General features: G+C 24.6%; 4 protein-coding genes and 1 pseudogene across 6 annotated transcripts; 1 reads left to right on the top strand and 4 right to left on the bottom strand.

Annotated features, from left to right (window-relative positions):
- Nucleotides 1-2,501: 2,501 nt before the first annotated feature.
- On the bottom strand, nucleotides 2,502-20,417 carry LOC145835209 (RAB11-binding protein RELCH-like). Of its 2 annotated transcripts, none has more exons than XM_082942807.1 (22): nucleotides 20,147-20,417; nucleotides 17,978-18,073; nucleotides 17,768-17,839; nucleotides 17,356-17,555; nucleotides 16,450-16,596; nucleotides 14,870-14,940; nucleotides 14,509-14,682; nucleotides 14,199-14,283; nucleotides 13,903-14,111; nucleotides 13,247-13,409; nucleotides 10,207-10,347; nucleotides 9,184-9,330; nucleotides 7,606-7,744; nucleotides 7,318-7,513; nucleotides 7,035-7,158; nucleotides 6,775-6,876; nucleotides 6,078-6,382; nucleotides 5,718-5,956; nucleotides 5,437-5,553; nucleotides 4,444-4,544; nucleotides 3,121-3,197; nucleotides 2,502-2,868 (listed from the first exon to the last, which is right to left on the bottom strand). In XM_082942807.1, exons 1-22 carry the CDS (start codon nucleotides 20,394-20,396, stop codon nucleotides 2,802-2,804), a joined length of 3,222 nt encoding a protein of 1,073 aa, XP_082798933.1. In that variant the 5' UTR covers nucleotides 20,397-20,417; the 3' UTR covers nucleotides 2,502-2,801. The 2 variants fall into 2 exon arrangements, with proteins under 2 accessions (XP_082798933.1, XP_082799004.1); XM_082942878.1 differs by having other exon boundaries at nucleotides 3,150-3,197.
- A 3-nt stretch (nucleotides 20,418-20,420) lies between these two features.
- LOC145835377 (aspartyl aminopeptidase pseudogene) lies at nucleotides 20,421-22,096 on the bottom strand (annotated as a pseudogene).
- A 24,185-nt stretch (nucleotides 22,097-46,281) lies between these two features.
- On the top strand, nucleotides 46,282-51,297 carry LOC145844403 (peroxisome assembly protein 12-A-like). Its single transcript, XM_082951803.1, has 4 exons — nucleotides 46,282-46,414; nucleotides 47,381-47,838; nucleotides 50,247-50,459; nucleotides 50,857-51,297. Exons 1-4 carry the CDS (start codon nucleotides 46,295-46,297, stop codon nucleotides 51,005-51,007), a joined length of 942 nt encoding a protein of 313 aa, XP_082807929.1. The 5' UTR covers nucleotides 46,282-46,294; the 3' UTR covers nucleotides 51,008-51,297.
- Nucleotides 51,298-58,324: 7,027 nt separating this feature from the next.
- On the bottom strand, nucleotides 58,325-78,723 carry LOC145849205 (serine/threonine-protein phosphatase 2A 56 kDa regulatory subunit gamma isoform-like). 2 transcript variants are annotated; one of them, XM_082954326.1, is made up of 17 exons: nucleotides 78,629-78,723; nucleotides 78,298-78,321; nucleotides 76,046-76,096; nucleotides 75,365-75,527; nucleotides 71,296-71,495; nucleotides 70,698-70,808; nucleotides 70,143-70,235; nucleotides 69,728-69,858; nucleotides 69,213-69,272; nucleotides 68,931-69,039; nucleotides 68,679-68,732; nucleotides 67,613-67,783; nucleotides 66,459-66,586; nucleotides 65,921-66,022; nucleotides 64,780-64,852; nucleotides 62,150-62,350; nucleotides 58,325-59,241 (listed from the first exon to the last, which is right to left on the bottom strand). In XM_082954326.1, exons 1-17 carry the CDS (start codon nucleotides 78,662-78,664, stop codon nucleotides 59,101-59,103), a joined length of 1,848 nt encoding a protein of 615 aa, XP_082810452.1. In that variant the 5' UTR covers nucleotides 78,665-78,723; the 3' UTR covers nucleotides 58,325-59,100. The 2 variants fall into 2 exon arrangements, with proteins under 2 accessions (XP_082810452.1, XP_082810453.1); XM_082954327.1 differs by lacking the exon at nucleotides 78,298-78,321 and having other exon boundaries at nucleotides 78,629-78,686.
- A 22,240-nt stretch (nucleotides 78,724-100,963) lies between these two features.
- Nucleotides 100,964-110,939, bottom strand: LOC145832111 (frizzled-4-like). The gene is made up of 10 exons (XM_082939471.1): nucleotides 110,603-110,939; nucleotides 109,981-110,110; nucleotides 109,125-109,349; nucleotides 105,875-106,048; nucleotides 105,370-105,502; nucleotides 104,815-104,926; nucleotides 103,277-103,383; nucleotides 102,935-103,083; nucleotides 101,935-102,161; nucleotides 100,964-101,722 (listed from the first exon to the last, which is right to left on the bottom strand). Exons 1-10 carry the CDS (start codon nucleotides 110,856-110,858, stop codon nucleotides 101,493-101,495), a joined length of 1,743 nt encoding a protein of 580 aa, XP_082795597.1. The 5' UTR covers nucleotides 110,859-110,939; the 3' UTR covers nucleotides 100,964-101,492.
- Nucleotides 110,940-116,112: the final 5,173 nt, after the last annotated feature.

Below are 116,112 nucleotides of genomic sequence, written 5' to 3'. Positions count from 1 at the left end.
TAGTCTGAGTTTTTTAAGTAACTTTATATATTTCAAAATAGCCTGAGTGGGTGGTAACCCTCAGCAAGAATTAACCGTTATATATTTTTTAAATATAAACACTAAAATTTAAACTTATTTAAATGTCAAGGTATTTAACCTGCAAATACCATCTCATAAAAAATATACAAATAAAAATAACTAGTAATATATTTTCAAACTCAAATAAGATATGTTCCCATCAAATACTTACTAATAAATTTGGTAGTTACCAAGGAAACAAACAATATGATCTATTAGAATCTTTAACTTAAACTAGTAATCTACCGGATCTAAGATCCGGCCATCTTTCTAGTTTTAGAAAAAGATCTGGACCCGGCCGGATCTTAGTTGAAACTTGGTCGGGTTTGGATCCAGTTAGTTCGGAAAGACTTTGTTTTCCACGATCAGCTTCTTTTAGTTTTATATACTTAGATTGTTGTGGTTTGAATACTTAATATATATATATAAAATTAGTCAAGCTAAACAGACTAATTAAACTTTAGTTCATCAATCATTTGTTGCAAAAATGCAGGTACAAACAGTAGTTCATCAAAAAGTTATTAAGTTCTCATCTTAATTATGACCATTATCTAATCTACTTTTGATGCAAATTTGAAAGCTTTTTGAAGTAGAAATATTTTTTTAGTTTCATTATAATAAATTTATGCAGATATGATTTGGTTCTTGTTTTAAATAAGTAATTAGAAACATAGTTTACACATGGTCAGGATAGTTTTGTTAATTTAAGAACTTTTAAAGTTTCACAAAATATATATTCTAGATTTTAATTTAAGTAAGATTTAGTTGAACTCAATATCTTATAACTCAATTTTTTATAATCACATTTTGATAAAAACTTGAATTTTAATAACTTTGAAAAGTTTGAAAAACACTTTAAAGCATTTGATAAAACTCAAGATGATTCAGTAGTTTCATTGGCAAAAGAAGTGGCAACCCTGTAGAAATATAAGACTAGTCATATTATTTTAAATACAACTAATTTCTAACAGTTACATGATTTATTTCTCATTAATTAAAAATGTCAATTGCATGGAAGTTTTTCAACGTAAGTGAGGAAGACCCTTGTTATGCAATTTGCAGTCTTTGCAGTAAACTCATTAAAAGAGGTAATGCTAATACGTACAGCAATTCTTCTTTACAAAAGCATTTGAATTAAAAACATCAAACATAAATTTCAGAGGCTTGAAAATCATAATCATCCAATAAAGCAGTCAGCGATAGTTCGTCCCCAACTCCAAAAACAAGTGAAGCTACAGCAATGAACAAATCTAGTATTGAGAGTTATCGCCCTGTTAAACAATGTAAATTAAAAGATCAAAACGCAATCAAAGTTTATAAAAAAATTATGAACATGATTGCTTTAGACAACAACCATTTTCAATTACTAGCAATCAAGGTTCCATAGACTTGTTGGCTGCTTTAGAGCCAGGTTACTTGATTACGAGCACTAAGAAGTGCTTCACTGATACAATGCATCCTAGAAGATAAAAATACAAACTGAGTTATCAGGAGCTTCTTTTTTGTCACTTTCAAGTAACATATGGGCAAATTCGAAGATAAAGACATCATATCTTTCTTTAACAGCTCATTGGTTAAATGAAAGGTTCGAGTACAAACACGAGTTTTGCACTGTAAGTAAATAGAAGGTTCTCACACTGGTTTTAATATTTGTGAAAACATAAAGGAGATGCTTGAAAATTAGGGTATTAGTATGAGCGCATTAACATTTTTTTGCGCGAAAATGCATTTAACATGAAGACTGGTATATTGATGTAAGAATCTTCTTCAGCACCCTTTTTTCAAATGCAAAATATTCTTTTATTTTTTAATTCCTTTATTATTTTAAAAATTTTCATCTTAAAATCCACTTTAAGGTAGAAAAAAAACAAATAATGGTAAAACAATCCTGAAAATTTATAGTTATTTTACTATTTAAATCTAACAACTTTTTTTAAATCAAATATCAGATCTTTAACACAAAATACCATAATAACTAGATTAAACAATTTAATTATAACTTAGGCATTTTTATAAAATTATGAAAAAAGTTTCATTCGGATTAACTAACTTGTTCAACTACTAAAACAGAATAAAGTGTTTAAGTTTTAAAACTTGTTTAATTTTTTATTCATTTTCAGTCAACGTTTAAGTAAATTTATTGATTTTATTTTTTTATCAAAAAAAAAACATGTTTTGTGAGCGTTTGACTAAGAAAATGAAACAATTAGTTATTGTTAAGTTGGCAAAACATTTTAAAATTGAAGAATATACTATTTATTTAAATAAATACTTTTAATTATGAAAAAAAAATTAAATGTAAGACAAAAAAGTGTATGAATAAAAATCAAAACCACTTTATTCACAGTAAGCTATCAAAAACATATGAAACATACTAATAAAATCACTATTCTTGTCAGACAGTTTTGTTGTACAAATAATAGCTTTTAGGCAAAAACATATAATTGATGAGCTTTAAATACTGCATGTAAACTGATAAATATTATCCAATAAAATAAAAGTATTAAAAAAATTGAAAAACAAAAAGCTGAAATAGTAACATTTTTTCCTAGTATTGATTAAAAATGAAATAGCTTAATTCGAACATTGATCAAACAAAAAATGTATTATCTTTACAAAGTAAAACAGCTGTAAATTGAAAAACAATTAAATTTATTTATTAAAGTATTCCAACTCTGTGACATCAAAGTATAATCTTAAAAACACATTATACTTTTCAAACAAAGTTAGAAAAATTTGAATCAAAACAACTTTTGAAATGGATTACGAGATTTCGGCTTAGGTTTTATTTGTTCCTGGGTTGTTGTCCTACAATTAAATAAGTATTAACATTTGGTTATGATGAATATGTAATATCTTAACTTAGTATAAACAAAATTTGTATAACTTGTATTTAATAGAAAAAGCAAGCTAAATGTAATTATTTTAAAGGAAAGAAGGCTTAAAATTACTAAAAATATATTCAAAAAATAAAAGAGAAGTAATGATCTAAATGCGTTTATTTATCTTAAAATGAAACTATTAAAAATTTCAAAGTTAAATATAATGCTAATTAATTACTTGTTATCATTGTCGCTTATCGTACTAACTTCTGTTATTCTTGCTTCCACTCCTTCGATTAACCCTTTTACTGAATCCTGTTGTTGAATAAATTGTTTTAAGTAATTTATTTTTAAAACAAAACAAACATAATGGTTTTATATAATTTTAATATATTTAATTAAAAATTTTAAAACTAAATGTTCAAAAACTAATTTTAATAAACTTAAATCATTTAAAATCACTAATATTGGATGTTTCAAGTATAATTTGGAATATAACGAAAAAATGAACTAAAAGCTGACTTGGAAAGCAATGGTGTTTAACAATATAGAAAATTATTGGTCATTGTAAAATGGTTAAATTAAACTCTAACTGGATACTTCTACAGAATCCTGTTAATTCTTAGTAGCTATTTAAAAAACTAAGAAAATTAAAAAATTGAAAGATGTAAATAAAACTTGAAAGAATAGCATGCATGATATTTGTTTTAAAAATTAAGTATATAAAAAAAATTTAAAACATGTTTTAGTAACATGTCTAAAAATAGTTTTGTACCCACATAATATTTTATTTTCAAGCATTATAAGGAAAAGTTAATATTGTATTTTTTCTAGTTGAACAATAAACAGGTCTAAACTTATATACATATAACAGACTAATCATCACAAATATATTTAACAGATTATCAAAACAAAAAGTGTTTGACTCTATGGAAACTAAATTTTGGTAAAGAATTTTTTTTTAAACTAAAAAGAATGGTGTGATGTAACTTAAAACTGCGAAAACCAATAAACTTTAAATTGCTATTTCAATTTTACTTATTTTCTACAAAAAACTTATAAAACTTCTGAAAATACTATTGAGCGTAAGCTCGTTTGCAAAAACTGTTTAGAGATAAACAACAGGGTTGCCTTATTTATTTGAGAAATTTCTTTAAGGTTTTCTCAATTTTTCCAGGTTTTTAAAAGTACACGCTTTTGGGCTTGTTTTTAGTTTAAAGCTAACTTTAAGGTTAAAAAATGTGCTAAGTAGTATAATAACATTAAACAGATACTGTAAAGCTACTTTAAATGTGTTTTTTTAATAAAAACATTTTGATAATGACAATTTTTTTTTAATCTATATGGCTGATTTTTTGTATCAAATTAAAATTTTACTACTTACTAGGTAAAAATTGTTTAAAATTTCAGTTCTTTTTCAAAATTTATAAAATTCCAGGTTTTTATTAGCGTTAATTGTCAAATTCCAGGTTTTTCCAGGATTACAGGGTTTTTGGCAACCCTGAAACAAGTATGTAAATTAAAATAAAAACTTGAATCAAGTTTTATATGACAAACTAACGATTAGATGAGAAACTGGTTCTGGTTGTAGCGAATTTAACTCGGTAAGAAGACATTTAAGTGCAGGCAAACAACTACCTTGAAGAAGGCTCTCGTTTATAACTGTATTATTTCAAATAATCCTTAACTGGTTTTTACAATTTTTTTATCTACAATTTTACTTTCAACATATAGTCTTTCTATAACTTAAGTTTTATTTGGAATCAAATATATCACATAAAAGTAGCATTAACAAAACATTTTACCTTAAAAAAATTAAAAGAATTAACTAAATTGTCGTTTTCTACGCAGTTTACTTTTAATTAAAATAAATGTTTTTGAAAAGAAAAAAATATGATAATTAAAAAATATGTGATACACTGTAAGTAAGCGTAACAGAAAATAAAAATAACTTTTGTGTGTGACTTATGAGCTGCTGTCAAGCATTTCAATATCAAGCATTTTTTGCTATGTACATAAATAAGAAAATTAAAACACTGATAAAATGTGTAGCATTGTTGTACTTATAAAAGTTAAACATTACATAGATGAAGTTCTTTTAAAACTATAAATGAAACTATAGCACCGGACTAAAAATAAAACTAATGAAGATTTGAGGAAAATGTAAACCAAACTAGTTTGAGTTTTTTACAACATTTTATAAATATATTTAAATTGAAAAATCTTTTATGAAAAACAGTATACACACCTATAAATATAGCATCTAGCTAAAAGTATTCGCCTACCAGTAGTTTAATAAGTTTTTAGAAACACAAAATTCAAAAATTAACTGTGGTGACGAAACGATCAATGTGTTGTCTCATAGTTTTTTAGTTTGAGTTGTTTTTTAATAAGCTAAGCATAGTGTATAGAACTATGTTATCTAAAAAAAAATATACTAAGTAAGCGTGTTATGTTTTATTTTTCTTATTTATAAAAATCTAATATCAATAATCTACTTAAAGATTATGTATTAAGAAGTATCTATTAAAAAAAAACAAATAAAAAATCTAACAGCAGCACAGTATGTTTGTATAAGCTTCAACAAGTGCATTGCACAAGTTCATCTTCTTTTCTACGTCAAATACAAGCTTGCTAGTAGCCGATATAATTGACAGATGGGGAATCAAAACTGTTATAAACCACCAAAATATTTACCAAAATTCTCTATTTTTAATTTAAGTAACTCAATTTAAAAAACGTTTAAAAGGCTTATTTTATCTTAAAAACTTCACTAATCAAAAGTTTTGTATGGTTTTACACTAATTTAGAACCCTTAATTATTTTAAAACTAACATTGGTCTCTGAATCGGGGATGCACCGAAGTCCCGTTCTCAGCGCAAATCAGAGCGACGCGCATCTGAACTTGGTGTGACGACAGCATGCTCTCCGCGTCACTGGTAGCCACGTCATCACCCATCGACCACGTCATCATGTTGCCCAAGTGCTTGATGACTTGTTCCATTGACTCGGCTGACACGTGGTGGTTTTCAGCGATGGTTGAAAACGTCGCTATTGTGGCCAGTCTGACTTTTCTGTAAAATTATTTGTTAATAAAAAACATTGTTAAATATCTATATTGTAACATAAAAACTATTAAAACAACAAAAACAACTTATTGAAGTTTAGGCAACATAAAAATCCTACAAAACCAACATGCAGTCGTCCAGTGAAAGGCGGATAAGGGTCGGTATGACAACGTCGTCAACCAGTTTCGCTTCCACGCTGTTCACGCTCAAACATGCCAGCAAGGTTGCTGTTCGAGCGCGCACCTGATCACATGTGCTTTGCGAGGAGGAAACGACAACTTTGGCGAGCAGCTCGTGGAGGCTGGGGTCGCAATCACGTAGCAACCGAAAAGAAATCACCACGCTTTGGAACTTTTCACCAGCACAACTGTTCTTTTCCAATGCTTGTAGTAAAAAATAGTGGGCTTCTTCTTCGCTGCCTTCAAGTCGCATCTGTAATGTGATCTCAGATGTAGAAACAAATATTTAAGATGACTAAAAGGAAGAAAAAGCGTTATTATCAAAAATATATTACGTAAATTTTTTAAACTGTCTTACAAAAAGTGTAGGATTTAACAATTTTAGTGATAATTTAAAACAAAACTATTAAATTTTTTTATTCTAAGGTTTAAAATTCTGCAAGAGTTAATGACTACCATAAAACTTAAAAACTCTAACTATATACATATATTAGCTAGCCTTAAATTTTTTCACAAAGATTACTCTAAATTATTTGTCAAATAGATTAACCGCACTTAATATATGAGTAAGTAAAGCAAAATACTTACTAATACTTGTTTGAAAGTTTGTAATTAAATTGTCATTATATTTTAACAAAATCAAACCTTAATACAATTTCGTAGCACTCCAACAGCATAAACAGGTAGTAAAGATGTTTCAAAGTTTGATTCATCAGTGACAAAAAGATTGCAAAGAAATGGCTTGAACTATATAATAAATGTTTATTTATTCTTAAATTAATACAAATACTCAACATTTCATCCAATATACGTAAAAAAAATATCTAGATTGAATAGTATAAAATAAACTGTTGCTATAGTTTATGTAGTAGATTAAGATAAAATATAAGATTATGATTACCAACCATTTTTTCTGTAAAAACCTTTCCAAATATATTACATAAACCGGATATAAGATCGATTAGTTTTTTCACAATCAGCTTATTTCTGAAGTTAATTTTCACAATTGTTCCAGATAAAATTGGTAAACTGTAAAAATAACAGTCATTTAGTAACAAAAATATTAAACTCATATATTGACATTTGTAACAATAATGAAGTTTAAAGACATTTCAAATCTTGAGAATTTTAATTTTATTTATATAAACATTTTAATTAAAAACGAAACTTATTTCAAAATTAACTAACAATTCTTCTTTTAACCACGATATTACGCCCAAATCAGTATGCTGACTTGATAATTTATTATTTAAAATATCTTTTAAATCTACTATTTCATCATCATTTAAACCAAGACATGTTTGGATAATATCATCTTCGTTATTACTTTCTTCGGTTGCAACTTCTTTTTCAGAAGATTGGGATTTTAAAACTTCCTCGAATTCTTATAAATATAATAAGTTACTAAAGTACAAAAAGGTAATAAAAAACCTACTTATTATGTGTATGATACGACTCATGTGCAATTTAACTTACCATGTTTCAGCTTAAATTTTGAATCTTCACTCATGACCGACATGATTGCGTAGACAAATACATAAGGAATGTATTGAACTAGCGTTGACAAATGCCTACAGCATTCTGGTTCAATTAACACTTCATTTGAAGCATGATTCTGTTGAAATTAAATATACAAACTAGTAGTTTTACGAAACTGGTCGTAGTTTAATTATTTGTGTCCCTATTGCGACTTAATGCACTTTGGCTTACAACGTGTCAGTTAAAATTTGAAATATTTATTTATAAGTTATAACATACATGAATGCTTAATTTAATACAAAGGGAATACTTACTTCATGAAATTAGTTTAAGCTAAGAAACGAGCGTTAAAAACTATTTTTTTAAATTATTGTATGTTTATAACATAATTAACACAGTGAGTAGTAAAAAGAAATATATAAAACTGTATCTAATATTTTGTTTAAATCCGTTTATAATAAGTTAAAAGATAAACTATGAGTGAGCATAAATTAGTCAACAATGTTAACGAACTCATTAGTTTATTAGATATTAATTATTATGCTTAACGAAGTAAATTCTGATAACGATATTATTTACAAAATACAGTAACCTCTCACATCTTTACGCACTCGTGACGTTACGCATTCTCGTTTAGTTACGCATTTTGGAATTCTAAAAAAATCTAAAAATAATAATTTTAATTTTTTTAATATTACACAAATTACGTTTATTGTATATTTTTAATTTAAAATGTGTTTTTAAATGCTAATTCACCTCTCTATGTCTTTAGACTTTGTTAACTTATGTTCCTTGACTAAGTGATAAACATTTAGTTATACCTCAGTATATCAGAAATTTTGTTAACAATAAGAGATTAAATTAAAGTTCTAAAAGAAATATGACTGTGTTAAATATTGAAATAATGAGAGTTTAAAACACAAATAAATAGTACATCACTATTGCCCTATATATGAATAAACACCATTTTTTAATTGTAAACAAATGCCTAGTTATAAATTGTATTTGCTAAGTAGAATAGAATATAAATGTTAAGTATCAAATAAGTAAAATATAAATAAAGATAAAATCTACTTATTACTAAAGTTAGTAAAAGTTTTCTACTAGTATTATTATTATATATATTTTTTAATGTTTTTTTAATATATGTATAGTTTTATCATTTGTTTTCATATTTATAAATAAAGTAAACAAGTTGTTAAAGTTGAAAAGTCCCCAGTCTGCTTATAACTAGAGGCAATATCAAAAAACAGCCATTATAGTAAGTATATTTGCTACCTCTCGTATCTTTACGATCTCTCGTATTTTTACGCACTTTTTCTTTGGACACAATGTGCGTAAATAAGCGAGAGGTTACTGTAAATTAAAATTATAAAATGTACTAATGTACTTAAATAAATCATAAGAATAGTTTTTTAATATAAGTTTTATAAATTAGTATAAATATTAAAAAATTTCTTTAAATTAGCTTACAAATGTTTAAATGTTTAATCTACTTAAAATACTAATTAATTTTATTGTATACTTGAATCAATTAACTAAAAGAATAAAAAATAAAACTTTCATCGAACTAACGTCAAAACGCTGTAAAAGTTTGTTTCCAAAACTTTGACATAGAGAATCCTGTTGGATAGAAAATAAGCAAAATGAAGGAAAAAGAAATTTAGCTACGACATCTGTGCAATCTTGATCGTTCATAACCTTCCACAAACATTCTTCTGCCTGAACCATTTACTTAAAATTATTTAAAATGAAAAAACAAATAAAAGGTTTCTCATTAGCTAAAGAGCAGCGATAAAGTTCTTTGTTTTTGATAAAAATTTTAATACAGTGTTAGCTAATAAACTTATAATTCATTTAGAAACTATAAAAGTACGTTTTAAACAAGAGGTAGGCAATTTTTTTGTCGAAGGGCCAGATTTACAAAAAAATGTTTAGTCTACGTTGTTAACAAGTTACTTCGCGGGCTGCGCAAAGTTAAAGTTTATACAAAAAAAAAGTTTTAATGCAATTGATCTTTTAATAAGCACTAAAAAGTACTGAAAATCTAAATAAAAGCTTGTTGGTTATAAAAATCGTTAGTTTATGTGTTTTGCACAAGTTATTTTCCAGCTAAAATTACGTGGCAGTCCATTAATTTCTATTTGGTCGGTCGTACGTTGCCCACCCCTATTTTAAACAAAATATAATAATTTAATGTAAAACAATATTTTTAAGAAAATTATTTTACAAATTGAATAGTAAGCGTGAAAAAGTTAGTAAGTATAATAGCTTTCAAACTACAACAAAAATTCAATTAATTAATAAAATAAATTGATTTTTTTATGCTTTAACACGTTAAATTAAAAAAATTATAATGTATCTGGCTAGTTTTAATCTTTTATTGTTAATTTTATTTTTTTAAACATATAAACAACTTTAAAACTTTTTTAATTATTAATATAGTAACTTCGTATGCTTAACTAAACACTTTTTTGAAAATTAGTAAAACAAAAAAAAGGGTTTAATATTTTTGTTCTTATCAACTATTTTTAGATTAATATATTTGACTTTAAAGAGCTGTACTTTTTATTACTTTATTTTAAAGTGTATAAAAACCTTTCTATATTTTTCAGTTTCTGAAAGAAAAACAAAAACAATTGATAATGATTTAACTACAGACTGTTTTACTTCTTTTGTTCGTTCTTCCTGCAGTATTTGCTCCAAAATCGAGTAAATCAATGACGACCTTATCTCAGCCTAAAAAGTATAATCATTAAAGCTTTATTTATAGAGCATTACAATTTTACAGCATATGTTAGCTATTGTTTAAAGTTTTTAATAAAGAATCAAATAAAGTAAGTTTCGTTAAAATTTTTTTACGTTGTAACAATAAAAAAGTCTTACTATGCTTAAAAAAAGATTTGCAAAAAAATGTTATAATGATACTCGAGTCTTAAATTATATTTTAAACCAGAGTTTTCTAAAAAGCATTAATGTGTGATAAGTGAAGAGACATTTAAGTTAACTAAATAGTAAGGAAAAACAAATAAATCTTATTTTATAACGTACAATACATGTTATAGATGTTTTAGTTAGTTGTTACTAGCAAAATTTATTTAACTCTACTACTTAAAAATATGTGTTTGTATTGAATTTTTTATCAATACTTAATAATCTAGTATGCACAGAACTTTCTCTTTGCCACTTGTTTAAAAAAACTTTGAGGGTAACTTCTATTTTTATAGTTAGTGTTGTTATTCATTATAAACAAAATACCTAAGTACTTTTACTAACTTATAAAAATAGATTACATAAGCATCTTTGACTCATACCATATTCAAATATAAATTTAATATAAAATGAAGTTAAGTTGATACTAATTTAATAATTCTTGAAGATTCTTTAAGTATAAATGTAGATATATTGCAATCTTATTTGTCGAAAAGCTTACTTAGTTTTTTTAACAAAACGCTATCTCAATGACAAAAGTAATTGTGGTAAATGTTTGAGATTTATTATTTACAAAAAAACAAAGACAATTGCAAAGTCCGCAAATGTCCTGCATTTTCTTTTTACAGGGTTCATGCACAAAAGTTTTCAAACTTAGCCTGACATTTCTTAATTTAGATTGATACTAACATTTTCCCCAATGTGGGCAATATTGCTCTTTAGGTACAACTTTGGCTATCATCGGGTCGGTGTTAACGATAAGTAAGTCGAAAAAAAAGTTAGTTAGTAATTGACTAGTAATGAGGAAATTAAAAAAAAATTGCCAAGGGGGCTTTAATGAAAATGAGTTTGGGAAACCCTGTCCTAACCTTTGTTGGTCGGTGCCTGCCTAGTTGATATTATAACTAAACGAAACGACATAAACTGTTAGATAAGTTGTAGTTAGGTAGTATATTCATAAAAGAAGTTTCTCGTACATTTTTTGTTTTTCAATTCTCATTATTTTTAAAGTTATGGTTCCCGAAAAATATCAAAAAATATTAAGTTTTCGGAACTTGAATTGTTGTGTAACTGCTGCAGACATAATAAACAGACAGTACTTTACAGAGAATACTGCAACAAAAACAAATTTGTGTTTAGAAATAATTTCACTATAAGCAAAAAAAATATTTTTTTTTTGAAACTCAGAAATTTTCAAGCATTTGTACTGACAAAAAAATACTGACAGTTTGCATTAAAAGCCAGATAATTGTTTCGAAAGAAAATTAAAACTTAACAATCTACTCAAAAAGACTCTGAAAATTTCAAGCTTTTGAACTGAAAAAAACTGACATATTACCACCTTTTCCAAAAAAAACTTATTTATCCTGACGCGCGAGAATCCTGTTATTTTGAATTATCAAATAACTAAGATCATTTTATCACTAACTCATTTATACAGTCGCCCACTTTGCAGAAATTAAAAAATAATCGGGCCCTTTTTTAAGTAATGCCCCTTTACAAGTTGATAACCCGATTACTTTTTTGACCAAATACTAATTGTTGCCCTCTGATATCGCCTACTAAAACAAACTCTTATTTAGATTATTCAAATAAAAGATATAAATATAGAGGTTTAAATGTTACCTTATACCAAATACGATATTTGTTAAACTTAATCAGTTTTTTTTTGAAGTTTTGTTGCAAAAATTTACTGCTACCTAGAAAAAACCACCCATCTTCATCCAACTTACAAACTTTAAAATATTTTTCAAAGAAATCTTTACTAAATATAAAACTCGAGTTTTTTGTTGATTTTTTAAAACCAAGCTACTTTCATGAAATCAAGTCAAAGAAGTTATTGAATAATTCTTAGCATAAAATAGAAACAGGTAAATAGTTTCATTTACAGAAATATATAAATCTTAGCAATATAATGTATCATATTTAACAATTTAAATTATAGTGTTTTTTTTTTCCTAAAGTTAATCACTCAATTGTAAACAGTACTGTTCATCACATCAATTTACCTTAACTAGTAACCTTGTTATAATTTTATATGATTATTATTAAATTTTCAAAAGGGTTTCTTTTACCTTAACTAATATTCAATAGCTATATATTCATTCTTTTTTGATATACTGAGTTATAAAAAAGACAACTTAATTTACAGTAATGGACGCTTAAAAGTACCATCTGTTTACCTGGTGTGAACGAAGCTTTTTGTTTAGTAATCTACTGTTCAAACATTTTGAAAACTTTGGAAATCACTCACTTTTTAAAATCATTGAAAAAACCTCTGATTCTAGCAGAAAACTAATTTCATTTAACTAGTTAAAAACTTTATTAACTATGTCGAATTTATTTTATCAAAAATAATTACAAAGGAAAGGGAACAGATGTGATTTATTATGCTTACCCAACAATGCTAATTAACATTTTTTAATTTTGTTACTAAATTTACGTTAATCACACACACGTTTGTGCGACTTTTCTTATATGTAACTTTTAAGTTTCAAATAACTTTTACTGCTGCTTATTTGCTGTCAAAAAATATAGAAGTATAATTAGTTATTTAGGTAAAAACAATAGTTAATGAAAAACTAATTGATATCCTGAAAGTAACTAAACTTTAAATAACAAAACTTTTGTACCATAATAATTTCAAATTTGTAATAAAATTCATTTTAACTATGAAAAATTTAAGTAAGTAGAAAAACGTATATACCCGCAAGTAAGGTGAAATTGCTCCACAAGTTTCTGCGATCAGTTGTCTTCTTTCTGCGTGCTTGTGACCTATCTGCTCCCAACACTGTGGCAACAACTCCTCTTCAGTTCGAAGCTTTCCTGCATGCTTTGCATAAGACACGCATCCTTGCAAGATCATCTGCCTGTAAAAGGGTGTATTAAATGCAATAAAAAAAAATTGCTAGACAAAAATATGTTGCTGTTTAATTGTAGCGCACATTGAACTCAAGGCAAATATAAATCTAGAAAAGAAAATAAAAAGCAAAAACTTATAAAGTCGAGAATAAAATCATAAAAATTAAAAATCACGTTTTATAGCTTTTCATTTACTCTTACTCTATTATACATTTAATTGCTCATGTATAAGTTTAAAAATATTAGTAAAACTTGTTAATTTTAAGGTTTTGATATTTATGCCACTTTTTTTTATAACTTATTTATAGTTACAGTTTCAGATTACCTTTAAATAATTTTTTTATAGTTAAACAATGTTTTATACATTTATATGTTTTCTTACACTAGTTTGTTTTAATCGATAGATTTTTACTTTTTTTCAATAACAAAAGTTTAAAAAATATATAAACATTTATTTTACGATTTTAATTGTTAGGTTTAAAGTTGATTTATAATTAGTACCTTTGCAAAACATTTGGTTTTTTGATAAGATTAAATAGCAAATTAAGCATTTTGTTACGGGTTTCTTTGTCTTCATGTAAAGAAGCAGTCGCAAGCAAAATTGGTAACAATCTGTCTCTTTTGGTTAGTAATACAATTGGTAAAATTTGTGGGATTGATCGAGCTACACAAGACACAAATTCTTCTGAAGTTTTGCAAATGTTCCTTACCTTTAAAATATTTTAATTTATTTAGTTTTACAATTAACTATTCTTTACTCTGTGTAGTCATCATAAGTTGGCAAAATAAAAAAATACCTCTTGTTTAAGCCACTGATCTTCAACTTGTAATGTATAATTGTTGTTTGTTGTCAACTTTTTCCAGAAAGAAACTGGTACATACCTTTAACATGTTTTGAAATGAAATTGAATATACTTTAAAACTAAAGTTGACAATTATAACATATGTCTATATCCAATTATATAATAAGCTACAAAATATTATTTTTTAATCAAAAATTTTAAATTTTCAGTTATAATTAAAAACTTTTAATATTTAGTTTTTAGAAAAATATTTCAACTTTTGAAACTTTAATTTTTAATTTTTACACAAAACTGAAAATTTAACCTTTCCTGAAATACATCTGACAGACTATCATCTTTATGTATTAAGTTTTCCTTGTTTTCGTCAATTAAACTATTTTGGGATACACTTGGTGTTAATTGAAATTCAGTTTGACAAGCGATTTCTACCGATTTGTTTGATTGCTGCTGTTGAATGGAATCACAACAAATCTCACTGCTAATAAATTTATATTTTTCCAAGTTGAAAATTTTTTAGTTTATAACTTTTTTTAAACCAAAGACAATGTGCTTGAAAATTATTAAGTTCTTTATTAACTTCCAAATCTTACACAAATATATATTTGTTAATGACATTTATGTTTCAAAACTCAAGTATCTCGGTGGTTATAACATTTATTAATTACCTCTTCAAATGACTTTTGATGTTTAAATAAGATTGATTTTCTTTTTGTAGCTTTTCAACAGTTTCTTCAAACTAAAATTGTTTCTTTTTTTTAATTATCAAACCTTTAGTATGCTATAATATTTTAATGATAATAGTAATTTTACTTGTAACTAAAGTCACCTTAAAATTTAGGTAATAGCTAGAAATAAATACTTGTGGTTTTTAAAAAGATTATAAAATAAGAAACAATATGAAAAGAAACTATACTTTCTTTCATTTACTATAGCATAGTCTTATGAAAGATATTATAAAACTGTATAAAATTATTATATAAACATTTATTTGATATGTAAAATAAAACTCAAAACAAATTAGAGACTTAAATAGCAGTACTTTTAATTTACTACTTCACATTTTTAAGTAAAAGACTTCTTTATTAAAACTTCACACTGCAAAAGTTTACTATTAAACTCTTCGTTAAATTTTAAAATTCATTATCTATTTGTAGAAGACAACATTTATGTATTGAATATAACGCTTAAATCAGTCCAGGACACAGTCAATTTTCTGTTTGTAAGTTCTATGGCATCAAGTAAATAAAAAAATGAAATGGTTGTTTAGAAAAATCAACAAATTTTTATTGCACAACATATAAGTTTAAAATACTTTCAGGTTCAAAACCCATCATCAATAAACTTTAAATAAAGTAGTAGAGTTCTAATCATTTGATTTTTTTATTCAGATTATAGAAGTATAGTAAGATATCATAGTTTTATTAGAACTAAGGACTGTTAATATTGTATTGTTTTATTGTAAAATGTTACTAGGCTTTAAGTGAGTTAAACATATCGAATTCAATGTTTACGATCCACTTTTTTTTAATTATCAGGGTTGCCACAGATCAAGCTGAAAAAAACTTCTCGACCTTTCCTGACTTTTCTAAATCAAATTTTTAATTAAAACCGAATAAAAAATAGATAACCGAATACTTGAAGTTGTGTAAAGTTTTCAATCTTATGTTTATGCAGGTTAAAACAACAGTTATTTTGCTGATTTTTTTTTTATAAAACAACATTATCAAAATAGAGTTGTTAGTGATGGTAAACTTTCTTATTAAGAGCATGTATATATAAAAATTCTTGACTTTTTTTTTCGAAAAACTGTTTTTTTTTTCTGACTTTTCCTAATTTTCCTGACTTTGTGGCAACGCTGAATTGTAATCAAGATGCCTACACACAAAAATATATGTTGGGTATATTAATTATTTCACCTTCTGCAAATTCATAGGAAGGAAATTAGTTTTAATCTTAAAATAAGCTCGTGTAAACTACATCGTATTGTTTAAAATAACTTTGCGTGGTAAACAAATCTATCAAGTATAAACTTAAATACTAATAAAACGTACTGTAAGAGTTTTTAAGTTTTCAAAATAACATTTATTTATAAAAATATGGTTAAAATGATTGTTTTAATGCTCGCTTAAGTAAGCTCATACTAGTTAGTAAAAACATAAACAACTAATAATGACTAATCAACAGTAAAAAGCTGATAGTAAAAGTAGACAATCTAATAAGAATGAAATCATTTCATGTATTTTACCTTTGTTATTAATTCTTTTTGCAGTGATATTTCTTTTTTCAAGTCATCACTGTTGTTATCAGATACTTTTGTGTTGCATCTGTAAAGAGACAACAGACTAAGAGGTTTTGAAATATTTAACCCGACGTCATGCCAGTCTTCGAAATCCTTAATCAAAATATTGTATGTTAAAGTTTAAAAAAAGTTATATAAACAGTTTTGATTTAACCTCCCAACAGTAAACTAATTAAACAAACTCAATTTAACTTTTAGAAATAATTTCTAATTAATATTTATAAAAATTAATCATATCTAACTCATTTAATTGTGTAGTTTTTAAGTTAAGTTTAGCTAAACCAGTACGTGACTTTTTTAGCTAAAAAGCTATTTGTTTAAATATAAAGAATAAAAATTTTCAAGAAGTAAAACTTTAAGAGTTGAGAAGGTTTAAACTTTAAAAATTATTTTAAGCTGTTAAGTTTTATTTTATAGAAATTACTTTTTTTAAATCCTTAATTGTGATTAAGTTATTCAACTATTTTTGCTAAGTAGAATTCAGAAAAAAAAAATTATTGACTTTTATCTAATATTTTAACTTGAATTTTTAACCAAAATTTTTAAAAGGCTGCAAAAATTTAATTGCACATTGGTTTATAAAACTTTTGCAAGAAAAAGCTGTACAATTTTTTAATACAATTTTATAGAAATAGTTTAATATAATATAGAATGCGTCATATAAAATTATTAAAAATGTATATTTGTAAAATCAGTTGTACAGTTTGAGCAACTTAACAAAAACTATCAAAAGTATAGATATTTTTTTAAGTCTTTCCAAATTCCTGATGTTTAATTAGTTCCTTATATGCTTATGATTCAAATACTTTTTTTGGTTTATTTTAAAGCAAACACTTCCTAATATAAGAATACCTGATCTTCATTTTCTTCGCAAAAGGTTATTGAAGAGAGAGTGTAGTTTTGCTCAAGCAAATATTCGTTGACCAGAAAATTAAGTGCACGGCACTCATATGGCTCTGGATTTTTGTTTTCGTCTAACCGTTGCACTTTATGTTCGGTTTGTTCATTGTCAGTTTTTTTGTTTGACTGAAACTTTTGATCCTTTGCACGCTCTAATAGAGCAGTTATAACTATTTTTTATCAAAATTCATAATTTAAAATACATTTAATGTTTTTTCGTTATTACAAACGAACGCATCATTTTAGTATCTAAAATATATCCATAAAAAACATGATAAATTTACTGAAATATTTTATCTAATTTGAAAGCTCTGCGAAATATTTTTTAAATATTATAAAAAGATTTAAAAGCTTGAAATCTTACCACTTAATTCAGTCAGACTAGTTCGGAGGTTCTTTATAGTTTCTTTAGCTTTTCGTAGCTCAAACTCTAAAACTGTTGATCTTATTAGTTATTACTTGAATAAAGCAAACTTTTAAAATATTTTAATCTAATTTTTTAGTTAACTTTGTCATGAATTTAGATAAAAGTACATAACACCAGAAACTATGAATTTTATTAAAAATTACTAACCAGCAACTCTGTCTTCTGTTTGTAGCCTGCTATCATCAGAAAGTTGCTGTTGACCAATTTCAAACGAATCAAACGAACTCAAACTTCCCATTTTGTCTAAATAGATCATAATAAAAAAGAGAGAGTAACGTATAAAAATGGAATTTATTAATCAGAATTTGATTTTTAAAGTAATTTTTTGAACTTGTTTTCAAAATCAAGATCTTTTTGTAACCAAAAGTAAAACATTATAAAACATAAAACTAATTTTACAGCATCTGAGTTTTGTGCACACGCATAAGTTTTAAAAAAAAAAAAATTTTTAATTGATTTCAGTTATTGTAATAAACTTAATATAGTTTAAATCGAATTTAAAATTTATACTTTGTTGTATAAATAACATTTTCCGTACTCATCATAGTGTAGTTGATAAGTAAAAACATTTAAAAATAATCACAAAAAATATCATTCTAAAAACTTACTTTATACAAATATAAATCAAAATCTTCTATTAAAAATTAAATATATCTAAATATCTATTAAAAATATCTAAATATTGTTATCTATATAAATCCTCAAAAAGTTTAGTAGTTTACAAATTATTGTAAACAATGCAACAAAATTGATTCATTATTAAACTTTATACAAATATGTAGGTAATCTAAAACAATTATGGATATAAAAATGTTAATATTTATTTAACTTTACAATTTTCAGTTCACTGCTAGTAAATATATGTATAAAAGTTTAACAAGTAAAAGCTGGTAAAAAGATAATTAGTTTTAGATTTTGACAAAACTGTCTTGAAATACTAAAGTTTTGCAGTGCTAAATCACAGCTTTTTCTTATTTAGAATCGACATAAATATTTTCAGTTGGACAAAGTCTATGAATTTTCAACTTATTATTTTTTAATTTTTAATATACTCCAGCTTTTTAGATCAACCTTCAGGAATATTTTAGGATAAAACTATTAGCAAGCAATACAAAGGTATTTTAAACTATCGAAACTTTTATTTTTTGTTTTTACAATCAGCTAACCTATTCATAGACTCTTAGTAGTTAGTTATAGAAAATATAATTTTAAAATTAGAATATAAGATTTATAGAGAATATAACAAATATTTGAGTAGTAATTTTAAAGGCTAAAACAACTAAAACAATAATATCAATTCTATAGTCAATTAAATTAGATTATTAAAGTTTATATAGATGCGTTTAAATTCAAACACTTCGCACATCTATTTTATTGAACAAAATTAATCAAACGTTTTTTAATGCGCTCTATACAGTTAGTTCACTAACCACTAACTTAATCAATATAGTGATGTTTATAACAAGGATACTATTTATAAAAACAATTTAAAGGTAAGTTTTCTGAAAATCGAAGAATGGACTCTAGTTTTTTTGTTTAATTTATCAAACAAATTAAACTTCTTCATCTCAGTTTAAAAAATCACTTTACTTAATTAAAACCAAAAAACATTTTTAGTGTACAATATTAATACTTTTGAACTATAAGTTGTAAAAAAAATATCAGCTTTATAAAAAAAATTCTTACAGTTTTAGAAACTCAAGAATTTTACAAAAATGACTAAAAAAAAAATCATTAAGTAAAATACTATTTTAAGAACTCTGACAATGTCTTCAAACTAGTTGCTGATTTGTTTTTCAACGTGTTTGCTATTCTATTTGGATATTGTTATAAAGATACTTTTGCAGATTCTAACTAAAGAGGCAAAAAAATTGTGATACCTTATTAAAAGTTTGACTATTCTAGAAGTATAATTTGTATACCAAATTTATTTTAATATAAAATATTAGCTTATTTTTATGTTAGACTTAAAAAATTCAAATTTTATTATAAGATTTTATTGTCTAGTCTAGTATTTTTTAATCATAATAATTAATTTATGAAAGTACTTATTTTACAAATTATAAAGAAATAAATGTTTAGAATTTTTTTAAACTTTAAAAAAACTAATCTTAATACCAATTTATCATGAACTTCTTACAAAACTAATTTAATCACTGCAGTTTTTCGATTTGTAATAACCAAGAAACTAAATTACTAAGAATACTAAAATTTATGAAAAGCACAAGCGTATTCTAGATTTTTAAAAATATTTTCATATTTCTAAAACCCTTTCTTTTATTTTTAAGTAATAACAAAAATTACAAAATAACTAACATAATGAAGCATTTACTTGTGCTTCCATTTGAGACTCAAAATTAGTAGGATTAGAAAAAAAATCCCTTAAATTTTGTAACTCTATACCTCTTTCCATACATTCGGTATAGAGTTCAAGAGAAGACAGCATCATTTTGTTTTCTAGTAAAAATTCTCCAATTTGTTCCATACTTTGCTTTGTAAAATCTTTTTTGTTTTTAAAAAGATTAGGTTTTTCAGGAGATTCTTCATTTTCATCGAAGGGATTCATTATGGTAATTTTGCAAATAAACTGTCTAAAATTTATTTAAGACCATTAAAATTTTATAAAAGATTTAAAAATTATTAGTAGCTAGTATCTAAAACGCTCAACAAACTGACAAATTAGTTTTTTAAAGATTTAAACATACCTATAACTATTTTTTAATTTTCTAAATTATAATTGTATAAAAATATATAAAGTTTAGTAGTTTTCCTAAAAAACAAGGTACTAGTAGAAAGCTTTTTTGTATAAAATTAAATTCTACATGTGGAAATTAAAAAATCTAAATGTTTAATCAAGGCCATCATCAACTTGGCTGTTAACTTTTGGGTAGTTTTTGAAATAGTTGTTGTAAAGAAAAGTGCACTGTTCAGGTGACATCACACCACACATCTCTCTGCATGAATGCATGCTAAGCTGAGAAGCACCAACATCAGCTGTTTTAATTCCAAGCTTTGCTCCCATCACTGGTCCAATTGTTGAGCCACTTGGAACGTCATTTCTTCCCATGCACTCTTGCATATCAATACCAGCATTTTTAGCAATTTCCTTTATAATTGTTGAAGTAACAACTGTAGTGGCAAAGTTTTGGTTGCCACTTGTTGACACAACTGGTCCACCTTCTAATGTTGGCTTCATTTTGCTTTCATATTTGCTTGGATAATTTGGGTGAATAGCATGACAATTGTCTGCACTGAGTAGCATAGACTTGCTGATACTCTCCTCAAAAGAAAGTTGATTGGCTGAGCTGTAACACATTCGACGCATAACTTGTTCTGTGAATGAAGAACCTGCTCCTTGAGCAGACCGTGACCCAACTTCTTCATTGTCATAGCCAACTAACATTCGGATGTTTCCCTCTTTTGACAAACTATCATTGTCCAAAGAATCAATGAACCCTTCTAATCCTGCATACATACTAAGCAAATTGTCAATTCTTGGTGCAAATATGAAATCATCATTTGCTCCACCAATAGCAGATGGTTGGTGATCAGCTAAAAAAAGGTCAAAGTCAATCACTGATTCAGGTGAAACACCAGCTTCCTCAGCAATCATGTTCATTAGTACGCTATGATGTCTTTTCTCCCAATCTGGAACATCTGCTTCTTTCTTTTCTAGTTCTGCTTTAACTGCAGTTGCAATTACAGGAATCAGTTCTGTTTCTTTGTTTACAGAAAACTTTTCATTAATTGTTCTCAACAAATGAATGGCACAGTGTGGAATTCGCATGACAGGACGATCAACATCAATTAGTTTTGATGTAATTTTTCCACTATTTTCTCGCATAAGAACTCGGCCAGCAACTTTCAAATCTCTATCAAACCAGGAAACCCAGTTACCACCACCATAGCATTCTGTACCAACTTGGACAAATCCTTCCTTCAAACGCTTACTAACAACTTTTACTCTGGGAGCAGGGCTATCAGTATGTGCACCAAGCATAGTAAAACCATTTCCTGGTTTCCAATCAGCTCCAACAGCACATGCTACAATTGAAGAACTATTTTTAGTGACAAACACTTTTTCATTAGGTTTTATTTTCCAGTCAGTATGATGAGACTTTACTTCTCTAAAACCTGCAGCTAGTAAACGTGTTTTACACTCATGTACAACGTGGTAAGGTGAAGGACTTAAGTCAACAAATTTCATGAAGTCTTTTGCAACTTTAAGGGCCGAACCTCTTGTTATACTTGTCATTTTTATTTAGTTTGTCTGTTTATTAATACAGTTTTATAGTAGAATTTATTTTTTATTTAAGTTTTTTACTGGTGATGATTAGGTATATTAAAATATACAAAATTAAATTATTTATTTTTTATTTACTATAAAAATTTTAAATTATAAGACAAATATTAAAGCTTATATACAATTAGCAATCAAAGAGAGCTCCTCTAAAGTATCATAGTTTATTTATTTAGCAAACAGTTAAACATAATTGACAACTTTATTTTTTAAAGATAAAGTATAATATTTTTCACATACAGACATTTATTTAAACAAAAAAAAAATAGTTAATTTGCAATAAATTAGTTGGTTGTTTAAATACCAAATACATAAAGACTAAAGATGAAAGCCAAATTTATTATTATATGTAGTTTTAAAAGTATTGATTTTTTCTAATTGTAACATATTTTTATATATTGATGTACATTTAAGAAAATTATGTAAGTAAGTTGATGTACAAAAAACTGCTTCAAACAATAATTTAATACTTGATCAGCATTTTAAGTTATAGGCTTTAAAAAATTACAATTTCAAAATTTACATTTTTGATCAATTTTTTTACAAAAATTAACTGTCTAAACTAACCTGAGTTAGTCTAAATTATTCAATCAAATAAAACATTAAAAATATTTCAAACTGTCCTGAGCTATTGTGAGTGTGTGGCAACCCTGATGCTATTCAAATATTGAAAACAACTCTACATCTGTTTTTGAAGGTTAAGCTTCAATATTAAACTTTAATTACTCAAAGGTAACCAGAATGATTTTTAATAATGCTGCCTAAGCTGCTTTTTAAAATAAAACGAGTCATGCACATTGTGTTATCAAGCAATAATTAAATATTTGGTTACTAGAAAATTAAACTAAGAGGAATTGTTTAATGGAACTGGGTATCTTTATAACTGGATTAGTTTATTTGCTGCTTCAAGTATTTCAGAAGTTATATAAATTTAATGCTGTCAATTTTTGTTAACTTTTAATTCAAAAGTCTCAAGAAATGTTTCTTAATTTTATATAAAAATTAAAGCTTGCAACAAATATAAAAATTAATTGAACAATTTATATGTATTTATTTTTAATACCTTTTTTATCTTATATGCACCGTTGCCTGTCTTTGAGTCAAAAAAATGTTCTCAGTGACTAAAAACTATCCTTAGTTTTTACAAATTCTAAAAATAAGTATTTTGCTTCTGGTGCAAACTACTTATACTTCATGTTTTTTTTATAATTAAAAGGAAAAGCCATGTTTATGTAAGATTTAACGTTAAAAGGCGTTAAATCCTGGAGATCCTGATAAGCTAATCTACGAAGTCTCAAAAAAGCTCTAAGATAGCTCTAAGAATAAAAACTATTCTTAGAGCTTTTTTGAGACTCCGTATATCTGTTCGTAAATTTATTTGAGAGCAGTGAACCGCCGTTAGTCCGAATAAAGTTTTTACACAAAAACATCTGTGGTATATATATATATATATAGGTAATTTATTGAAATGTACGATTTTAAAAATACTGGAACATATGTTTCATAATAACAAAAAAGATTGTCTTTAATCTTCAGCCAGTTCATATTTAAAATAAAAAGCACTTTGGTAAACAAAGATGCAAAAGTTTACAACAAAAACAAAAACAATATGATGTAAGAATTGAACATTGTACATTACAAAAATCGATCTACCATCTAACTAATCAAACAACTAAAATTAACGAAAACAACAGTTAATTTACTACAAAATGCTTCAAAATTTGTTGTATTTTAAGAGGAGCTTTTTCATATATTGACAGGATAATATGAAATTCACTCCTCTTATTTAAACAACATTCCTTTTTTAACGCATACATAACGGCTGTTGATTCTTTTACGCACAGCCTACAAACAGGGTTGTTACCATCTGCTATTGGCTGTGCTCTTTTTATCACCTCCCAAGTTATTTTAAAATAAATGTTTTAGTGCTTTTGGCCGCAAACATACTTTGAAAGCTCAGTTTCATTTTCGTATACACCACCTTTAAAGGATTTTTTATGGTTAGCATACCGAAATCTGAATTGAGTGGAGCACAAGGTCAGAGTTAACTGTTGCCTTGTAAATAATGTTCTCTGACCGGCAATTGCCCCCCTTCAAAATATATTTACAGCCACCAGGGCAATTACACTGATTTTTGATTAAATTACTTTTGTTTAAAATCCTTTGATTATGTGACTTAATTAATCTCTCCAAATTTTCCATACATTACTAACTGATTCGCATATTATATTTGTTAAATATCTTTGATAATGGGTTATTTTCGTTGAAATGTTTTTTTACTAGATTAATAAATTCTATGCCAATGTTTGTTTTAACTGAAGTGCAGAATGGGGGACTATACAAAATTATATTTTGCTTTCTTTTACTTTTATTGGTCGTTTTGTTTTTTTTTTGCTCTGTTGTTTTGAAATTAAGTGTATAATTGTAACCGCATTTTTTCATTATTAGTTCGTAATCTACTAAATACAAATAAACAAATATACAAAAATCCTTTAAAGGTGGTCTATACAAAAATGAAACTGAGCTTTTGAAGTATGTTTGCGGCCTTAAGCGCTAAAACAAAGATTCTAAATTAACTTTGGAGGTGATAAAAAGAGCACAGCCAATAGCAGATGGTAACAACCCTGTTTGTAGGCTGTGCTTAAAAGAATCAACAGCCGTTATGTATGCGTTAAAAAAGGAAGGGTTTGCTAGGAATTATTATTTTTCTTAGGAAACTGGCTGTCGTCCCCTGTTTTAGACAATTGTAAAATGGGTTGAATGCAGTTGTATGGTTTTAAAAATATTTTCACTCATAATATTATTGAAATGAGGTAAAATGATAATACAAAAGAATATTAATAACATCTATACCTTTATCCCTAACCCACCTTACCCAAATATATAAAAAATAAACCCAAAGAGATAAGTTTTATTACTTGAAACTTAGAATAAAAAAAAAGTGAAATATTAATCAATCAGAAGTGACCTTAGATCTGCAGTCAACGCTTGTAAAAAATTTAATACATTAGATAAAAACTTTCAAAGACAAATGTGTACTAGATTGTACATTTAACAACAAGCCTGCAAAATTTGAACTGTGTATATAAAGAATTGTTTTTGTTACAGCACTTTATTTTAATTTGCCCAGCAAAAAAAAGTCTAATACCGTTTAATTCTGAACTTACTAGCTTAATAAAAGAAGTTGATCATAAAAACAAACTATTTTTCTTGAATAAAACCTTAAATCATATTTTCCAATTGTATTTTTTATAAGTTTCTCCCAGGTATTGGAAATTTAAAGTTTTCTTGTCTACTTTTATAATCAAATTAAATTAAAGATAGTCTTCTGTCAATTCTCATTTTTTGTTCTCCTTTTTTTAAAGGAGAGATCTCTATTATTTTTTATCAACAAGAGGATTATTAGGTAATTACCAAGGATGATGTTGCACCAATATTAAACTGAAAGTATATTGTAGATGTCTTTTTTAACCATAACTATAAGGTAAAAATCAAAGTTTTAAACCTAATATGTTTAATCTAAAAAGATACTTTGTTTTAAATAAGCTTTAAAATACATAGTAAGAATTGAAAATATACACTATATAAATAGAATTGAATTTATTTATTAAAAACTAAAATATTTAATTGACTTTATTTAACTTGATATTACAATACCTTAATCAATATAAACTATTGTATTGATATAATCGATGTATAATGTCAAACAAAAAAGATTAAATATTTAAGTTTTATTAGTTTAAAATAAACAAGTTTAATTTTATATATGTATTTATAAAATATAAATTTTAAGCCTAAATATATGGTTAAAAATGACATCGAATATAACATATTTTCAGTTTGATATTGGTGCAACATCATCCTAGGTAATTACCGATTATTGTATATAAAGTATTATAATATTGTACAACTATAGTTATTAATATTTTAACTTATTTTAAACTTGTAATCTTGAGTGAATTTCAATGCTGTTAGAACAGTTAAGTGAGTATACTTTAATATTCACTAGATATAGTTTTTTATTAGAAAAACATCAATCTTACTCTTCCCTCAATAAGAGTTTTTTAAAGGTCAAGCAAGTAGGTGCTACATCACATGTAATTCTATCTGCCCCTTAAAAATTAACATCAAACTAATAATAAATAAAATACTTTCTGAATAAACGACAACAATAAGACAAACTGACACAATCCATAAGTTGTACAATTATTTCAAAGAAATAGTATTTTTTTTTTTAAAGGTAGAAAAACATCAGAAGAAACCCACTCTCCCCTCTACAACGATAAACGTTTTCTGAAGGTCATGCAAGTGAGTTTCAGCTCATCACGTGTTATTCCACCTGCTCTATCTTTTAAATTTACTAAGAAAAAAAAAATTACTTTTTAATTAAAAATAAAACTAAATCTGTCTAAAAACAAAAAAAACAAAAATGTTTAACTAACCGAAAATAAAAAACTAATCCTAACCCTTTATTCAAAAAAACAAAACCCTTGGTGACACGCCATTTGGCAAACACTCACAAGGCTAAAATCTCAACATCAAAAACCACAAAGTGTGGGAAAACGATGAAGCTCAAATCCCCAAGTAAGTATCCACCGGCGCTACAACAAAAAACACATCAACAATCCAATCATGTGATCACCGCCAACAGTGTGAACTCACAATCAGCTGTTGCAAACTCAGATAAACCAATATCTAATTTTAAGTATTTAGTTGTAGAAAAAACAAGCTAGACTAAAGAAAAACTGTAAGTAGGAAAAAAAGTAACTATTTGTATTAAAAAAAATAAAATATATATATATACATTAACACTAAAATCAATAAAATAATAAGTGTTTTACAACTTCTTTAGTATTAACTTGGTTCAAAACTCAAAAAAAAAAAATAAACAAATAAATAAAATAAATAAGTAAGTAAAATAAATAAAATAGATATTAAATAAATAAACAAACTAAAAAAAAAATAAACATTTTGTACTAAATTTAAACTTTTACTTATAATATCTAATAAAAATAAAAATAAATATTAAAAAAAATATATATATAAATAAATAAAATTTTAATAAATGAAATGATCTATCTTAAATCTAACACAATAACAAAATGAAAAACAAATAAAATATATTAACAATAAACAAAATTTATTTCAATATTTTATAACAATCACTCTTACATTAACAGGACATTCAAAAAATAAAGACCAACACACTACAATCTGATGCCCCAATAACATCAACAAAATTTCAACACAAACAAAACATATTTGCAGAAGCACTCTAGATCTACTCCTTGTAGTTACTCAACAAAAAATTTTTATATTTAAATTTAAAACAATCTTTTTTTAAGTTTTTAAAAGTTTCAGGGACACTAGACCAAAACTTGGGACCCAAATACCTAAAGCAGTTTAGGCCAAGTCTTGTTCTAGGTCTTTCAGTTATAAAATTCTTTTTCTTTGAAAATCTTGTATTGTGTGAGTGAATAGAGCTAGCAAGTGTAAATCTATTGTGTTCTACATCAAATCCTGTTATAGTATTACGCATCAACTTACAAATTTGCAATCTATACACATCATTTAATTTTAGTACACCAGTTTTTTCAAACAAAGGGTTTGTTGTGGTCAAGGCAGGCACACGACAAACATACCTAATTATTCTTTTTTGCATACAAACAATTGGTTTTAAGTAACAGTCAGCAGCACCACCCTAAGCAGATATACAATATTGGATGTGCGGATAAAACAAACTATAATACACCATTATCAAAGTACTCGTATCCAAATAATATCTCAATTTTGACAAAACATAACAACTCCTAGACAATTTCGATTTCAAAGAACTCAAATGTTTCTTCCAATTCAGCTTATCATCCAAAACCACACCCAAGTATTTTATACTATCACTCTGCTCAATAAGAAAGCCATTAACATTCACACTAAATTCACAACTTTTTGAAGTTTTATTGAAAAGCAAAAATTTTGTTTTTGAATAATTAATAAAAAGTTTATTATCACGCAACCATTTATCAACTTTAACCAGCTCTTTATTAATAACTTCATTTAAATACTCAGGGTCACTATGTTGGTAGCTCAAGCAGGCATCATCAGCAAACAATCTCATATTTATCTCAGTAGAGTAAAAAATATCAGAATACATAAGAAACAACAATTGACCCAAACAAGAACCTTGTGGTATTCCAACATTCACAATTTCACGCTCAGACACAACATTATTTATGACAGTTGATTGGCTTCTATCATTTAAATAGTCTTTTAATAAATTTAACATTGTACCTTTTATATTATAATTTTTTAGTTTAGATACTAAAACTTTGTGATTTACCGTGTTAAAAGCTTTAGCCAAATCCAAAAATACAGAGCAATTTATCAATTTTTTCTCACCAGCCTCAATTAACTCATCAACAATCTGATTCACAGTCAGTTCAGTCGTACTATTTTTTCTAAACCCATATTGTTTCTCATGCAGTACCTCATTCAACAAAAAGAATTTTTTCAATCTCTCACACACTAAAAACTCAAAAATTTTTGAAAATGGGGATAAAAGAGAATTAGGTCTGTAGTTATTTTTGTCATTTTTTTTACCAGATTTATAAATTGGGATTACCTCAGCAAATTTGAGCGACTCCGGAAACACACCATACTCAACAAATTTATTATACAATTTAGAAAGATAAGGAGAAATAATTTTTGCACTAACCTTCACAAAACGTATACTAGGGACATCTGAACGCACACTCTTATTTGGATTCATAGTTTTGATATAATTCATAATCTCATTATCAGAAATTTCATCAAAGACAAAATCATTTTTTACTGAATCAGAAAAATACTCATCATTCTTGACATCAACAACATCTTTTCTCTCATTTAAGAAATTGTCAGCAATATTTACAAAATTTTTATTCATTAGATTGCCTATACATTTTGGGTCATTCACAATTTTACCACACTCATCAAGCACACCTTTAATTTTACAACTAGACGTAGATTTAGTGGAAACGATGTCATTCACAACTTTCCATAATTTTTTACTATTTTGTTTATTCTTTTTAACTACTTGTTTATAATAAAGTCTTTTAGAACATTCTATTACTCTGTTTAATATATTTCGATATTTTTTAAAAGAAACAGAAAATTGTTTTGTTTTATCCTTAATAGCAAATTTAAACATTAAGTTTTTAAAGTTAATTGAGATAAGTATACCTTTTGTTATCCACAGTTTGGCTTTTAATTTTTGTTCTTTTTTACTTAATATTTTGACTGGAGCATGATCAAATACCGTCCCACTAAAAATACTCTCAAACTCATCCCAACATTTATTAACATCTTCACCATCTACAGCACACAGATTCATGTTTCTCAATTTCACACTCAAATCATTCAGAAAAGATTCAACTTCAAACTTACTGAAGTCCTGAAGGGACCTCAGATCACAATATTTATTTTTGGACATTTTGCATTTAATTTCACAGATAACAGGCATATGATCAGATATATCATAATCCACAACATTGACATTTAGCTTTTCACAATCAAAATTAGAATAAATATGATCAATCAAAGAACTAGAAGAATAATCAGCAGAATACCTAGTTGGCGAATCAACAAATTGCAAAGCACCAGCACTAGAAACACAATTCAAATAGTCACAAGTATGCTGATCTCCATTAGTCAAGTTTATATTTATATCACCACCAATTATATAATATTTATTCTTTTCATTTAATAGGCCTAAAACTTTAAGGAAATTTTCTTTAAAAGTATCAAATGCAGTGGTTGGATGTCTATATACATTACCGACTATAAAAGATTTATTATTATCAAGTTTAAGAGAGATCCACAGGTCATCTACATCACACTGTTCAAAAGACACACCTTCTATACAACCTCATAAGAGTGACAAGCTCTAACAAAAAATGCAACACCACCAGATTGATTACTATTAGAAAATTCCTCAATTTTATATATATTTGCATTTAAGCTTCTTATATTCATAAAAACAATACTAATACAATTTTTTTTGTTAAATTTCACACTATAAAAATCTAAGTAACTCTCATTGTTTAGTTCAGAAATACTAGGTTTAACAGAGTATTCATCATTTGAATATTATTAAGAATTGGTATATAAATACAGATAGTTATTAAGTATTCAGTAGATGTGAAAGTTTATGTCCTGGACGAGACGTCAAAAGGTATCCAAGTGCTGTGCGACTCGATGACCGAAAGGTTTTATGGTGCACCAGGTCCTATGACCAAATATTTTGAGCAAATTTTTGTGTTCAATAAACAATATGTTGGGTAAAATAACTTAACTTGAATTTTTCCCATTGTTCCTTCTACTATCTTCTTATAGGGAAATCACCTGTTTGCAGATACTATCTGAGTCTTATATATGGTATACTCACGTGACTCATGACTCCCACGCCACCCTATCAGTTCCGACCAGAGTCATTTTTTCTTTCTTTTTTCTTGAGCATTTTAAAAGATTTGAAGTTAATAAAAGTAAGAAAAAATTTTGAGTTTTTTTTGTCCTAGAAAATATTTAAACTGAATCCTTGGTGTATGACTCGATGTCGATCTCGATACCGAAAAACTTTTTCTTACAGGACCTTAAATTAAAACAAATTTTTTTAACGCTTTATCTGTTGTTCAATGAACAATTTTTCTTTAAAATGGTATTTGTAGTTTATTTTAAAAGCACTTATTTATTTTTTTTGAAAAAATCAAGTTTTAGTAACTTGAAAGTTAATAAGATTAGAAATAAAAAGCGATCAATACTAGTTGTACAATAAAAATAACTTTAAAAATTAAAACAGCTTTTATATTATACTACATTTGGTGCATTTTTTTTTAATTCTTTTGAAACTACTGTATCAGTCTATGTCTAACTAGACAGGGTCTATATTTTAAACAATTTTTTTTTGATTTATTAGAAAATAACTTTAACATAAAAATATTACAAAGTAGTATTTTAAACATTGTTATTTTTTTTCGAGATGTTTTCAAAAATTTTGTTTTACTTAGATGTAAACTTTATTATAAGTTAAACCCAAACTCAACAGAGAACAAGGTGTTGTAACCCAAAATAGTATTGAAATTTCGTATGTTTTAGTGCATAGTTGCTTAAAAAAAGATATTGTAAATTTTGCAGTAAAATTTTAAATATAAGCACTATTTGACTTAAATAGTTCGTGACTTTTCAATTCTTACTGTTAATTTAATTTTTCAAAAACTATATAATTAAAGACTTTTTGGCATATTAACCACTTAAAATGTTGTCTTAATAAACTATTTAAATTGCACCAACGGGCAACGACTTTATTTAATTCTTTTACGGATAAAGCATTTAAAATTTTGTTCATCTAAAAGCAAACTACTAAGTTTTATTTTAAGAAATAAATATTAAGAAGCTTTCTTGATTGGTGAACTTTCTATAAGCATGTGCAAACAATTTTTACAACTTTAGCTTATAATTTTATGATTTTATGAAAAAAGTTTTGTGCGGATTATGCACTATCTAAAACAAATAAAAAACCTTTAGTTTTAAATTAAAATAATGCATACCAGTAAACAGAATTCTACTTTAATGTTTTTGTATATTTCATGTATTTTAGTTATTAAGCTAAGTGCTAAGTCTACAAAGTTTAAATTTATATAAAATATGGCCTTTACTATCAATTTTGACTAAAATAAACCTTGCTTTTTACCAAAAAAAACCTGTAAAAGATATCCATTTATATTTGTTAAACCTGTGTTTATTTCAGCCATCATCAAAAAAAAATAGGCGGTCGTAGGTTGTCTCGGATGCTGTTGTGGTTTGTCGTGTGGTAAAATTCATTATTTATCATTTATAACTATGTACTGTAAGCTTTACTAAGTTTGTAGCTAAGCAGACTCGTACTTAGCAACAATGGTGTATGATGTAAATAACACAGCTTGACCAATTTAGAGGATTTAAAGTTTGTATAGTTAATAGTTTTATTACTAACTGTTAATTTCTACTATACAAATTAATTTCAGTACTTTTCACACTGTTTATTTAAAATAAATCAATTAGTAATAAAAGAAGGTATACAACATGTTTTAATTTCTGAATTTTTTTCAAACTAGTTTTGATGCAGAAAAATAGCATTTAACTGAATATTATTTTCAAATCTATTAGAAAAACTGTGTTTTTTATCTTTTGACTACTATTGTAAACAACAGACTCTTTTTTTTAGTGAAGATCATATTGAGAAGTGGAGCATTTTTCATAACAACGTAAGTTTTTTTTTTACTGGTTAAGTTGAAGTTAGTTTATTGATATTGAAAACTAATAAAGCATAAACTACTTATAATTACATTGTTATCAGATGAACACTAGTTATTGAAAATAGTATATAAATATAACTTATTTATACGAAGTTTTATTTTTTTACTTATAACAAAGTCTGTAGTTTCAAAGTTTAAAACATCAGTACGTTCACCAATTAAGCGAAGTTAATCTAACAAAAGTATAAAATCATTTAATTTGTTTTTGTAGTTTTAGATAATTTAGCGTGACAAAGTATTTTAAAATTCTCCTATAAAACACTTATTTTTTTCACAATTTTTTAAGCTTTATGACAATATTTAGTACAAACTAAAAAAAATGTCTTACATTGGTATATTCAAGTATGTATCTTAAACACATAGAGTTTATAAATTCATCGTAACTGTTTATTAATGTGAGTCATAAAAAGTACGGAGTCGGTTGTTGACTGTGTCGCAAACTGTTGTTGATGGTCGTGCGGTGAAGTCTGGTGCTTAGTGGATAATGGCAAGAACATTTCAGCAACAAATATTACTTAAAGTTAAATAATTGAATAACCATAAAAAACAGTATCTCACAGTGAAACTGATAATGCGTAAAACTTTGAGATTTTTATAGTTTAGTTTTTTCAATTATAATTTTTTCTTTTAATGTAATTAATTCCGCTAGGTACAGCTGAAACAGTGATATCTTGCGTCTATGTATGCCTATAAAACTTAAAAGAACGAAACTGTTCATTAATTTTCTCGGAAATTTTGTTTTGATGGTAAACTGATCTCAGCTTTTCTTAAGGTAGACGAAGTATTGTGACTATGTAGACATACAAATATAAATTCATTTTGTACTTTTGAAATTAAGTATAGAAATTTAATTTAAGTTCCTAGAACTTAAAAAAAAATTAAGTTATGCCGTCAACTATTTCACTTGAGTATTTTTGTACTAGAAAATATATTATTAACTAAAAACTAGATTATATCGTTTCAAAACTGTTTTTTGTAAAATTTATACTGTTATAGTGTGTAAAAAAAAGTTAAAAAATTAAAAAAAAAAAGCGTTTTAAGATTTTACTATTTAATTTTAAACATTAGTAGCAATAAAAAAAAAATATTAACCACTTTTATGAAAAACTTTACTACAGTTTTTCTAAACTTAGTTCTTTTAGAAATTACAGAAATAGCTTTTATTATAGATATAGAGTTAAAAAAAGTTTTAGATTTGAGTTTTAAGTTTTACTTATTAGTTTTTAGTTTTTTTAGTTAAAATGAAAAAGTTGAACTGATTATAAACAGTATTCGTTACAAAAAAAAAAAACATTTAAAGAATACAAGCTCAAGTATTTTTTGTAAATTTAAGAGAATTAAACTTTTCTTTGAAGATTTGTAAAGTTTTAATGACTTTTTCTAATCATGGGTTTCGAATGAAGCACTAGCTGTTTCCCTTTTTTAACACTTATTTTTAGTTTAGTTTAGTAAAAATGAGCCATCAGCAAACTAAACCTAAATTTTGCTTCATTTCATTTTTTCTGCATCACTTAAGAAATATGCGTTGAAATTTCTAAAGACGTTTATTTAAAAAAATTTAATAGTTAATTCTAGTAAATTAAATATCAAATTTAATAATTTTAGTATGTTATTTTTATGTTCAACTTTAGTTTATAAACCATCTTTTTTTTATAATTCATAAACAGTTTCTTTAATAAAAAATAAATTAATTAAAAGATAAGCTTACTTTAACAATACATTTCCCTGCCAACTTTTTCGGACTTTTTTTAAAACTAATTTATTGCATAATAAACAATTTTTTACTCAATAAGTTTCAAATTTTAATTTATTTTAAGGCGTGTACAGTTTGTTTAAAACCATTAGTGTTTTAGTATATTTAAACAAAAAACGGATGATTTTTATAACCAGAAGTTTTTATTTTCTATTTTAAACTATGGTAGCCTTTAGTGCTATTTACATTTTGAATTATAAAGAGTTGTAAGTATAAAAGTAAAATAAAATTTTAATTTATGTTTTTAAGTAACTTAAAAGCTATCAAAATTATATATATAACAATTATTAAAAAAACTAAAAACCTGTGTTTTAGTCATAAATAACTTTTAATAGTATTTTACTATAAAAATTTGTTTAACTTACAACTTATTATGATCGAAAGTTTAATTAACAAATTATATTATTGCAGATTTATTCATTTTTGTTTAAAACAATAAGGTAAAATATTGAATGAAAGTGATAAGTTACAGGCGTTGTGTTAAAAAAAAAAATTTTCCGCTTTACGATTTTTTGACAGCTTAGTTGTATTCTAAAATGTTTATGATTAAAAATTGTTAAGTATATATGAAATGAATATGTACCTACTATTTTTAAAGTTTTTAAAGCAGAAAAAGTACTTTTTGTCAGCTTTTTCTTGCTTTTTTATTATTCTTTTTGTCGTTAAACAAAAAAACGTTAGTACGTTAGAACGTATCAATTTAGAAATTAAACCTAATAATACGGATACAGATATTGCTTTTGATAAATATTTTGACCAGAGATTTTTACAGGTGGGCTTATTTAAGTTGTTATATTATGTTAATCAAATTTAATCACTTTTCGTTTGTCTGTATTAAACTTTCTACCAGTTTGATAGAACAGTACTAGACTTGATTTTTAATTCGCATGTCAAGTTACTGTAAATGAATTTTTTTTTTATTAAAAAGTTAGTTTTGCATATAAATATTTTGTTTAGCTCTTAAATATGTAAAACTACAGAGATAACATAATAATGGTTGTCAAAATGTTATCACTTTGTAGCTGATTATTGTTATTCATGTTTTCAAACATTGTAACATTGGTATTTGGTTAGAGCTGTTTAACTTCAGAACGTAGTATGTTCAGATTAACTGATCATGTGCAATTTTTATACTTAGTCCCCTTTGTTTTTTTTATTACACTGCTACTAAATCTTTTAAATGCTTGATTACAATAATTTACCAGATAAAGAACTCATCAACTAATAAAATAGTTACAAATCATACGAAGGACAACAAGGTTGACGGATTGATTATAACTTCAATTATGCTGTCTGGGTCTGATAATTTTGGACAAATATTTAACAACTACCCTAATGTAACTTTGTAAAATTTGTTTATATCATGGTAATATCCAAGTAGTAAACAAATTCATTCTTAATTAATTTACAACTATGATTAACTTTTGAAGCATCTTTTAGTCTTTATAAACATAACTTTGTTTTAGAGTGATGTTTTTCAGAAAAAAGTATAAGTACTATTTTTAGCCACTAAGTTTTCAAATAATTTGTTTCTTTTGATTTCATACCTCTTTCAAAAATATGAATTTCTTATCTTCGTAAAAAATTTTCAATAATCATAAATATACATTATGCTAAATCATAGTTTTTTAGATTTTAGAACTATAGATATGTTAGTCATTTATTTTATAAATTTAGCATAAATTTAAACTTTATGGTATAGTGATACTTTGACATTTTGAAAATATAATAAGTGTTTTATTTAGAAAACAAACTTAAGAAAAAAATGTAAAAAAGAAACTCTTATAATTGTTAAAGTTAATTTTTTTTATCTATTAAAAAGTTTTACTTGTTAAGGTAGCTAATTCTATAGTAGTATGAAAAATGTTTATAAAATAAATGGTGTATTTCTAAATTGCTAATAAAAAATAGCTTTATACTGATACTTGTTTTATGTTCCTTTTTATTAGTTATAATTTAAACTTAAAAGTTACAATTGTTAGATGTAAATAAATCTTACACGATATTCTGAAAAAAGTTTACGAGTTTCTGAATCATTGTCGAAGATGTTATAAGATTTTTAAAACATATCGACTTCAAAAAAGTCAAACATATTTAGTTGAAAACCAACTAAATGTTTATCATTTTAAATAACTTAACTTAAAAATTATATATGTTTTTAGTCAATAAAAGTTATTTTAGTAGAGAGCAAAACGAATTACTCTTATTCAAACTTTGTATAGTAAATAACTTTTGGTGATACTTTATAATATATAATTAATAGTTTTATTTTATCTTCTATTAAAACCCTTATTATAAAGTTTTGTAATTGTTTTAATAACTGTATTTAATTATAAAGACAAAAGAACTGACAATATTTTAAAGAAGGTCTAATTCATATATTCGAAATATGATAAGTAACGCAAATGTTCATACAAACTATTTAATAAAAAAAGAAAACAAAATTTTTAGTAGAATATTATTTTCAATTGTATAAAACTTTATAATTTTTCTAGAACTATTTTCTCTGAAAAGAAAGGCTTCTACTGATACAGACTTAACCAAAATGTTCAACAGGTATTTTATCTTTTTGAACCACTTCATCCATTTGGATGGTCTATTGGACAAACTGAGAACAGAATGAAATTATTGCAAGATATTATGAGTTGTGATTTTCACAGTGTAACAAAAAAATATCAAGCAATTGTTAGTTGTAAAGATAATATTTAGTTAAACTTAACGAAGCTTACACTTAAACCTTTGTTAAAAAAATCAAATATAAGTTTAAGAATTGTCGTAAACTTCGGATAACTGTTATTAAGCAGCTAGTAAAAAGAAGACTTACCTTCTCATTTGCTAAATTAGCTATGTAAATGGTTTGATAAAGCTATTTATAAAAACTCTTTTATCAAACTTACAATTTTTTGTCATAGTTTTTGATTTTTGTAAACTAGTTTATTAGTTTTGAAGTATCTTGACATCAGTATTATTTTGCTTATATTTTCAATTAGTTTTGTCAAGTAAATTAATTTTGAAAAATAGTTTAAGACTAAGTTGAATAAATTATTTTTACTACTAGATTAATATAAAACTCCGCCATACAAAAAAAAGTTCACTTGTCATGAGTAAAATCTAACACTAATGAAGTAAAAATTCTACTAATATATTTTTATCGTTAACTTTTACACAAACTATCAGAAAAATTAAAAGTTTTACACATAAAATTTATTTTCATTTTGCATCTGTTTTTGTTTTAATATAAACTTTAAATACCTAAACTCTCTTTTTCTGATACAGAACAAAAAACTGAAGTTAGACGATTCAGTTGCCCGCTGTGAACAAGACCATATTTGCTTTAAAGCTAAAAGTAATTTTGTTGAAAGGGATTCCAGCTTATGTAACAGATCCGAAAAAACTAAAAGTTGTGAATTACCGTTTTTAATCAACAAATTAGAAAAAATCTGTTTAAAAAGTCTTTTTCCAGTTGTAAATGTAAACATTTTTATAACTTGTTACTTTACGTTGCTTTAAATAAACTTATTTTTTTTATTTTTAACAGCTTATAAAAACTGTTTTTACGTCAATAAACTCTTTATTGGTTCATTATAAGCTAATTAATTTTTTAAAAGCAATTTTTAAATGTAAAGGCTCGTAGATACCGTCTTAGCAAATTCTAAAATATTTTTAAACTATAATGTATATTTTGTCTATATATGATGCGTATATGCTTTGAAAAAGTTTGGAATTTGTGTTGAATTTACTATTTACAAATTAAATAACTTCTATATTTTGGTTAACTTACTTGTAATTAAAATTTAATGTTTCTAGCTAAATTTTATAAGAAAATATTTTTAGAGAAATGAAAAAAAAATAAATACTAAAATAAAATTCATATTGTATTTACTTCGTAAATTGATTGTAACGTCACTAGTTTTTTTTTGTGTTTTGCTATCTTTTTCGAATTTTATATCAGTAAACAGTATTAAATTTACTTTTAAAAAAACTATAGAAAACTACTACAAAAGCTAAGTTTTTAATGATATTTGAATAATTCATATATATATATACATGTATTAATTTAATCTTTATCAGGTTTTTAGTAGAACCTCTCAGTTGATGTTACCTTTTTTTCAGATAATAGCTGAGCCTTTTGTTAAGTCCTTGAACTTAATAACTGATCTAATGCCTGCAAATATAAAAGTAATTCAACTAGTGCGTGATCCAAGAGCATTAATACATTTGTATAAAACTGAAAAACAACAAATTAAAGGTCAAAGTGAAAGAATATGTAAATTGATGTCCAAAAATATTGAAGATGGATCTAATATGCCCGATCAATTTTACTATAAAATTCGTTACGAAGACTTAGTAGAAAATCCTTTAACTACCATTGAAAATGTACTAAATTTTGTTGACTTAGATATTTTACCTCTAAAAGAAATAAATCAGATAAAGCTGAATCTCAATGAAAAAACTTTAAACTGGAAGAAAGAACTGAACTTTGAAGATGTAAAAGTTGTGCAAGATAGTTGTGCCGATGTATTAAACGCTCTAAACTACACTGTTTTTAATAGTAGTTCTTATTTTTCAAACTAGTTTTTTCAATCTGTTTAATTTTTTAATGTTTATCTCATATTAATTAATATCTAAATATCTTTTACACAACAGTCTATTCTTAAGAATTATACATGTCTGCTTAACACTTTTAGCCAAGCAAAAAAACAGTTTAGGTAGTATTAGATTTTTACCAATAAACTTACTAATGTTTTTGCAATATTTTTAATTAAATGTAATCTCATAAATTATTATTTTTTCTACAAAAATAAAAAAGTACTTCTATCAGTATAAAAATTTGTTATTGAACTTATGAATCGTGTAATAAACTATGTTTAGAAACCCTGACTTGCCATGACAAATAAAATAAAAAGTTCTTATACTACAAAAAGTGATTTTTCAACTTACAAATGTTATCTACAACTATCAAAAAAGTGTGCTAACTTATGTTTTGTTTTATTTAAAATAACTTTTAAATAAATATTTAAATAAAAAAATTTTTATTTAATTTCTACAAAGTAAATTGAAATTTTAATTAAATCTAGACGAAAAAGCTAACAAATATAAAGCTAAAGTTTTGATTTTGTTTATATTATTCAACACTATATTAGAATTGTCTAAGTCAAGAAGTAATTAATAATAAACGTAGTCAAGTCAGTCAAATACTTCTAAAATTTAAACGTACACTTGTTTAACTAAAAGATTTATTTTTTAATATACTATAAAAATGTCTTATATACTTGAATAAATACTGCTATTTCAAACTTTAAATTATTAACAACTATTTTCAAATAACTTTACATAATAAAACTAATTTAAAGCAGTATTTAGTATGAAAATAAAAAAGTTAGGTTAGGTTTTTGATTGTTAAGAAACTAGTTGATTTAACGGTATTTCATACTATATATTTAAACTTTTTTAAACTAAGTTTATAAAGTCAATAAAGTGATAAAAATTAATTAAATTATATATTTTCTTTATTATGAAATTTTAAATATGAATGAGATCTACCCCGTTTTATTATTTTTGTTACTTAAATTTTTTTGATAAAAACAAGTGTTTAATAAACTTTTTGTAAAAAAGAAGCACATTTAGTTGTTGTAGTAAAAAGAATTTAAAATCTCAGGGATGCAAGGTTTGCACAAAGAATAATTTTTACATTGCTTTCTTTAAAAAGGTAAAACTTCTGCACGATTTATCAATTTTAAGTAGGCTGTATTGCTAAATAAGGTTAAGGAGATAAAATTTGAATTGTGAAACTTGCATTTCTTAGCTAACTAAACTTAACTATAGTTCAAAGTCGGGGTAAACGACTTTACTAGTAAGTGGGTCAGTTTCACCAAAAAAAAGTATTTAGCTGACCTGATAAATTAAAAAATAAGTTAACTGACCGTGTACCAAAAAAAGTACTGTAGAAGTAAAATACAAGACATTAAAAGGTATCCGTGATGTAGGATTTGATAATTGAAAGGTTTTTTTGTACTCCAGGTCTTAAAACCAATTATTTTAAGCGTCTTTTATGTCGTTCAATAAATTATAATAACAATAGTAATAATGATAATAACAATACTATTTAAAGTATTATCGCTATAAAATAGTTATCAAATTTTAATTTATAATGTGTCTAACAAAAAAAAAAGAGCAAACTTCATATTAATTGTTCTTAAAAATATTTATTTTATACATTGAAAAACATTTTTAAGCTATGAAACATATCGAAACAACATTTTTAAGCAAGAGAATTTTCTTGAAAAATGAATACGGTCTGTGGGCCGTAGTCCGAACTTTTCCTATTCCTAGATTAAAAGCTTGTGATTATACAGTAACTTGAACACATATAAAATACAAAAAAAGTATAACTAGTACAAAAGTAAAAGAACAAACACAACAATTTTTAGAATATAGTGAATCACAAAAATATCTCTAAAAATTTTTAATAAAAGGTTGTTTTGGATTTTACTATATTTTAGACTAATTAGTAGAAAAAATGATTGTTTAAAAATAATAGGTTATAATTTTTTTTCAAATTTTAAAACTACTTACGGCAACCTTAACTTTTTTTTTCTGATGTATATTTAAAAATAATTAAAGCACAACTCCTATAGTTTTGTGTTGTCCTTTATTTATTAATTAAATCAAGTTTGTCCATCTTAATATTTAAAAGTATGTTATTTGTTAATTAATGTAGTCATATTCCGTTACTACGGTTCTAAAGCTTCACCTCTAATGTAAACATACTTTTTAAAACTTGCTTAAGTATAAATAACAAAATTTTACTGAATAATTATCGACGGTTTTGATTTTTAGAAAACTAAGACCTAGTATTTAGAAATTTTTATGTTCGTAGGAATTTACTTAGAATAACCTAATATAATTAAAATAAGCTTTTCTATTTAATTTTGTAATACGAGGGATAAAGTAAAAAAAAAGTTTTTTAAGAGATTGTTCCAAGATTCAATAATTTATATCATTTCTAATATATCTTGTAAAAATTTAATTAAGTTCAAAAAAAGAAGAACAAAATAAGTATATGTTTATATAGATAACATTGAAATAATAAACGCTGTTTTATTTTTCTCTTATTATACACTCAAAATAGAGCTTGAGTAGTTTAGCTTTAATTGAACTAAATATCGAAAATTCGAAATTTCCTTCCATTCCGTCAATTTATAAAATATATCTATATATAAAAAAAACAATCTCATTTAAATCAACAAAAAAGCAAACTGTCTATAATTAAAATTGTATAAAATCATCTAATAATTTATAAATTTTCAAGTAGTCTTGCTGCTATTTTAAATTTTAGTTAAAACTATTTTAGTTAAAGGTTATGCCTAAATTTAGAGGGAAGTATACTTTCAGTCTAAGCTGAAAAGAAAAAGAAGCTCTGTCAGCATTATTTTTTGCCTTTTTTGATATTTTATTAACTTATACCCTTATCCATTACCTTACCCACTTACCCAAACATTTTAAGAATTATAAAAAAATAATTTTTCATTATTAAATCCAAAAGAAAAAATAGCTTAATTTTTTCTGAATTAGTTGTTTTTCAGTTTAGAGGTCAGTTCACACTAACTTTAAAGTATACTAGCTAAATTCAGATTATACAATACTTTTTTGATTAATAAATGGCAGTTCTAAAAAAAAGAAAACAATCAATTTTGACAGTTTTGAATTTTTTTAGAAAGTAAAATAGCTTTCTTATTAAAGTAATGACAGTATAAAAGCACACCGCTTTTTGATTCAAAATTAAAAACCACCAGTTCCTGCTACTACTGCTGTATACTTAATCTTAATTTACTGCTTTTGAAAAAGGGAATGTCCCAAAGCTGTAAGTTTTTTGTACTTATTTTAAATGTTTTGCTTAAGAATAAAATCTCATCTATTCTTTTTATGATAGAAAATCATTAGTCTAAATTAACTAATACATTCTTCTTTCTACAATGATAAACTTCAAGCAAGTAGATTACATCATGTTTCACTTATTACATTACAATAAACTAACCAAAACTAAAGTGTATATATTTCAACCAAAATAAATTCTTTGCAAACTTCAATATTAAAATCTAAACACATAACTACAAGTTGTGGAAAGCATGAGATTAAAAAAAAAACAAAGTGTAAGCTTGAAAAAATTGATTGTTTTATAAATATTGACAATTTTTAAAAACTTATTTAGTACTTATATTAATATTGAGATGTTAATTGGCTAAAGTATTTTTGAATCACTGTTTTGTCACTTGAATGTTCACTTAAATGAAGGTACCATTTCAACAACTATAAAGATAACATTGTATCTTTCACAATTCTTTTGATAGATAATAATAATTTAAGGTTTTACTAATTTTTCATTAATTTTCTTTACTTAAAGATATAAAATTTTGCATGTTTTTAAATTAAACAGTGTTTAAATACCATTTGCTACTTTGGATAACTAGAAATAGATGTAAAGCAACCACCAAACCAACTAAATACAAGATAACATAAAAAATTAAAAAGGTACTGGTCTAACATATTGATAACTTTTCTAAAATCTGTCCAAAACCTTTGAAGCTTAGCATGATAGACTTTATTTTGAATAGTGCTACATTTATGCTCTATTTTTCTTTTAAAAAATTAAAAAAAAACACTATACAAAATCTGTATCCACAAAAACTTATAAAGTTTATTGTTGCAAAGTGGAGAATTTTAGATAGATTTTTATGTTAAAAAGTAGACTAAAGTTATTGAAAGTAAGAAACGTTGATTACTAAACATTTACCCAAAATCAAAAGACTAACTATCAATACTAATTCTCTTATTTTACAACAAACTACGTATGAGATTTAAAATATTACTACTTTTGTCTGGTCAGCAGGTCTGCCGATGGAGAATTTTGTACTTGGCAAGTGTCACTCCACCAGTCGTCCTCACCAGGCTTCATTTTTCTATAAACAGTTTTTTAATCACACAGAGTTTGTGGGTTACTTTACTCACAGGGTTGCCACACACTCAGGGAACTCAGGGAACTCAGGGAATCTCAGGGAATTTTGGCATTTTTCTTTTAAGTCAGGGAAACTCAGGGAAGTTTTGATTTTTTCTCTAAATTTCAGGGAAGTTTTTGAAAATCTCAGGGAAATTTTTTTCTAGATCTAGAATGAGGTTTAGTTAATCCAGTTTCAATATTTTGTTCAAAAGTAGTAATTTTTATTATTTAAGTGGTTATTTAGAATTTTTTTAGCCTTGCGGCTAGTTCTTCAATATTCTTAGTATTAACATTGTAGTTTTTTTAAGTTTTAAATTTATATTTACTTTAGTAAAATCAAACAGTTTAGAGAAATGAAAGTTGTTGTTAACTATTCATTGAAAAGTTCTAATAAACTTTTTATTTTTAGTTTTTCTTTTATGTAGAAAGTTAACTAACAAGTTTACACAAAGTTGTGCAAAAATTTAGTTTTTAATTTTTAATTGGTTTAAACCTTTTAAGATTGAGTTTTTGAAAACAGTTTTTTTCATAAATTTAATGCAGAAGCATACACATACAACATTCCTTTTATTATTAAAGAAGAAAAATGAGAATGAGGTATTAATAATTTGTGTTAGAAGAGAAATTTTTTTTTTAAGATTTGAAAAATACTCAGGGAAACTCAGGGAAATTTAAGGTTACTCAGGGAAATTTTTGGTCACTCAGGGAAGATTTTTTGGCTCAAAGAGTGGCAACCCTGTACTCAATATATAGTATGTATGTTTGTAGGTTATAGTATGTTTTATACCATACTATTAATCATAACAAATAAATATCAATTACTTAACTAATACTGCTTTTTGATAGTACTTAGGGCTACTCTATATAAAACTAGGTATGACATGAATGAATAAATCTTATATCAAAGAACAATTGCAAACACTAACAACTATAAAGAACCATGTAAAATATATATAAAAACTTTATGCTTAGGCTATTATGTTATTAAAACTTTTAAACACAATTTAAATTTAAATAAAATATACTTTGAGAATGTTTTGATTAGAATAAACTGCTTTAAAAAAAAATTATAAAAATATTTATGAGAAGAAAAAAATCTTAAACATAAAATTATACATAAAACATTAAAACAACATAAATGTCTATTCTGGAATTACATGTTTACTGCAGCAAGCTGTGGCTAGAAAGAATCTCTGCTCCAACTTATGAGTATTTATATATGGCTGTAGTATGTGAATGCAACATTGCATCAGTAAAACACTTGACTTTGCAAGATTTCTCTTGAACACTTAATAGAACAAGGTTTTTCTCAAAACTTTTTATTAAATCAAAAAAGTCGCCAAATGCAGTTGATATCCTGTTACAGCTAACACAAATGTTTACCCAACGCACTCATTTTAAAGATTATTGTCAAACTGATAATCCAACTTGTAACTGATTAGCTCTAGATCAAACTTAGATTACAAATATTCTTTTAACTTAAAAACTTTATTGTCACTTGAAACTTAGTAACAACTTAGATTGTGAATACAAGTTTAATTTAATAATTTTATAGTCACTCATAAAAAGCACATTCAAATGCTTAATGTTTGATCAATTTATAAATATTTGTTTTAACTTTTAACTTTTTAATAAGTAGGATTAGAAATATTCTTCGTCTTTCAAAACTTTATAATCACTTATTATGAATTAGTTAATATCCATAGGCTTACTTTTTTAGCTATTGACCTTAATATTTAATAACACTAAGAAATTAAAACGACAAAAAATAATTTAAGCAAATTAAGTCTTGACAAAAATTAGAATAACCTTAATTTTCCAAGATTTATTACTTTCACAATCAAAACATAAAAACTAAACTGAAAACTAACTTTAGTTTTATTTTTTCTTTGTTTATTAATTGTGACATAAGGATTAATCTCTAAAAGGCATTAATAAATAAATTACTCACCTTAATTTATCAAAAAAACAAAAAAGTATATAAAACCTCATAAAACATCAAAAGTATAATTGACTATTTTAAAATTTCTAAGAAGTTTTTCTATTGTTTTTGTCTATAAATATTTTCGCCCTGATGATTGCAAACACTGGCAGTGTCACTGCCATAACTCAGTGAAAGTGTTAGCTTAACTTAAAATTTTTCTTTTTATTTTGCTAAAATATATTGACCAGTTTAAACATGACATGTGTCATTACCAAAATAAGATAAAACTAAAAAATAAAATAGTATTAAAAACTAAAAATACAAGTTTGTTTCATTACAAAAGATATTTCTGTAAGTAGTGATTACCTTAAGAATTTTATTACAACTATTTAATAATTTACTATTTAAAAAACTTTAAGACCATAGGGGGGGGGTCCACTTTGTTTTTTACAACTTGATCTTATTTTGTAGAATTTAATCTGAGCTATCAGACACTTTTAACCGCTTAAAAAAACTCAAAGTAACTTTTGAGATATAAGCAATCAAAGAAAGGGCGTTCAATAGGTTCCTTATGGAAGGCGAAAACTAAAAATGCGAAAAAAGACTATTTCACTAAAAATCTATCTCCTCCTTCATTTTTTGAGTAAACTTTCTCAAATTTTTACAGAATGTGTATCATTAAACTTTAAAGAGATCTATTGTAGGAATTTTTTTAATTTTGAGTAAAAAAAAAATTATTGTCAAAAAACTACCCTTTTTTTAGTTTTTTGTGGATAAAATTTTTATTTTTCAAAATTTCAAAAATTCCAACATTCAGATTCTTCAAAATATTAAAAGGAACATTTCCTAAAAATTTGAAGTCTCTAGGTCAAAAAATGAAGGAGGAGATAGGTTTTTAGTGAATTTTTAAATTTCCGAGAAAATTGACCCCGAAAAATTTGCGGTCCATACATTTGTATCGGAAACTTTTTAGAAAAAATAAAATATCTTAAAAGTTAAATTATATTTTTGAATTCTATAAAAACAGGCTTGTAGTTTGTATTTAAAGCTTTCATATAAAATCCAAAGTTATTTTTTGTAAAAAAAAAGTCGGACCCCCCCCCCCTATGGCCTTAATTTTGTTTAACACTAATTTGTTTTAGAATACAAGTTAATACTAAAATGTCAAGTGCCTTTGATACAGCTTTGCATAACAGAAGAAACCTTCCAAACATATTTGAAATGTTTGCTCAGGAAAGCCTTCATCAATCCATTGAGCCTGCTTGTAAACATATTGTTAAGGTAATTGTCTTTTTTTATTTTTGCATTACTATACATTCTACTTTCCAACAACAATTTTTAAATTTAACTTTTACATTTCTTAAATAATTAAATATATAAACAGAAAGTATTAAAAGTTAAATGAAGTTAGTATATAAATGCAAACGAAAATTTAATAGTAAAAATACATATAAAAGTTAGCATTTAAGCTATTATTTCAATATACCAAATAAAATCAGTTCATTAAGTTAAAAGTTCAATTTTTAAAGCAAAACTAAAAAGTGTACTTAGGACTTTTGTTTTTATTTTACCCAAGACTAATAAAGTTTTAGAGTTTATACTAGTGAAAGCTAAATACTAGTTTTAAATACATGTTGGTTCTTAAAATAAAGTAATAGAAAATAGTCATCTATTTATATATTTATTTTATACAATCTGTTTTCAACTAAATTAGTGTGTCCTTTTCAAAGAACAAAATTTTTACAAAAATTTGTAGCTTAAGAATTTATGAAAAGTGTTTAAGATATTATGAAGTATATAATTAAAAATTACAATAAAAACAAAGTTTTAGTACTTTATAATAAAAGGTATAGTATTAATTAAATCAACTAGAACAAAAATTTGGGATTTAGTTGTAAGACTTAAACATTAAAATACTTTTACTAACTTAAAATTAGCTTTTTTTTTGATTAAGTGAATTTTTAAAATTCTGATTTAGTTATATGTTTTAAGAAAACATAACCAAACGTTATGCTAAAAGTTATCTAATAAAAATACTTATTACTTAAAAATACAGATGGGCTATTCATTTTTAATGCTATAAAATTTTATTTTTTCGATTGTTGTAATAAATAAATTGTTTTTTGGTTTAAAAAAAATACAAGTTTTTTAAACTTATTTTTTTAATTTTAATTTACCTGATTTTTTTACTATTTACTTGTGATCAATTTTAACTCAAGTTGATCGTAATTAAAATAACAATGACAGGTCTTAGCTGAACAAAACCCAGAGAAGTTTTCTAATATTTTTACCTATTTTGATGAGTTGTTTCTACTTACAACAACTGGAATACAATGCTACTTCTTAACAATGCATTCAGCTTCTTTAGCTGAGTTTTATTATGGTTTAATAAGGCAAAAACCTTTCAACAACCTGAGTTCTAAAAGTAAAATGTTTTCAGTTTCAGCTTTAACTGTTATACCCTATGTTAAAACAAAGATTCAAAATTATCATAAAATCTTAGTTGAAAGCTCATATAGTACAGAAAACAGAAAAAGAATATGGGACAAGTTTCTTCTGAAAATTTATCCTTACATTCACACTTTATATAATGTATTGAAATTATATTTCTATTTATCCTATTCAACTGGAGGCACAAACTTTATATCACTGTTTTACAAACTGCTTTCTATACATTTGGAGCGAGTTAATCCATTTACAAACAAGTGAGTATACTTATATACCTAAAAATTAGCATAGGTAGTTAAGTTTATGATTTTTAAAGTTATGATTTAAACAATAAAATAAAGCCTGTATTGCTTTACAAAAGCTTTTTAACTTAAACTCTTTTTAATTAAAAAAAGTATACTTTTTACTTTATAAATCACAATAATTTTCTCAACTTAATGATTAGGAGAATAGTCAACTCAAGTTTTTTTAGTTTTATTAACAAACAATGTTTCACTCGTTTGAAATAAATCAAACGAGGTCATTAGTTGAATTAAATATTATTTTAATTTTATTCAACTGATGATGTTGTTTGATTTAATTCAAACAATTGAAAAAAAGTACTAAATTGTTTCATTTGTCTGTAAGCATTATTCAAAATACCTTAACGTTGTTACAAAATTGCAGAAACAGAAAGGTATGTAAGATTTATAATGTAAATTTAGTTAAAAGTATGTTAGTATTACTGTGAAGTTATTTTATTTAAGAAAACGAATAAAAAGTAAGTTATATTACTACAATCAGGGTTGCAATTCTTTCAGGCCTATTTAAGCTATTTATTGATTTAAAACCTTTGACTAAATCATTTTACTCTGAAAATTATTTTTTAATTTAAAAAAACTTTTCTAAGTTTTATGTTTTTTTAAAACCTTAATCACACTATTTTAATTAAAAATGTTTATTTAATCTTGTCTTTAAATAAATGTGTTTGTTATTGTTTTCAAATTGTATAATTATAAAAGAGAATACGTATTTTGTATAGTATTACTTTATAACAATTTTTTATCAAATAAACTAAGAGTAACTTGTTTTTTTTTTGCTTTAAGAAAGTTCTATTTTGTATTATGTTTTAAAAACAATTTATCAATAAACCTAATAATCAATTCTTTATTTAGATTGAGTACAACTTATACAATAAAATTTATATGATTTTTAAAGTTTAACTTGTGAAAAGTGAAATTCATTACAAAATGACTTGTAAATATTCTTTCCAATGGTGCTTTTTCAAAACTCTTGCTATCATTTCTTTTTTTCAATTACCCGTATTTATTTCGGCCATTGTATGTAGAATTGGGATGTTTTACGCCATCAATAAAAAGAAAAGAACTTCTCCTCACGACCAACAACATCATCTGAGACAACCTACGACCTTATCTCAACAGTGTTTTCACGCGACTATGCCTGCCTGATAAGTCCTAATAAGGACAAAATCGTTCGTAGGTTATCTCGGATGCTGTTGTTGTTGGTCGTGTGGTAATTTTTTTTTATGTACAGTAACCTCTCGCTTATTAACGCACATTGTGTCCACAGAAAAAGTGAGTAAAGATACGAGAGATGGTAAAGATACAAGAGGTACTAAATATACTTACTTTAATGGCTGTTTTTTTGATATTGCTTCTAGTTAAAAGCAGACTGGGGACTTTCTTACTTTTAAAAATTATTTACTTTATTTATAAATATGAAGAGAAAAGATAAAACTAAACAAAAATTAAAAAAAAAGATTTGAAATTATATAAAATAATAATACTTTTTGAAAATATTTTACTAATTTTAATAATAAGTAGATTTTATCTTTATGTGACTTATTTGATACTTAACATTTATATTCTATTCTACGTAGCAAATTCAATTTATAATAAAGTATTTGTTTAAAATTAAGAACTTAAACAAAAAAAAAATTGTCAAATGAAAATTAGTAATATGTGTACTAAAATAAAACAATTGAGAATTGTGTTTAGTGTAAGTTCTATATTTATTTGGTATCACTGCTACTATTTGTTAGGAAGTTTCATTAGATTTCGTTTTAGATGCTTATATAGGGCTAGAGTGCTGTATTATTTATTTGTGTTTTCAACTCTCATTATTTCATAATACTTTCATTATTCATCACAGTCATATTTCTTTCACAATTTTAATTTAATCTTTTATTGTTAACAAATTTCTGATATACTAAGGTATAACTAAATTTTTATCAATAATTCAAGTAACATAAGTTATAAAGTCTAAAGATATATAGAGAAGTGAGTTAGCATTTTAAAACATATTTAAAATTAAGAATATACAATAAACCAAATTTGTTTAATGTTAAAAAATTATCAAAACATTATTTTTAGAATTTTTTAGAATTCTAAAATGCATAACTAAACGAGAGTGCGTATAGATGCGAGATGTTACTGTATGCCATAAAATGGTTTAATTTTTTTTAATAGTCTTTTTCATCAAGTATTATCTTGTTATAAACCATATAGTTATGTTTAAATACAAACATACTATTAGTTTATTTTGTTAAAATTGTAAAATAAATAATTTTGCGTCTTACATGTACAATAAATTTTCTATAATCAATTACTATTGAAGCTAAAACTTACACCACTAACATACATAATATTTTGTTATAAACATTTAGGCAAAACTCTACATTTATATCAAATTCGGTGCAAACTCTAGTAACTAGCGGTGCTCATATTGGTATGTTTTTGCTAACCTTTTCTAAATGGTGGTACTCGCAAGACATGTCCGACCAATCAAAATATTCACAGACAATAAAACCTCCCATCAGTACGGGCGTATCCAATACTAGTGAGGCATCAAAAAAAGGAGCTTGTCCTATTTGCAAAATGTATGTGTGTTATAACACCTAATTGTCTTTAAGTCATTTTTTTTATCTACTTTTATAGTTTTTACTTTTTATTTTAATACTGAAGAAAATTTTCAATAGTCTTAGTCTTTTTCATCAAACATTATCTTGTTATAAACCATATAATTATGTGTTAGTACAAAAAAACTAAATAATACAAAATTTATTAGTTAAATGACAATTTTAATTATGTTTACATTTTATAATGTTTAGAATTTTGTATAACATAAATGTTGCAAGAACTTAATCGCATTTTTAGAATTTACATGTAATGATTAGTCTAAAAAAGTATTTTTACATAAGATTTTTTCATTTTTTATCTATTTTTTTAACTTGTATTGATTAATTAATTTAATGGTTTTTATAAAACAAATTACAGGACTAGAAGAAATGAAACAGCACTTCTGACTTCCGGTTATGTGTTTTGCTATAGCTGTATTCACAATTTTGTGCAAAAGTATAAAAAATGTCCTGTAACTGGCTATTTATCAGATTTGGACAACTTAACAAGGGTTCACCAACAAAAATGACCATAAAAGATATAATAATAAACAAAAGTTTTGAGTTTTTTAAATTATTAACTAGTTTAATCTTTTAAGATTGACAGCGTTTAGAAAAAGATTTTATTCTACTATTTTTGAAAGCAGTTGTCGTACATAAGTTTATCTTTATGAAGCAATATTAAAATTTCTTGTATACACTTTGGTGTTATAGCTAGTTATCGTAGATTAATTAATTGCTAGATGAATCTTATATCTTTATAATCTTAAATCTAAAAAGTTTACTTTTTATATTAAAATGTGTAGTATATTGATTTCCTTTAGTAACTGATTGTTGGTAGAAAATGTGCAATCATTTAGTTCAATTTTTGTAGTTTTTTGAATAATAAATTTTCATTTGTAATTATAACAATATAAGAAATCAAAAGGTTTTGTCTTGTTTTTAACTTGATAATAAATTTCATTTATAATTATAACAATATAAGAAATCAAAAGGTTTTGTCTTGTTTTAATTACGTCATATTTAGTATTTCTATATGTCAGCAGCCTTTTTCTTAAAACTTTAGCTTGAACAAAAGCTTTTGATTTTACTTAAGTATATTAGTTTTATTATTAGTATATTTACTATTGAGTATTCTAAAAAACAGTTTTTATTTCCTAAAACATTTTCTTGAAAAATTATGGATAGAGTAAAAAAAAGTACAATGAATTAAAAATTAAATCCGATCATTAAAGTTATCATGTTATTCTTATTTTAAAATTGATACTAAACTTAAGATACATACTGAAAACACAGATTGTTTTATTTTTTCGTAGAGTTGATACTACAAAGATTACTATTTAAGAATGTCTTAGATATTAAAGTATACCAGTTACTTTTATACTTGATAAAACATACATATTTAAAGAATTAAACAATTTTTAAGAAAAAAATTTTGCTTTCAAGTTTTGACTAGCATTTTCAAACCTAATCATTACTTTCAAATTTATTTTTGAGAAATTTTTATTATGCTGATTAATGTAAAGCTAGGGAGTCGGGAACCGATCAGTTACAGCCCGCGATCATTTCCCACCTGCACAATTTCCCACCCGAGAACCGCTTACCGACCAAGGCTGAGGGTTAGGAGTAGCAGTGGTAGTAAAGGGTTGCCACAAGGTCAGGAGAAGTTAGGAAAAACTAAAAAATTGACAAATATCAGAAAATTTGAAAAAACGTCAGATTTTGTCTGTTTAAATTTATAATGTTTAAAATTTCTTGTTTTCCAAAGTCTTCAAACGTTAAAAAAATAATTAAAAATCCTCTAAAGTTGCAAAATTTTCCTAGAAGTTTACAAAACTACTTATTTTTCAATGCCTTCATCTGGTAAAAATTAGTAAAATATCCTTTATAAAACTGCAAAGTTATGGCTATTAATATATTGAACAGATACCCTAATTGAACAAGCCGTTTTTGTATGCTTTTAGTTTTGATGATCTGTGACATGGACACTTCCATAGTGAAATTGTGATATATACACAAAAGTTTATCTTGCAGAATTTTAGAGTCTAAGTGTTTTTAGTTTAAATAATTAAGTTCTTTATAATTAAGCACTAAGTTTAGTGTTTTATGTAACAAGTATATGTTTTTACTTTACCTCTTTATATTTTTTTCAAAATTGTTTAAATATGAGAAATAAGTTATAAAACAGGTATATATAAAACAGGTATATACCAGGGGCGTGTCTAGACTTTTTTAAAGGGGGTTCACATTTTTTTGTTCTTAATTTGCCGCTTAAGTACGCATTTCTTCGGTATGCACTGCCAGTTAAGTACGCAACATTTAGCCGATAAACTCTGTGTAAAAAATTCTTTTTTTCTGCTTAGAAAAAAAAAGTAATATTAGAAAAATGTTATTTTTTTTATTTACTATACTGTATTTTTCAATTAGATAAATTAAAACTAAAAGAACCAGAAAAAAGTTATGAACTTCGAAATTGTACATAAAAATTCAAATCTGTTATTTAAAACAAAACTATTACAGAAATAACTAACTTACTCTATAAAAAATTACTTTTTTATCAGCAAACTATTATAAAATATTTAAAACTAGAATAAAGTTTTATAAAGAGAATTTGAATTTGGAACTAAATGTTAATATAGATGGAGTTCTTATAAATTTTTCTTTTAAATTTTAAACTCTGTACATTTATATATCTATTTAAAATAATTTATTTTTTCAAGTAATTTAATCTATAAAAATTGAAATCTGTGAACCACTAAAAAAAAAGTTTAGACTTATACAATTAATTTAAAATATCTTTATAAAAAATTATTCTAGTTTTAATTATTCTATAATATTGTTTCCTGATTAAAAAGTTAATTTTTTATAGAGTAAGTTAGTTATGTCTGTAATACTTTTGTTTTAAATAACATATTTGAATTTTGATATGCAGTTTGTAAGTTCATAACATTTAAATAAAACTTAAAAAGAATTTTGATTTAAATGTTAGTATAGATGGAGTTCTTACAAATTTTTCTTTTAAATTTTAAACTCTTTACATTTATATATCTACTTATAATAAAAAAAAATATCAAGTTATATAATCTATAAAGATTAAAATTTCACAAAAATAAATACTTAGACTTGTACAGTTAAATTAAAATATCTTTAAATTATATTTAAATGTTTACCTGATGGTGCAGGGATTCTAATGATGGTTTTGAAAGCTGTTTGAGTTGAAAATTTAAAAAAATCAAGAATTAACTTTGTTGCCAACCGAAATACAAAATTAAAACAACTTAAATAAAAATATTAAAATACCATTAAATGATAAAAGAAAAAATTGCCAGGTGGTGTAGTTGTCTAAAGATGATTTTGAAAACTCTATGAATTGAACTTTTCAAGGTTTAAACTCAGTTGTTTGACACATAAACAAATAGTATAAATGCTTGAGTACAAACACAACATTATTATATAACAACATAACTTAAAAGCTTCACACAACTTTATTATATACAAAAAACTAAGCAAAATAAAACTTTAGTGATAATATTGAACATTTTTTAAGTAAAGTTGTACTTACTTGTTCAAAAACAATACTTAATCTAAATTTATTTACATTAAGTAATAACTATATTTATAATGGGAACTAAGAGCATCATAGTAAAAAGTTTCCTAGAAAAAAATGCTACTTTAAAACTTTTACCTATTATCACAAATAAAATTTTATTTAAAATATATTTCAGCTGGGCAAAAACGAGCATCTTTTGTTACTGCAAATTTTTAATCTTTCAGTGTTGTAAATTCAACATTCATTATTCAAATTTTATCAAATAACCAAAACAAAGTCAATAAACAACGTTTTTAGTGATATTCTAAAAATTGTTTTTTCTTTTTACTTTTTTTTCAGGGGTTCACAGGAAACCAGTCAAAACACGCCCCTGGTATATACCGTTGTTAAGTTTACTGTTTGTAATATTTTGTAGAATAACTTAAGTTTTTAAAATAAATAACAGTATATTTATATTAAATGACAAGGGAAAATATAAGATTGATTATTTGAATATAAGCTTTTTATTTTTTAAAGTGTTTGATAATGTTTTTAAAAATAAGTTTAAATTAAGAGTTTGCTTAGAAAAGTCAAGAAATTTGTAATAAAAAGTCAGAAAAATTTTTTTAGCTTGATCTGTGGCAACCCTGGTAAAAATTATCTAAGAAAATGAAATTATTTTTCGGGTGGGAATTGTTAGTATACTGTAAAGTTTATACAACTATATTTTATAGTTTTACAATTATATGTTTAGTAAAATTTTGACATACTTACTCACAGTGAGCCTTAAATCGCGTATTACTGGAAATAGGAAGTGAATTTTCTTAAAAGTCAATATTTGTAAATACTTACCAATATTAAACATTAATGTAGTCTAAGAAATTATGTATTGGACTTTCCAAACTAAAAAAATCCTTCTATAGCAAAAGTTGTGGGGCTTTTAGTAAAGGCTTTTGTAAAGTATTTTGCTCTATGAATTTTTTAATAAATATCTTTGTTAAAAAAAATAGGCAAGTTAAACTCTTGTTTTAATAATATATTATTAAAAAGACAAACAATTACAATGTTTCACCGCATAGCGGATTTTCAAATTGTAAATCTGTAATAAAATAATACTGGTAAAAATGGCTAGTCATTTAAAATCTGTTTGAATTAAGTTTTTTGTTGAGAAAGTTAAAATTTATAAACAATTTAGAAAAATATTAATTTTAAGCTATGAACATAAACAATTATTATTGCAAGTTTATTGTTATTATTCCATGTTTTGTGTCCATATGATGGACCTAGGCATCAAAACCTAAGCCACTTATACAGAAAGATACATAACGAAACAAATCAAAAATAAAAATAGCACAAAAAGTTCCTTGTTTAAAACAAAAATGAAAACATATTTTAATATAATTGAACTAAAGTATATAGCGAGGTATTGAAATCTAATAGATTTTAAAAACAAAACTTTGTAAAATTTTAGATTTGGAAATATTTGTTTCAAACTCAATAGTTCAACTCGTATTTTAACAGGCTTTAAATGTTTAGTAGATGCTAATAGTAAAGTTTTAATGATAAATTAAACTTTTTCAACTAAAAATCTTCAAGTTTTTTTAATCGGGTGTTTTCGAAAAATACTTTTGTTAGTATTTTCTAGAATGCTTTCTTCTTATCAAAATTGGCATACTTGCAATATCATTTGCTATAGTTTGTTAGTCTACCATACTTAATGTAAAGATTTTGAAATATATTTATATAGATGTTGCATACATGTTAAAAAGTTATCATAATTTACATAAAATTACATGAATAAAATACCTTTTTTTGAAATATATTTTTCTAACTAAAAAAGAAAAGAAAATAGATATTTGTTTTATTTATGAAACAATTGTTCTAAATTTTTTTTTTTATAACTCTGAAAATGTAGTGAATTGCTTTAACTTTTAAAGTATTTTTATTTATTTAATCATGAACTTTATATTTTTTAAGAAATCAAAATTTATTTAAACAAAAATCGCCTCGCGCCAAGTGACATGGTTTTTTTTGGTTGATTGAAATTTTCAGTTTATTTTAAAGCACTAAATGCGCTAGATTCTTGGTTTTCTACATTCAAATTTTAGAGAAAAGTTGTTTTTTTTTTGTAATTTTAAGTTGCGGGCTCACCGTTTTACTTCTCTAATTTATGGATTTATAAAGAATAGAAGCTAAGTAAGTTTTTGCTCAAAGTATTAGATAATTATTAGAACTAAGCTATTTTCAGGCAGGAAATGCAAGCTTATATAAGTTTTGATGGTATATAAATCATTAAAAAAGCTGTAAAAAATAAATCTTCAGAAGATAAATACAATAAGGAATTCTGTGCAATTTAGTTCGTTTTTATACTACTGAAACTATCTTTTACATACTTTAGTTGAATTTATTTTCAGTATTGTACTAATATTACCAAGAATTATAAAAATTTAGCTTTTGAAAACATAACAATATTATGTAAAAACTTCATTTAAAAGTACTTTTTTGCTTCATCAAGTATACCTTATTTAAATACATTACTGTAGATTTCTTACGGTATGCTTTAACTATTTGTCTTAAGAAAAAAAATCGTATTTAATAATAATAAATTAAATACTACAACTTAATTGTTGTTTCTGTAGCAAATTATAAATACATGATAGGTGTCGAAAACTAATTTAGATAAATTTATGATAATTTACAAACCTATAAAAATACATCAAAATATCGATGAACAATGAAATTATATACGTGCATTCTTCTTATAATTAATTAAAATTAACATACTCAACTTACTGCTTTAGTACAGTAATTAAATCTTGAGCTACAGTTTGCTGCTAAATTTTACTGAGAAGACATTATTACGATAACATCCTAAATAACTAACTTTCAGCCAGTTTTACTTTGCTTTAAATAATAAAAATTTTCTAACTTTACTTGATAAATTTAAACAGTTTTTTTATTGCATTTAAAGTTTAAATTTAACTTTGTAAAATATACTAAATATTTGTTGAAAAATTTAAGTTTGATTCGTAACTTTTTTTGTTTTAACGTTTAATTTTTTTAAATATTTGAAGCCAGTTAATACATAAATGTTACTTTAATAACTTGCAACTTGATTACTTTTTTTCTGACAAAAAACAGGTTAGCATATTTTATAATTACTGGATGTTTAAAATATGATGTAAAAAAATGTATTGATAGATAGTACTAAGTTTATTTGTAACCTTAAATCTTTAGATATGCATACAGTGATAACACGTAGGTGTGTATAACAACTTAAATAAGGTTATTTGTGGGAAAAATCTTAAAAGTTTAGACTGACTTTCAACAACCTAAAACAGCAATTCTTAACCTGGGGTAAATTCCCTTGTTTTAGATGGTAAATTTTTTTTATTACAAGTTGTGTAAACTAATGTTTATTTTTAATTTATAAGTTCGTATTTAAGTATTTTTTTTACTTAAATTAATTTTTCAAACCTTATGTTTAAAAAGCTTAGAGTTTAAAAAATCTTTTTATTTTCTTAAAATTTAATTAAACAGTATTTTGGTTAATGGGGGTAAACTACCTTCTAAAAGGGGTAAAACATTAAAAAAGGTTAAGAACCGCTGATCTAGACTGACCTTTATCAAAACCTTTGTAGGTTTGCACTCAGCTGGGCTTATAATCAGATGAAACGACTACATAATATATTAGAATAGTTCTAAGTTTAAGCATTTGAACTCATACTCTACCAATAAAAAAAAAGTCTGACGCGTATTTAATCAAATTTTTAAGTTTGAAACAAAGAAGAGTAAACCTCACTTTTAATATACTTAACTATAAAAAAATTCAATATTTAAAAAACTATATTAAAAATAGTGTTATAATAAATGTGATCTAATACAAACTTCCACTTAATTAAAATATAATTTAGTAGATAATGAAACATAGTTGTATTTTATAAGATATAATCAATAAACAAAGTAAATAGCAATTCCCACTTTATATAACTTTTAAATTTATAACTATCAAGTAAGAAGTTTTCAGTTGTAAGTCACCAAGTTGAGTTTTTTCTAAATAGTAAAACCGTCGTTTGATTTTATTAAACGACATAATTAATAAAAATAGTTATTTCACAAAAAGTATAAAACAGTTAATTAAAAAATTATACCAACTAGGTTTAAAACACTAAGATCTGCAAAAAACAACTGTTAAAACCAAACAATTCTAAAATTACAAAATAGTTTTCAACTAATTTTTCAAAACTTACTGATATCTACTAGCTTGTTTTCCAAGACTTATATAATTATTATATAAAAAACAAAGTATTTTGTTGACATTTACTTTATTAAACGATTAATAGTACTATATCAAACATCTATTGTTACATGCCCTGTAGTCTTAAAAATAAATACTATAGTTTCAGTCACAATATCAATAAAAATACGTTTTTATTTTAAATTGTACAACTTGTAACAGTAGTAGTTTAAATAAAACTGACAAAGTTGTCTTATTTTATAAATGACATCAAATTGTACATTACAAGGTTTGGGATTTGTTTAAAAATTCGAATTCATTTTAGCATACAAAATTTATATAGCCTGTTATCAAAACTTTGTTTTCTTGAGTGGGGAAAACAGTAATATATAATAAATGTATATGTGTTTTTAACATACAAGTTCAAAACGTTAAAACCACCATACTTTTAATTTAGTTAAACTTTTAATTAAACGTGACAACTTTCTCATAAAGAAAAGTTCATGAAAGCTGCTGCTTAAAACTTAAACTATCAAAATAAAAATTTTAATTTAGAACTTATTGTCATCATTGAAATATTGTGAGATAATATCAAGGGGTTATTTCGATAATTATACGAACACAATATTTAAAAAAAAACTACTGGAAGTTGTAAACAAAACAAAAACGAAATATTAGATTCCGTAAATATAAATTTACTGGAAAACTTTTGTTTTCGCTATCATATTGAATTTTCTGGCTTTCGTATAATTTAATCAAAAAATCATAAAATAAGAGCTATTTAATTAAATATTATCAAATTGGGGTTAGAAAAAACTTAAGACATGAGATAATGTCTGCAAGCTTTCACTTAAAGTTCAAGATTTTTCGAGATTGGAGGACAAATGGTCCTCAGGACGTTTGTAACTGGCTAGGGCGCGTGCCGTGTGCAAATCCTGAGGCAGCTCAGATTTCCTTCGGACCAGAGATGCGTTTTTTCTACTTCCTTTCTTCTTGTTCTGATTTTATAAAGTACAGGAAAGTTAATACTAGTTTTTGGTAGCATATAGCTGTTGAAAAATATTTTTAAATATATTTGCGTTAATTATGATTTTTTGTAAATTATTTTTCTACATAATTAAAAATATATAGAACCCTTAATGTAATTAAATAAACTTTAAAAACTGTTAACTTTTTATAAAGATCAGCTTATAATGTTTATAAAGTTTTCGATAGTGTGCAAAAAAATTTAATAATACATAATAAACTAATATAGTAATTATATCTTTGAAAGTAGCGATATGACTTATGTTGTGTTCAGGGTTGTCACGCAAAATTTTGTAAACTTAGCCTGACTTTTCAAGATTTTGACCGATATAGCCTGAATTTTATCTCCTCTTAAGTACGCGTTTCAAGTATGCACTTCTAATTAAACACTCATTATGATTACGCATGTTTTGATAAGTACGTATTTTGAGTACACATATTTTGTCAAGTACACATTTTAGTACGCACTTCTTATTCATTTTTAAACCAAAAAAAAACTTCCTGTCAGGTTTTTTTTAGATTAAAAACTCTCAGCTACAAACTTTCTATTGAGTAGCTGCTGTGTTTAGAATGTGTACTTAAGCGAAAGATAACTGTGATAATAAGTTATTGGAACGTAAAAATAAATCTAATTATAGAAATACTTGCACTGAACTAAGTATACTTTTTATACCTTATAAAGAAGTAAAATACTTCCTCCTTTTATTCGTTATGAAATATTTATAATACAAAAATAAATAACATAATCTGCTTGTACTTATTTTTAAAATTTTAATAACTCTGAAAAAATTATACAAAGAGGTAAACCATCACATACACTTGTTAGATAAAATACTAAACTAAGTGCTTAATTATAAAGATCTTAATAACTTACTTAAACAAAAATAGTCTAATTCTGAAAAGTTTTAAAATAGACTTTTGTGTATATATCAAAGTTTCACTATGTAAGTGTCCTTGTCACAGATCATTAATACTAAAGTTATTACATACAACAACTATTTGTTGAAATAGGGTAATAGTTCAACATATGTGTAGGGAAATTTTGTAATTTTATTCTGACTTGAGAAAGGATTTTTATTTAATTTTACCATTTGAAGGCTTTAAAAATTAAAGAATTTTATAAATTAAAAGTGACAAATTCCGATATTTTTACTTAAAAAACTGACTTTTTGCCATTTTGACCGAAAATAACTGACTTTTAATCATTTTGACCCTAAAAAAAAACTGACTTAGCCTGACCCGGGGCAACCCTGTATGTTATTAGACAAACATAAATCCTACAATTTTTTACATAACATTACAGACAACGTGCTAAAAAAGAACTTAGTTGTGATAAGAGTATGCTTATGTATAAACAAAATATAAGTAAAACTGCCCTTTTCTTAAGTTTAAGAATCACTTACTCAAGGTGTTCCAATCAATTATTTTGAAGGAGAAAAAAATAAATACTAAAAAAATTATAAAAAAAATTCAAGGATGTAATAACTGATTTTGTGGTGATATTTTCTTTTGTAAATTAAATTTAAGGCGCTGTGTATCAGATTTGTTACAAAGCTCAATTATACATTAGCAAAAATGTTTTTGCAAGGAGAGATAAAACTTTTTTTTTATCAAAATAATTAATTTAACAGTTTTTCTTTTCTTAAATACAAGCTTGTATTTGTAAACTTTTTTAATAAAAAACTGCAAAAGAAACAAATAAAACTCCAGATAAAAATATTTAGTTGTTTTATGTACAGTCAATACATTATTGTTTATTGAATATAAGTAGATTAATTAAATATTAGCTAAGTTTATTACCTGCAAAAAAATTGTATAAGTAAAATAACTAAGTTAAAATATTAGAGTACTAAACAAAAGACAAGGTTTTATAAATATCGAAATCAATCAAGTTTAGATTGTATACACGTATAGAATATAGATAGATGTACATTATTTAATAAAAATTTAACGGAGATGAAACGGAATGTATAAATTATAAAATTACAATTGGTCAAAATCTTTAAAATTTAATCTAAGCAAAATGTTGAACGTCTACTTCATCAGATTATCAGTTTTCAGAAGTTTTAATTGATTGTTATGAACATATAGTTTGTGAAATTTATCACTGAAGCTTTAAAATCTGCTACAAGTATTGTAATTGTATACTTGTATATAATTGTATACTATAAAGTTTAAAAACAGTTTATAGTTTTACTACAAGCCTAATATTATACCTAGAATTTTTATAACAGATTTATATTTAAAAGCAATATATATAAACTTTATATTGTCAGGGTTGCCAAATGTTTTTGGCAAATTTTCTCCAGGTTTTTAAAAGTACACATTTTTGGGTCTACTTTTAGTTTAAAGTAAAGTCTGAGGTAAAAGACTGCGTTGAATAGTATAAAATCAGTTAAAAGATACTGTAAAGCTACTTCAAATGTGCTTTTTAATAAATAAAATTTTAGATGATGACAAAAAACTTTTATCTATATGGTAGATTTTTTGTCTCAATCAAATTTTTTTTACTTATCATGTAAAAATTGTTTAAAATTCTAGGTTTATTAGCCTAAATTATTAAATTTCAGGTTTTTTTCAGGTTTCCAATTTTTTTGGCAACCTTGTATAATTATAATTTAAATTAATCTTAGGATTTACGTTAATCATAAGTAATATTGGTGCTATTACATAATATAACTACTTTTATGTATTTAAAATTATAAACACTTACATACCTTTTTATGTACGTTGAATAAGATTAAAATTGTAATTAATCAACAAATCTAGGCTAACAATATTTTTGTAATATATGTATTTTTAATTTTGTTCGTTTAAAAGTATTAACAAAATTCTAACTTAGATTAATTAGTTTTTATTTTAAAAAAAAGTCTTACTAACATCATTTTTTATTTCAGCTGGCTTATCGTCAATCTCATTAACGACGTCATCCGTATCCATCTTTTCTTCCACATCACCACCTTGCGATGGCGCAGCAGCACTGTCGCCACATTCGGCTGGCGCGTCATTCGTTGCCATGACGACATCCATAACTTCACCGCTGTTCAAATTAGCATCACCACCGCCGAGATATTGATGAGACTGTTTGTAGTTAAAATAAAATTCAATAAGAAGTTATATATGTGCTACAAAATAAAACAAAAATCTACGACCAGCATTTTTTATCATAAATGAGCAGTGAAAGGTGAAATGCGGCCCGCTATAAAAAAATTAAAAGAAACTGCGTATTCTTGGGTTTGTAAAAAAAGAAGGTCTTAGATATAACTGCCGCTATACTTGAAACTAACACTAGATATTACGGGGCTTCAATGACGAGTAAAAAAAAGATCACGTTGTAACTAAAACTACGAAGACTTTTATTTTTGAAATTTGGCCCGCGACCACCATCTGTCTGCTAATTACTAAAGAAACATTTTTCACAGGTAATCTGACGTCATAATGAAAGTAAATAAAACATCACCCATGTGCCTAATTTATATTTTTAATCTACTCCAGCAGCCTTTTATAAGTAACGAGAAAGTTTTCCTGGAAAAAGTTGCTCGCGGACCTCAGTAATACAAAAAAATGTAGTAATACTATTTTTAGCCAATAATGTGAAAAAATATGCAATTATAAATTACTAGTAATTACTAAAAATCAAAATAAAAGTCTAACTGTAAGTTTTTACCACAAAAACCTTTACTTGTATTAGTTTTTAAAAGTAAGTATTTTATTGAAAAGTACATCCTGGGCCACAAATTTTTAATCTGTTGTAGTTTTTCAATCCCTGATCTAGTTAATCAATGTTCTTGTTATCGTATTTGTCGTGTTTAAGAAACTTGGTTTAAACTTTTAAATAAGTGTGGATATGTTTAATCTAAAAACCTATTATCTTTTTAGAGCATAGATTTAATTGTTTTTCAAGTATTTTCACACATTTTAAATATCAATTTAAAAATTAAATAAAACTTATTACAAACAATAATCAATATTAAGGCCATAGGGGGTTACCATGTTTTTTACAAATTGATTTTATTTATTAGAGTGTTTTCTAAGCTTCAAGATACCTTTTATCGTTTTAAAAAATTCGAAGTTTTTTGAGATATGACCAGTCAAAACCGGGTCGCATAATAGGTTCCCAAAGGGAAGGGAAAACTAAAACAGCGAAAAAAGACTATTTTATTTAAAATCTATCTCCTCCTACATTTTACAAGCAATCTTCTTCAAACTTTCAGTCTAATCTTTATACAATAACAAAAAAACGTTACTTGGACTTTAAAAAATTTCAAGTAAAAATTTTTTTTTGAAAAAACAAAAAAAAATTTTTAATTTTTGTCATATAATTTTTAATTTTTCTAATAATAAAAATTCATTAGTAAAATTTTTTTCTATCAATATAAGGAGCATTTCCTGAAAATTTGAAGAAGACTGATTGGTAAATGAAGGAGGAGATAGATTTTTAGTTATGTTTTAAATTTCTGAGAAAATTGATCCCGGAAAATTTGTGGTCCATACGTTTGTATCGGAAACTTTTTACAAAAAATAAAATATCTCATAAGTTAAATGATATTTTTTAATTCTATAAAAACTGGTTTGTACTTAAAACTTTCATATAGAAGCCAAAGTTAATTTTTGTAAAAAAAGTGTCAATTAAATCAACTTAAAAATTCTAGTAATCAAAAAAATTTGAAGTAATTAAGGTATACTGGATGTATATTTATTAAAAATTTTAGTTGTGACTTTTAATTTGCAGTTTTATGCAGAAATAAGGAGGATCAAAATGTATAATGTTAAGAAAACAAAAAACTAATACAGACAATGATTTCATTCCATTTTGCTAGTGATATTTATTATATTCTATAAATTTCATTTATTTTATATACAAGCTTACATGTTATTTAACTAATATTTAACAGTTTAATAGAATTTAACTTTATTGTCTAATTTTTTTATGTTTTAACATAACTTTTTACATTTTTAGGCTAATTCAAATATTAAATATGATTTAAAATACTTATTTTACAAATTTTAATACATTGTGTAAACTTAAATGAAAACAGGATAAATTGAACATAAAAACTTTTATTACTTTTCAAGATGCTTAAATTTGCAGTAAGTGAAAATATAATTAATTCATTTTGTTTAAAAATATATAATAACAAGTTCAAGGCAAAATTAAAACATTTGCATAAGGATTTCTTTTAAAACATTACATACATTCGATCAATACAAAAACATTAAAACAAACAAGAAAGAAAATTGCTTGTAAGTTAAATTAGACGAAATGACATTTTGTTGTTATAATTGATTAAAAAATACATTTTCAAAATGGTAAAAGCTTTTTTTTTAACTAATAAATTTCATTATTTCAAATAAAATTAAATGCAAAAACGTAGATACATAGTTTAAATATTTTAAACTAAATTAAACTTACATTAATAAATTTATTCCTAAAATTTGTACTAAAACTTTATAAAATATTTTATCAAAAACATTAACTCTTTTATTTCATTTATGCTTATTCGACTAACTATTGGATTTAATTCTGCAGCTTTCCTTATTCTGATCCATTCATTTTTTAGATGCTTACTTTTTTCAATTTCCCTTAAAAAAAATTTCGAAAGTTTAATAACAATCGGTGATAAAAGTTTTCGATTTATTTTAAAAACAAGCTAAATTTAAACGTGAGTTTAAACATACTTAGATGTTAAACTTTATTAAACTAACTAACAACATTAATTAATCAAAATTTTATTTGTAAAACTTAGTTTCACCCTTTAAGGGATCTTCAGTTACAATTTAAATTTGAAAAAATAAAGTAAAACAAAACATGGAAGATACTAAAAAGTAAAACAAAACAAGTAAATTAAAATTTGTATCGAGTCTTAAACATGAAAATTGTATGTACTAGAAAATTTATTTTCAAATAAGAACTATTTTTGTTCAATTTAGAACTTCAAATATACATTTAAACTAATTTAAGTGAAAACTAAAAAAAAACAGTGTGAAAGTGTGAATTATTATGAGAGTCGAGTGCATAATCTAAAAACTAACTTAGAGTTCAAAAAAAAAATCAAACTTAAAAACAAAACTTTTTAAATACAAGACTTATAGACATTTTACTTATAAAATAAATGTATAAAGACACAAAGGATTCACATTTCATATTTAAATTAAACTTGTATGATATAAATCTCAAGCTTATTAATATAACTAAAACAGTTACCACAGTTCATTTCATTTAACTTTAAAAATATTTTTATTACTTAACTGAACAAGATATAAGAATTTTGAATTTAAATTATTTTATTTCAAAGCTTAAAATAAATATAGATAATGCTTTTGTTTTTAGGATAATTTTACAATTAAATCTTTTTTCACTATAATATGCACATCTATAAGTTTTATAGTCAGTTGTTTTATATAAATGAGACTAAAAATTAACAAGTTGGAAAATGTCAAAAAGTTATATAAAAAACTGAAATGTTTAGTAAACATTTATTAAAATACCATAATCTTTTTTTAGTAATAAAAATTCAAGGAGAACATTTTCCTACATAACACTTTTTTTTAAATTCATATATAAAATGTATTACAAAAAACATAAAAAAGTTTTTTAACTGTCTACTAAATATTTTTTAATAATACAGTATTTTTTATTTAACAACATACTTATTTTTTTCCGCTTTGTAATTCTTTGAGCATTCGTCAAACAAAGTACCGTCAATATCCATAAAAACTTTCATGGCATTGTAAATGAGCCCATGGATTGTTCTGTTAGTTTTTTTTTACATACTTATTACTTATATCTCAATTACAAAAGTACTTATTTTAAACAACATAAAGTTGATTATATATGCAGCTGTTTTATTTGATTAAAAGTGTTAAAATGCAATAACTAGATTAAAAATGAAACTTTAAAACTTGTTTGTGAAAAGTATTAAAATAAAAATGTATTAACAAATCTAAATTCTTTAGATAGAAGATTTGACAATCATAACAAGTTTGGTTGTCATTAAACACATAACCTCCGATTTATTTAAAGTACTTGTACAACATTGTGTTTAAAATTATTTTTTTTTATATCTGTGTTTTCTAACCAATTTAATTGTAGGATATGAGATGAATTATAAAGTTAATTAAACTTAGCCTTACTTGAAATTCTAAAATTTTAAGACTACATTATAAGACAACTAAAAGGTAAACTCACTTATTCCAATGTGATTTAGAGTTTTTGTAAAGAGAGTTGAACATAACAGGTAACACTTCAGAGGTGTTATCACTTACTAGGCTTAAAATGTATTCGTTGTTCCAGTAATACAATGCTCTTTCTGCAACCTGTCATTATTTCAATTATACTTTAAAACAAGTGTATCTTATTAATTGAAACTACTTTTATATTTGAAAGTGGCGTAGAAATAAAAAACATTTACAAAACTTTTGCATCTATGTTTAGTAAAGTGCTTTTTATTTAATTTGAACTGGCTGATGATAAAATCGTTAAGCTTTATGAAACATATGTATAAGTATTTTTTTAAATCATTCTTTTCCAATAAATTATTTAAAAGCCCATCAAGTGAGCTCTGTAGAAGGTGTTTAAGTTTGAATAATATCCTTATTTTATAAATTTATATATATATATATATATACAAAAAATGCTATTATAAGAATTATGCTAATTCGTTGTATAATTTATATAATTCTTAAACAAAAAAAAAATATAACAAAAGGCTTTACAAAACTTCGATTCTTCAAAAAATATGTCAGTTAAAGTTTTAATAATGAAGATCTTAATGTAAATTATTAAAAATCTTATACATTATAATTAGAATAAGAAGCATGCTAAGTGTAATTTTTAGTATTTTTTAAATTAGTATTTGTAAAAAAAAATTATAACGTATAATAATGATAATATACAAATTAAAATTCTTAAAAACACATTTAATGGGCCACATCTCAAAAATTAATACATATTTGAAAAAAAAAAGCTGTTGCAAGTCAAATTAGTAAGGTTTTAATTGTACGAAAAAAAAAATTAAAGGAGATTGTTTTTAATTATTAAAAATTACTATATATTAAAACTTGCTTTAGATATATCTTTAAAAACAGTTTAAATTTTAAAAATGCGCGTTTAGATCTATAAATTAATTAAGGTAATTTATTTTTGTTTTTAACATTTACTAGAAGAGGTATGAACAATAGCACACAATAATAATAATTTGAATAGTCGTGCACCCATATCTAACAAATAGTTAGCATAAGGATTAAATTGCATTGCTTTTCTAAATAGTTTAAAGTTTTATTTAATAAGTAGTAAGCAAATTACTCACTTATTCTAAAAATAAATTCCAAAGTAAAACAAACTTGAAAATGAGGACTTGAGACACAAACTGAGAGCTTTTTAAACAATGGCACCATAATTTTTTTGAACTCGTTTGGTTCTATTACGTCCAGTATTTCTTCAAGCTCATTTAAAAACATAACTTCTTTTGGACTGTGAACTTTTGGCCAAAACTTTAAAAGCCCTTCTATAACCTTAATAATAGATATAAGATATTATTCAATTTACAACTATTTTTAGTTATTTTATTCAAAAATGTGACTAAATAAATTTACTAACATTATTAAAAAACAAAACTTTTGTGCTAATTCTAGCAAAAGACGCAATAAAAATATTTTTTATAACTTTTTTAAGACTAGAAAATATTACTGAAGTTTTTTTATCAAACAAGAATAATTAGTTTTCACAACATCAGCTTTAGTATTTCCTAAAATATCAGACTAAGCACATTCTAAGTAAAACAAAGTTTAGCACTTAAAAAAAATTATTTAATTCATACGAAAAGTCCCAATCAAGATGAAAATTAAAGGTTTGTTACACTGTAAAACATTAAACTAATAAAAAAACGTTTTTGAGGTTGTGTAAACAAATTAATTTAACAGCCTTTACTTAAGTATATAAACTAAACTCAACAAACAAAGTAATATACGGATTTGTATAATTTTGTGTTTTTAAGACGTGCTATTTCTAAATATTTTATAACTTTTCAAACTATGTATACTAATAGCATTTTTAACTTTTGAAGGCTACAATTTTAGTTATTACAATTGAGTTAGGCAAATAGATAAATGACAAAATAAGAGTAGAATGGTTCAATGTAGTCAAAAATTGATCTCAGGGCTTTTAGGAGAGAAAAGTCCACAGAAATTAGGAGAATTTGACTAGACTTTTAAGAACTACCAAACGATAGTAGATTAACGTAGAAACACAATAACAAACCAAGAGTTACTATTATAACCAACTACAATAAAATAGTACTTAGAATAATATTAAAACAAAATTTAATTTTACAAAAAATGAATAAAATATCAGACTAATGCGAAAACATTAGATCAAAAAAGAAAAACTAATTAATTTTTTAGTACTTACCACTTTAGTTAAGGTAGAGTCTTTTTCAAGAAATTGTACAATGCAGTATGCCAGCTGTTTTAAATAAAAAAAAGTGAGTTATGTATTTCAACTAGTAAACAAGCTTAATAAATTATGTTGTAAAATATGAAATAAAAGTTTTTTTTTATCAAATAATTTAAGGAATTATTAAATAATAGAAAATTACTTTAATTTCTAAAAGTTTCAAAACAACTTAATAAAAAAAAAGTTTAATATGCAAATATTAAATACTTGTGGATGATAAACTGTGAGACTCCTTGCTTTGTGAAGAGGTATCAAAACTTTAAGTAGGAAAGTTTTGTGTTCTTGTTTCAGTGGTAATGCAAACCCATTTATAATACTGTTAAAAGTCATATTTGAGATGAAACTATGAAAAATAAGTAAGAAGCAGATACTAAATCACAAAAAAAAAATTAACAACATAAATTTAATTTAAGTCTGTGGTCATTTGAAACGATTAGACAGTAAAGGCGAGCTTTAACAGATTAATCTACATATAGAAAATTAACAAACCTTCCTAAAATCTCTAATAGTTCAGCTATTCCATTGTGTCTTTCACTTTCAAATATAAACCTTAATTTTTATAAGTTGTTAAGCACAAAAATATGGATTAGTAGACTTATAATATTACAAGTAAATACAAAAATATTTTAAAAAATAAATAAATTAGTCAAGTAAAAGTATCTAGTTTTGTACCAATATTTAGATTGCAAGAATACTACTTCATTTGATAAGTAGTAAAAGTAACAGACTTATATCACTATTGTGTAAATAACTTGTTCGAGAACAAATTTTATTACTTTTAGAATGTTTGCATAATTTTTTAGTCACTAAACGCTCTAGATAGTTATAAAGCCCAGTTTCAATTAGCTGACATTACAGCCGCATTTTTATTAATGAAAAAAAATAAGTTGTAAACCATTTCTAAAAAAAGCAAATACTAAATCATGGAAATAAAAAACAAGAGTTTCAAGACTTAAACAACGATTTTATACAACTAGTTTTATTAGTCAACTTAAAATCTATACTTGTAGAATATGTTGTTTATGTGTTTCCGTATATGAGCTCTCAAGCCAAGAAATTTTCCATATATTCTATGAAGAGTAGTTTTAAGAAAATCTCGTTCTCTAGGATCTTCACTGTCGAACAGCTTCAATAGCTGAGAACATTTTCGAAGCATTTTAAATTAAAATAGCAAACAAATTCATTTAACTACGTTCTTACAGCTCAAAAACTTTTAAATACTTCAAAAATTATAAATTTAAGTACTGTTCTAATTAGTTCAACAAAAAATATTGATAGACTATATATTGATGCTATAGTAAAACATGAATAATCAAGAGGAAAGAAAAATTAAGAACATTTCACCTATCAAAAATAAGATTAGTTTTTAATAAATCTTAAACAGTAGTAAAAAACGTTTTCAACAAAAAAAAAATTAACCTCTAGCACAAACTTTTGATCAATATACTTTTTTGCAATGGTGGGTTGAAAATCTGGTGATTCCAAAAATCGCAAGAAAAATTCGTAAATCAGCTGTTAAAATAAATAATGCAACATTTAGTTTTAATAAAAAAGATGCAACCCAAAATATTAAAAATAGGAAAAAACTAGAAAAATACATTTTTAAATAGATTTATAATGTAAAAACTTAAAAAATAACAAATAGTCAAGTATAAACGCAGTTGCTGCAAAGTAAATTTAAGTTTAATAACTATTTAAGTTTCTTTTCGTCCTCAAATCAAATATATAACTAAAGCTTGAAAACTTAAAAACTATTAAATATTAATCATTTATTACTAACATACATTTTTGTTTTTAAACTAACGTTTTAAAAGAAAATTTTCAGTTGTTTATGCTTGAAAAAATAACATTTACGAAGTTGAATTATCATGTAAAAGTTTGAAATTAATTATTTAAAAAATTAATATTGTTGTTTTAGGCTTTAAAAAATGTGTACTTTTTAACTAGAAAAAGGCTAGTTGGCCAGTGACGAACTTGAATGTGGGGCCAGGATGCTTCAAGTGTTGGCTCGTCTTCTTCAGGATCAAATTCTGCTCCTGCAGGATTTGAAGAAGGCGGTAGTGCTCTGAATGTGTTCACTGCAAACTGTTAAAATTTATTTTAAAGTTAATAGGAACTTAACTTAATTTAGTTTAAGTAGTAAACTACTGAACTACATTTGATATATACTTTCTTTAATTTGTGTAAAAAAAACAGAACTTGAATTACTTACTTATAACTATTGAGCATACTTCTAAATTGATTACTATTTAAATAAATTATTTAAAAAATCATTACTGATTATTAAAATTAACATAGTGGTGACAAAACAAGCAAACATTTAATAATAAACAAGTAAAAGTACAAACCTATGTATGAGACAGATATACACATATTTAAATATACTTTAAATCAAAAATACTTCAAAGCTATTAAATCTTGAAATATACCTATCAATATCTATTTAACATATTCATAACATTTTTTAAATAAAACAAATACATTAAAAAAAAATATTTCAATAATTCAAGACTATTATCAAATTATTTTATAAAAACATGGACTTCTTATTAGGTTGCATATTAAAACAAACCATGTGTATTGCTTCAGGATATATAGGTTCAGTGATCACATTGCGATTATGAGAAACATACTCCACCATTTCGTCCAACGCGCCTCGTTTCACTTCCTTCCATTTGAGATCAGAAAGTGGGTCAGCAATAAAGTCAAAAACAACACAACACTGTTGTAGCTTGCGTTTAAATAAAGATTCTACCTGGTCTGCTGCTGCATCTGCATTCGAAAACTATTTTTCATAAAAGCAAAAGAAATTCTAATAGATACATTTTTAACATTAACGTTTAAAATTAAATATCAGAGAAAGCCATCCGAGCGAAAGTCTGATGAAAGAATTATGCCATGAGACAAGCACAAAACTGTTGTTAATAAAAACATAAACTACTTCTTTAAAAACACCGTTTGAAAACATACAAAACAATGAGAATATTTGGAAAACTACTTGTATTATGCTATTAATGATACATCAACAAAATTTGTGTTTATTAATTAAATTTCAAATAGAAACAATACACCAGTTTTTATTATTTAAAATAGTTAAGTACCTAAACACAACATAAAAAAAATTTTTGTTGTTGCTAGAACATAACAAAAAGAATAGCCTAAAAACAAATTGTAAAAAACATATACTTTCATACTAGTTACCTAGAAAGCTATACAACAGTTGATTTTTTAAAAGCCTCTATTTTAGAACTAAATCAAGTAGTTTGTTAATTGGCAACTAATTAGGTCGTAAGAAACAGTGCGATCAGTTATATCACTTTAATAGAGACCTTTGCCTTCAGACTTTATTTTTCAATAATAACAGTAACTTTAAAACTATAAGTACTATTTATCCCTTAAACAAAAGTTTTTGAAACTTAACATTTAATTGAGTCTACTGAATTTAACAATTCATATATAAACGAAAATTGAAGATTCTAATCAAAACAAAATACAACATAGACCTAGACCAGGGTTTTACAAAGTGGGCAATATTGTTTATTTAAGAGGCAGATTTTGCTATCAGTGGGCGTTTATTAATAAGGCATTGCAAAGTAAATACGTAATTTGCAGTAAAAGGGCATTTGTAAAAAACAGGGGCAATTATTTCTAAACTTCTACAAAGGGTTAAAGGGCATAGTGAAGAAACACTTTTTTTTTGAAATTTGGTCTTATTTTTTCACATAACTAATTAAGAAACTAGTTAATTTTCAATGATTATTAAAATTTTAAGTAACTTTTGAGATATAATCAATTAAAGTTAGAGTGTACAATAGGTTCTTTATGGGAAGCGCAAACTGAAAAGGCGAAAACAGACTATTACACTAAAAATATATCTCCTCCTTCATTTTTAAAACTTTTTTTAACTTTCTCAGAGTAATCTTCAATAACTTTGAAACAACTTCTAAAGAACGAATTCTTTATTTTTCATCATTTTTTTTTAATAGACAAAGAATTTATTTATAATCAAATTTTTAACTTTTTTTTTTCAAATCCACTTTATACAAGTTGTTTGTATACAAAAATGAACATTTCCTGAAAATTTGAAGTAAATTACTTTTAAAATGAAGGAGATAAATTTTACAAAATTCTGAAAAAATTAGCCTTAACTATTTGTGACACGATATGATTGTATCAGATTCTTTTACAAAACTGGTTATATCTAAAAATATAATTGATTTTTCATTGTATAAAAAGTATCTTATAGTATACACTCCAAGATTTCAATTAAAAGCCAATGTTAAAAAATGTTTGCATGGTTGCCACAAATCAGGTTGAGAAAAATTTCCTGACTTTTCCTGACTTTTTAGTTAAATTTTCCTTACTTTTCTAAATCAAACTCTTAGCTTAAACTTATTCTAAAATACACAATCTAACACTTGAAACTGTATAAAGCATTCAATCTAATTTTTAAAACAGGTTAAAACAACAGTTTTTTTTTTGCTGAATTCAATCATCAAACATCCATTACATTACTTGAACTACCAGTGTGTGATTGATGTATTTGCAATAAACAGCTCTATTAGCAAAACACTTTTATTAATACCTTATAAACACAGTTTGTCTGAAAAAAGACACAATTTTTTAACATTTCCTAACATAAATTTTTACTTAATAAACGAAGCAACATACAAGGAACATTTACAATTAAAACCTTAAATTAATAACTAACTTTCACAACTGAAACCTTAAAACAATAACGAACTTAATAAACACTGTTTTTTTTTATATGTACTAAAAACTTTTTCTCCATTTCTTTATTAGCGCTTCAACCTCTTCATCTAATGAAAGTATGGTTTCCTTTATCTGGTCTGCATCCCGCTTTATTTTCTTGGCAGTTAAAACCATAACCTCGTTTAATTTAAATCGTTCTCATCTGCTGCTCCTACACTTGTTGAAGAGAATCTTTTCTCTAAATCTGGCCACAATTTTTGGACTTCATTTTTTTTCTTTTTGCACTCATTTATTTTTACCTCCAATTTTGCTGCCTCAATTATTTACTTATACAAAAAACACTTTAATTCTAAAATTATGCTAGGTAAACTTTTGTGTATATATCACAGTTTCACTATGGAAGTGTCTTTGCTACTGATCATCAATACTAAAAAGCTTACAAAAACTGATTGTTCAAGTAGGGTAGTTGTTCAATATGTTAATAGAAAAATTTTGCAGTTTTATAAAGGTTACTTATTAATATATTCCAAATGAAGGCATTGGAAATTAAATAATTTTGTAAATTTCTAGGAAAATTTTGCAATTTTAATCTGATTTTAAAGGATTTTTAATTAACTTTTTATTATTTAAAGGCTTTGGAAAATAAGGAGTTTTGTAAACTTAAACTGACAAAATCTAACTTTTTTTAAAACTTAATCAAATTTCCTGACTTTTTTTCGAAAACCACCATTTTTTCCTGACTTTAGTCATTTTTTATAGTTTTTCCTGACTTTTCCTGACCATGTGGCAACCCTGTGTTGGACTCCCCCTATGCCTTTACGTCAAGCTTTAATGAAAATTAGTTGAAGAACTAAATATTATACCATAAATTGTTTTTATATTGTAAGTCTCTATTTAAGTTTTTTTTTTTTTTTTTTAATTTGAGGGTTTATATTGAAATCTTCTGTATGTTTCTCATATTGGAGACTTTTAAGGGCATAGGGGGGTAAACATCCTTTTTTGGTTTTTGATTTTATTTTATATAGTTTTTACTATGCTACAAAAAGCTTTTTAAAGATTTTAAAAATTCAAAATAATTTTTGAGATATAGCCGGAGCCAACAATAGGTTCCTTATGGGAGGCTCAAACTAAAACGGCAAATAACTAGAAATCACTAAAAATCTATCTTCTCCTACGTTTTTTGAGATAACTACCTCAAATTTTCAGGAAATGTTCCTTGATATATTTAGAAAAAAGTGTTGGAACTAAATTTAAAAAATAAAAAAAATAAAAAATTTATAACAAAAAAACTAAAAAAAAAACAGTTTTTTTTGTTTATTTTTTATATAAAATTTTAAATTTTAAATTTTTTTAAATTCTGTTTGAACAGAATTTTCTAAATATATCAAGGAACATTTCCTGCAAATTTGAGGTAGTTATCTCAAAAAACGTAGGAGAAGATAGATTTTTAGTGAAATAGTCTATTTTTGCTGTTTTAGTTTGCGCCTCCCATAAAGAAACTATTTTTGGCTCCGACTTTGACCGGCTATATCTCAAAAATTATTTTGAATTTTTTAAATCTGTTAAAAGCATTTTGTAGCTTAGTAAAAACTACATAAAAAAGATCAAAAACCAAAAAAGGGTGTTTTACCCCCCCTATGCCCTTAATAGAGCGGTGGACTTTAGTTTACTAGAATTTTTTTCCAGGGTTTCTACATTTCTCTAGGTTTTTGAAAGTACAATTTTTTTGTCTCTCGTTTGTATAGAACTAAAGTTAAGGCTAAAAAATGTAATTGATAATACACAAATACAAAAAAGATACTGCAATGCTACTTTTAATGTGTTTTGTACAAAATTAACTTTAAAATAATTTTTTCTGTGTGTGGTAGTTACTTATTTTTATATATAAAATTCATATAAAAAACTTTGAAATTATTTAAAATAATAACCTTTAAGAGCAGGTATCTTAACAAGTTCTCTGTTCTTAGTAACGTTGAACCTTGATGAGCTTTGTCTTCTATCTTTTTTTACAACCATTGTTCCACCTTGTGCATACTTTCCCTTAGTTAAAGGCGTGACTGGAGGATTTGCTGAAGTTAACTTTGCTTTTTTCTATAATTTTTATATTTAGTTACTTTAATTTAGTAAATAAATTTTAAAATCTCAATAATTAAATAATAGATGTAACATAAAGTATCATTTCAACTTTGTTACAAACATTTAAAACATTTTAAAGATATAAAAAGAAACATCATATAAAAAACTAATAAAAATACTAAAATTGATAAACTAAATTTTTATCAATGAGGGTTGCCAAATATTTTTGGCAAATTTCTTCCAGGTTTTTAAAGTTACAATTTTTAGGGTCTATTTTTAGTTTAAAATTAGGTTCAAGGTAAAAAAATATGTTAAATAGGATAATGACATTAAAATAAAACAAATATAAATGGAACTATTATCAACATGAACAAAAACTTTAGACAGAAAACATTGAAACATTTTTTAGCTGTAAACTGTAAACAAAAATATATGTGGCATTTTAAAACATATTTTTTTATAAAGTTCCAAAATTAATATTTTTTACAAGGTTAGGTTTGTTTATATATATTTTTACAATGCCTCTTGATTACCTCTTCTTCTTCTTTTTCTTTTGATTTGTTTGAATTTGATGATTTACCACTCTGTTTATAAAATATACTGCCTAAATGTTTGTAAGTTTAAGAATTCTAATTTTACAATTAATGAATTACAATAAAAATGATGTCTTAAAATAAATCATTTAGAACATAAAATTTACTATTTTTTCATTTGACAATACGTCAAGCATAAATTTAACACATTTTTAAAATGTTGATATAGTACTGTAAAAGAAAAAATCATTAAAGTTTAACATTTTACATAAATATAACATTAAATTTTTACACAGTTATAACTGAACATACAAAACAGAACAAAATCTTGATATTATTTATTTAACTCATCAGCATATAAAATAGAATAGTAAATGAAAATGTTATTAGTTTATCAAAGTTTTACGATAAAACATCGAAAAAATTATTAAAATATACTTTAGAATGAATAACAAGTACTAATGTTAACATTTAGTAATTTAAGTACCAAAAAAGAAGGAAATTAAAAATTGTTTTAAGATATAACAAAGCAGAACATAAAAATGAATGAAATAAAACATATCTTGTTTTTCAAAAAGCAAAAATTAAGTTATGTGACTTCAATAATTTTAATAACTCTATACGTTAGTTAATAAAAAAATATTCATTTTATTATTATATTATACATACTTTATTACATGATTATAGTATTACTAAATTTGAAATATTAACTTAATAACTTATAAGAAAACTAAAAATAACATTTTATTGTATTATAAATTCATATAAGGAAATAATTTTTTGTTTTATACCTTTCTTTATAGTTTTATCTAAGCTATTAATTTGTTTTTTTTTTAAAGATGTCTAATTTATAAAACTACACTAATTTAAGAACATGAGAAAGCATTAGTTACAAAAGCTTTGGTTTTTAACAACTTGGTATTTAATAAAAAGTTCAGGTGGCTATAAAGAGGGACAAAAACTTGTTAAAGAAAATTTATTATAAATACTTTCTGTTCCTTAAAATAACATTTTCTGAACAAAACTTGAATTGTTTCGTATGTGTCTTTAGATTTTTGTAAAAACTTAAAGTATTTCAACTATATTTGGTCACAAATTAATAATTTTCTATTTTATTTATTGAATTAAATGAAAACTATTTTAAAAAATCATCCAGGTTAAAAATTATAATAATTAAACTTAAAGATAGTTAACTTGTAAAACTAATTTTATTTCATTCCAAAACATTAAACTTGAAGCATGTAGTAAAAACACACATATAAAAAGCTTTAAATTGTTTTTTGGTTAAAAGTTTTGAACTTTCTAAAATAATCGAATTTCAATTTATGAAAACAGAGTTCAAACAGGAAATACAAAAACCTCAACAATATTAAAACTTTCAAATAATCATAGTTCTTAATATAGTTTAAATTGGATGATAAAAAACAATGTGTTGCATGGAATTTAATAATAGATGTTTAATTTAAACTTTTCATAATGTAGTCAATTCAAATAAATTGTATAAAAACTTTGAAGAGTTAAGTGAAATTAAAGGTTTAAGGATTTTAATATTCTTTTTCAATTCATTTTTTTTTGTTCAAAATTCATTAAAACTGTATCCTCTAGCACTTGAAATTATAGTAAAAATAATTTGTTTAACAATAATAACTTTATCTCACTCAATAATAATTCACAAAAGCTTTTTTTAATAGATGTTTCAAGGTTTTATAGGTGAATTTGTTTTCTTTCTATTTTAATGAGATACATTATAAGGAAATTATCTAAAGTTTTAAAGCATTTCATTTGCATTCAAAAACTTTTTATTCAAGGCAGAAAAACTTATTTATTGACATGCATTAATAACAATATCTAATGATGTTTACTTAGTATATTAAATTTGATTAAAAGATAAGTAAACAGTAACTTACTTTTAACTTTGTTTAGCACAAAAAACATCTAATTTTATAGTATAAACATTTTACTAACAAAAAAGAAACATTTATATCTTGATATTTCTTAAGTTAAATATACAGACTGATCAAAAAAATTATTATATTTTAAATTGTTAGTTGTAAAAATAATTTGAAAAAGTTTCTTAAACATTTTATTTTTCTAGGCTACGTTTGAAGTTAATATAGTACTGTTATAAGTAAGCAACTATATTTTATGTTAAATAAACAAAATTAATAATTACTTTTATGCAGCATACAACAATACTAAGCATAACAAAAACAACGAAAAAGCATCAACATAAAACTAAGATAACTATTAACCAGAAACCCAAGATGGCCAAGTCTCTGAAAATTAATTTGAAACTAAATAAGAGTTCATGTTACCTTAGACAGCTTGTAAATTGCTTTAAAGAAGTTAAAATACAATTTAGTGAATAAAAATAAGTGTTTACTTTAAAATTATAACTTGTATTCTATAGTTATACAACTCTTTTTTTTCTCACATAGTAGTGTTTTATATAGTAAATTTTAAAAAATAGTTGACAAAAAAATATATTAGATACTTTAATGTAGTATTATATATTATAAAGCTTTTAGCTTATTTAACTACTATTTCAAATATAAATATTGTTAATTTGTCTCTACTACTTACCTTTTCTTTGTCCTTTTTGCCTTTGGTACTAGGCATATTCAAAAAACTAAAATTTATGTAATCTGGTGGACATTAGAAATTTGTTAAGAAGCATCTTAGTAAGGAATCGTTTAATGTTAACTAATAACAATTAATATTTTAATTTTTGCAATTTAAATTTTTATCATATGGACTTCATAACATAAAATAACTAATTTTCACAGTAGTCTTTCTTTATTAAACAAACATATGTTATATATACATACTTTAGCTTCTATTCTTTCCTTACAGTTTTATTTTTTACAGAGCTGCGTTGAAGCTTGTTAACACACTGAAACATATGTTAGTTTAATAAAGAAATAGTAATGTGAAAATTTGTTATTATATATTCAAAAAAACTTGCTTTGCTAGGATCTCTATTAGCAAACAATTAACTCGAAGTTTTAAATTGTTTTAACAAAATAATTTATTTTTTTCACACAGATCATAACAGGGTTGCCACACACTCAGGGAACTCAGGGAATTTTCAAACTGTAGAAAATCTCAGGGAAACTCAGGGAATTTTGGCATTTTTCTTTTAACTCAGGGAAACTCAGGGAAGTTTTGATTTTTTCTCTAAATTTCAGGGAAGTTTTTGAAAATCTCAGGGAAATTTTTTTCTAGATCTAGAATGAGGTTTAGTTAATCCAGTTTCAATATTTTGTTCAAAAGTAGTAATTTTTATTATTTAAGTGGTTATTTAGAATTTTTTTAGCCTTGCGGCTAGTTCTTCAATATTCTTAGTATTAACATTGTAGTTTTTTTAAGTTTTAAATTTATATTTACTTAAGTAAAATAAAACAGTTTAGAGAAATGAAAGTTGTTGTTAACTATTCATTGAAAAGTTCTAATAAACTTTTTATTTTTAGTTACTTTTGTAGTTTAAAAAACACTATGTTGTACTATTAGTTCTTATTTTTAAAATAATAAAGTTATTTGTTTACAGCTAGTTGTTTTCAGTAAAAAAAATTAAAATTAATACAGATTAGTGTTGTATTACTTTTGTTAAAAAATAGAGGTTAAATTTTTGTTTATAAATAATAATTTCAAAAGTAGTAGCAGTAATGGTAATTAATTTTTTAGTGTGAATGTTTTAATATACTTGACAACTTTTTTGCAGATTTAATTTAAAAGCTTTTTTAAGTATTATGAGTAAAGTACAGTTTAAAACCTTGTTTAAAAAAAGTTGGCTTAACCATGAAGACTTCAAAGATTGGTTACTTGAGGATGTAGACAAAGAGAAATTTAAATGTAAGTAGTGTGGTGATGATACACCAATGGTCTTATCCAACATGGGTATAAGGGCATTGAAATCGCACAGTATGTCGAAAAAACATCTTAAATTGAAAGCCTTTTTGGTTTAAACCTTTTAAGATTGAGTTTTTGAAAACAGTTTTTTTTTTTAATTTAATGCAGAAGCATACACATACAACCTTCCTTTTATTATTAAAGAAGAAAAATGAGAATGAGGTGTTAATAATTTGTGTTAGAAGAGAAAATTTTTTTTTTAAGATTTGAAAAATACTCAGGGAAACTCAGGGAAATTTAAGGTTACTCAGGGAAATTTTTTTGGCTCAAAGAGTGGCAACCCTGTCATAAGATAGTCTTTAAGAAATGGTATCAGATCAATTAGGGTCAGCATTTATCTAAATTTTATTTTTTTATAGCTCATAATTTTTCTATATTACTTCATAAAAAATATGTGTGTAAAAAGATGTAAGAGCTAAAGCATCAAATGATCGACTTAAATTAGAAGCTATCAATAATCAAGTAAATAAAATAAGATCAAACTATGTTATTTTAAGTAATGTTTCTCTAAAATGCACCTCTAAACAGTATTAAAAAAAAATTATTACTATCCTTGGATTTTGAGAAAAAGAGTATATTAATTTTAAAAGCTAACTTTTTGTTAGTTTTTCAGTAGTTTTAGTATTATTTTTTCTAATAACCATTATGACCTAAGGCTGATATTATCATCTAAGTATCTTTAAAAGGTGATATGGATAATTTTTGGGTTAAAATGACAATTTTTACAGGGTTGCTAATGGTTTTTGAGAAATTTCTTCCAGGTTTTTCAATCTATAAGTCTATAAGTTATTGGTCGTTTAAAAATAAAAAACAGGTGGGGATACTGGAGTTTTTAAATACCAATTCAGTAAGAAACACATTCTACGTTTAAAATTTATTCGCATGACGACGTTTCGACTTTCAATAAGTCATTATCAACAAATTACTGTGCAAAAATAAATAAAATTAGTGATAAACAACTAAGTATACAAAAAAAAATTTCTAAGTGATACATTATATAAAAATTTTATAAATTAAGATTATAAACTCTAATACAAAAAAAACATTTTACATAAGTACTAACAAATTGTTACACTAATATATATCAAACTAATCAAAAATTCTTAATGTATGGGTAATACCCGGTTTAATTAATTGTTTATTTAAAATTGGATTATAGCGTTTAATTAGTAGAGCTTCACTTATTAGGGTCTCAAATTTATTTCTACATTCTTTCAAAATTCCAAAATTATTAGCAGTTATTTTTTCATTTTTACAAACATTACAATTGCTAATATGGTCCGATACCGATGTTTTGCCCTTTAAATGTTCTTTAATTCTTTCTACTAATGGTCGTGAAGTGAATCCAATATATTGGATACTCTTATCATAAGAGCATTTGTACTCATAGACCACGTTTGATTTTAATTCATGGGGTGTCTTATCTTTATTACTAAAGTAATTGCTTACTTTTGTTGTGGTAAAAATTACTTTGAATTCTTCGATGTAGTTGTTTAGAAGCTTTTCTAGTTTCTTTTTATACTCGATACTAGGTTTTCCAATATAAGGTACCTTTACAACATTTTTGAAGTCTGAGTTACTTAGTTTTTGTTTAGTGCAGTCTTTATTAATATCAAGAGATCTTTCAATTATGTCATCAACAAATTTCTTTGGATATCCATTCTTAAAGAACTTTTCTTTTAAGCTTGTGATTTCTTGTTTGTAAATGTTATGCGTAGAAGCTATAACTCTCACTCTGTTTACAAACCACAGTATTAGAGCTCTTTTCCATTTAATTGGTGCCACTGCACTAAAATTTAAAATTCCAATTTTAAATAAACAATTAATTAAACCGGGTATTACCCATACATTAAGAATTTTTGATTAGTTTGATATATATTAGTGTAACAATTTGTTAGTACTTATGTAAAATGTTTTTTTTGTATTAGAGTTTATAATCTTAATTTATAAAATTTTTATATAATGTATCACTTAGAAATTTTTTTTTGTATACTTAGTTGTTTATCACTAATTTTATTTATTTTTGCACAGTAATTTGTTGATAATGACTTATTGAAAGTCGAAACGTCGTCATGCGAATAAATTTTAAACGTAGAATGTGTTTCTTACTGAATTGGTGTTTAAAAATAAGTTTAAGGTTAAAAACTATATTAAGTAGTATAACAACATTGAAAAGATACTGTAAAGCTATAAATTTGTTTTTTTATTTAAAAAAATGTTGATGATGACATAATTTTTTTATTTATAATGATAGGTGTTTTGTTTCAAACCAAAATTTTACTACTTCCAGGTTTTTCTAGGTTTTTTTTTCAAATTCCAGGTTTTATGGCAACCAAATTTTTATGAAAAATTTAATATTTCTATTATGATGTAGTGGCAAATAAAACATTAATATGAAAATAAAAAATATTGAAGCTGAATAAAAAAAGCTTTTAAGTATAATAATTTGATATCAATACAAAATTTTACACTGAAAAATTTGTAGTAATGTGTAGAAATCAGGGTTGCAAAATTTTTTTGAAAAATTTCTTCCAGGTTTTCTGAATTTCTTCAGGGTTTTATAAGTTCACATTTTTTGGTCTATTTTTAGTTTAAAGCTAAGTTTAAGGTTAAAAACTGTATTGAATAGTATAAAATTAGCATGTTGTAGCTATATAAAATAAGTCAAAGGTAGCCTGTGTAATTAATAACAAACTAGTTTAATTATAATAGCTTGAATATGTGAGATACAAACAAGGAAGACAAAAAACTGAAAATTTTAATTTAAGCATGGTTACTTAAAAACTTTATAATGACAACAAAATGACTTAATATCAACAACAAAAACAATAACTTTAAATAAATTTATAAACCTAATAGTCATAAAACTATCCTAATGTATAGGAAAAAATCCTAACTAGCTTGAGTTTTACAAAAATAAACTAGTCTTAGTTGGCCAGAGCTTCTTAAAGCTTTTTCACTAGCCTGAGTGTGTGACAATACTTTTTTTCAGCAAAAAATAAAATCAAATTCTAGTAAAAAGAGTATTAAATAACTTAAAATACTGATAAGATTATGAATATATAGTTTATATGTGATTTAATAAATAAAACTTTGAATAGTATTGAACTTCTTAACTTTATGAATTTTTTTTTATCTAATCTAATTTCATTATCCAACATACTAAAATAGTTCAAAATCACATTTTTTTACATTAATTTTTGAATTATAGTTTTCAAGATAAAATGACCACCCTGTCACATACAAGATTTGGTCTACTAAGCAAAAATATTTGATTGTGAGATACTTTTCAGCTTGAAAACAACTTGTGAAATACAAATAAAATTAAGATTTACTGTTATAAATATTATAATATTCACATTAGTCCTAGACAAAACGTTAAAAGGTTACCCTTGATAACTTGGACTCTGGACTCAATAACTGAAAGGTTTTATGTGTACCAGGTCCTAGGACCAAATATTTTGATTGCTTATTTTTGTCGTTCAATAAACATATTAGTTCTTTTTAAACAATTATTCAAATTAGATTTTAACTATTTAAACATTATAACTTTCTCAAAATTACTTGGCCTGAATTTAACAGATGTGGCCTTAACCAGCATGAGAAGTAAGTGAGAACCAGCATGTAAAGTAACTTAAACTACTTTATATAATAACTATTTAAAATTTTCAATGCTCTACTTTATATATTTTGCAAGTTAATTATAAACTGCAAATTCAAAAGTATAATATCAACAACTTTTGAGCAACAAAAAATATGCTTAAAATATTTGGTCCTAAGACCTGGTGCACAAAAAACCTTTTGGTTATCAAGTCGCACACCACGGATACATTTTAACGTCTTGTCCAGGACAGCTTATGTTGCTCAGGACAGATTGAGATAGCTTATGTTGCTCAAGCATCATATTATCCTTCTAAAGAAAGGTTTTAATAAAAATTATTACATTTTTAAAATTTTGAAAATGTAAATTAACTTTAATTTAAAATAATTTAATTTTTTAAAATCTTGATCTTATTTTGTAGAGTTATATTTGGACAATAAATTTATTTTTAAAGCTTTATAATATTCAAACTTAACTCTTGACATAAATCCAGTTAAAGTTTGAGATTTGAGTAGGTTTTTTACAGGGTTGCCACTTATTTTTTCCAATTTTCTTCCAGGTTTTTAAAGGTAAACATTTTTGGGTCTTTTTTTAGTTTAAAGTTAAGTTTAAGGTATGAAAATGTGTTAAATAGTATAAAAACATTGAAAAGATACTGTAAAGCTACTTTAAATATATTTTTTAATAAAAAAAAAATTTGATGATGACAAAAAAGTTTTATTTGTATGATAGATTTTTTGAGTCAAAACGTAATTTTACTACTGAACATGTGAAATTTGTTAAAATTCCAGGGTTTTTTAGTAACTTTTGTTCAAAATTCCAGGTTTTTTCAGTTTTTTAAAATATTCTCAAGTTTCAGGTTTTTTCAAGTTTTTTTTGCCTAAATTGTCAAATTCAAGATTTCCAGGTAAAGTTGTAACCCTGTTTTTTTTAACAGGATTGCCACTTGTTTTTCCAAAAATTCTCCAGGTTTTCAAAATTTCTTCCAGGATTTTAAAAGTACACATTTTAGGGTCTATTTTTGGTATAAAATTAAGTCTAAGGTAAGAAACTGTGTTATATAGTATAAAAGCATGGAAAAGATAATATACAGCTACTTTAAATATGTTTTTTTAATAAAAAAATTTTAATGATGACAAATTTTTTTTATTTATATGATAGATTTTTTGGGTCAAATCGAAATTTTATTACTGAACATCTGAAAATTTCAAAATTCCAGGTTTTTCAAGGTTTCCAGGTAAAGTGGCAACCCTGTTTTAAGGGAGAAAAAGATTAAAAAACTGAATAAAAAGTCACTCTTTTTTATAGTTTTTTTAAGACAAATACCTCAAGTATACATAAATGGAAAATTGACTTTTTAGACTTTTTGATCATCAAATTTTATTTGTCAATTCTTTCTTTTCCTATACATTTTCTAAATATCAAACACAAGCAGGAAATTAAATTTTAGCTCTGCTAAACAAAATTATTGTTAAAAAAGACAACAAATATAATATAATTTTAGCTTGATATTGGTGCAACATCATCCTGGATAATTACCTAATCACCTAATAAGCTGAGTAGCAATTAGTGGTAAGATCAAAACCAGCAATTGAATTGTTGTACAAAACAAATGTGTTTTAGTTGTGTGCATGTAAAACAAAAAATTAGTTTGTTAAACTACTACTAACAATCTGACTTAAAATTCGAAGAGAACAATTAAAGATTAAATATGTAAGTTTTCAAAACAACTTGAGAAATTTAAAAGGTAATTTAATTTAACATAAAACTAGAGTTCACATGTTAATAATTGAAGAAAATCTTTCAAGTTGCTAGTATCTTAACTTAATGCTAAAATAAAACAGCATTTATTTGCAGTTTCGCACTTTTATCGTTTCATGATATTTAATAACTGTAACTATATTTCCCTTCATAGTATATTTATGTCACAATAATCAAGTTTTGGCTAAAATTAGTATTTGCGTTTTAAAGTAATTGTTTAGCTTAAAACACTTTATATAATTTTTAGTTTGTTTAACTACAAACTTTTTTTTTTTCAATTTTTATTAGCTTTTTAATTAGAATAAAAAACAGATATTGGTGTTTATTTTTTAAACTTGGCCCCGTATAAAGAGTGGGAAATTATAGTAGCTACTTTTATTCTGGAAGCAAAAAAAAAATTTTTTTTCGAAAAAAGAAGAAGTTTAAAACTAATTTTCATATAAAATGCAACGCTTCAAAAAGACCTTAACGTGTATCACTTATTTTATGACAAAGGTTAAAAAATTTAATCAATTTTTTTTTTTTTGGAAAAAAAAATTAAAGTCTACCTTTTTTTAAATATGCAAATAATACTTTTAACAGAAAGATCATGTTTAAGTTTTTGCTTTATACGCTAAACCTTTAATAAAACCAGTTCTTAGATCTGTGTTTGGCAAAAATGGCCTTTTCAGCAAACATTAAAAAATAGGCCACCAACAATCTTTTGTTAAATTAACTTATGCGAAGCAACCTAAATATAAGTTTTATTTTAGTTGGTATTGGTAGCGTGTGAAAACAAATATGCAAGAACAAGCTAAAAGTAATTTTTTCGTGAACTTTTTTCTAACTTTTCTATCTAAGCATAGTTGTTAAAATTTGCTTTATAAAAACAAACTTCTACTATTTTACCTTTTTTTAACAATAGTCTAAGATTTGGCAACTATCCCTTCTATAATCGCTACATAGCCGAAAGAATTTTTCGTACACCAGGTTCTTAGATTAGACCAAACTTTTTGAGTGTGTTTTTTATCGTCGAATAATAAATATACTTAAATACATACGTCTTAAACAAATTTTGTAAACAGTTGTAAATCACAATAGCAGACCTATTAAGACAATAACTTGTAAGGGCCAGGGGGCCTAGTGATCACGGCGATAAGAGTTAATAATTTGTAGTTTTAGAATTAAATTCTAAACTATTAGTCTTTTTTTTTTGGATACTTTGGCTTTACAATTTTGCATATATTCATTTAACAATATTAGTTTATTTTATGCCCTGTTGTTATTAATTTTATAAGAGATCTAAAAATTTCAAAGCTGTAAAATCAAAAGACTTGACAAAAAGTCGTCTTGTTTTAATTTAGTTATATTTTTTAGCAAGCTAAACTTAAATTAGCAAAAAAACAATTTTTTAAATTTTTTCTTATATAAACTAAATATCTTTAACGCTTTCAATAATAGAACTTAGAATTTAATACAAACTTTTTATAGATAGTTTAGATTGATAGGCTGTCATACTAATACATAAAAAAATTCCTAAGCAACGTTTATTTTTTCAAGAAACAATTACTTTTAAAATAAAACACTACTTTTATATTTCCTCCTAAAGATAAAGTGTTTAATGTTTAATATAAAGTCACTATTGCACGGATGTTGCTTTTTCACATGTTTTCGTTTTTTCACAAGTGATTTTTGTAAACTTAAAAAAACTTAGTGAATTTAAAATAAAACCTCGAACGTATTAACAATATTAAAATAAAATTAAAAGTTAGCTTGAAAATAAATTTGAATAAGACTCAGTTGAATATTTTTTTAAGAATGAATATATACAAAAAGCTATAAAAAAAATGTAAATTAGTTTGAAATAAAGTTAAAGTAAAATGATAAGTTAAAACGAGTAGGGTACAACCTATTAAACTAATAACCTTTATAACCGTTCTTTTAATTAATAACTCTATAATTTTAATTATATACTCCTTATTTGTTAGCTGCTATGTTGAAATAGCTACATTGTGTTATTAGCTGTAAAGTCAGTGTAAATTTTTCAAGTGACTAGGACAACGTTTCCAACTCAAGACAACTTAAGTACTGAAATTAAAATTTATAAGAAGAATATAACTTTTATAAAAAAAATTATTAAAAAAAACAAAAAGTAAGCACACTTTTTCACAAACTTCTTATATTTACTTGCTTAATTTTTTAGATGTAGGTAGGTTTAAAGACAACAATGACTTACAAATAACAAAATAAAGCAGAAAATAAAAAAGAAAGCTACTATAACACTAAACCCTTTAAAAAAGAACTAACTTGAATTATTTTTGTTATATGTAATCTACAATTATTTTTTTTTATTACTTATTATTTTATACTTTTATTTTAGTTTTAAAACGTCTACCTCGATTCGTGTATTAGTTTGATGCTAAGTAGAATGATTTTTTAGAAAATTATCGCTGTATGGTATAACTTTTACATTATTAGAGCATAAATTAAATAGTATTCAAAACTTTTGTATTAAAAAAAACAAGTACATAATACATGATAATGGGTTCACGATCACGACAATTAAAACTCCAATAATTAAATTTTAAATAATTTTGAGTTACTGTGAATTTTATTTTTTAATAAGCAGTTTACTTTATTGTTTTTTACTATCTTAATCTTATTAATTATAGCTACACAAACTTTTTTTCAAATTAAAAAAGTTTTTAAATATGGTTTAAATAAATCGTGCAAACTAATTGAGTTATGGCTTGTTTTAGAAGTTCTTTCTTTTTGTATTAAAAAAAAACAAAAAAAAAACATCATAAACTAATTAGTTAGACTTGAATGAGTGTTTTTTCAAGTAAAGACAATTTTTTTAGATGTAGTCCTTTACAAAATTTTTGAATGGTCGTAACTTGAATCGTCACGTAACGTTTATAAACTCTGCAAAAGTTATCAAGTTGTAAGCCAACATGTGATTGGCTTAATAGTTCTGGGATTAATGTACCTTTGAAAATTATTTAAAACATTTTCAAAAAAATGATCAAAATAAATGTAAAATTCATGCATTTTAATAACTATTTTATATTTATTTTACGTGCAAAGCATAACAAATGCGTAGTCGATCGAAAGACAGTGTTTAAAACTTTTCTTTTTATTTATTTGCTTAAATTATAAATTAAAATAAAGTAACTTAAAATGTTTATACTGTTTAAAAAAAAGGTTGAAATTAACAAATTTAATTATCGCAAACTAGTCGATTATATATTCTTATACATTTTTAAAATAGAAACAAAAATAAATACTCCTAATAAATCTAAAACTTTATAAACAATATATATAGCATTTAAAAACAAGAATTAATTTATTTCAATCAAAAGTATTTTAAACTTAAATCACTAAAATATTTTCTAAAAAGTTAATAGACTATAAGTTCAACTTCATAATTTGTTTTTTAACACATTCTAATCTGTTTTAATTTAATATGTGTAAATTTTGAATTTGAAATTCTGCAAAACCTTTTTTTTTAAGTTTAAGGGATAAAAACCGAAAACTTTTAGTTTGTTCAAAAGTATCACTCGTTTAAAATTTACACTGTGCAAAAGTGCTACCCTAGCAATAGTGACGAAACTATCAAAAATGATGATACGCATATCTGACCTTTTGCATCATAAAGTGTAACCGGTTCGTGTTGTTTCTTGTAGTTAACTTTCTCGTAATAAGAAGATATTTAACAGCAGTAAAAAAGATTATAATGAGGCAACAGCTACAAGCGGATACGATAAACTTGAAGGTTATTACAAAAACAGCTTAAAATTTATTAAAAGATCAACAGACCCAGAAAACTTATTTATTTTAATCCACCGTTTTGTAATTTTGTCAAAACCAATGTCGGGAGGAAGTTTTTGGAATGTTTGCTTGCGCTTTCCTTAAAAAAAAACCGTAAAATTTTAATAGGAATACGATCAAAATTTCGTATAGCTGCCTTCCTACATGATAAATATCATCAGCTCTCACAATAAAAATATTTTAGAAGGAACAAGCAAAACAGATAAAATGTAAAGTTGTAGAGTTAACCTAGATATATGTTTATAAAAAAGAACAAAATTTGATAAACTAAATCAAAATTTACAGAGTCCACTTGAGGGGCTTTTTAAGAACTTATTACAAATTGTCGAATTCAAAAAAAAAACAATACAAACTTTCATAAAACTAAATGCTGTAACCCGAACTTTAACAGCCGAGGATTAAAGCATTTAGCTTTATGAAACACACTTACTGTTCCTTTTGAATTTGACAATTTTCAATAAACTGTTTATATATATATATAATAAGGTTATTATTCAAACTTGAACACCTTCTACTGAGCCCACATGAAAGGCTTTTAAAAAATTTATATAAAAAGTGTTAATTTTAGTTGTTTGATTAGTTAGATGGTAGATCGATTTTGGTACTGAATTTTTGTAATGCACAATATTACGTCATACTTTTTTTTGTTTTTTTGTATAACTTTAGCATCTATGTTTAGTAAAGTGCTTTTTATTTTAAATTAAACTGGTTGATAATTAAGGCGTCTAATCTTATGAAACATATATACCAGAATTTTTAAAATCGTATTTTTTCAGTTAATTATACATATATATATAATGTGTTTTAAGATACTATTGTAATAAAATAACTGAAAACATGTGTATTAGTAAAACGTAGTGTTTTATCTGTATATCATATGTAAGCATATTTGTTAACCTAATAAATTAAAGTGTTCGCTTCTTAGTAAAATAAAAGATCATTTTTGTTTTTATAGTTTACTCAAGGAAGGTTTTACCATTTGACAATGTTTCACTGTTAACATCGGATCCTTAAACAGCATAAACACACTGAATAACCTGTATAGAATAACAAATTATAGATAGTTAAGCTCTTTTATACTTTTTTTAACTTATACTAAAAACTCTTAATGAGTCTACAACTTTAAATGCTTACATAACTTTTTTTTTCATGTAAAAACAAAAATTTTGTTTTCAACTAGTTTCTAGCTCATTGCATCGAGAATTGTGAAGTTAATTATTTATGCCTAATGATAAGCTGTACCTCTTTGTTACATTAAAAAAGATCTCTTACTGAAAACGGTTATTTTTTTAAAATATGTAAGTTAGGTAACATTTTAAACATTTCAAAATAAAACTTTTTTGAATACTTTTGAAAACTTTTTGAAACACAAGTTTTTATTTAAAAATTAACTATTTGTGTTTTGATATAAGACGTTAAATTGTTATCTTCGTTTTAATAAATACTATGATTGCTTAAAAGATTTTTTTTTAAGACGTGCAGAGACTTTTTTGATAGAAGGCTGATATTTATAAGAAGATATTAAAGCTAAAATTAAATTTTAGTCAGTACCATAATTTGAAACGGTCTGCACGGCTACATTCATAACTAAAACAAATCATATAAAAATAGTAAACAATTTTTACTTCTAATTTTAAAAACTACAACCTTGCTATTATAATTTGTAATTTTTGCGTTTTAAAAATACTTATTGACATTTATCTAGTTTTTAAACTTGACAAACTACTTTACTAAAATAAATAGTACATGTTCTAGAAACAATAAAAACTTGTAGTTATTTAAGGTTTTGTTCTACATCATTACAAATAAATAAATGTCTGTCATATTACAGTTATAATATACGATAATTGAAGTTGTAAAAGAATGTAACGAAGTCAAACGGCTTCATGTCTTCTTCATTTTAAGTTTACTGATTCGTTTTGATGGGCAATAACTTAAAAGGCTCGGCAAACTAGGGCGCGCGATATACTCTTTAGGTTTAACGCAACTTTCGCAAAATAACTAAAACAGTTTTATTGCAATTAACACTTACAAATTCAATTTAATTTTCTTTTTAGTAAATATTAAAAGTTCTTATTAAACGATCATTAGAATACAAATTGCTTTACAGGTTTTTTTTACTTGCTAGAATATTTTCATAAAAAAGTCGGCACGCAAAAACAATTTTTTAACAAATACGACTTTTTATTTACAAAAGGCTGCTGTACCTGACTTAACGTTTAAAGGTTGTAAAAGTTAAAAGAAAAATATGAAGGCATGCAAGTAGAACTATATAAAATATACATATAATAAAAGTTGTAACATCTACATTTTTGCACTTTTTATACGTTACCATGTTTAGTTAAAAACTTAAGTTTCAATTAAATTTATAGTATATTTGAAAACTAAAAAGTATTTTTTGTTAAAAAAAAAACACTTTAATACATTGTTATGTGCTTTTTTAAAACTTAACCTATGTAAAAAAATTGTAATAGTGATTGATAAGTTACTTAAACCTAAAAAATGACTAACTGATAGTTTTATTAGTTGAGTTTAAAAAGTGCTACTACATCTATTGAGCGATATTGAAAATGTATTTGTTATAGTAGTCAAATCTGTTTGTGTAAAAATTTTGAAATAACTATTTCAGTAAGAGTTGTTTATAAAAGCTTAAACTAAGCTTTAAAAGAACTTTGGATATAAGGTAAATTTCAAAAACTACTTATGCCGTTAAACCTAAACAAAACGTTATTTGTCTTTTTTTGTACCATAATTTAAATCATATGTAACATTAATTAGTTTAAAATTGTTGAAAACAATAGCTTTATGTCAAAAAAACTTCAAATTAAATAATCAAAATAATTATAATAAAAGGTTTATTGTATAGGCACATGTTTAAGTCTGTACAACATTTCCATTTTTATTTTTGTCTAAAATTATTACACAAGAAATATGATATTTTGTTAGGAGTTTTAATCAAAAGTATAAGATCTTCGTCGAACTTTTTCTTTAGACTTTTTAATGCTAGTGTCGAAGTACAAGTTTTCAGCAGATTCAGAACTGTCACTGGGTGTGAAATAGTTTACATGAACAGAAAATGGCCGCGCTTTTATTTTGGTGTTTAAAGCAGGGCTGCACTTTTGGTACGAAGTCAAAATTGTAACTCTAAGGATTCCGGTGGTCCTGACACAAACTTGCAGTGCAATAATGTAGTCTTCGGTGCAGTCTAGTATTTTGTATCCTTTCTTGTTTGGATTTTTGTAAGTCATTGTCAATGAGTATTTACTTGTTATACGATACAACGTCTTAATCGTTTCAGTAAACTTGGAAAAATCAACTTGGTTTGTTTTAATTGAAAACCTATGAACTTCTTTGTTAAGTTTACACTTTACTGCAAGTAAGCTTATTTGTTCTGCCGACTGAATTGTCGAAGATTTGTTTTTTAACCATCTGTTCATTTAGCAATCTTAATTTAAGCTGATAAAAAAGTTTGTGTTTTCATTGAAAATTGTATGATTAGTACATTTTTAGTTTCGTTTTGTATATTTATATTAGCTTATAAACAATTGATTGTCATTTATCTTTTTGAGCTACTGGTTGTTTACGTAAAAAATTAAGCTTTATCTTAGTTTTAAAATAAGTGTATATATTAATGTAATCTAGTAGTATATCATGATTTTACTATGCAAAAAAATATATATACGAGAAATTGTTATCTTTAAAATAAAAAAGAAACAGAATGCGTAAGTATTTTTAATACAGATTATAACAAAACTGTAAAAAATAACTAATAAAAGTTGTTTGTTTTAGCATAGATAGTAGTATAAAAATACAAAGAATTTGCTTTTTGGGTTTAGTGTTCATAAGTAAAGGTTTAGAGTTTTCGAAAATATTTAATAATTTTAGTTGTTACTCGGATTTAAAAGTAAAATTCTAGTTGATTTTTATAATTATTAACAATTTTTATAAAGTTTATAAAAAAAAAATGTTTCAAACTAAGTTATAGTTGTATTTCAATACACAAATATCAAACAATCTTACTACACCATGAATTAGTAAATGCTGTTTTTCGTGTATTTTACAAATTAAAAAATATCAGTTAATTTTAAATTAGTTTTTATTTAGTGTCAATAGAATTTACTAAGTTTAATTAGTTAAATTAGCTTATGCTTTGTTTCTTTTTGCCTTAATTAAGTGTTGTAAATTAAAAAATCTACATTTAAAAATCCTAGTATTTATATATGAAACTTGATAAAATATGAAAAGGTATTTTATAATTCTTAAAAAATGTATTAGTTTGAAAAAAAGTATTTATATTAAGTGTTCTCTTTGTTATTCGTTTTATCTAAATCAGATATTTTTGTATAATAGAGGTAATATCTGTTATATTCAGATACACTTAGTAAAGTTTATGTATTTTAAATAATCAGAAACTTATCATATTAAAAGTAGCTTAAAAAAGAAGTTTAATTTTTCTAAACTAAAAATATCCTCTTGAAAATATGACTAATTTTTGTTGTTCTTCCGTTTATCAAGTCAGTTGTACGCATACATACACTAATAAAATATAAATGTATACAAACTTCTGTTCCATTTAAAAAATAAACCATAAAATGCTCAAACTATTTGAAATATCTGTCAATTAAAGTTATTAGATAGAAAAATATTAAGTTCTAAAAATATTTATCTTTTAATTAACTTAAACACTTTGTAAAAACTTTACTTTTAATTTAAACCTTTGCAAAAGTACAAGCTTAAAAACTTTTTCACTCAAAAAAAGTTGCATACTTTTAACAAAACAAATAATTTATCTAAATAAATAAAAAACTGCTTATTGTTAATTTATAATCTAGTTTTTAATATTGATAAACAACAGGTGCTTTAAAAAAAGAAACTTTATTTTAAAAATTTTATGAAATTGTTATTTTATGTTATTTAATTATTTTTAAGCAAAAATTTAATTAAGTAAATTATTTTTTTACATATTCAATTTTCGAATTCCTAAACTCTAAACAGTTTTAATTTTGAAGATTTTTTTTTGTTTTCTAAAACAAAAAAGTTTTTTTTATATAATTCGTTTTTAATTTTTAATTAATTAATAATAACTCAGAGCTTTCTTATTTTAAACACAAAATAAATTTTAACTAAAGAAAAATCATGCATCACTATTAAAAAAAACAACTTTACACAAATAGATAAAAAATGAAAACTATCTATTTTACTAATATATCGACCTGTTTTAAACTGTTGTGCAAACAACAGAAAAATCAGACGCAAAATAAAAAAAACATATATAAATAATTTTTGAAATGTAATCAATTAACTTATGTTTTAGATACTTATACTAATTAAGTTATCCATTTTATAAATACAATTAAATGCAATATAAAAAAGTAATGACAAAGAAATAAATTAGTATTATCGTTTTAAGTAAGATTATCAGATTATAAACAATTCATAACTTATAACAATACTTAATATGTTTTAAGTATACTTAATAAAACTGTGTACTTTAAAAAGTTTTAAACTTTATTTCTATGTATATTTGTAGCAGGCATTTAAAACTATATTAAACAAAGTATTTATGCTTGACTTAGTTTTTTTCTTAAAAAAGTTCGAAACAACAGTGTCAACAAAATTAAATTGAAATATGATAGCTTATCATATAAAAACTCTAGTACTTTTTGTCATTGATGTGACGCACTAAAAGATGCTTAAAAGGAGTTTTTTTTTTACTTTTATTGAAGTTCTTTTTCTTAAAATCTCATTTTTAACTTCATTAGTTTAAGTTTTTTTTAACTTAATAAGCTTTAAAATAAGAAATAAAAAATATCTTTCATATAAATGAATATACTAACAAATCTATTTTAAAGTTACATTTATAATTAAGTGTAAGAAGCATTACAGTTATTAAATAAAACTTTTTAAACAAAAGAATATGTATATAACATTTAATATTAGAATTATATTGACAAATATAACTGACAGTGTATTTAAAATAGCATAAAACAATAAGTAAAACAAATACATAAAAAAGTTGTTGTGTTTATATAAGCTATAATCATTGTTTTTATTTTAACTATTCGTTTCGCTTGAAAATTCTTTTTTAATAAAGTAATAAGGCTGCAACCAGTTTAAATTAGTTAGTTATGAGTAATAGTAAAATAATCAAATACTACTTAAAGTTTTTAGTTTTAAAATAAAACCAACCTTTTGTAGATTATTTATTTTTAATTTCTAAATATAGGGTAAAAAATTAAAGTGAAGCTAAAAAAAATTTAGTTTTTAAATCTTCCACAAAGTTTTACAAGGTTTACAAGCCTTAAATATAATGATTACGATTTTAAAGTTATACCGGAGTTAGTTTAGCGAGATTGTACAATTCTTCTTAAAAGATTAAGCAAACATTTAAGTTTAAAACGATTGTGTTTATGAACAACACCTGCTATTATTTTGTTAGATTTCGTTATTGTTAAGAATTATTATTTACAAATTTTTTTTTTTTTACGAAAAAAAATATATATCCACCTCTAAATTTTAAGGTGACGATTAAACTTTAAACACTTTGTATACTTTAACAATATCACTGTATTATTTTTAGTTTATGGTTTTAGATCTTATCATAATTTTTCTTTTATTTACAATATGTTTAAGATACATAAAAATTAGTATATCATAAAATCATTAATAATAAGATATGTTAATAAAAGTTTTTTATTTGATTTTTGATCCATCAAGAGTTTTTGAATCTTTTATTTTGTTTAATCTTCTTTTTCGTAGTTGTCTAACACCACATACTTTTTTATAGTAAGTTTTAAGAATACTTAACTATTGTTTATAAAATGAAGTTTTATGTTACAATATTATGTTTAAAAACTTCAAAAAGTTCCACCGTAAATTATTTATTACGTCTTAAAAACAAACCAACAAAATTAATATAAATAAAGAAAAGTCTTTAAACGAGTAAACTAAATGTAAATACAGCTAGTCTAAAACACTTTTAAAGTTTACATAAAATAACTAATACAACGAACCTAACGTGAAAAGCAATGTGTAAGGATTTTATTACAATTTCCAATTCAAGTTATCCCCTATCAGAAACATTTTCTTATTCAAAAAATTATCCATACGATTTACTTTATATAAATTATTACATATTCGACCTAATTCCGAAGCAACTCAAATCAGATGACTTATAATCCAATTACCATCCGTTTAACTTCTACCCAATCATTATTCATCCAAACTAGGGGCGTGTCTAGACTTTTTTCAAATGGGGTTCACAGTTTTTTTGTTCATAATTTGCCGCTTAAGTACGCATTTCTTAGGTATGCACTGCCAGTTAAGTACGCAATATTAGCCGAAAAACTCTGTGTTTAAAATGCTTTTTTCAGCTTAGAAATAATAAGAAAAACATATAACTTGTAAAAGAAAAATATTATATTTTTTTATTTATTATACTGTATTAAATTTAGATAAACTAAACCTAAAAAAACCAGTAAAAAGTTATGAAATAACAAATTTTGATTTAAATGTTAGTATAATAGATGGAGTTCTTACAATTTTTTCTTTAAAATTTTAAACTATTTACATTTATATAACTATTTATAATAATTTTTTTTAGTAATTTAATCTATAAAAATTGAAATTTAATTTAAAAAAACGTTTAGAATTATACAATTAAATTAAAAAATCTTTAAATTATAATTAATTGTTTGCTTGATGGTGCAGGGATTCTAATGATAGTTTTGAAATCTCTCTGAGTTGAAAATTTCAAAAAATCAAGAATCAACTTTGTGGCCAACAGGTATACAAAAATTAAACAACTTAATAAAAATTGAAAATCACTTTAAAAAAATGTTTAGAATTATACAATTAAATTAAAATGTTTTTAAATTATGATTAAATGTTTGCCTGATGGTGTAGGGATTCTAAATATTGTTTTGAAATCTCTCTGAGTTGAAAAATTTTAAAAGTCAAGAATCAACTTTGTGGCCAACAGATATGCAAAAATAAGACAACTTAAATAAAAATTAAAATTTCACTAAAAAAAATGTTTAGACTTATACAATTGAATTAAAATATCTTTAAGTTATAGTTAAACGTTTGCCTGATGGTGCAGGGATTCTAAATATGGTTTTGAAATCTCTCAGAGTTGAAAATTTCAAAAAATCAAGAATCAGCTTTGTGGCCAACAGATATACAAAAATAAAATAGCATAATAGAAATATTTAAATACCACTAAATGATAAAATAATAAATTGCCAGGTTGTGAAGTGGTCTAAAGATGATTTTGAAAACTCTCTGAATTGAACGTTTCAAGGTTTAAATGCTTCACACAACATTATTATATGCAATCAACTAAGTAAAATAAAACTTTAGCGATTATATTGAACATTTTCAAAGTAAAACTGTACTTATTAGTTCAAAAACAGTACTTAATCAAAAGTTATTTACATTATGTAATAATTTATAATGGAAACTAAAAGCATCTTAGAAAAAGTTTTCCAGAAAAAAAAAAGCTTCTTTAAAACTTTTACCTATTATCACAACATAATTAAAATTTTATTTGAAATCTATTTCAGCTGGGCAAAAACGAGCATTTTTTGTTAAGGAAACTTATAATCTTTCAGTGTTATAAATTCAACATTCATAATTCAAAGTTTATCAAATAACCAAAACAAAGTCAATAAACAACGTTTTTAGTGATATTCTAAGAATCTTTTATTCATTTTCTTTTCTTTTTTTTTCAGGGGGTTCACAGGAAACCAGTCAAAACACGCCCCTGATCCAAACTAACTATAACCCAAAATTACCAAAGTAACTAAACTACCAACCAGTTTTAAAAAGATATATATACACATCAAATTATGGATATTTATAGTTTAAAGATTATGAGCTTTAACTTTTCAAGATTTATTATTTCAAAAGTTATTGTAAGTGTGGATCTAACCCAAAAGGATTTTTAGTTAGATGTTATGATCCTTACTCATTTAGAATAAAAGTAGAGTGTTTTTTAACATTAAGAATGACAAAAGCTTACGTAAGTGTATACCTACAATAAGAGCTGTTACAACAAAAAAACAAATTTAAATTTACTATTTGTTTATCGTTTAAAATAAACCCACTTGTTAATAGAAAACACGCATTAGGCCTAAACATTTTAGAAAGCTACAACATTAAGCCTGGTAAGTTTTGTCTAAAAGGAATTTTTTATTTAGTTCAAAACCTTAAACTGGTATAATGTTGAGGAACATTAAAAATGGAAAAGTTTGAAAATACTGATGATATAAAAAATTTCATTTCTTATTCCTAGTTTAGCGCGATTTGGGCCTATCACACTATATTTTCTTACAATTTTAATAGAGTTTAAATTATTTAAAAAAAATTACACATTTTATATATTACAGTAGGTTTTGACTAAATGTTCATTTAATCAAAGGAAATGAAATTTGGCTGTGGAGATTTGATGTATGAAAATAGTACATTGAAGTTTATCGTAAGGTAGTATATAAAAATATGAACTATTGTACTTACATAACATAATACTACGATAATATTTATATGTTATCTTGTAAATATTTCTGAATTTTATAACCAGAACTGTTAATAAATAAAAGTATGGGAACTTAACGGATTCGAATTGTTTGGTTAGAGATTAATCGATTTGGAATAGGTTTGGATTGAAATTGATGACCAAAAATAATAAATATGGGAAACTTCGGACAGAGAATAGTTTAAGATGATCGGATTTGAAATTGTTATCGGGAGAATGTAAAAGAACTTATTTGGGAAATGAATGGATGGAAAATAAAAGTTTCATTGTGTATAACAAATGTAATTAACCATGAATAATCTAATATCTATTTAGATTGAAAAACCGAAGATGTTAAAATGAATAAAATTAGTAGCTGTACGTTAGTTTTCATATTTCACAATGTATATTTGCTGACACGACTAAGTTAAGATATAATATTAGCTATAATACTAAATAAAAGATAATTATTATTTTCCATGTTAACTGTCAAATTAAATGCGTGATAAATAAACCTTTAATAAACTCGACAACGACAGTTAAAAAACTTCAGGACAAAGTTTAAAAATTTAAGACCTATTTTAAATGAGGTTTTAATGTAAATTAAAAAAGGGTATATTGTATATTGAATAGCTAAAAATCTAAGATAAAAAAAATGAGTTATTAAGACATAGAAAAAAACTGCACAAACTTTAATAGTTTTTATCTTTGCAAAATTTCTACCCTGAATTGTTTTTTAATACAAAAGGCGAGTAATCTTGGCATTCACTACAAGCTCCTGACTCGACATAAACTCAGACAGACTAAATTTTTGAATTTGAAAATATTTATAAAACATTGTAAGACAAACAACAAAAATAGCTCTAAAATACCAATATTACTTTTAATTAATGATAAGTTCAATCAAAGTGAAGTACAGTTGAGTTTCCACATTTTAACTTTATGTATATTTAGCTGTTATATTTGCCATGGGTTGTTGCACTTAGACATTCGTCTAGTCTAAACGTATTAAGTTCAAAAGTTTTAAAACTAATCTATTAAAGGAAACTTAACTTTTTAATATTTGTTACTAAAGAAAGTTTAAATTTGTGCACAAGTTCAAGGTCAAATATTAAGCATCTCTAAGTTTAAATGATCAGTCGGGTTACTTAAATATGTTTCCACTTTTTCACGCAATTTTTAAGCGTTAATTAATTGCAGAGTTAATAAATTTAAAAACTTTAAAAAAAATTTCTATTATATCAAAACCTTTAGAAAAAATCAAACTTAATAAACTTTTATAAATAAAAAGTTAACTGTATAAAACTGATTATAAACTTTTTCTGAAAACTAAGTTATCATTAAGCACAATTTATTTACAAGGACTCACTAAGGTAAGGTTTCTACAAGTTTATTGTGAGTATATAATAAAATGTTTTTTATTAGGTAGTTTTTAAGACAACATAAAACTTTTAGATTACAAAGTTATTCAAAGTATAAATAATGAATAAATTTCATTTTTCAGTTATTAAAATGAATTAAACATATTAGATCAACAAAAACATGAGGTTTAGAAATTTTATGATTCCCATTCTTTTAACTAATTAAAACCATTGTGAAAAGTGTGGGAAAAACATTTTGTTCATTGAGCTTAGTGCTTCACAGCTTGTTATTTGAGTTAAAAAAAAGTATTAAGATAATGCTATAAAAAGTAGCATAGTATATCATAATTAATACTTGGTTTTCTAATCAGGTTTTAAACATAACTAATGAGAACTTAGAGCTGATAAGAAAATTACTACTGGTCTGTATGCTTAAAAAACTTTAAAATTAGTAATTAAGTTAAAAAAAAACATTTGATTTGTAAGTACAAAAATTTATCTTTAACAAATTTAAAAGTCCATTTAAAAAAGTTTAAATATTACTTTTTAAATTCTACAAATAAAGATTATTTAATATACTTAAAGTATTGAGATTAAGTGCTTAATAATTAAGACTTTAGCTATAAATATATTATACTAGTTTGTCCTGGATAAGACGTTAAAAAGAATCCAAGTGGTTTGCGACTCGATAACCGAAAGGTTTTTCCGTACACCAGGTCTAAAGACCAAACATTTTAAGCGCTTTAATTGTCCTTCAATAAACATTATATAAGAAATTGTTTACTAAGGTGTACACCATATACTAGAGACCATGTTTGTTTAAAAAATTTATTTAAGTGTAATAAATTTAGTTTTCAAATAAAAGAGTAATGTAACAATAACAAAATCAGTAGTAAATGTTGACAAAAAGAGGTAAGAACTGAAATAATAAATTAACGTAGAAATAAAAAAAAAACAAAAGGCAGTGGAAAACCGTCTTAAAAATATATCGATGCAAAATTTTAAAAGGTACTGAAATAGTTTACAAAACTAATTAAGAATATGTGTATTTAAATGAGGACAACACCAAAAAACTACAAAAGATATCAAAAAACACAGAAAAAAAGTTTATAACAAAACATTGTAAACATTTAAAAACAAATGTACTGTTGTTAAATTAGTTTTACAGAAATAAACGTAATGACTGATAAGTTAGTCTGTAACTAAATACTATAAAACATTTTAGTTTATATTGATTACTTGATATGCTGATTTTAAGATAATAAAAGGTTTTATCTTAGTAGTGTAAACTCGATGTAGAGTTTTTTTTGAGGTATTAACTTTGTATGAACACTTGGTTTAGTACTTTAATATCAATAATAACCACCTATGCAAAAATTTTTTTGGTTTGTTCTGTGTAAACTTATCATTTAACAAAAACTAATTGTTAAGATTTAAATCTTTTCAAAACAAGACGTGCACTTTTTAAAACTTTCTGTTTTAATTCAATCTTCATACACTGACAACGTCATTTTTGAAGTCTCTGTCTTCAGACGACGTTGCTTGAAGTAAAGGTTTTCCAGAGCTAACAACTGAACTGACAGCTGTTGAAGGATCTTGAGTAGACAAATGTTCGCTTGCTGATCTCGATTTTACTTTCTTACCGCAGGGAAGCAGTAGAGAACAAAGTTGAAAGCAACCTTTCCATGAATCGATGGACTTTACTGATATTACCCAGAAGCCTAGTAATAAAAATATTAGGTACTATAGTTTTCTAAGCTTGCTATAAAAACATAAGTAAAATACTTTTTAAAGTATTTATTGAAGTGTCTGTATTACATTACAAATGTTTAACTTACACTGCTTTTTGTACTAATGAAAAATACGTCAGACTTTACTTATTATAAATTTCACAAGACAAATTTACAATACTTAAAATAAGCTAAGTGTTAACCAGCAATGACGCCAGTCATCATTTGTGCTGCAAAACGTCCCAACTTGAACGTTTTTATAGGTTCTCCGTTGCCAGATAAAGTTTCCTTTTGTAATTGAGTAAACTGATATATAAAGCAAAATAGCACAAGGGAAGATATCGCCATGTAGAAGACGGTAAATGTAATCATCTTTATCATTAACTTTTCTAATCTTTCAACCGAGTTGCCCTTGTTTTCCATGAACGATCTTGAATTATATTAAGATATTTATACAATAAACCTAAAGTCTTATTTAATCGAAATACATAAATGCACCAGTTAGAATGTAACAAGAATTCTAAATTAACCGTTTAAAAAATCATACACAGTATTAAAATAAACTAACGCAAACAAAATACCAGTTTAAACTAAATTTAAAACATTTAAACATTTTGAGCTCATACGAAATCAAATTAGAGGTTATAGCTGACTTAATTTTGGACTAAGCTCAATCATTATTTAGGAATGTAAAATACGGTAGCTTCGTTACTATATACAATTAAAGCATAAAAATAAAATTAGTATAATGTTTTAAAAAAAAAAAATTTATTAACAAAGCAAAAATTATGCAATGGTGTACATGTAGCTTGAATTAAACTTTTATAGTTTTATCAAAAGTAAGTAAGAAAACTTTAGAGTAGTTCTTGAGTCTAAGTTAACCAAAAAAGTTTTAAGTATTCTTATTTCAGCTCGTTGTTAAATAGTTTTATACCAAACGTACACATGGTAAATTTTGTTAACTTGTTTCAGATTTTAAATATATTCTTTTTTTAAACTGAATTAAGAAATAAGTTAATAAAATTGAAGCAAGTATATAAGTTGTTATGCAGACAAAACTTAATATTGTGTAGTTATAGTACATAAGTAGAAAATCTAGTAGACAACTTTGAAAATCTTTGAACTTGAAAATTATGTTAAATATTAACTTTTAGGTCTAAATGAGATGTTTACGAGCTTAACTATGCTTAAAAGTTAACAAACTTGAGTTTGAAGAGAGATATACACCCAATGACCACAACAAACAAGCCCGATATTAAAAACGCGCACACTGGTGTAATAACAAAAATTCCCATAAGCTCAGGGTCGTTTCCATCTACTTCGCAAAGACCTGTTAGCTCATCTCCTTTAACCTAAAACATATTTAAAGACTGAACAAGCATACTTTTTAATCAAAACTCTGATACCATTTAAAAAATCCTATTTTGAACATTTTCAATGGTGTATGTATGTTTTATTGAAAAAAAGCAAAATAAAAATTAAGAGCTATAACGCTAAGAAATATTTAACTTTTTTTTAGATTAATTAGCTAATAAATAAACTTACATATCTATTTGCCATAATGACAACGACCAACAATGACGTAAAGCCCCAACAAAAGGAATGAAAAAAACTTTGCTTTTCTCCAATGGCCTCTTCAGACCACTTTAGACCTGCGTAATTTATGATTTCTAAAATGAAAAATAATTAAAAGTTTATTATAAACTATTGAAAATGTATTAGTAATTACTGAAGGGACAGTTAAGCATTTATTTTGAAATGATTTTTTTTATAGATCGTATAAGGCTTTAAATCAAAAAGATCTAATGTCTTATAACAAAGTTTTTAAGTAAGCTTATCCTTAAAAAGAGATAACAACATCTTATTAGCTCTAGTAAAATAAAAATAATAAAACGATAAAAACTTAAGCACAAATAAACGATCAAAGTAAACTTATTTTATATCTTTTAAATTATAAACCACACATATTTTTCTAAATAAACTTAATATAAAAAAATATTTTTTCCAAAGTTTTGAATATAAAACTTTGACCATCATTAACAGTAGTAGAAAAACAATTAGGGTACTAGAAAATTAACATTCTAACAACTTCAAGTTCAAATAGTAACTTTTGCTTGTCAATTTATAAACACAAATTTATTCTGTTTTAACTATTGAACTGTATCTGATAAAGGAGATTTAAAATAAGTAAAAGTATTCATAATAAATGGAAAACTCTATAATTAAAATTTTATTTACTTTCCTCAAAATACTGACTAAAAACTCTACGATAAAACATAGTTATCATTATAATTCGTTGATGAATTCAAAAAAAGTTTAAAATGACACCTAGAAATATTTCAAGTAAAATTCCTAACTGACAGCTGTAAACTGAAAAGTTTTGATTAATGTGTTACAGTAAGCTGCGTAAGTTTTAAAAGCTAATAGGTCACATGAACTATTCCGATTTACAGTATAATTCATATGTGTTTGAGACTATTCTTCCCAGCAGTGACAAAATTTTCTTATGAAGTTACCGCAATTTCTCACACATTACTAAAAATAACTTATTTTCACGTAGTAATACTCAATAGTTTATGTATTTAAATATAAGTTATGGTAAGTACGAGTAACTTAAGATAGTGTTTATTCAAACAACTATAGTATTCAAAACTTGTTTATATTTAAAAAAAATTATTCATCAACATAAGCTTAATCAAATCGATTTTTTTTTAGTTAAAACTCTTATGAAGATACAATTACGTCACTAAGTAACCCGCAGAGAGAAATAATTCAAAGTTTTAATAAATCAAATTAATATTAAATTTAAAATTTGAAGCTGTTTTATATATATATACAATCATACAACTCTTAAGATGTAGCTTTTTAATAGACTCCAAAAACATTAAACTATTTTTAACGAAGATTTGATAAGATAAGCTCTTAATATGATTAAATGATTGAATGTTTTAGTTCATAGTAATGCATTAAAAACTCAAATTTATTTTAAATTTATCAAAAGTTGACATATGTTAAAGTGTTAGAACAAAAAACAAAATAAAATAATAAAAACAACTTTTTTATGTAAAAAATTATATAAAAACCTGCTGCAAAGTACCAAGACAACGCCATAACGAACCACCAGGCGTATGATGCAAGGTGAAAGTACTGAAATAACAGGAACACAATTGTGCAACCTGAGTTTGATAGTCCGTTCTGACAATAATTAATTATAATATAAACGTTTCGCATGCAGTGTTGTATTAAAAAAAGAAAAAAGAAAAAAAAAGAAATTTAATTATGTTGGAATACTTAGTTTATTTTACGTATATGGTACTTAGTAGATGTTTTCTAATCTAACTGATTTAGTTTATAATTTTCGTTCGCTTGACTTCTCAATTTACAGTTAAAGAACCTATAGTTTGAAAAATACTTTAGTTATTTTACTTTCAATTTATAAAAGTATGAATAATGTATACTTATGAATAAATCAGGCAAAAAAAGACAAAACATATCTACACTAAAATTCAATTTTTTTATTTTATTTTGCTTGGACTTTTATAAGTTAGCCATTACTGGTACTGTTTAATTTAGTTATATAATTTTAAAGGTATAGGTAATCGTAATAAAGTTTTATAAATTAACAATATACAAGTTACCTCAATGAATACGTAGTCGTTCAGATGTCGACGGCAGGTAACTTGTTCTTTTCCTAGTATCAGACGAATAAAAACTGCACAAGACATGAACATGTGACATAACGAGATGTAGATCACTGGTCTTTCAGGGTATCTGTAATTGTAATGTAGTTCAGTAATTAGAAGAAAAAACAAAATCGTATTAATTTCATACTATTTCATATATTTATGTTTATTTAATCACTGTAATTTGTTTTTTCTTTTTATGTTAGTGTCTTTCAGTTTAAGTGCCTTAGGTTTTAATGCCTAGGTCCATTGGACAATAAACTTAGTAATAATACAAATTAATAATTTGTTTAGACTTTACTTAAGAAGAGTTGAAAATAATTAAGTATATAAAAAGTACAACTGTATTGTGTTTAGTACTTATTCTCCTCTTTTTACTCAAATAAAATAACTCTCGAAAAACACTTTCAACTCCGATATACTTACACAAAACATAAATAAATTTACTTTAGTAACATACTTAAATCGTGACTGATCAAGAGCAAAAGTGCAGACAGCAAAGAGGGAGCAAATGAAACAGGCTGTGGACCAACCAGTCAGCCAATTGTCCACAAATTCATGTTCTTTAGCTGTACCGGTGCCATTGCACGTTGGTAAACACGAGTTTGTTGCTTGAACATACACTTCCTCAGGCCTAAAATATTGCTTGTAGTTGTAGCTTTAGTTTGGTAAAATACTTTTTTCAGAAAATAAAATGCTATAGTTAAAAATTTAGACTTTTAAAACAAGTTTTATATTACGTAATTATAACTGTTTGAACGATTAAAAAAACTTTAGTATTGTGCAACACTTGTCTTTGATTTTATTTTTACACTTACTTTAAAACCTAAAAAGTATATGCTTTTTTTGATTTTTAATTAACTCTAGCTATAGTTGTATATATACATTAAGATTTATAACAAAATAATCTTAAATCTTTAACTTGATTGTAGTACAAAATAAGCAAATGATGTCTTATGAAATAATAATTTAAAAATAAAAGTTATAAAGATTAAAAAAAATTAAGCTAGATTGTTTATTTTTTGTATATTTTTTATTTATTTAAGAATAATCAATATACCAATATATAATTACAAAACTTTTGCTGAAAAATTATTCATTAGATATTACTTGATTATTCTTAGTAAAAAAAATATCTGAAAAAATGTTTATGAAATTCAATTCATTCTTAAGAAAACTTAATGGATTACAAATGTCTCAACAAAGTTTTGAACATTTACGAAGAGTGATTTTTTTCTCAAATAAAAATTAAACTGATACGCGAAGCTGTGTGAGAAGTCACGCTGCGTAAATATTGTTCATTGTTTAAGCAGCTTGCCTTAATACTAATAAGAAGTTCAAAACTGGTATTTGGTTTTCTATCTTTCAAAATTTTTTGTAAAACAGTTTATGATCGATAATACATTAAGTGTCTATCTTTTTAAAATATATAACATTACAAGTCAATTAGTTATATAAAGTTAAACTTAAAGTTAAAAGTATTTTATTTGATAGTAATTTTAACAATTATTCTATCTGAGTAAGCCGAATTTTTATTGAAAACATTTTGTTAAACAAAAGTAATTTAAAAATTGGTTATTAAGGCTAAACCTTTAATTCAAAAGTACGTATTTTGGCTTCTTATACGCATTATAGTTCGTATTCTTTGTTTATAGGTTTATACTCACATAAGTAATATTTACATAGTACGATTATAAAAATTATGTTCATGTGTTTTTTAATAAAAAAATTACCTACCATACTAACAAAACATCCTTAAGTAGATAGAAAAATAAAATTATTTTCTTTAGCAGTTACCGGTTGAGCATAAATAACTATTAGTCCAAAAATTAAACACTTTGCTTTATCTAAAACACTAACGTAAACGTTAGTATTTATAAAATACTTATACAAGTTTATACTTAAAAAAAAGCAAAACAAAATTATACAAAACTGCTTTGTGATTTGAACTAAAAAATTCTAAACATACTACTAATATTTAAAAAAATTTTGTATAAATGGCAGAAACTGCCTCAAGAACTTCTAATGTATTAACCGTGTAACGTGCGTTTTTTATAATTACAAAAATTACTTTAGATTGAATTATCATGTTAAAAAAATTATATAGATGTATTAATTACTATGACTTTTTAAATTTTATTATGGCACTATTGCTATTTATAAATATACTTTTACTTATTTATGTATATATAACTATGTGTCTATCAAAATGCTTGTTTAAATGGTACAGAAAATATATATTTTAAAATAATTATATGTACCGTACCACCTTATTTGAACCTGAAGTTTTTAAATAATAATCAAAAGAAATATATATAAGTCATAGAATTAAGATTTCAAGTATTTATTCAAAACATCACTTTGAGTTTGAATTTAAGTTTTCGAAAATATTACGAAAAAAATACAGATTACAAAAGAGTATAAATAAATATACTTTGACTTCTAAACTCTATTAAGACTAAAATAAAATCAGCTGCTATAAATGACAACAGTAAAACAACTAAGCGAGAGAACGTAACTAAAAGTAAGAATTAAATATACTTACTACATTAGCTTTTTTTATAGTGAGTTTGGTTGAATACAGTGAAAATAATGATGACTTTTTTTTACTTTTTTTGTTTACAAAAATAGTTGCAATTTAAATTTTACATATATGTGAAAAGCTTTTTAATAAAAATTGTTCATGTCTATACAAAGTATTTTCTTAACTTTGTTACTCGCCAATCTAAGATTAAACTTGTCTTGCATGGTATTAGAGGAAGATCTTTCTCTAATATTAAGCACGACAAGTTTAAATTTAAAGGGGATAGAACAAATTCGATAAAAACAAGATATTTATTGAATTTAAATTTGGTTCATAAATATTGTGAGGAATTAATCATTGTATCACGTTTAATTTAAAGGTATAGAATGATTTTAAGATACCAAAAATTTAAAGAGTTAAGCTATAGAGCTCAATAGACTTCTTAAGGAAGGCACAAACTAAAAATGCAAAATCTTAAATTTATTAAAAACCAACCTTCTTCTTTAATTTTTTGTTAATTCAATACATACAATAAATGACTTTAGAATTATTTTTTTTGGAAACTTTTAAGAGTTCTAAAATGTCAAACGAGTGCATACATTCGTGAGAAGTAAGTGTTATAGCATTATTAGTTACCTTACTTTCTTGCAAAATCGCTTGAAGTTAAACTGCATTATTTTATCCGAAAACATTAATTAAACAACTTCCAGTTGTAACAGTGAAAGTTTAACTTTGCTTCAAAACTAAGTTCTGAAATGCTAGGACTTTATAACTAAGATAATTAATTTATTTCGTCTAATTTAAACTTTAACAAAGCGTTTTGCGTGTGTAGTTGATAATACGTATAGCGTTTTACGACTGTATTTATCAAATTGTGAACAGTAGCGTGTATGGATCTATTTTACTGTGATAATAACGTTAATTCATTTTAAAATCACTTTTAATTGTTTAATATTTTAGGTCATTTCTTTTTCTGGATAAATTTAAAAAGATATTTCTATCAACAATAACACTTATACCATAAAAGAGTATAGTTAAAAATAAAAGTATTCTACTTTTGATTAGGTGTGCACTAACTGAGAAAAGTTAAAAACGTCAGGTTAAGTATGTCTTTAAACAAATGTTATAAAAAAACCTTAGAGGAAAGTGAAATAATTATTCTAATATGTCGCTTTGAGAAACTTACTTGCAAATTATTTTGGGTGATTTGTTTTTTTCTTTTGTTTTATTACTGTTTTTCCAAAAATCCTCCTCGGGATCAACGCACATACTTCCTACTTTGTTACTCTTCAGATATTGGCTGCAGTTTAGATAATCAGGCCAGGAGTACTGAAAACTTTCCATTATAGGTTTGCAGCTTGCTTTTATTCTCCTACAAAAGCTAGCGCAGGGACCTATTGGTTTTTTGTACCTACAAAATTGCGCGTTTTGTGTATAGAAATATATAATTAACTTTGACATAACTTTGAAATATTTGAATTAAGTTTTTTAAGTAAAAAATGGTACAATTCGAATTGACTAATGTCAACTTAGTTATAATTTTTTAATTTTGTATTCTATTGTTATTTTATAAATAGTAAAATGGTTATCAGTAATATATAATTTCTTTTTGTAATTTATAGAACCAAAGAAAGTAAAAGTAATAAAAAAATTCTATAAGAGACATTATGGCAAACAGTCAGAATTGCACGGCCTTCAACTAGGAATCACTGTTTCACAATAATTATTTTGTCACTAGTGGATAAGTGAGGACCCTTGCAAATCTAACATCAATTCGCTATTTGTATACTTATAAGTAAAAAAATTGAACTAAATGCCTGTTTTTTTTTGAATGCAAGACTTTAAATGTTTTTATGTTATGATACGATTTTAGTTTTAATAACAATTCATCAATTAAAAAATGTTGTTTTTAGGGAGCTATTTACGAATACTTAGACCACCTTTAACTATTTATGTGTTCAAATGTATCTAGTAACTTAAAAGCTAATACAGCTGACTTTTTGAGCTTATTAATTTTCTAATTTGCATAAAAAACTACTTACCAATAATTTGGGTCACAAGGCGGTGCCATAGCTAAACACAGAAAAGTCTGTAGGTCTTTATGGCAACCAGTTTCTACTAGAAGCTGGAAACCTGACAGAAGGATTGCAGTTTCTCTTTGACGTGGATAACCTTCAATAATTGCATATTATTTCATACATTAAATACATACTACTGCACATATTCTTAACTTCATTTCAAACACTTTTTAACAAAAAAATCATAAGCAATGTTTTATTTTTTAAGTTTTTAATTACATACCGAGACAACGTAAACATAAGGATGCAGCATAACTACAAATAATGATCACTGCAACAAAAGTGGTTAAAAGCTTTTATTACTTTTTAGTTTTTTTTCTACTATGTTTTTTTTTATTTAAAAAATTTATAGTAACCATTTCAGCTCATTTAAACAAACAGTCGAAAAACCATTTATAAAAAGCTAAACTTTTTTTAATATCATATTATTACATAAACAAACTTGAAATTAAACCGTGTAACCTAGTAATTGATAAAAAGATCTCTTTTTATCAAATAATAAATGTATAAAAAAAAGAATAAAAAAAACTTAATTTTTAACGAAAAATGTTTTGATTGATTTTCATATTTCAAAAAAATAACTAACCAAAAGGTGAAGGCAGAAGAGTTGTCACATGTCTTTTTTCTTTTTTACATTCATCTAGATGAAGAGGCTCACACGTCCAATCTTCAGATGGAATCTCTGTTCTCCAAAACTTTTTCAGACTTTTTATTGTTGGTGTAGGATAATCTACTTGTCGAGACTTTTCCTTTACTCTTTCAAAATTATCAGATGGTTTTGATGCTTCTACATAGATAGCTTTGCTTAGAAGCAACAAAGTCATAACCAATAGAAAATTCATTGTTTATTTACTACTATGGTTGAAAAAAATATAGATTCTTCAAAAGTTGCTTTTAGGTATTATATATTAAAACTGTAATGTTAAAACCTAAAATTTTTTTAGTATCTTATCTTAAGTAATTAAAAGCTCAAAAAAGACTTTATTCACACAGTTAATGATGCAACTTAATATTGTTATGTTTGCTTTTTAATAGTTAAAATAAAAAAAATAATTGTGTAGGTTTTAGAGTCAAACTATAATCAATTTTTTTTTAAACAATTAACGTAATACTAAAGTTGCTTAATGATTTTAATGATTAATGCTTTGCTTCAAAATATATTTTCATTGACAGATTTATAAAATTATAAATATACAACTAAATAATTACCTTTAAATTAGTGTTTTATTATTATAAAAACTAATAGATAACTTTAAAACAGATAAAAAAAATTGTTAATATCTATTAACATAGTAAATTAAATAAAACTTTAACAGCTAAAACTTTTTAAAAATTTTAAGTTGTCAAAACACGACAAGAAAACTACAATTGATATCACAGCATGTAACTGTTGTCTTGCTAAAATCTTGAACAAATCAAGTTAAATTTTGACTCACACATTTCATACATGCAACAATTAACTCCTTTTAGTGTTTTAATAATAATAAAAAATTAGCAAGTGAGCTGCAGCATCAAATGCACTTAAAAATACAACAAAGCTATAATCATAATGATTATTAACCACCTGATTAAAATATTTAGTAAAGTAATTAAAATAGAGTTATTTAAGATAAATTTACAACAGGTGCTATCAAAAAAAAAGACTTTTCAAAATCAATTCTAATTTTTTTTATTGTTAAAAAGCAAATAAAACTTAAGGAGGTTTTCTAAAATAAATCTCAAGTGCAATTGCTTGTTTATGTTTTTGTAAACAGCCTACTTAAATGGCTGAAGTAAACAAATTTTATATTGTGACGCAACTTCTTTAAATCATCATATGATAATGCTAATATACACAAAGCCTAATACTTTAAGCTACTCCCACAGTTTTTTTTTTGTTTAGATTTGTCTCTAATTACAAAAACAGAATCAATAAAACTTTCAACGATATTTGATTACTAATAATACTTCTAAAGTTTTATTAAGTTTAAATGTTAAAAAACTTTCATTAAAAAATTGATTTTTTAAAGCTCTGCTAACCTATGATTATTCCATTTTAAGTGTGTGAATAAATTCTTACTGATCAGAAAATTCGCTTGCTTTGATGAGGTAATAAAGTAATCAATTTCATTTTAAATAAATTAAAAGTAGCATTAGGTAGTAATTTTGCCGGATCTTAAACACATTCTTAACATATAGTCTTTAACTTTCTAAATTTATTCTTTATTTCATTGGTTAAAGAAAAAAATATAAAGCAAATTTAAACTTTTGTAAACTGAACTTTTTTTAAAGAAAACCTCAACGCTGAAGTAAGTACATTTCTGATAGTTGTTCAAGCCAGGTGTATTTACGAAAAACTTGATTCAATTAAAGTCTCAAGTTTCAATGTTAAACGTCAAATTTAAACAAAATCATTTCACAAGTGTCAAATTTCGTTTTTAATGTATAAATGACGAACTTTTTAACTATTAAAATAACTGTAATCTAAAATAAGTGTTTCAACAATAAACTACTGTTAAACTTAAAAATCAAATTTAGTATACTACAAATTAAAAATATTTATCACTATAAAATTTTAGCCAATATATATTACAGAATTACACCTTATTTTGTATTCTTATATTAAAGTGATTTATAGAAAAAGTTCAATTATGATGAATTTTTGATGGTTTAAAAAAATTTACTATATTTTTCTTGTTTTAAAATAAGCCTTTATAACTTTAAATCAAACATTAAATAAATAAAACATTTTGATTTTAAATTATATTTGATAAGTTTTTTTTTGTTCTAAATTTGATAAATAAGCAGAATTAAAAAAAAAACTGTTTTTACTTGAATGAAAATTTTAATCTTATATCGAATATATGTTTTAGTTTGAACTTTATAACATTACTGAAACTTAAGATTATGGTACAACTGAAATGTACCATTACTTAGTAGCAAATTACCACTGGTTTAATACAAAACTTATAAATAAATTAAGTTTTCTGTAAAGTAAATGCAACTATATTTTAAGTCCTGAAGTTTCAACTAAAACTAACCTTATCATAATGAACTTATGTAGAATAAAATAAAAACATTTGAATACAATTCAGTACAAAAAAGTAAACTAAGACTAATAAAAATAAAACATTGTCTACAATATTTTAGTCAATGTTTTTTTTATTATTTTTTGTTACAAAAAAAAATAGTATATAATAGTAAATTTTGTTATAACGTTAACTTACATCTTGTTTGTAATTCATAAAGTGTTTTAGTTAATATATCAACAACCACTAACTTTTAATGAACAAGACAAAATATAGTTCGAATTATAAAGTATAATTCCTTTTCAAAATGTATATCAAATCAATTTTAACCAAAATAAAACATACATAAAGCATGCTAGTTGAAATTAGTAATGTTTTGTTATCTTTCAGTAATGACAGTCGAAAGTTTTGTTATACACTACACAGACTCAAGCTCCGTTGTATTTTAGTTTTGATAAATTTTTCTTTACTCTTTAAAAACTCTTTGTTTAAAGTTACAGAAGATGCGAAAAAGTATTTTATTAAAGGTAATTCTAGTACTTGTAGTAATAACAACTTTTCTTTTTAAGGACATTGAAACATTACAGTATAATGTTTCATCTTTATTAGAAATGGTTATAATACGATACTTCTGCAGTCATAACGTTCACTAAATTACAGTTTTCAGTTTTTGATGGCACTCGCCTGGAAAATTGCACTACATTCTGTTAAATGGTTCGAAAAATTACTATTTTTACGAGAAAATAATAAGTTTTTTGTCCCTGCCAACCTCATTTATGTTTTTGATTAAAACAACAGTATAAAGGATCAAAAATTATAATTTATAAATGTAACACAATATAGTTTAAATCAATAAACATTTAAAAGATAAAATTGTAAACGTAACTAAAACGTTATTTTTTTAACATTTTAAAATTGCTTTAATATATTATTTATACTAGCTTATGTTTAGAAAAACTACTAAAAAAAAAGTAGTTTCAATACTTTTAGAGATACTCAAATAAAAAATCACCTCTTTTTTCGGCTTAATAATAAATAAAGATATATAAAGTATACCGTGAACTATATACTATATATAAACAGTTTTGATTTAAATTTGAGTTAATTAAAACAGTTTTTTTTTAATTTAAAGCTGGCGCTTAAAATCTAGTAACACTTTTAAACAAGTTTGAATCCTTCGACCAACTATAAACGAAACAACTATTAACAACTCTAACAACCTAAGTTCATTAAACATATGGCGCTTTTATTTACCCTTCATAGAATATCTAAATAAAAAGCGTTGTTTGTATACTTTATATATTTACATAAAATTAAATTTAGAAAAAGTTTAGAAATATATAAAATAAGTGCAGTTTTACAAGTAAAATTATTTATTGTAAGTATTATTTTCTTTAAGTCTAGTTTTCCGAATAATTAAAAGCATTTTTTTAATGTTATGAACAATTTTCATGTAATTTACCGAGCGCTCGCTGTTCAAAAAATAAGTTTGAATGTCTTAAACGAAAAACTGTTTTTCTTTAATCTACAATAACACACCTTGCACTTGTGTTTACCTGCAAAATTTTGTATTATTTTGCATTTGTAAAAACAAAGGAAAGTAAAGTATGAAAAGCTCTCAACATCTTCGCAGCAAGAAGATTTTAACGCTTGGCAGCCCAACCGCAAATGAAGAGAAATTTGACTGCAGGCTGAAAAAGTTTAAGGGGTGAAGTTTAGTCATGGAAGATTTGTCTTGAGGGGTAAATTAAAAACTATAAGAACTCAATACTTCATAAATGGATTTACTTACATCAAAAAAGAATACCATAACATTGAGTCAAATTCTTTGTTCAATGGTTTAGTTTCTTTGTTAAAAAAATCTAGGTGAATTATATTTAGTAGAATCCATTAATTTACTAACTTATCATAATAATTTATTTCAATAAATCTAGGTTAATAATTTAATTTAAAGTAAATTAAATTGATAACAATAGCTAGAAGTTAAAAAAGATAGTCTTTTTTTTAACGAGTGTAAGAACAGCTTTTTTTCTTTAGTACTTCTGGAAATCTGAAAATTTTGGTTTATCAATGATAATTGATCAGCTTCGTCGAATCAAAAAAAGTTCTTCTTGATTCTTACTATATGATTTATTGTTTTATTAAATCTTAAGTAACAACTAAGTAAATCTTAGATTTGATATACATGTCAGCAACCATTTTTGCAATATAACAACTTTCAAAGTTTTGTAAGGCCTCTAATAGAAAACATAGTTTTTATGAAAATAAAAAATAGACTTTAAATTATTGAATTAAATACTTGTACACTTTATTTAATAAAACTACTTTAAATATTAAATACTTTAAATCTTTAACAACTTTTTTATAAAATAAATATCACATTTAGTTTTTTTAACTTAGATATTAACTTTAAAACGACTAAGTATATAGTAACGACTAAATATACACGTTCAAGACGATATCATTAAATAGCATACTTATAAACACTACACTTAATATATACGAAACTAAACTTACACTAAATGAAATTCCTTTTCGTAAAAAAAAATATTATACAAAAAATAAGTTTAAACTTTTACGGCAAAGTAATTTTTTTAATTATTCTTAAGTCCAGAGTTTTTTATTACTTTTACTCTGAATAAGTTAAAAAAAAGGTTGTTCATAAATTTGGTATAAAATTAGGAGCTAAAATTTTGTACAATAGTTTTTCTTTTATAAAAAATAATGTTTTTTTTAAATATTTTTAGTTAGTATTGTTATATAAAAAATAACAACATGATTTTAATACTGACATAGTTTTTATAAATTAATCTCAAATAATTTTTTACGTGAGTCATCAAATAAATATATTAGAATTATTTTTGCCTTTTTATAAATTTTTGATTCTATCTGACTAGCAAATGATAATAAAACATTTAAAACTGTACAATAAAGAATTTTATAAATATTTTATTCTATCTGACTAGCAAAATATAACCTAACATTTAAAACTGTAAAATAAAGAATTGAAAAGCATATTTCAGCCTTAAATTGGAACTATTCTAAATAAAACACTACAGATAAATAACGAGCTAAAGTAAATTTTGTT

The sequence above is a fragment of the Thalia democratica genome, chromosome 1 (assembly GCF_965202585.1).
Source record: "Thalia democratica chromosome 1, ktThaDemo2.hap1.1, whole genome shotgun sequence".
Classification (NCBI taxonomy): Eukaryota; Metazoa; Chordata; class Thaliacea; order Salpida; family Salpidae; genus Thalia; species Thalia democratica.
The sequence above is the reverse complement of the archived record's forward strand: the minus strand, read 5'-3'. Positions and strand labels throughout refer to the sequence as shown.

What these genes read in the sequence shown, in the direction of transcription:
- LOC145844403 (XM_082951803.1), top strand. Translation starts at nt 46,295, where the DNA reads ATGTCAAGTGCCTTTGATACAGCTTTGCATAACAGAAGAAACCTTCCA. An exon ending in CTTGTAAACATATTGTTAAG is followed by an intron (nt 46,415 to 47,380) that starts GTAATTGTCTTT and finishes TAACAATGACAG; the next exon opens with GTCTTAGCTGAACAAAACCC. An exon ending in GCTTGTCCTATTTGCAAAAT is followed by an intron (nt 50,460 to 50,856) that starts GTATGTGTGTTA and finishes AACAAATTACAG; the next exon opens with GACTAGAAGAAATGAAACAG.
- LOC145835209 (XM_082942807.1), bottom strand. Translation starts at nt 20,396, where the DNA reads ATGAATCCCTTCGATGAAAATGAAGAATCTCCTGAAAAACCTAATCTT. An exon ending in AAACTGAAAAATATAGAAAG is followed by an intron (nt 9,331 to 10,206) that starts GTTTTTATACAC and finishes TAAATGGTTCAG; the next exon opens with GCAGAAGAATGTTTGTGGAA. An exon ending in AACTTTTACAGCGTTTTGAC is followed by an intron (nt 7,745 to 9,183) that starts GTTAGTTCGATG and finishes TAATTTCAACAG; the next exon opens with AATCATGCTTCAAATGAAGT.
- LOC145849205 (XM_082954326.1), bottom strand. Translation starts at nt 78,664, where the DNA reads ATGCCTAGTACCAAAGGCAAAAAGGACAAAGAAAAG. An exon ending in TCACAGTTTATCATCCACAA is followed by an intron (nt 68,733 to 68,930) that starts GTATTTAATATT and finishes TATTTAAAACAG; the next exon opens with CTGGCATACTGCATTGTACA. An exon ending in TACAAAGCGGAAAAAAATAA is followed by an intron (nt 64,853 to 65,920) that starts GTATGTTGTTAA and finishes ATTTTTTTTAAG; the next exon opens with GGAAATTGAAAAAAGTAAGC.
- LOC145832111 (XM_082939471.1), bottom strand. Translation starts at nt 110,858, where the DNA reads ATGAATTTTCTATTGGTTATGACTTTGTTGCTTCTAAGCAAAGCTATC. An exon ending in CTTGATCAGTCACGATTTAA is followed by an intron (nt 105,503 to 105,874) that starts GTATGTTACTAA and finishes TTACAATTACAG; the next exon opens with ATACCCTGAAAGACCAGTGA. An exon ending in ACGACTACGTATTCATTGAG is followed by an intron (nt 104,927 to 105,369) that starts GTAACTTGTATA and finishes AATTATTGTCAG; the next exon opens with AACGGACTATCAAACTCAGG.